The sequence below is a fragment of the Hypanus sabinus genome, unplaced genomic scaffold (genome assembly GCF_030144855.1).
Source record: "Hypanus sabinus isolate sHypSab1 unplaced genomic scaffold, sHypSab1.hap1 scaffold_100, whole genome shotgun sequence".
Taxonomy (NCBI): domain Eukaryota; kingdom Metazoa; phylum Chordata; class Chondrichthyes; order Myliobatiformes; family Dasyatidae; genus Hypanus; species Hypanus sabinus.
In genome coordinates this window covers 312629-456807 of record NW_026779051.1, presented here as the reverse complement: position 1 = coordinate 456807, position 144179 = coordinate 312629, and the positions used below count along the sequence as shown (strand labels likewise).

The 144179-nt window shown below is 43.8% G+C and overlaps 2 protein-coding genes across 2 annotated transcripts; both read left to right on the top strand.

Annotated features, from left to right (window-relative positions):
• Positions 1-72696: 72696 nt before the first annotated feature.
• On the top strand, positions 72697-86754 carry LOC132386096 (uncharacterized). Its single transcript, XM_059958396.1, has 7 exons — positions 72697-72843; positions 77064-77129; positions 77500-77545; positions 78162-78279; positions 82430-82551; positions 83282-83430; positions 86622-86754. The coding sequence occupies exons 2-7, from the start codon at positions 77071-77073 to the stop codon at positions 86752-86754; spliced, it is 627 nt and encodes a 208-aa protein (XP_059814379.1). The 5' UTR covers positions 72697-72843; positions 77064-77070.
• Positions 86755-86874: 120 nt separating this feature from the next.
• On the top strand, positions 86875-141510 carry LOC132386095 (uncharacterized). Its single transcript, XM_059958395.1, has 11 exons — positions 86875-87058; positions 91845-91911; positions 92854-92904; positions 99605-99655; positions 107162-107212; positions 111409-111459; positions 112501-112527; positions 125836-125886; positions 131803-131838; positions 134167-134199; positions 140739-141510. The coding sequence occupies exons 1-11, from the start codon at positions 86875-86877 to the stop codon at positions 140788-140790; spliced, it is 654 nt and encodes a 217-aa protein (XP_059814378.1). The 3' UTR covers positions 140791-141510.
• Positions 141511-144179: the final 2669 nt, after the last annotated feature.

The window sequence follows — 144179 nt, the reverse complement described above, 5'->3', positions numbered from 1 at the left end:
CTGAGATTTGTGCATACAGCCACTGGCATAAGCCAAGATGGAGTGGAAAGCGAGTTTATAAATCTGCTGGAAGCAGAGGATGTTGCGAATGGCGGAGGTGGAACGCCGCGTGAGCGTTGTGCAATTGGAGGCAGATCAGGAGTGCCGGAAGAGGTGGGAGGTGTGGGAGTTCCAACCAAATTAAAATCACATCCCAATCAACTTCCCTAGAAATTATGTTCTTGATTTATGGAACAGAGTTTCAGATTATAGAGTACGTTAGCAAAATGCAATACGATAGAAGAGCAGAATAAGGCCATTTTGCCCATCGAGTATGCGCCACCATTTCATCACTACTTATCCATTTCTCTTCTCAGACCCATTCTTCAGCATTACCCCCGGTGCCCACCAGTATCCCTTCATACACTGAACTATCAAGAAGATTTCCATATAACTATATTACAATTATAGTACGGAAACAGGCCATCTCGGCCCTTTTATTCCGTGCCGAACGCTGACTCTCACTGAGTCCCACCGACCTGCACTCAGCACATAACATTCCATTCCGTTCCTGTCCATACAGCTATCGACCTTTACTTTAAATGACAGTATCTAACATGCCTCTACCACTTCTACTGGAAGCTCTTTCCATACAGCTACCACTCTCAGAGTAAAGAGGCTCCCCCTCGAGTTACACCTAAACGTTTGCCCCCAAACTCTCAACTGATGTCCACTTGTTTGAATCTCCGCTACATCAATGGAAAAAGCCTATCCACGTCCACTCTATCTATCCCCCTGATAATGTTAAACACCTCTATCAAGTCCCCCCTCAACCTTCTACGCTCCAGCATATAAAGACTTATCTTGTTTAACCTTTCCCTGTAACTTAGGTGCTGAAGCCCAGGTAACATTCCAGTAACTCTCCTCTGTCCTCTGTCTATTTTGTTGATACTTTTCCTATAATTCGGTCAGCAGAACTGTACACAATGCTTCAAATTTGGCCTCACCAATGAGTTGTACAATTTTAACATTACATCCCAACTCTCCGCTCAATGTTTTGATTTATAAAGGCTAGTAAACCAAAAGATTTCTTCACCACCCTATCCACATGAGATTCGACATTTAGGGAACCATGCACCATTATTCCCAGATCACTCTGCTCTACTGCATTCCTCAATGCCCTAACGTTTACCATGTATGTCATATTTTGATTAGTCCTACCAAAATGTAGCACCTCAAACTTACCAGCATATACTCCATCTGCAATCTTTCAGACCACTCTTCTAACTGGCCTAAATCTTTCTGCAAGATCTGAAAACCTACTTCATTATCCACAACACCACTTACCTTATTATCATCTTCATACATACTAATCCAATTTACCTCCCCATCATCCAGATCATTAATGTATATGACAATCAACGTTGGACCCAGTACAGATCCCTGAGGCACTCTACTATTCACCGGCCTCCAACCTGACAAACTGTTATCCATCTCTACTCTCTGGCATCTCCCATCCAGCCACTCTTGAATCCATTTAACTACTTCAATATTAATACCTAACGATTGAACCTTCCTAAATAACTTTCCGTGTGGAACCTTGCCAAAGGACTTACTGCAGTGCATTTAGCCAACATTCACTGCTTTACCCTCGTCAACTTTCCTAGTAACCTATTCAAAAATTCAATAAGGTTTGTCAAACATGACCTTTCACGCACAAATCCATGTTGACTGTTCCTAATCAGTCTTTTTCTATTCAGATAATTATGTATACCATCTCTAAGAATACTTTCCATTAATTTACCCAACACTGACGTCAAATGTACAGTACGATAATTACTAGGTTTACTATTAGAACTTTTTTTAAACAATGAAGCACGAGAAAAACGTAATCCTCCGGCCCCATTCCCGTTTCTAAAGATATTTGAAATATTTCTGTCAGAGCCCCTGCTAGTTCTACACAAACTTCCCTCAAGTTCCTAGGGAATATCCTGTCAGGCCTCGGATGCGTATCCGTTTTTACATTGTTTAAATGGGTCATTAATTCCTCCTCTTTAATCGTCATAGTTTTCATAACTACCCTACGTGTTTTCCTTACCTCACGCAATTCAATATCATTCTCCTGAGTGAATACCGAAGAAATAAAATTGTTCAAACTCTCCCCCATTTCTTTTGGCGGCACACATAGCTGTCCACTCTAATTCCCTTCATGGGCCAATTTTATCCCTCACTATCCGCTTGCTATTAATATAACTGCAGAAGCCCTTTGGATTTATTTTTACCTTACTTGCCAATGCAACCTCATTTCTTCTTTTGGCTTTTCTAATTTCTTTCTTGAGATTCTTTTTACATTTTTTATGTTCCCTGAACACTCCATTTACTGCATGATGCCTATAATTATTGTAGATATCCCTTTTGTTTTCAGAAACAATTTCCAAAATCCCTTGAAACCCATGGCTCTCTCAAACTTTTAACCTTTCCTTTCAACCTACCAGGAACATAAAGTTTCTGTACCTTAAAATTTTCACCTTTAAATGATCCCCATTTCTCTATTACATCCTTCCCATAAAACAAATTGTCCGGATCCACTCGTTCCAAATCCTTTCGCATCTCCGCAAAGTCAGCCTTTCTCCAATCAAAAATCTCAAACTGGGTCCAGAGCTATTCTTCTCCATAATTATATTGAAATATTATACAAGCATCCACCTCTGTTTTAGACATAATTAAAGCTTTGGCCTCCGCAGCTGCCTGTGGCAATGAATTCCAATCATTCACTAATCCTTCGGTCAAAAACAATCATCCTTAACACAATTCTAAATACACGCCTCTCTTTTCTGAGGCTGTGCCTTCCAGCATTAGATATTCCCACCAAAAGAAGCATTCCCTCCAGACACATGCACCATAAAGCAAGGTGTGAGGATGGAGCTTTTAGTGAGAAGACAGTCTCTTCACTCGCTCCTGCCCATGTATTCACAGGGCTGTGAACAATTTCAACACTGCCAGGTCCATGCTGCCCAGGATTTCCAGAGCTATTTGCCAGCTTATGTTCTTTTAAAACTTTTCGATGCATGCGACTTCAACATTGTTACTGTACCTACATTAAACACTTCATATGTGAAAACGTGCTCCTTGTGACCTCTTTAAAACTTTCGCCACTGAGCTTAAACCTATTTCCTCCAGTTTTCAACTCCCCGGCCCTGGGGGAATCACTGTTACCATCCACCTTATCTCTGCCACTTAAATTAGTGGATCAGGTGATGCCTGGCCCAGGGCCTTCATCAGTTAGGGGTATTGCATTGCAGAATCACAAGATGTTGATGAAATCTTACTTGTTCATACTGGTAGAGGAAGGACATCATTAAACTGCGGGTGATTTAGAGAATGTTGCATGGCCTCAACAGCCCGAGTTATCAAGAGACATTGGGAAGGCTGCGACTTTGTCCCCTTACGGGATGAGTCGGAAAAGTGTGAAAACTCATGTGGAGCATTGATATGGTGCATGGAGCAAGATCATTTCCTGCATTAGGCCATCAAAACCATAACATTTGCATTTAAGGTGATAGTGGAAAGTTTAAAACATATCATGGGATAACGTCATTACCGAAAGGGTGACCGGCAGGCCAATGTCAGACAAATGTATGAGGCAGATACACTTGAAACAATAAACAACTGGTGTTTTGTCTTTCACTATTGCGCTGAGTTGAACAAATAAGCAATAGAATGCCCAGCTAAATCAGTACCTCCTCAGACTTCAACGAAATTATTATGAAATTACAAACAGTATATGTTGCTAAATACAGCACTGATTTATTTCTTGCGGGCATACTAAATTAATTTATGGAATTATATCCATAACAAGATCAATGGAACAGCGCACCAACATGGCGGTCAAACAATGTGCAGAGAACAACCGACTGTGCACGTAACACGATGCACAAGTAATAGATATCGCGAGCAAGAGATAAAGAGTCCAGGAAAGTTAACCCATTGGTTCCGGGAACATATCAGTGATAGACAAGTGAAATCATCTCCTTTGGTTCACTGTGTACTCAACGTCCTTTTCCTGCGATTTTTTGCTCTTGCAAAGGTCGATCTAAGAACGTTTTTAAAGTTGCTATTGTGTTTGCCTTCACTATCATCATGGGCGATACATTCCAGACAACCATCACTGGCTTGATTCTCCTTTTGAACTACTTCCTTACAACTTAATTGTAAGCCCTTTGGTAAGAGACATTACAACCCTCGAAACATGACACAAGCCGTCTACTGTATCAATATTCTTCATCATTCTATAAACACTATCAGCGTCCCCTTCAAACTCTGCCGCTCATACCACTTCTGTTCTCACCTCCCCAACACATCTAACTGGGGCCCGTTCTCTCACCAGTTTTCTCATGCGTGGCTTTCCTCGTCCGTCAGATGTTTCAATCATCTTAATTTTTCAACCCTCACTCAAATAACTTCCCTTACACTTTGGTTTACCTATCTGCTGCAACCCTGTACTCATTCCATTGCCCCATGCTCATATTAAGTCTTCTTCTCCGTTGCTTTCTAGTCTCGATGCAATATCTCTGCCCGACCCATTTAGTAATTTAATCCTCTCGTGGAATGGAGGTTAGAAGCTGGGAGGTAATGTTGCAGATATATAGGACCCTGGTCAGACCCCACTTCTAGTATGGTGCTCAGTTCTGTTCGCCTTACTACAGGGAAGATGTGGAAGCCATAGAAAAGGTGCAGTGGAGATTTACAAGGATGTTGCCTGTATCGGGGAGCCTGCGTTATGAGAATAGGTTGTGTGAATTCGGCCTTTTGTCCTTGGAGTAACGGAGGATGAGGTGACCTGATAGAGGTGTATAAAATGATGAAAGGCACTGATCATGTGGATAGACAGAGGCTTTTTTTTTCCCAGGGTGGAAATGGTTGCCACAGGAGGACTCAGGTTTACGGTATCGTGGAGTAGATGCAGAGGAGATATCTGGGGTATTTTTGTTTTTAATCAGAGAGTGGTTAGTGCGTGGAATGGGCAATCAGCAATGGTGGTGGATAGGGTATTGTAAGAGTACATGCAGCCAACTAAGATAGATGGCTATATGTAAGCCTAGTAATTACTAAGGTAGCGTCATGTTCGTCAACATTTTGTGGGCCGAAGATCCTCTATTGTGTTTCTATGTAACATTGGAAATGAAATGAGGTGTCTGCAACCCACAGAAAAGTTACTGGTTTAACATCCCCATTCACAGAGAAATAATAATTAGGGGCTGCATTTGGAACAGGAGGTTTGAGTTGGACATAGCGACTCAGATCCGTAAGGTTATGATGATGAAAGTCAGTCTATTTGCAAACATCTCCTGCCTGCATACAAACAAAGAACTCCGACTCCTTCTCTATATTTCATCTGGCTGAACATGTCTGTAGTGATTAAGCAACTTAAAAAAAAATGTTCTACGTTGACGTGATATTCGTTGTGTATTTGCTTGTTTGAATGAATATATGACGTTAAACTGTTGATGGAGTCTAAGCTGTCATATCAGTCTCACATGCCATTAAAGCTGTCCCATAGACTTCCTACAAATACTCTCTTCAGGTCCATTACATACCTAGATATCCCTATCCACTGTTGTGTTAAAATACCCAAAGATTATCATGACATTGCCGTTCTGGCACGCCTTTTCAACCAGTGGAAATAACTTTGCTGCCTCTATCTTATCCATCCACTTCATAGTTTTATATGCTTCTATATCATATAACTCCAGGCCACAACCTTCAAAAAACTCAGAAAAGGAAGTAATGAGATCATCTACATCATTGTAAGCTCCTCCCAATGACCATAAGGGAGGAAAAACACGAAAGGAATATACTCTCATTCCATCATTAAAGTAGTCAAGACCATAGTTCCGGTTTGGAGACTGGGGCGTATGGCACAGGCGCAAGTACAGTTTTCAAATCTGATTATGATTATGATTATGATTATTGAACCTGATAGTATATAACAAATCGTTCATTTACTCTCAATCTTATCTTTGGTCAGTGATTGGAGGCGGGAAAACATTTACGTCCTTGGAGATTTGGTGAAGTCGTGACGTTATATTTTAGACATGTTGTATAGCAATAAGCGTCTATTTGTTTTAGACTCGAAAGGAATTCTTAAATGTTATATGATTCTAATTATACATTATTTTTAAACTTTTGAACACTGAAAAGTTCTACGATAGTTTAAATTGTGAATACATTGAGAATGTAATATATTGCACACGGACTGAGTTCAGTTGAAAGAGAAAGAGAGGGATTGCGTGCGTGAATTAACGGAATTCAATCGGGTGAGTGTTAGCATTATATAGAAAGGAATTTTGAATTAATATGTTCTTCAAAAAGCGGATCTCACTGTCTGAGAATGTCAGCTTCATTAGTTGAAATACATTTGCAGAAACCTGTTAATATCAAAGACTGTTTCTTTTTCTAAAATTGTATAAAGTGTTAGTGTATGAAGGCCGCAATCATCCACATCTGGTTTCCCGTTGTTCTTTATTATATTTGATAAGGATTTTCACTATAGGAATTATCTGTTTATTGTGTATAAGCCAGTTACCAGCGACAGTTTTGAAAGAAAAAGCGTTGGAGTTTAGATTTTTGTTTTGCCTTACCTGCGTATTTCGATTGCGTTCTTGTGTTTGTTTTCTGTGGTATTGATTTCAGAGGGAGACACGAATTCCACACTCGTCATGTTAAATCAACATTAAATAGATCGAAATATGAGAGTATCTATTCCGGGTACGATAAACCCGCTGTTCAAAGGTTAGTTTGACATAAGACAAATTCGTGTGTACTTGAATTGGGAATTTGAAATTCGTTTTCTGGGAGGCTGTTTAATTTGGAAAGCAACAAAGGATGCTGCTGAATATTTGGAAACGCTGATCTTAATTTCAAGGGTTCCAATGGGGGAAAAATGTTTTGATGTAATCGTAGGATCTGCCCTGTGATAAGAAAACGTGATGTCAGTTCAGATAGCGTGAGTTTCACTACGAATGCAGTGTTTTGCTTTCAACATCAGCCCTAATTCAATAAATTATCCAAGTCCGGCAGGACGGTCCAGTTGAAGTATGTTTCTCAGAACAATATAAGTGCAGAGTCTAGATATAGGTGTAATGTGTACTAAAGATTATACCATAATTACGGAAAATCACTAGTCACTATACTCCAGGCAGTGTGCCCTCCGTCCACTACCTCATCGGCCTTCCTTTGGTTAGCCAGCTCTGAGTCTGTGCAGCCAGGATTCACTAGATTCAGGCCACCTGACTTCCTGAAAGTGTGTACCACAGGGAACCCAGTCTAATCGGGTCCACAATTAATATACCCCACATCGACTCTTCTGCAGAATCTGCCTATTTTTCACGTTTTCATGCAATTTATTCTGGTGCATAAGAGTCGCAAAACCATGCTGACTATCCCTAATCAGAATACGTTTTTCCTCAATTCCAGTCTCTAAGAAGTCTCTCCAATACCTTTCCACTGGTGACCGAAGACTCATTGGACAGTAATTCTCAAGACTATCCCTATTACATTTCGTGAATAAAGAAATAACATTTGCCATTTTCCAATCCTCCCGTACTACTTCTGTAGCCAGTGATGACACAAATGTTATATCCAAAAGCGCAGCAATATCTTCACTGGTTTTCTATAATTACCCGGATTACATCTCTTCTTGCACCGGGAAATGGATAGTTTTCATGTTTTCCCAGTTTCCAGATCGTAATTGGTAGCGTCTGCATTTCGCAGCACACCTGTATCCACATTCATCAAGGTCTCACTCACTGGTGAATACCGAAGCAAGATATCAGTAAGAACCTTAACTGCCTCCTTGCACTCCAGACACATACTTCCTCTTTTATCTCTGACCTGTCCAACACTCTCTTCCGTTTTCCTCCTGTTTTTCACCTACTTTAGCGACTCTCCCATGCCTTCACATTTTAATTCTTCTAAGTCCACTAGAAAATCCCTCCTGGCTACATTGTGGCTTTCCATATCCCTCCCTGATTCTTCCGTCCAAAACCTGAAGTATATTTCTGTCTGCTTCTTGAAGAGGTGTTCCATACATTCTGTCAACCAGGGTTTCTTTACTGGGCCATCCGTTCCCCGCCTCAATGAAACAAACCAATGCTGAACCCCAGTCAAGTGCTCCATTAACAGTCTCCATAATTCTCTTGTGCATTTGAAGGAACAAATCGCTTCCCTAATTCGGCTCCCACGTTCCTACCCAACAGTACCAATTAAGTACATTCCATATGGTCTGCTGCTATCCCAGTGTAATGTATGTCGAATAGCTGTGCTCTATCGCTCGGAAATGCTGACACGTGGAGAGATCAGTTACCTGACCCATTTAACTTTATTTTATTAACACAAGATAGAATGTTCACGATTCCGCCTACCCGCTATTTGTACCTTGTCTCCTTCATGTACACAACAGACAAGTTCTCTCACATCTAAACCTTTTAAACCGAGGAATTGGCCGATGAACGTCAGTGAAGATTAAGTTGCCTGTGACAACGGCTGTGTTAATATAAGCACTTGTGCCATATCTATCTCCCGATCTGTCATTGTCTCTGGGTGTTGTTTCAGTTTTGGTGATGCGAGATTTGTACAGAGTACTCTGAAACGAGTGTTTGTTCCCTTCCTACTTTTGGGTTCCGGTCACAGTCGATTAAAATGCAATCACACCATGGTGTCCTTCTTTACCCCAGCTATGAGGCTGTCAAGCTCTCCCTGTGTTTCAAAGACTTTTTGTTTACTCTCCTTTACTCGACTATGAACATTTTGAAACATCTGAACGCCGAGAAGTCCGGATATCATTCCTCCACTTGAGACTGACTTGACTTTAATTCTTACATCCTTCTCATACATGAGGAATAAAAATCTTTAGGTTACGTCTCCGTCTAAATGTGCTATGTACAATCCTAGTAATTTATAATAATTTATCATAAATAGAACAGTCAATATAACATAGAAAAAAAAACTCAAATGAGCGTGAGTTAATCAGTTTGATGGCTTAGTGGATGGTGCTATCCCGGAGCCTGTTGGTCCTGGCTTCTATGCTGTGTTACCGTTTCTAGGATGATTGTCAAGTCTTTGTGATAGTTTGGAATTTATTCCTTTCAGGATGACCGGGCACAAGATTGTTTGAATTTATGACATATTTGTCAAACCTAATTATTTATTCCAACTGTTTTATTCTAAATCTCCCCTGAATCGCAATTGGAGTGGATGTTATCTACACAGATGAGCTTTTAACGTAAAAACATACATCAGTCCATCCTTCAGCTCTGGTCTGAACTTCCTCTGTGTCAGTGTATAGATGCAAGTATTGGTTCACACACTGAGAGTTTCCAACATCAACCCACATTGCTGTCTTATATATATCGGGGAATTGAAATATCTGTCGAGGTAATAGTAATTTTCCGTTTGCCATTTCATGACCGAGCTGTAGCGGGCATCCACAGTAATATGAAATCAGCTGAAATTGCTATCAGTAAAATAATCGATTTTCTGCGCATTTCCACCTCGGTATCTTTCTGTTTATCGCTGCTCTTCGTAAACCCTTTGCGGACTCTATTTGCCGCAATTATATGTCTTACTGTTAACCCATTGAAGATAAGAATTAAGCCGATTTGTAGTAACGGTGCAAAAATGCTATCTGGTAACTCCATTCCTTTCCAGACTCGTAAAATAGCGTATTCATGTGTGAGGGCGCAACGCCACGGCACGTTGTCGATGATGAGTTAAGGTTCAACAGTAAAGTAAAACGGGACACTTTTCCCGCAGTTCGCCGTTACCATAACCACCGTCACTGTTCTCTCAGTGCAGTATCGTTCCCCGAGCTTTCGGCAACATTTTGCGATGAAACGATCGAAGGTAAAACTGAACGTAAACCAAACAGAACAGTCCTTCGTCACAACCATAAAAACAAGTGCCAGAGCGCATACAGAGGTGATAAGCAGAAATTTGGAATGAATGTAGATGTTGTTGGTCTATTCCACTACAGCGACAACTATAACCGCCATCAGATCCGCCGTTGCCATACTAACCAGGTAACGGATGATGCATTTGTACTCTCCGCATTTTCCTCGAGATAGGATCACAATGGCCGTTAAATTAACCAAGAAATTTAGAGAGAAAAAAGGAATCAACACAGAATTATCGTTAGCTGCAAATGTCTGAATGCCCATTATTTTTCCAATGTTACACAGGGTATGAATTTTTGTTTCCGAAATGAAAAGCTAAAATTCAATGTTGTGCAATCTGTGCATACCGGCTGGACAATGATTGACAAAATTAGCAGTGGGTTGGTGACCTTCCAACAGATTAAAGCCCGGCATCTGATGTCTACGTCACCTACCCGTGAATATCGATCGCTCAATTTCCAATGATTGAGGTGAAATAGCTGAAGGCTTTATCTGTGGTGAGATCATGATATTTAATGCATAAGTTATAATTTAACGTTTTATGGAAGAACAGACCTGAGTGTCGATTTTCGACTGGCCGGTCAGTTGAAAAAGCTGCTGATCTGGAAAAACAACCACTGTCGGTTCAGAAAGCCAAGCAATGTGAAACTATGGAAATATGTCAATATCGGCACTCACGTAATTGACAAAAAAAAAAGAAAACATCACGTAGAAACAATATGGAAACTGAATAACAAAACTATCAGATGGTTGAATCCTGCATTCTAGAACACCTTTTTGATGGAGGTAGCTTCTGTGCTCAGTAAAAGTCCAAACAGTGCAATTGAACAAAAGCAAGATGACTACGGCACCATACATAGAGTGACCAGCTCCAGTATCTTACCAGGGACGCTACGATTGCAGGATAGAAAACGCCGGACTGCAGTAAATCGCTGGATATCCCATATTCCGTCAGGAGCAGTGCTCAGTGGCAGGGAAAGATCCAAATGATTATATGGATTGAAGGCAGGTTTTACAAAGTTATATGCAATTCAGGGTAATTCCACTCAAGCAGTTAGTGTTGTTATGACATCTGTCGCGTGAGGGACAACCAGCTACACAAACAGTTACATTAAAATGTTTTTGTCACTCTGTAACATTGCTATGAATTTGTCGTCCCAAGGGATATCACAGGATATTAACTTTTCAAACAAAAGATTATATGAACATCTCCAATGTACTTCCAAGACATCTGACTTCAGCTGCTAAAATGCGACATTTTCTGATCAGTGTTGTTTCTAAAGTGGACAATCATCCTGAGCAATCAACTTTGATGAGACCGTAGATAGAATATCACGGGCTGTTCTGGCCAACTACTTACAGTTTTGAAAAATCAATAAGCTTCAAAATATCCAGAGCTAATTTGAAAGGAAGAGTTGGGGAAATGAACAAGGTGAATGCACGCAGGTTTTTCCCATCCAGTGTCTATACTATAGACACTATAGAGAGGGTGCGTGGATACTAAGGAGGGAGTGCAGAGGCGATTTACAAGGGTGTTGCCTGGAATAGAGATCGTACCTTAGGAGAACAGCTTGAGTACACTTGATCTTTTCTCCTTGTAGAGGTCACCAGAAGGAGGAAGACAGTCATTGATCGCGTGGATGGTCATAGATTTTTTTTTCCCCCAGAGCCAAAATGGCTCACACAAGAGGGCATAGTTTTTAAAGTGCTTGGAAATTGGCACAGAGAGGAAACAGGGAGTAAGTTTTACCCACAGACAGCGCTGTGTGCATGGAATGCAATGCGGGCGGCGGCGCTGGCAGCGGATAAAATAGGGTATTTTAAGAATCTTTTCGACAGGCACATGCAGTTTATAAAAGTAGAGAGCTATGCGCTCGGGAAAGACTAAAGTGTTTCTAGAGAAGGTTACATATTTGGCACAACATTGTGAACCGAAGGGCGTGTAATATACTGAGATTTCTATGAGTGAATCTACAACTAGAGCTCATCGGCTTGGGGAGAAAGTTGAAATATATGTAGCCGAACTTATTCTCTCAGAGTCCAGAGAGTGTGGAAGAAACTGCAAGCGTATGGTAGATCGGATTCAATTGCATCATTTCAGTGAAGGTTGTGTAGGTCCGTGGATGAGGGTGGGACAGAAGGTGCAGATAAATGGGGCGGGGCGGAGGATCACAGAGAAATGACTCAGATGACCGGAAGTGTATATTTCTCTGCAGTGGTAACCTGTGACTTCACGACTATCTCTGTCCCATTTTCCCATTCAGTGTCTTCTCATTTTCGTCACCAATCTAAATATGTGCAGAACAAATGAAACGTTCAAGCTCACCTTTCAAGCTCAGGTTCCGTCTGTTTTGTAGTACAAACTACTCTGTGCCTATCGTGGAACTCGTTCCGATGAACGACCCTCGGGATATTGGAAATACAAAGACTCACAACTCTATATCCAGTGTGGAACCTGTACCAATGTGCAGCCCTCGGTTGACTGGGCAGAGTCTCACGGTCGTCTCTAACGTGGAACTGGAATCACTGGAGGATGGCTCGCCTTTCTGTATCCATCGTGGAGTTGGTATCGATGCGCAATGTGCGGAACTGGTACCATCTCTATGGGCTTACTCACCACTCTCTATGCATTGTGGAACTCGTACTAACCCGTGGCCCTCGGCTTCTTTGAGAATATCTCAGCGTTGATAACACGCTTTTCCCTGTCACATTTTGAATACGATTTGTGAGGCCGACTGGTCTAGTCTCACCGTGTGATCTGCCTTTTCTTGAAAATTCTATCAGTAACTCGGAAACTGTTGTCATTTGTTGCGAAAGCAATTCATTTCAAAACCTATTCTGCCATTTAATTGTCCACTGCGCCATTAATCAATGCATCGGTTTCACTGATCAATACATCAGCGCTCATGCTAGTTTTGTTGATTTCGGCGACATTTGTGTTGTTTCCAAGGCATCATTTATTATCTGTCTCCAATTGCTCCTCCGATGGCAATGATTAACTTGTCTTTTACAGGATTGCATCCTTTCCAGTGGCGAATGGGAAGAGGTAGAGAATAACAGTGACGGACGGAGATATATTTCTCGGCAAAGCAGGTTTCAGACTCACACGAACACTCTGAGATGGTTCGCTCCTCTACAGCTGTGGTTGATCCAGTTGCCTGAATGAGCACCGTAAACACTACACACTGCAGAATGAAATGTGGTGAAGCGGGGTTCCTTTGCTGATGGCATCAACTTTCCTATTGACTTGCTGAAGATTGATGTTTATCTTTTGACGTTAACTTTTGATCTCCCAAGTATGGCCTTCTTTCAGTCATGTCTCAGTCATGCCCAAAATGTCATGCCAATTAATCTCTAATTCGTTCACATTATACCGAATGCTTCGCGTATTTAAATACAGCACGTTCAGTCCTGCATTATTCGGTCTTTTGAATTGTGCCTCTGTGGTATAATTTAACTCTCTGCTCTGTCTGCTTTTATAGCCAAACATTGGCTCGTACTAACTCACATTCAGGTCCGGCACATCATCTAATTGTAAACCTTCTGATTTGTCTTCAGCTCTATTATTCTGGTAGTATCCCCCCTGTCATATTAGTTCAAACCACACCAAACAGCTCGTGTATAGCCGCCTCCAAGAATATTGCCGAGGCCACGGATTCAAGTGCAATTCCCCGACTTTGTACAGGTCCCACCTGCCACGAAAGCCGACCGAATTATCCGAGAATCCCCCATTTATCTGCCACCTCATTCTATCCTTATCCCCGCTGTCGCGTAGCACAAACAGCAATCACGACATTACTAGTCTTCGAGGTACCGCATCACAGATTTTTCCCAACTTTTTATATTCTGTTTTTCAGGTCCTCCTCTCTCCTTCTTCCTTTGACTTTTGTAGCAATATATGCACGACCCAAGCACCTTGAAGCAAACTACCACCAAGCTTCACTTTCCATCTAGCTCTGTGACTAGGGTCGCCTACTGATGTCACTCTCTTCATTTCCCCACTCTTGTCAGCCACAGGGCCACACTCAGTGCCAGAAGCACGACCACTGTTTCTTCCTGCAGGTGTCCCTCTCACCAACAATATTCAAATGATCAAAGGTACAATTTAATTTATGAAAATGCATACAATCTGACATGAGCAGAGAGCTGAAAGGGGCATATGAATTAGCTGCGATCCCGGCTTCAAAACGTAATCGAGGGAAAAAAAAAGAAGAAGCACGATCAAAGATGAAGTTTTCCCAGCTCCTGCGGGAGATCGGGCCCTCATAAGGAAATTGGAGATTCCTGGGCGGCTGAATCCTATGTGGTGGAGAGGCAAAAGCCAAACCTGAAACCAGAGGATGGGAATGGGCCTGCCAGTATTCTCCATTGGAAAAACAATTGCTACCGCTTGGACAATAGGTGCAGTTAGACCCAGAGCCCAACCTGGAGCCTACATCTCCACTTGCACTCGGCGGAAACGTGGAGTGACTGTAGGACCCACAGCCGGAGAGGTTAGGAAGTCCTCCACTCCTGAGATGGATACTGATTCGGAGTATGAGGACCTGAATGCGTAGTATATGCTGTCTTTTGCTAACTCCCCAGTGAGTGAGGAAGAAACTCCCAGCCCATCTCCCGCTGAGTCAGGTGAAATTGGGGGTGGGGTCCTATCTATGTATATTCTGTGCTGCAGGGGGATCCACCAGGGGTTGAGGCGGGTGTTGGCCACTGGACGGAGGGCTCTGAGTCGTTCGTGGGCACGTGCAATACCGGTGGAGACCTGGACAAGTAGACCAGAAGTACCCCGAGTTGTGTCTGAACCTGAAGAATTGGGTGAGGGGTCCAGACTTCTAGAGAATAAAGAGACCACTGGATAGCCGGGCTGAAGTAGCGGGGTGGAGAGTAGACTCCTATCGTTTTGTGAAGGCTTTGTCAGTGCATTCTTACACCAGGAATGGACCTTGTGTATTGCAGTAAGGGTTGGCGAATTATCTCAATGTAATGAGGACGTCTAAATTTGGTGGGGGGGGGGGGTGGGGAGTGTAATGCGCTGTAAGGTTTCACTGCTAATGTAATGTCCTCTCTGTAATGCTTCACACCTAAGGTAATGCTGTCTTTGTAGATGCAATATTTTGGTTATGACTAAGGCGGACAGGTGCTTTCTATGTGGGATATCCAATGAGAGGCATGTTGTTCTTTCGTCTGGGTCTGGGAGCAAGGATTTCGTGGCCTTTTGTTGGAGAGAGAAGAAGAGAGAAGACGCGACTGGAGAGGGCTGGCAGACCGCCAGAAGGACTGGATTTCAATCGAGGGCCGGCTCCGCTCGGAAGAGGTCGACATGAAACGAATTGACCGATACGTGAGCTCCATTGTTCGCAATAGACTGATTCATGTGAACGGGTTTTTTCTTATTTACTAACCATCGAGCAATCAATAAAATTAAGAATTATAAGTCATCTAACCGTTTATTGTGTATTCTTTATTATTTCGTGGTATTTATTTGCAACAGGGTAACACATTACGCAGCATCCACCTAAATAATATTTCTTCTGTTTGGCCGGAGGAGGCTAGGGACGGAGTTCTTCTTCATGTTGATTCAGCTGTTAACATAACCGACGGTTACATGTGTTTACATCCAAATATGCACTTGTCCTTGCCAGATATACACGACATGATGTGGAAAAAGCGAAGTACTGAAAAAAGAAAACACAGTAATAGCTGTTACGGGTGTTTACAGAGGCGGCCCGGTCGACACGATAGTCAAAATTTACAAGACCAGAGGTGAATATTTCACTGCATTTGCATCACATTTATGGACTGCGTTCCCAGGAGTGTCTGTAACAGCAGCCGAGCAGGACCTTTTACGACTAGAGGCCTCGAATAGATTGTTGAGGACACTGGTGTCTTACTGAACCGATGACACTGGAAATGTTTGATCCTTCTGAACCAATACAGACTGGGTCATGAGTACTGAGGAAAATGAGAGCAGCCCGAGGAAATGAGATACAAGGACCAACTAAACACTCTGATGGGAAGGGGATGCCTGTTAAATTCGCTTTCTGGGAGACTGGCTCATTTGGAAAGCAACAAAGGATGTTGCTGAATATTTTGAAATGCTGATCTTGAGTTGCAGGGTTCCACTGGGGAAAAGAAAAATGTTGTGATGTAATCTTAGCACCTACCCTGTAACAGGTAAACGTGATTTCATTTTAGATAGCGTGCAGTTTCAGTCCGAATTCAGTAGTTTGCTTTCAAAATCAGCACAAATTCAATAAATGATCCAAGTCCTGCAGGATGGTCATATTAAAGTCTGTTTCTCAGGACACTATAACAGCAGAGCCAAGACATATTTGTAAAGTGTACTAAAATTATACCTTCCTTGTAGAACAACACTAGCCACTGTCCTCCGGACAGAATACACTGCATCCACTAATTCATCGGCAGTCCGTTGGTCAGCCAACTCTAAATCTAAGCAGCCAGGTTTCACTAGATCCCAAGCCACCTGACTTTCTGAAGGTTTTCACCATCGGGAAAAAAGTCTTATACTTACAGAATTAGTATACCCGACCATCGACTCTTCTGCTTCATCTGCCTATTTTTCTCTTCTTCGTAGCTCGTCTCTTCCATGCCTTCTCATTATAATTCTTTTAAGTCCATTGTTAAAACATTCCTGGTTAATTTTGACTCTCCACAGCCCTGTCTGAACCTCCCTTTCCAAAGCTTAAGTATATTTCCTTCCTCTTCTTGAAGAGGTGTTTCATATCTCTTGTCAACCAGGGTTCCGTTCCCCGCCTCAAAGAAAGAAGCCAACGCTGAACCCCAAACAAGTGCTCCATTAACAATCTTCATATTTCTCTTGTGCATTTGAAGGAACAAATCGCTTCCCTAATTCGGCTCCCACGTTGATACCCGATAGTATCAATTATGCACATTCCATATTGTCTGCTCCTATCCCAGTGTAATGTATGTGGAACAGCTGTGCTCTATCGTTCTGAAATGCTGACAGGCGGAGTGATCTTTCACCTGACCCATTTCAGTTCCTAGTATTAGCGCAAGATAGACTGTTCACTTGTCCGCCTGCCCACTACTTGTACCAGGTCTATTTCCCGTACACAACTGAGAAAATCTGTCACATCTAAACCTTTTAAACAGAGGAATTGCCAATGAATATCAATTAAGTTTAAGTTGCCTGTGACATCAGCTGTGTTAATATAAGCACTTGTGCAAAATATATGTCCAAATCTGTCACTGTCTCTGTGTTGTTTCCGTCTTGGTGATGCGAGCTCTGTACAGAGTAATCTTAAACGAGTGCTATTCCCTTCCTACTTCTGACTTCCTCTCACAGTCTATCTATTAACTATTAGCATACAATCCCACCACGGTGTCCTACTTTTCCGCAATTGAGAGGCTGTCAATCTCTCCCTGTGTTTAAAAGACTTTCCCTTTACTCATTTTTACACGACTATGAGCATTTTGAAACATCTGAACCGCAGAAGGTCCGAACGTCATTCCTCCCCTTGATTGAATTAAGTTTATTTCTTACATCCTTCACATATATGAGGAATAAAAATCTTCAGGTTATGTCTCCCTATAAATGAGCAAAGTGCAATCCTAGTAATTTATAATGTTACGTACCTGTGACACGTGACGGTGGTGTACTTGTCACGTGCCTGGTGTTGAAACTACACTGGACTTGAGGTAATGGTCTTGTGATGGTGGAGTGACGTCATTTTCCAGCCAGTAGAGGTCATGTGACAAGTTTGTTTTACTGGGTTTAACAGGAGGACCCCTCCCTGTGAGGAGGGGTAGTTCGTGGCTGGATTTGACATGTTGACTTCATGCCACTGCGTGATTTAATGTTATGACGCAGTTTAGTTGAAAGATAAAGTTTTATTTAATGCTTACATTTTAAAATGTCATTGCCATCAGTTTCTTTATAATACTGCTAGTTGAAAATCAGTGGAGAGTGAAGATCGGAGTTCAGAAGTTAACAGATCGAGGGAAGTCGATTTCGACGGTGAAACAGGTTCGACCTGGTTTGATCCTCATTCGGAAGAAATTTCGTTAACTGTTCTCGGGTTAATCCCTGTGAAATGACAGATATGATTGGGAACAGTTCTGTAAAGGAAAGATCAGTGCCTTTAAACCGTTTCATTCTTCCTACATTCTTCTTGGGAAAAGTTCGACTTGGTACTGAAGCAGGACGACATGAAAGAGAATTTAAATCGTTTAAAAAGTCTCTCCCTTAAATGGACTGTAAGCATTTTGAACTTTTGCAATACTACTTTGAAGAACTGTTTTTGCAACATCGCTTTAATAACTGTTTAAGCTTCCTTGCTTTAAGAACTCTTTAAGCTGCCGCACAGCAGCTGATTTCCTGTTACGTGAGTGGTTTGTTACTTTTGAGGGTTTGTTTTCAGTGTTTAATAAACGTGTTTTTTTTTTATAAAAAACCGTCTCACTCATATATTTCTTGTTGCTTGAATCTGCAACAATAATAATTTATAATGAACAGAAAATTCAATATAACATAGAAAACACTCAAATCAGCGTGAATTCATCATTTTGATGGCCTGGTGGATGACGCCATCCCGGAACCTGTTGATCTTGGCTTTATGCTGTGGTAACGGTTCCAGGATGATTGCCAAGTCTCTGTGATAGTTTGGAATTTATTCATTTCAGGATGACGAGGCACAAGACTGTTTGAAGTTATGAAATATTTGCTAAAACCTAATGAATTATTCCAACAGTTTTATTCTAAAACTCAGCTGAGTTGCAATTTGAGTGGGCGTTATGTACACAGACGGCCATTTAACGTAAACACATACTTCATTCCTTCCTTCAGCTCTTGCCTGAATTTCCTCTGTGTTAGTGTATAGATACAAGTATTGGTGCACACACTGAGCGTTTGCAACATGTACCCAAATTGTTGTAGTATATAGACCGGGGAAGTCAAATATCTGTCCAGGTAATAGTAATTTTCCGCTTGCCATTTCAGGGAACGAACTGTATGGGGCAGCCAAAGTAATATGAAATTAGCTGAAATTGCAAACAATAAAATCATCGATTTTCTGCGGTTTTCCACCTCGGTATCTTTCCGTTTATCGCTGCTCTTCCGAAGCCCTCTGCGGACTCTATTAGTCGCAATTATATGTCTGACTGTTAATCCATTGAAAATAACAATTAAGCAGATTGGTAGCAACGGTGTTAAAATGCTATCCATTAATTCGTATCCTTTCCACACGGGTAATGTAGCGTATTCATGTGTAAGGGCACAACGCCACGGTATGTTGTCAATAATGTCGTAAGATTCAACACTAAAGTAATACGGGACACATTTCCCGCAGCTCACTATAACCACGGTCACCATAACCACCGTAGCTGTTCTCTCAGTGCAGTATCGCTCCCCGAGTTTTCGACAACATATTGCGATGAAACGATCAAAGGTAAAACTGACCGTAAACCAAACAGAACAGTCCAATGTCACAGCAAATAATACACCTGTCACTGCGCATACAGGAGTGATGAGCAGGAATCTGGAATAAATGTAGATATTGTTCGTCTGTTCCACTAAAGCAACAACTATAACCGCCATCAAATCCGCTGTTGCCATACCAACCAGGTAACGGGTGATGCATTTCGAGAGTCCACATTTTCCCCGAGACAGGATCACAATCGCCGTTAAGTTAACTACAAGAAATTTGGAGAGAGAAAAAAAAGATCATCCCAGACTTATCCTTAGCTGCAAATGTCTGACACCGTTTTTCAAATGCTACGCAGGGTAAGATTTTTTTATTTTGTTTTGGAAATGAAAAGCAGAACATCAATGTTTGTGGAATCTGTCCTTGCACTCCGGCTGGACAATAATGGACAGAATTAGCAGTGGGTTGGTGACTTTCTGACAGATTAGAGCCCGGCATCTGCTTTCCACGTCACGTACCCGTGATGGTCGATCGGTCCATAAACAACAGAATTTGCATTATTTGAGCTGAAGTAGCTGTATGTTTTATGTGTAGTCAAATCAGGAGAATTAGTGCATAATTTAACGTTTTATGGAAGATCAGACCTAAGTGTCGATATTGAGTGTTAGTTGAAAAATCTTCTGATCTGGAAAAACGACCTCGATCGATTCAGGAAGCTAGGCAAAGTGAAACTGTGGCAGTATGGCAATATCGTCACCAAAGTAATTGACAAAAGAAATAAAAAGCATCACGTAGAAGCAATATGGAAGCTAAATAACAAAAAAGATCAGATGCTTGAATCCTCAATTCTGGAAACACAGTTCAGACGATAGTAGCTTCTATGCTCAGTAAAAGCCCAAACAGTGCAAGTGAACGAAAGCAAGATGATGCCGGCACCATACACAGAGTGACCAACTCCATTACCTTACCAGGGACACCAATCGCTACGATTGTCGGATAGAAAACGGCCGCGATGTAGTAAATCGCTGGATATCCCATGGTCTGTCAGAAGCAAGGTTCCTTTGCAGCGAACGATCCAAATGTTCATATGGACTGTTGGCAGGTTTTACAGAGTTAAATGCAATTCAAAATAATTCCACAGAGGCAATTAGTGTGGTTATGACAACTGTCGCATGAGGGACAACCAGCTACAGAAACAGTTACATTAAAATGTTTTCTAACTCTGTAACCTGGCCGTGGATTTGTATCCCCAAGGGATGTTACAAGTTATTAACTTTTAAACAAAGGATAATAAGAACGTTACCAATGTACTATCAAAGACATTTAACGTCAGCTGCTAAAATGGCACATTTTCTGCTCAGTGTTGTTTTTAACGTAGACAATCATCCGGAGCAATCAACATGAATAATCAACTTCAAACAGATTTATTTTGTCCCATTCAACGAACACATTCACTGCTGATATTTAGGGCGGGTTTTCAGTTCGGCAGATGAAATAGGGCAGAATTTATTGAGGGGGAAGATAGGATCATTTGTGCTGTCGCTTGTTTTAGTCATTTCGAATCACTTGAATGACAAAAGGCACAGTAACAACTGATAACATATATCACAATAAAACACGTCGCACATATATTCTTTTGAGCATATAAAAGAGATAGGGAGTATTATTCCAGTGACCTTTGATAATAAAATGTCATGCGCCCATACGAATTTAGATGCGCCTTGTGCTCGGATTGATGAACGTTCGTTTCTCGATTAGCCGAGAGTGGATGGTCGATTATTTGACTCTGACAAGTGCAGTACACGGATTAGTGTCAGGCCCATTGACTTTTTTTTTATTACCGTGTATGCTAATGGCTGAGATGTTAATGCAGGAAACTGAATCAGAAGTATTGCGGACGAATCGTCAGTTGGGGGCGTTGCTCTAGTCAGGAACTGTATCCAAGCTTGTAGCTTGATGTTGACTGGCTAGGAAATAGGCTGAAAAATGGCGGATGGCATTTAATACAGGCAAGTGTAAGATGTTCTGCGTTGTGAGGAAAGATACAACAGGTTTTTAACGCACATATTTAATATGTGGACTTCAGTGTGCAGTATTTAAAAAGAGACCTGGAGATACAGAATGCTAATTCCTGGAAAGCAACGTCACGGGCAGATGAGCTCGTATTGAACTCTGATCACATTGGCCTTCACAATCAGCTCACGGAGTTTACGAGTTGCGTCGTTGTGTTGAAGATGTACAACACTTTGGAGAGGCTGTAGATAGAAGATCGTGGGCTGTACTGGCCACATACTCACAGTTTAGAAATATCAACAAGCTTCAAAATGTCCAGAGATATTTAAAATGAATAATTCGCGAAATGAACAAAGTGAATGCATGCCGATTTTCCCTATCCAGGGTCTGTACTATAGACACTGTAGGGAGGGTGCGTGTCTACGAGAGAGTGATGCAGAGGCGATTTTCAAGGTTGTTGGAGGGAATAGAGGTCGTACCTTAGGAGAACAGCTTCTCCTGTGAACAGTTAAGAACAGTGCACTTGGTCTTTTCGCCTTGTAGTGATAGGGGATGAGAGGTGACCTGAAAGAGGTGTATAAGATGAAGAGAGTCATTAATCGCCTGGATAGAAATTCCCCCAGGGGAGAAATGGCTACGACAAGAGTTTAAACGTTCTTGGAAATAGGTACAGAGGTGAAACTAGGGGTGTTTTTAGCACAGAGAGCGCTGTGTGCATGAAATGCAGAGCCGGCGGCTGTGGTGGTAGCGGATAAAATAGGGTTTTTTAAGAGTCTTTTCGACAGGCACATGGAGATTATTAAGGTAGAGGGCTGTTCGCTCGGGGAAGTCTGAAGAGTTTCTGGAGTAGGTTACATATTTGGCACAACATTGTGGACCGAATGGTCTGTATTATACTGTAGATTTCTATGTTCTGTGTTCTATCCTTTGACTGAATCTACAACTGGAGTTCATAGGCCGGGGGGGAAAGTTGAATTATGCAAGAAGTATACGTAGCAGAACTTATTCTCTCAGAGGGTTGAGCGAGTGTGGAAGGAACTGCAATCGTAACTGGTAGATCGGATTCAATTTTATTATTTCAGTGAAGGTTGTGTAGGTATGTGGGTGAGAGTGGGACAGAAGGTGCAGATAAATGGAGCTGGGCGGAGGGTTACAGAGAGATGACTAAGATGAACGAAAGTGCCTATTTCTCTGTGGAAGTAACCGGTGACTTCACTGTATCCTGTGGCTCTTTCGTCCCACAATGCTGTACTGACCACATTACCTAATCTGAAGCTGCCTAGAATTTCCCTGCCGCATGGCCCTCTGATTTCCCCATTCAGTGTTTTCTCATATTCCTCACCAATCTAAATATGCGCAGAACAGTGGATGTGTCCAAGTTCACCAGTCAAGCTCATTCCCTTCTCTTTTGTATACAGACTACTCTGTGCCTATTGTGGAAATCTTACCGCTGAACAGCCCTCGGGATACTGGAAATACAAAGACTCACCATTCTACATCCAGTGTGAAACCTGTATCAATGTGCAGCACTCTGTTGACTAGAGAGAGTCTCATGTCTGTATCTATCGTGGAACTGGTGCTGGAGCTGGTATCGATGCGCGATGTGCGGGACTGGTACCATCACTATGGGCTGACTCACCACTCTGTATGCATTGTGGAACTCGTACTAACCCGTGGCCCTCGGCTTCTTTGAGAATATCTCAGCGCTGATAACACACTTTTCCCTGTCACACTTTGAATACGATTTGTGAGGCCGACTGCGCTAGTCTCACCGTGTGATCCGCCTTTCCATGTAAATTCTATCAGTAACTCGGAAACAGTTGTCACTTGTTGCGAAAGCAATTCATTTCAAGACCTATTCTGCCGGAAAGACGGGGCGGGGTTGGCCGGCGGTGACGTCACAGAGTAGGGTCCTCTCACCTGGGCCTACCGGGAGGTCCTGGAGCTGCATCCGGAGACTAAGGTTCTGTAACTAGGGATCTCCTAGTCTGCCTGCTGCGCCTCCGCCAGTGCTTCTTAGTCAACTCCCTGGGACAGGGCTAGGAAGTTAGGGCTGGTGAGAGCGTCCGCCACGACATTTTCTTTTCCCGAGAAATGCCGGACATCCGTCGTGTGTTCAGAGATGTAGGACAGATGTCGCTGCTGGCGGGACGACCACTGGTTCACCTTCGTGAACACAAAGCTAGGAGGTTTGTGGTCCGTGAACGCTGAGAACGGCCTACCTTTTTAGAAGTACCTGAAAATGCCGGATTGCCAGGTATAGCGCCAACATTTCCCTGTCGAAAGCATTGTATTTGAGCTCGGGTGGTCGCAGGTGTTTGCTGAAAAACGCCAGGGGTTGCCAGCGACCCGCGATGAGTTGTTCCAGCACCCCACCGACTGCCGTGTTAGATGCGTCCACTGTGAGGGCGGTAGGGATGTCCATTCTGGCGTGTACTAGCATCGCGGCGTTTGCCAAGTCTTCTTCCGTTTTAATGAAAGCGGCGGCGGACTCCCCGTCCCAGGTAATGTCCTTGCCCGGAACCCACATCAGGGCGAACAGGGGGCGCATGATTCGGGCAGCTGAAGGGAGGAAGCGTTGGTAGAAATTCACCATACCCACTAATTTCTGAAGGCCTTTGACTGTGGTGGGTCGCGGAAAATGGCAGACTGCGTCTACCTTAGCGTGCAGAGGGGTTGCCCCGTCTGTAGTGATCCTGTGGCCCAGGAAGTCGATGATTTCGAGCCCGAACTGATATTTGTCCGGGTTGATTGTCAGGCCGTATTCACTCAGTCGGGCGTAGAGTTGACGGAGGTGGTACAATTCTTCCTGACGACTGTTGCTGGCTATGAGGATGTCGTCCAAATAGGTGAAATCGAAGTCCAGGTCGCGTTCCACCGCGTCCATTAACCGCTGAAACTTCTGTGCAGTATTCTTTAGGCTGAACGGCATGCGGAGGTAGAAAGGGGTGATGAGTGCCGTTTTGGAGACGTCGTCCAGATGCATCGGGATTTGATGGTATCCCCGGACGAGGTCCACCTTGGAGGTTTGCTGCAAAGTCTTGAATGTGCGTCACAGAGTAGAGGTCCGGTGTTGTAGCCTCGTTCATGCCCATGAGCTGTCGGACCGTCGTAAGATCCCCAAATCCTCCCTCCTTCTAAACTTCTCCTTCGCCAGTCGGAGCTGTCCGGGAGACACCTTCGAGCACGGGCATGGAGGGGTGGTCTTTGTGTCGGGATGTGGTGCTATACGCCGTGTCTGGGCATGGCTGCCGTGAACTGCTGTGCCAGAAACGATGGCAAATGCGCCAGGACCCTGGTGAAGTCGTTGTCGGACAGCGTGATCGAGTCCAGGTGTGGGACCGGCAAATGGGCTTCACCCAGGGTGAACATTTGAAAGGTCTCGGCGTGGACCAGTCTCCTCCCTTGCAGGTCGACCCACCCCCAGGAGTGGTTGGGCTACGGCGGCCAGTGTGATGTCCCAAGTGAACCCGCTGGAGCCGAACTGTAGCCACACCGTACGGGTGCCGTAGGTGCTTACTGTGCTGCCGTTCGCGGCCCTCAGGGTGGGACCCGGTGCACTCTTGCGGGTGTCGTAACTCGGCGGCGATAAGACGCTGATCTAGACTCTGGTGTCGACTGAAAAACAGCGTCCCGACTGCTTGTCCCACACATATAGGAGGCTATCCCGATGGCCAGTCGCCGTAGCCAACAGCGGCGGCTGGCACTTGCGTTTCCCGGGAACTTGCTGGGAGGGCTACAGCGGCGAGCTTCGGCGCCCCTCTGCTGGTGGTAGAAGCACTATTGTTCGTTGGACTCCTTGCCCCTGTCTCTGGGGTTAGCGGGCTTTGCTGTAGTGCCTGGTCTGGTTTGCTGCTCTGGTTTGCTGCTGGGAGGGTGGCCTGGTGATCTGTGCGACGGATGCCCCATTCTCCTTTTTGGCTTTCCATAGCAAGTCCGCCCGGGCCGCCATTTTCCGGGGGTCGCTGAAATCCGCGTTGGACAGCAGGAGTATGTCCTCGGGCAGCTGCTCCAGGAATGCCTGCTCAAACATGAGGCAGGGCTTGTGTCCTCCGGCTAGGGACAGCATCTCGTTCCTCAAAGCCGATGGCAGTCTGTCTCCCAAACTATCCAGTTGCAGTAAGCGGGCAGCTCGCTCGCGCCGTGAGAGTCCGAAAGTCCTTACGAGCAGGGCTTTGAATTCCGTGTATTTGTCTTCCGCTGGGGGAGACTGTATGAACTCTCAAACTGAGCCGCTGTGCCCTGGTCGAGGGAGCTCACCACGTAGTAGTAACGTGTGTCCTCCGAGGTTTTCTGCCGAATGTGGAATTGGGCTTCTTCTTGCTGGAACCAAAGGTGAGGTCGCAGCGACCAGAAGCTTGGCAGTTTTAACGAAACTGCATGAACAGATGCGGCGTCAGTCATCTTCGGCCCAAATATCATTTGGGTCATCGGGGTTACCAATTGTAGCGGTGTGCTACACGTAGCGCTGAAATAACGACATGCAGTCGATGAACTGCAGTTACAAAAGAGATCTATTCAAACTTCGCGGCCTCGCGTTAAAGCCTTCCTGTTCCCGCCCTCCCCTGGCGGGAATGCTGTAGGGGGCGGGTATTCACAGTCCCGTCCCGGGCGCGGGCTTTTCCCCTTGCTGGTGAAGCAGACTTGGCGCCTTTTTTGGGGCTGGCCTCAATGCCGGCACGCGCCACTCTGTGAGCAGGTTCGAGTGCGCTGGGAAGTGGGTGGCCACAACACGTTCATTCGCTAATGTAAAAAGCGGCTAATGTTTAGAGGGTGAATGTGGAGCGGTAGTGTTCCATAATGCGGTGCCGGAATCTGTAATGGGTCTCACCAATTTGGAATGAGGGAGGACCCGTAGATGCAGCTAGTTCACTTGTAACGCTTGCACTGATAAGTGCCAGGAAGGAGATTAGTGAGAAGGGAAATTGATACCTGCAGACACCGCAGAAGGGGCTGGGGTCGTGTCGGGAATTGAATCGTCGTCGTATTCCCATTGATGAGGGAGGAAGTTACGGCGGAGGAATGCTGGATGTGTGTTAGGTAACAACATAAAGATCTGTTTTTCTCTCATTCTCTCTCTCTCTCCAGCGAGAGGAAGGATGTGGAAATTACAGAAAGGATGCAGAGGAGATCTACACAGAATTGCGTGGATTAGGGATCATGCCTTATGAGAATAGGTTGAGTGAACACGACTTCTTTTACCTGAGCGGCGGAGGATGAGAGGTGACCTGATAAAGGTGTATAATGATGAGAAGCATCATTTTTCCCCAGGGCGGAAATGGCTAGCACGAGTCGGCACAGTTATAATCGGCTTGGAGGTATGTTGAGAGGAGATGTCAGGGGTAAATCTTTTACGCAGAGGGCGGTGAGTGCATTGATTGGGCTGTCGGCGATGGTGGTAGAGGCGGAAACGATAGCGTCTTTTAAGAGAAGCCTGGACTGGTCCATGGAACTTAGAAAATTAGAGGGCTCTGCGTAACGCCAGGTAATTTCTCAGGGAATGACATGTTCGGCACAGAATTGTGGATCGAAGGGCCCGTATTTTCTGTTTTTCTATGACGCTGGAGGAAGGTAAGGGTTATTCCTCCAGAAGGGGAGACCGAGATATCAAGAAATACTCACCCGTTTCAGGGTGATAAAGTCGTTCAGTCAGTCGAAGGCAGGCAAATATTGCGTAAAAACAAGCTATGAACCCTGTAAAATATTGATGATTGTTAGTTGAATTAAATGAGAATGCAGGAAACTGCACCAAATTACAAGTGCGTGAGGATGTTTTAATCTGGATCTTCAATGAGAAGTATCTAATGACGCACTCCGACGTAATATTTACGTGGTAGAATGTGTTGTTTTGTCAACTCTTTAACAAAATTGCAGATAATGTCTCTCCGGTGAAAACAATTACGGTCATTGCCATCCTGAAAATGTGGGTTTTGTACTGGTCATATAAATATCGTAGACATTTATTATGCTAAATATGATAAACGAGAACCAGCATTGAATTATTAACGACTCAGTGAAACGTGGGTCTTCCACCTTCAGGAACACGTATACATTTACTTCATTTTACCCGCTTAAAAACTCCCTGTCGTTATCAAAGAGCCATTGTGCTCTGCCAACGATCAAACTTCATACTTATTTAGTGCATGTTGTATACGCTATGAAAATAACTAATTATTAATATTTCTCCAACAGCTCAAGTTTCGTGCCTAAATAAAATCTCCAAGACCCTTCATTTTAAAATGTTGTAAACAGTATCTTCTTTGCAGCTCTAGTACTGGGCTTGTCGTACTCTACCCAGAGGCAGCTCGACCGCTTTTCTTTCCCTCCTGACACCCAGTTCTTACCGGTGGCTCCGATTAACTGTTCGCATCCGATAGCAGCAACCCCGGTACGGCGCTTCGACAGTCGGGCTAACCAAGTGAGGGTAGCCGCCAAACATGAAGGTCCGTCAGTTAGGAATTTGCCTACCACAGCATGTGAATCCAGTGTCTGGACTCGGGGGATGAGATCTACTACAAGATACAACACCCAAGAAGGCGCTGCAGCAATGGTTCATGGAGAGCGAAGTCAAAACAAGGCGCAAAAGACGTCACAGCTACCGCTGCAGCCGAGGAAGACTCCATAGAAATCGCGACTATATCTCTTCCAAAGAAAGAGATTTGTTGTTTATCGCCAATGTGCGCATTTAAATAGCTTCGTACATAAGTAGATAGATATACAGATAGATAGATTGAGAAGGATTATTTTTATGAGACAGATAATTTGATTCCATTTCTGTGCTGTGTGGGGGCCACTGGGGTTATGTTTCCTCCTTACAAGCGATCAATTACTGCAACGAATAGGACTGTCAGACTACAGGAACATCAGAGTCCACATGATGTTGGCAGTGCTTAATCTGACTCGCCACCAACAACATGGGTAATATCACTGCCTGCCCAGTTCCACCAATACTGCAATGTTATTATCTCATCAGTTTCTGCCCCACGAACACTCACACAAAGAAAGTTACTGCTTATTCAGAAACATCTTCAAATATACTGGTAAATTTATTGCTTGTCCAACCTCATGACGGACACAGCGAAAACAAGATGCATGACCATAAAACCATATCAATATCCCTCTTTATAAAAAAATGCTCTTCAGCAAAATATCACTACCAGTGACGATGCCCTGCAATCAATGGTCGCACTGTAACTGGATATCAGAACATATTGGTTATGCATTTATTTGTGAATGCCCGCTCTCTTGCAGGAAATAAAAAGTTATTAACACAGAAATTACAAACTGTAGAATCAATACGTAAAGACACTTAACCTCTGCTTTTGTTGCTTTTTCCGTACTCATATCTGCCGTGACCCAGCGGATAAGGAGAAATATTCACTCTTTTTTTCTGTCATCACATTGGACCATGTTTATATTTGGAAGCACCTGCGCGTTTTTATTTTAGTATGTCTAAATGAAATTCAGATTTATTTATTTGCAAGTCCTGATACACTCTTATATATAGTCAGTCCACACGGGTGTGGGGGTGGGGGGGGAGACATCTAGCGTTTGTTCAGTGGGTTCCTGCGCAATGAACCGAAATGACGAAAATAGGTGGAACTTGTATTCAGTAGCTTTAGATAATGGGAACCACCAGTGAATGTCGAGTCTTCATCACTTGCACCTTTACACAACTGGTATCATTTCCTCTGGTGTCTCATATCAGGAATAAAATAGTGAATATAATTGTTAAAATGCCCTGTATACATGGAAACATATGTTAGGTGTATTAACTTTGGAAACAATGTAATGTACGCTGTGGATAAATTGTATGTTTTTGTTGTTTCTATAAGGCTGTGTAGAACAACAAGAGAAAATATTTGCACACGACTAACCATATCAATTTCAGTCAAGGTGAGATGTAGTTAACCCGTTATAGCTTGGCACTGGCAGATTTGCGAGAAACGCTTAGTTATGTGTTTGTGTACCATAAAATCGAGACAGTATTTGAAAGACATTCAAATAATTTGTAAATATTGCTGGAATGAGACAATACTTACAAGGAACACACTAAAAAGTTCTCTGCAGGAAGACCAGTAACCTGAAAAACAACCGGATGAATACGTACAAGCTCTAGAAGATGAGAGATGAAAACAGATAGGAGAGATATCCTTCTTGTTCAACTCTTTGCTTTTCCCTCCCGTCATTTCCCAGCTTCGGACACATATTTTCATTTATATGATTAAAGGCAATGTGGTACATTTACATTGAAGTCCTCTCATATTCATTATTGTGACCTCTCTGTTTTATTTTATATCAGGACTCGGCTGCGTATCAGTGGAAACAGAAACGGCAGTTGCATAAACATTCGCCACTTGTATTCAATGGCTAGAGGTAATGGTCCCGATCTGGGAATTGAAAAGTGTTTTCACTGTATCACTTACTGTGCAATGGTGTGTAGAGCTTTATATTGTACAACCGAACTTTATTGCGGTTTCGTGTCATGAATAATATCTTAACTGCTGCTTTTCCAGACAAAAATTACTACACACACACTGACAATGTCATTTCGTACCATGATGATGACCAACATTGATAATCCAGTCCCATCACTGACCAGACTAATAATACAGTTGCCTCTGCAGACTTACCAGTGAGAATCATTTACTAATAGACATTGATTTCAGGTAACGTGAGAGAATTGATAGAAAGTGGAGACACCACTTTTGACCAATAAAGTGAATAAGTGTATGGGGCGAGCTGCCCGAAGATGTGTTTGAGGTACACACTTTCAGAACATTCAAAATGTAATTGTACAGTTCAGGGATAGGAATGCTCTAAGGGAATTCGGACAAAAAGGGAGCACATTAAGATACGAACCGCTTGGGCCGCCGTTTCTACATCCGGTTACTAAGACTATTTACTTTAAGAACTGGAACACTAATAGCTTCAGCGATTCTGTGCACGAGTTGAGCTTTGTTTCCGATTTCAGTCACATGTGGCAGGTGGATTTCTGTAGTCTTTCATAGAGGGCAAATTATACAAAATCACAACGTTTACAGATGAGGTAATTTTGCTTGTCAATATATACAGAGTCAGTTTGAAGAGCGGGACTGATGCATCTGGATAAATCGTGTCCTCTCACGTTACTTCTTTGCATTCAAGTGAGTAGCATCAGGTGCCATACTCTGGAAGTATTTTGTTACCACTGTGGTGTGGGATCATGTACGGGTTCTGTTGTTAAGAAAATATTTTAAACTCCATTTAGTTTCGTTTCTGATTCAATAGCTTTATGTACTTACAATTAAATACGCACCGTGGATGTGTTCACTTCCGTAAAAGTACAAATTTATCAGGTTGATATGCAATCTAGTTATCAAACACGGGGTAAAAGATCAGGAGAAGGTAGATTGTAAAGAATACCAATCGGTCATTCAGTGATCTAACCCATTAAATCCTGGAGGGAAACCACTTGAAGAAAGCTAAGCAAGTCAAAGCACATTTCTGCTAACGCCACTTTGTCTTCCCGCCACCAGTTTTTGTTTGCAACTTTTAGACATAGCAGGCGAACAAAAAAATCAGATTTTTGACAAATATCCTATTTCATTTAAAGCTCTTAACAGAAAAAAATGACATTTTGCTTTCTTCCTTCTCTGCTAACTGTGATTCTATCCTCCATGGTACGCTTTCATATATGTTCTGATACGTTTTGCGTGTAATTCAAAATTATCTCATAACAGGAGCATATATCCTCACAGATATTGCTCAACTACTGTTCAAATCAAGGGTAAACATTTCATGTCATTTCATGGAATATAATTAACGTCATTTCAAGGGTGGCTGGAATATCACCGGAGAGACGTCTTCTGTACCTAGCAGGCTTGCCGTTCAATCTGTTAGGAAATGCAGAGGAGGCTTGAGCTAAAACCAGGGCAGTGGTGTGGATTGAGCTTGGAGCGATAATTTCCATAACAGATCTGAAAACAATAAAAGAGAGTAACACCAAAGCCACAAAGCAAGGGGCAAGGGGAATTAAACGCCATTTGCAACAAGGTAAATATTATGTAGATCGAGCTAAAGCCAGAAACTACTGGTTGAGGCCGACTGGTTCGATGAGTGAACAAGAATGGTGGTTGGGTACAGGGTTTAAGTAGGCTGCAGGTAATGTGTATGGAGCGAGTGGTAGATGAGGTGGAGACAAGGTATTCCTGATAGAAAACCACCACTATCACCCTCCATGGCCCATCCCCGACGGCATTAGCCAATCTGGAATGGTCCAGTAGAACACAATGATGAGCGATTTATCAAAAATGCCGCTATGAGTGAGGAGGTCACGGGTTTGGCAAGTGCGATGGAAGACACTGATTACGAAAAGCTCATGAATCGTTTACTTACCAACAGCAAGAACTCTTACAATCCCTGCAGCAGAAAGATAGAAACTGATTTCCTTGGAGAAAGTCCTTTATCTGTTTGTATTTCAACCTCCGCTAATAATCTGCCAATTTCAAATAGGATTTTGAATTTAATCTGTATGTCATGTGTTTTGCAGCATTTACCGGGTTCAAACGACTAAAAGTTATCTTTGGTCATTTTGCCCATTTGTTCTAATATGTTTGTACATAAGATGAAATGTTGGCATCTGTTTGTGCTCTGAAAATCGCAAAAAAAATGATTCCGAAATTACAGCAATGTGAATTCTCGTAACCTGGACATTATAAGCAGAAGACAATCCATTATATTGCTCTTCACGCTATCGGGCAACTTCATGTGACGCAGTTTGACAGCATATGGGGACCATTTTATCCCCCTTTTCGCCATGTATTCAGGTGGCGACATCACCTGCTGTACATGTGTCATTGGATAAATCGGAAACCTGCTCACGCACACCACTTCCTGTGCAAACATCGGCATGTAAGCATTTACCCACACTAAATTCAGAGAAGAGCCAAACGTTGATAACGTCTCCTTGCAGGATTATTCTCACATTGACCAAGAATAATACATTTCAATCTATGTCGCCGTGTCATTGGAAGTGTTCGGTTTTATTTCATGTTCGCTGTTACAACTTGCAACATTCTATTAAGAATCCACACTATTTTGAGAAAAGAAGAGTTGCATCTAAAAAGGTGATTAATGTCCTCCTGGCCTATTGCATAATCCGTTGTCTGTATCGAGTGATTGTACTTAGTTTAATGAATGAGGAAAAGCGTTTCAATGAGCAGAATCGAAGGGAACTGAATCCTAAGGAAAATCTTTCATCGGCGGCACCGTGGATCATTGTCAGAAACTGAAGTCAGAATTCAAAAGGGACTAAGTCGACGTGTTTTACCTTAGTTTCTTGGAGAACAACAAAATTTTACAGTCAGCAGTTCAAGTGTTCCACATTTAATCTCACAGATTCTAAACAATATACAACATCGAATTTCTGTTCTTCAGACATCAAGGTAAACAGAAGCTTACGCCAAAGGACGAGAGACGGTATGACATTTGGAACCCAAAAGCGTCCTCCTGCTCTCCCCTCACAAGCATAAGCAGCAGCAAAGCGTTGACCGCCCCCTCCACCATTAATTGAACCGACACACTCCCCCTACCAACCATCCAATAGCAAAGTCCCAGGAGAAAAAAACACATTACCTGCGGTAAAAGAAAAACACATATTGTTAAAAAGGATAATTCAACATAGCTCAGGCGTTCCGTCCCTCTTTCACACATACGCACACTCGCTGTCTCCATTCTCCGACAATCTGCATCACGTTCACGATTCTCCCAAGCACAGGATATACACTGCGCCCCATCTACATTTGAATATGAAAACATTTTCCTGGAACATATCTGTCCGACGTGTATATCGGTGCAGAAATTTGTTATTATTAATTTTATTTTATTGTTTTCTCAGCTCAGGCTGATAAACTCCGACGTACGGAGAAATCCAAGCACGCGCATTTCTCAACTGCTAGAAGCAGGTGTGACACTCGGCAAAACCATAGTGGCCTTAGGAAATCGTCCTGGAAAAACGTCTCGGTTCATTCTGATAGTCCTATTTTTATGTTTTGGTTGTTCCTACTTTCAGTGTCCAGATACATCAATGCTTCAACATGTCGAAGGTATTTCATAAATATTTGGTATAGTTTATATATATATATTACAAACTTCTATTAACAGTGAGTGTGGGACAGAGTCAAGGTATTCTTTGTAGAGAATGTAAAAACACGGAACATTTCTGCATTACCGCCGGCTTAATTTACAATTATGGAATCTATTACCAGTTGTTCTTTAATTACGAAATACATGATGTTTCAATTTTAAATATTAAGTATATTGCAAACAAGTTATATGAGCATATTTTGATGCACTATCTGATTTCCCCTTTGAGTAAGAGATATGCTTTACCATCTGTTGAAATATAGTCATTTTTTCAGGATAATTAACAAAATTTTTGACATGCGTTAACAGGTACAGTTGAACGCAAATATGTTTTATATCAATATTTAAGGACACTATCACTTCCCGTACATTTTCTCTTCTATATATATATTCTATAACTTATTTCAACATACCCATTGTAACCAGGTATGCGCATTTCTTCAAACCTGTGTGTGCGTTCTGTCTCTCCCTAATCCTCCTTACTTCTTGAGTTTGCGTCATGCTGTTTGACCCGATATTAGAAGAGAATTTGTTATCTCTGTGTTTATTCAATTTCTGTGCTAGGATTCGTAAGGTTTTGGTTCATCGTGTTTAGTTTCAATATTTTCCCTAAATAATTGACACTGTTTTTGAACTGATAAATCTGTTTTCTTCATCTGGTGCATTTCATGCTCTATTTAGTCTCGTTTTGTATGCACCATGTTTCGGTTTTAATGCATTACAATTGCCAAAATGCTTTTCGTATGCTAATCTTCTCTTTGCTTGGTATTTCCTTAGCCATCTCCTTAAAATTCATTATCGTGCTGCGCATTTTATACTCCATTAGGCGGTGTACTTCTTTCCTTAACTTTTCAATTCTGTTGCTTCCTCTCTTCTGCCATTTGGGTGTCCTCATGTTATTACTTCTTATTGAGTTCCTAAATGAGTGTCTCTGTTTTGGTGTCATTGTACAGTACCGTCGTTAATGCTGCGCATTACACAACTGTGTGTTAATCTTCAAATGTGACGAGTTTTCCTGTTGGTTGTAGTAATACAATATTATTGAAAGTGCTTAATAATTTTTGCAAGTTACAATGACGTATTTTGTTTATGTATGCAAGATCTTGTGTTGGGTCTCGTGTAATGTAAATACTAAGATAACTGTCTTTCCTGTAAGCTTCATCTGCACACAGCGAAGGTTCTTTCTATGTACTGTTGCTGTTGGAATAATTGTACTTTCCTCAGTTCTTCGGTAGGTTGCAACTTCATTATTTTCTTGAATAGTATTGTTGTGGACTTTGGGTTGGTTTCTTACTAGTTCTTCTGCAACTTCTTATTTTATCTGTTTTAACATGTGATTAATTTTTAATTATTTTTGCTCCACGTTGATGTGATTGTCGTTGTGTATTTGCTTGTATGAAGGAATATTCCTCGTAAAACTGTTGATGGAGTCTATGCTGTCAGATCAGTCTCAAAATTCATTAAAGCTGCCCCATAGACATTCTACAAATTCTCTCTCTTGAGGTCCACGGCTTTCCCGATCCACTTTCCCCGCATTTTATTGGACGTTCAGCTCGCAATGACAGCCATCCGTTAGCGAAATTTCAGTGATGGCCATAACGTCATAGTTGCCAATCTGTAGCTGAATTTTAAGATAACCCATTTTATTCTTTATGCTGAGTGCATTCAGATATAACAGCTTCACACCAGTATTTGTCGTTTTAATTTTTAACTGCACCACGCCTCTATTGCCCTGTAACTAATGTCACTGGTTGTGATTAAGCCTGCGTGCTCTTTCTATAATCTATTTGCTTTATTTCAGTTTCCTTCTTCCTTAGCCCTATCACTTCGGTCCCCATTCCATCTGAAATTCGTTTAAACTCTAACAGATCAATTTAATGTGCTTGCTAAGGTATTGACAGCTTTGAGTTCAGTGGGAACCGGCCCTTTTTGCACAGGTCGTGTCTCCCCCAGAAGAGGCCCCAATGATCGAGGAATATGAAGCTCTGCTCCCGACACCAGACTCTCAGCCACACATTAATTCGGCTGATCATGCTATTCACTTGTTGCTGCACGTTTCACAAGCAGCAATCCTGAGATTACTACCCACGAGTTACTGCTTTTCAGCTCCTTGCCTAACTGACTGAATTATTTCTTATCCTCGTCCCTTTTTCTACATTTCTCATTGGCACTGACGTTACCAAGACTGCTGGATGGTGGCCCTCTCTCGTTAGAATGCTCTGCTCCCGATCCGAGGCATCCAGCACCCTGGCACCCGGAGGCAGCACCCCAAGAGGCAATCTCTCTCAGGCTGACAGAATCTCCTGTCTGTACCCCTCACTATGGAATTTCCTATGTCTACGGCATTCCTCATCTTCCTCTCTCCCTTCTGCACCACCGAACCAGTCTCAGTGCCAGAGACCGGATCGCCGTGGCCGTCCTCTGTTAGGTTCCCTCAACTGTTCCGAAAGGAGATAACGATTACTGAGGGGAATGGCCACAGGGCTGCTTTCACCTATCTGAGCTCTTTCCCTCGTTTTCCTCTCTTCGCTGATCGTCACCCACTTATCTAACTTCTGCCACTTCATGGTGTCTAACCCCATGTATCTCCTCTCTGTCTCCTGTTTACTCTCCCTAATAAGCTGTAGGTCATCGACCCGCAGCTCTACATGCCTAGCACGGTCTCTCAGGAGCTTCACCTCGGTGCACCCGACGCAGAAGTGGCCAGCTAGGACACTGAACGATTCCCAGCTCAGGATCTTCAAAACAGCCTTCAAAAGGGAAAAAGAAGAAATGTAAAATATTGAAATAATTCTGTTACTGAAAATGATTCGCTGTTAGGTGCCATCGTCCTCCGAAACTTCACCCATGCTTGTGAGCTCAAACCTCGTGTTGTCGGGCTGGGATTAATAACGTCGATGTTGTGTCGAGAATCACAGGTGACCATGTGTAAAGAGGTATGTTCCAGGCACTTGATCCGTTAACCGGCGAGCTATGCAACCTGAGTCAGTGTGTTAAATGTCTGTTGCGGCCGTACTGAATTCTGGACATTTCTGAGCGACGGTTCACGCTGCTATTGCTTTTATTGGTATGAAGCCAAACACTATTCAACGCCTGAAGTGTACCATGCGCCGTCGGTTGCGTCAGGAATAAAGTGACAGCTTCAACATTGAATCAGGGCCAACTCAGCGTCAATTAACTAATCCCATAAACCTACCGAGATTAAAATAAAATGCAATATACGGAGAGGTTACATAAATTTATTCATGACGTTTCTTCACAAATAACAGTAATATAATTGAGTACATTCTCCATTGTTTCTCGTTTGTGTTGACCATTCTAAAATCAGAGAAATCAGGGAAAAGTGACGCAAATTTAACCGTACATCAGTGAGTATATTTTTGTTCCTGTGTTAGTTTCCTCTCTGAACTTGCGACACTTCTCGGCTCCTTTATCTTTTATTACACAGGTGGGGAAGGAAGGGAGGAGGAAAGAGAGCGAAAGAGAGTCAGAGAGAGAGAGAGAGACAGAGAGAGAGAGAGAGAGAGAGAGAGAGAGAGAGAGAGAGAGAGAGAGAGAGAGAGAGAGAGAGAGAGAGAGAGAGAGAGAGAGAGAGCCGTGTTTAATTATCCTTTTTAACGATTAGTTTTTTTTTCTTTTACTGCAGATCATGTTTATTTTTCTAGGGCTTTGGTTTTGCTTGGTTGGTAGTGGAGGGTTCTGGTGCGTTTTGCTGCAACAAGTGGTGGAGGGGGGCTGTCAATGCTATGCTGTTGCTTGTGCGTGTGAGGGGCGAATACGGGGACACTTTCGGATTCTAATTTAGTTTGTTACTGTCTGTCATCCTGTGGCGTACGATTCTCTTTCCCTGGATGTCTGCAAATAACAAGAATTTGATGTTGTATGTTCTGTAGCACCTCTGATAATAAATGGAATAATTGAAATACTGAAACGATGTTTTGTTCTTTCGCAGGAAGATAAGGTACTACACACATGTACCCAGACCCTTCTTATATCTGACTTCAGTCTCTGACTATGATCCAAGGTGGCGCCGATGAAAGCCTTGCCTGAGGATTCATTTCACTCGATTCTGCTCAGTGAAACGTTCATTTCCTTACATTAAACCAATTATAATCACTCGATACAGTATGGAGCTTGTGCAATTAATCGCCTTGATTCGATGTCACTTTATTTTCTCAGCAGCAATCGGGTTTCCTCATAAATGGTGCAACTTGTAACAGCGGGCATGAAATGGAACTGAACACTTCCGTAGGCACAACGTCCTAGTTTGCCTTTTATTTTTGTTGGTCACTCTCAGAATAATCTTGCAGGGAGACATTATCAGAGTCGATGGCTCTTCTCTGAAGTTAGTGTGGATAAATTCTGAAATGCCGGTGTTTGCACAGGAACAGGTGTGCGTGAGCAGCTTTCCGATTTTTACAATGATATCTGCGGGGGAAGAATGTTCCGGGCCGGAATACCTGGCGAAAAAGCGGATAAAAACGCTTTGATGGGGTCAGCTGTCGGACAGTGGATTCCCTCCAGTATTCAACGCGTCAGATCACCGAATGGCCGATAGGTAGTCTTTACAATCTATCATTCCCTAAATTACTTCAAGAGGCAGATGAGTAGATTGCATGTCATCCTGATTAATCTGTTCTTCTCAGGATATCAATACATCTACGGCGCGTTATTTTATTGTAAATACATGAAACTGTCGAATCAGAAAGAAAAAAAAAACGAAATGGATTTAAAAATATTTTATTTACAACAGACCCCGTAAATGATCCCACAACGACATCTGTACAGAAATCTCCGGAGTATGGCACCTGATTTTGCTCCACTGGATGCAAAGAAGCAGGGCGTGAGGACAGGATTTAGGTGGATCCGTCAGTCCCGTTCTTCCAACTGGCCCTGTATATATTGACAAGCAACAGAACCTCAGTAGGAAACGTTGTGATTTTGCACAATTTGCCCTCCATGAACGATCCCTAAAATCCAACTTCCACCAGTGCCCGAAATCGGAAAGGAAGGCCAACTCTGGCACAGAAACCAGAAGGTGTTAATGATCCAGTTCTTAAAGTAAACAGACTTAGTTAACGGATGACATAGTTAATGACTGCTCCAGCGATCATTTAAGCTATTCTCATTTGCTCCGTTTTTGATCTTATGCCGTTAAAGCATTCATATCCATGGACTGTCCAAGTATGTTTTGAATGTTGTGAAAGTGCATATGTCAAACCAATCCACGGTATCTCTTTCCATATATTTACATCTTATTGGTCAAAGTGGTTCCTCTACTTCTTTTTAATTTTCTCACGACACTCTAAATAAATGTCTATTTGTTAATGATGATCTAAACTGTTTGTCACTGGTAAGTCTGCAGAGACAGCAGTATTGTTATTCTGATCAGTGTTGGGTCTGCATTACCAATGTAGTCTATCATCATGGTCAGCAATGACATTGTCAGTGTGTGTGCAGCAATTCCTATGAAAAAGCAGCAATTAAAATGTTCTTCATGACAGGAAATCGCAGTGAAGTTCGGTTTTATGATATAAAGCTCTACATCTTATTGTGTGATTCAGTGAAAAAATTCGCAGTCCATTATTTCTGGCGACTGAATACAAGTGGAACATGCTTATGCAGCTCCCGATTCTATTTCCGCCGATCTGCATACGAGTCCAGACCTAAATTTGAACGGATAGGTCACAACAATATTTTTGAGAGTACTTCATTGTGTCTACCAAATTTTGTTTAGTCTTACAAATAAAAATATGTGTCCGAAGCTGGGAAATGGCAGAATGAAAAGGCAAAGAGTTGAACAAGAAGGGGATCTCCTCCACCAGTTTCCATCTCTCACCTTCTAGAGTTCGTGCATATTCATCCGGTTGTGTTTCAGGTCACTGCTCATCCCGCAGAGACCACTTCATTCTTTTCCTTGCAATGTCTTGTCTCATTCGAGTAATACTTACGAATTATTTCAAAAACTTTTTAAAAAACTATATCAATGTTATTGTACACAAACGTATAACTGAGCATATCTCGTAATTCTGCAACTGACAAACTATAACGGGTTAACCACATCTCACCTTAGCTGTAATTAATCTGACTAATGATGTGCAATAATTTTCTCCTGTTATTCTGCATCATGTGTTTGAAACAACAAAAAAGAACTGACACATTTGTTTGCAGCATCAGCACACTTTTATCAATGGTTAAGAATACCTAACGTATGTCTACACGTATGCAGGGTATTTTAACAATTATATTCACTATTTCATTCATGGTAGGAGACATCAGAGGAAATCATACCGGTTGTCTAAAGGTGAAGAACGCTTGTCATTCTCCTGTTCCCTGGTGGTTTCCATTAACTGAAACTGTTGAACACAAACTGCACTAATTTTCGTCATTGCGGTTCTATATAAATGGTCAATATTCGGATTTATCCGTGCAGACTGATTAAATTTATGGTGGAACAGGATTTGAATGCAAACAACACGGAATTTCATTTCGACTTACTAAAATAAAAATGTGCCTGTGTCTCGTAATATAAACACGGCCCAATGTGATGATCGAAAATAAATAATGAATATTTCTCCTTATCCATTGGGTCACACCTGATATCAGTGCAAAAGTATCAGCAAAATCCGAGGATAAATGTCCACTCTTGATTCAGTCATTCGTTCGTGCATTGACCGCACAACTGTCACGAGCAGACATGGAATGGACCCAAACGCAGGGCGCAGACCCTGACGTACTAGGGGTAGGACAGGATGGGGTTGCCATGACATGCAAGGGGTAATGCAGGCGGAGCTGTATCCCGGAGTTCAGGCAGGCGATGCAGGAGGATCCCGGAGTTCAGGCGAGGCAGGAGGATCCCAGAGATAAGGCAGGGCAGGAGAGCCCCCTGGGGCAGCCGCATGGATCCCGGTCAGGGCCTCCTTCCAGGCGGAAACACGGAGACCTGGGAAAGGTGCGGACACTTGGGCAGCTGCGGGGCACAACCCAACAGAGGTGAGAGGTAAGGAAGTGAACGGAGTCCCTCCGCCGGGCGACGGCAGACGGCCTGGCTTCCCCGACGGAGCCGAGGGACAGCAAGGGGCAGAACAACGGGTAACGGCCACGGCCTGACTTATCCGACGGAGACAAGCGAACAGAGGGGAGCTGAGTCCAATGTGAGCAGCAGTGAAACCGGGATACACCGGTAAATAGGGAGAAGCAAGCAAACAGCACGACAGCGTGGTCAAGGCGAATACGACGGAACAGCGGGACCAGCGCACGCGAGAGAAGCAGAAAAAGCAAGACCAAGACGAACTGGTCCGAACAGGTACAGTGCACGTTGCAAAGCGGAATGCTGAGCCGGTAGCGGAGCAGGATACAGAGCAGGATACGGAGCAGTATTTGGAGCAAACGAATCAGGTACAGAGAGGGTTAAACCGGCTTCGGAGCAGGACGACCCCTCAATGAGGCACAGTCCCCGAGCCCCTTATAAACACCAGCCCCCTAATAGGCAACAGGTGTACCTCCTTACGCCAAGATGATCCATTGGCTCCGGGTGACAGGAGGGCTGGCAGGAAGGTCCGGAGTCCTGAGTCCGCGGATAGGAGCAAACCCTGGACCGGATCCCAACAACAACTCTCTCCTCTGAACAAAAAGTTGCATGGAGATTCTGTCCACATCGTATAGCCGTCTCCGGTTGCACAGAGTACTATAAATGTCATTGATATTTGTACATTTGAGATATTGATTCTGCAGTTTGTAATTTGTCCGATATTAACATTGTATTTGCTGCAAGGAAGCGGGGATTGCCATATAGGAATATGTTCTTATATCCAGCGACAGAGTGATCACTGATTGCAGGGCATCTGCACTAACAGTGTGATTGTGCTGAAGTGCATTTTTGATAAAGCAGAATATTGATATGGTTTCCTTGTCATACATATTGTTTTCGTTGTGTTCGTCATGAGGTTGGACAAACAATGAAATTGCTAGTTTACTTGAAGATGGTTTGAATTAGCAATGATATTCTCTATGTGAGAGATCGTGGCACCGAATGAGCTTTGACAATAACATTCCGGTGTTGATGGTACGTGACAAGCAGAGACAATATCTGTGTAGTCGGTGCTTGTCAGACTAAGCACTGATAACACTAGCGTTGTCAGTGATGTGCCTGTAGAGCTGTGACAGTCCAGTTAATTGCAAGGATGGAAGTAACACAACTTCGCTCCTCACAGGCCAGAAAGGTAATAAAGTTCTCATAAATGTAATCCTTCTCAATCAGTTAATGTGTATATCTGTCCATTTACGCAGCTATCTGTCTATTTATATGCGACATTGGTAATAAACTGTAAACCTCTTTCTTTGAAATAGGCGTGATGACAATTTGTTATGGAATATTCGTAATCATGACTAGAAAAAAAAGATGTATACTTGAAATGAATGTGAAAATCGTCCAAAATCCTGAAAGAATATCAATACGTTATGTCCTAGCTAATTCGTTTGTTGTTTTACATGTATTTCTAATTCATGCTTAATTATTGTTTTGCGCTGTTGATTGCCTGTCGTTTCCGTCGACGGCGTAAAATGTGAAGGAGAACCTGTACGAATTTTGCTGTATTGATCTGGTCAATGAACCGGATGTATTGATTTCTGGCGCAGTTGACAATTAAATGGCGGAGTTAGAATTGCTTTCACAAGAAATGGCAACTGTTTCTTTGTTACTGATATAAAACAATTTACAAGAAAAGGTGAATACTGTGTGGTGCGTCAGACCACGGTGATGATAACAGTCCGGCAAATCGCACATCGATCCAGTTCCACGATAGTTCTATGATGCACGTGAGGTTTTCTCTAGGCATCCGAGGGCTACACAGTGGTACATTCCAATGAAGAATGGTGATATTTTGCTTTTCCAATAAGCCGAAGGCCGGCCATCAGTATGAGTTCCGCTATAGGCATGAATATGTTTGTACTACAAAAGCAGAAGGAAATGAGATTGAAAAGTGAGCTTGAGCACACCTCTGTTCTGAACATGGTGACGAGGTGGAAAATGAGAAAACGCTGAATGTGAATATGTGACAGAGTTAGTCATGAAGGCACGGATTATTATTACAGATAATAGACTCTTCGGTATATGTCGGTCATCCCTTTGTGAACTTCTGCCTTGCCCCATTTATCTGCATTCTCCGCTGAAATGACAATAAAAAGTAACTTGACGAATTGGCTTCGGCCCTCTCTCATCCACGTACCTACTTGACCTTCTCTGAAATGATAACTTTGAATCCGCATCTGCCAGTTACGCTTGCATTTCCTTTCGTACTCGCTCGACCCTCTGAGTGAATAGCTTCCGCTACAAACACTTCTTGCACGTTTTAACTTACTCTCCAAAAGTAAGAGCTCTAGTTGTAAGTTCAATCAAAGGATAGAGCATAGAAATCCATAGCATATTATAAGCTTTTCTTTCCAGAATTCTGTGCCGAATATCTAACCTGCTCTAGAAACTCACTGGGCTTTCCTGAGCGAATAGCCCTCTATTGTTGTAAACTCCATGCACCTGTCTAATCGGCTCTTATGAAACACTGTTGTATCCGGTTTCAACACCGGTGCCGGCAGTGATTTCCATGCACACACCTTATCAATAAGTGCGCTTTAGCGTGTCGTATTTTTCCACTCAACGCAGAACACCACGTGTTTGTCTGTATTACATTCCATCTGCCATTTTTCAACACATTACCCAGCCAGTCAACATCAAGCTCCAAGTCTGGATAAAGTTTCTGGCTAGAGAACGTCCCCAACCTAGAGTCATCCGCAATTCTTCCGATAATACCAATCCCAGCTGTAGGCATCTCAGAGTCAAAGAATCAACCTTCCACTTTCTGCTAATCCAGAAAAAAGACGTTCATCAATCCGGCCACAAACCACTTCTAAATTCGTGTTGGTGCATAAGTTTTTATTATGAAAGGTCGCTGGAACATTGCTCTCGATCTCTTTTATATGTTCAGAAGAACATACGTACAACATATTTTATTGTGATAAATATTATCAGATAATACTGTGACGTTCGTCATTCAGATGACTCGAAATGACTAGAAACGGCGATGGAAAAAAATGACCATCACTTCCTTCTGAATAGAGTGTACTTAATTTCACCTGCCAAGCTAATGACCCGCCCTCAATGTCAGAGGCGAAAGTGATCCGCTGAATGTGACAAAATAAATCTGTTTAAAGTTGATTGTCCATGCTCATTGCTCAGAATGATTGTCTACGTTAGAAACAACACTGATCAGAAAATGTCCCATTTTGGCAGCTAACGTCAAATGTCTTGTAGAGTACATTGGCAACGTTCATAATATCTCTTGTTTAAAGGTGAATAATTTGTAACATCTCTTGTGGATACGAATTCATGGCATGGTGACAGAGTGAGAAAAACACTTGAATACAAATGTTTTTTTGTAGCTGGCTGTTCCCTAATGCGAAAATTAATAACCACACTAATTGCCTCAGGAGAATTGCTCTCACTTGTATATAACTTTGTAAAACCAGTCACCAGACCATATGAGTAGTTGGATCCTTCTGTACAACAAAACGCTGCCTCTAACGGAATATGGGATATCCGGCGATTTACTACATCGCAGGCGTTTTCTATCCTGCAATTGTAGCGATCGGTATCCCTGGTAAGATATTGGAACTCTTCACTATATGGATAGTGCCGTTGTCAGTCATCTTGCTTTTGATCCGCTGCGCTGCTTGTACTTGCACAGATGCTACCTTCGTCTGAAATGTGTTTCCAGAATTGAGGATTCAAGCATCTCATAGTTTCTTTATTCTGATTCCATGTCTTTTCTAAGTGATATATTTTTAATTTATTTTGTCAATGACGTTATTTCAATAGTTTAACTTTGTTCGGCTTTCTAAACCGACAGTGGTCCCTTTTCCAGATCAGAAACTTTTTCAGCAGCCCTGCCAGTCGATTATTGACACAGGTCTGTTGTTCCATAAACCACTAAATTATAACATGCATTAAATCTCATTACTTCACTATAAATAACCCCTTCATCTATTTCACCTCAAATAATGGAAATTGTATTGTTTATGGGCAGATCGTCCTTCACCGGTTCGTGAGTCGTGGAAATCAGATGCCCGGCTCTAACTTATCAGTAAGACGCCCACACGCTACTAATTCTGTCCGTTGTTGTCCAAGCGGAGTGCACGGAGAGAGTCCGCACAAATTCATTTTCTGCTTGTCACTTGAAAATAAAAAGAAACATATTCTGCATTGCTATGTAAAAATGGTGTTCATTCAGTCATTTGCATCTAACAATAATTCTGTGTTGATTTTTCTTTCTCTCCAAATTTCTTGTAGTTAATTTAACAGCGATTGTAATCCTGTCTCGTGGAAAATGCGGACTCTCCAAATGCATCACCCGTTACCTGGTTGGAATGGCAACAGCGGATCTGCTGGCGGTTATAATATTCGCTTTACTGGATCAGACCAACAATATCTACATTTATTCGAGATACCTGCTCATCACTCCTGTATGCGCTCTGACAATGGTATTTCATATTGTGACGAGGGACCTTTCTGTTTGGTTTACGGTCAGTTTTACCTTCGATCGTTTCATCGCAATATGTTGTCGAAAGCTCGGGGAACGATACTGCACTGAAAGAACAGCAACGGTGGTTATGGTGACCGTAGTTATAGTGAGCTGCGCGAGAAGTGTCCCATTTTACTTTGCTCTTGAACCTTACGTCATCATTGACAACGTGCCGTGGCGTTGCGTCCACACATATGAATACACTACTTCACCCGTGTGGAAAGGAATTGAATTACTGGATAGCATTGTAACACCGTTGCTACCAATCGGCTTAATTCTAGTGTTCAATGGGTTAACAGTAAGACACATAATTGCGGCAAATAGAGTCCGCAGAGGTCTCCGGCAGAGCAGCGATAAACAGAAGGATATCGAGGTGGAAAACCGCAGAAAATCGATGTTTTTACTGTTCGCAATTTCAGCTAATTTCATACTATTTTGGATGCCGTATGTAGCGCATTCCCTGAAATGGCAAGTGGAAAATTACTATTACCAGGACAGATATTTCAGTTCCCCGGTATATATACTACAGCAAATTGGGTTCATGTTTCAATTCCTCAGTGTGTGCACCAATACATGTATCTATACACTGACACAGAGGAAATTCAGACAAGAGTTGAAGGATGGAATGATGTATGTGTTTACTTTAAATGGTCATCTGTGTAGATAACGACCATGTCCAACTGTAATTCAGAGGAGTTTTTGAATATACAGTTTAAAAAAATCAGCAGGTTTGGTAAAAATGTGATAAATTCAAACAATCCTGTGCCCGATCATCCTGAAATGAATAACTTCCAAACTATCACAGAGATTTGTCAAAATTCGGGAAAAGGTACCTCAGCATTTAATCTAGTACCAAACGTCTCCGGGTAAGCTTCATCCACCAGGTCATCAAACTGATTAACTCACACTGATTTATGTGTTTTTCTATGTAACATTACCTGTTTCATTTATTATAATTTATTATCAATTACTAGGATTGCAGATTGCACATTCAGATGGTGACTTAACCTAAAAAAAAAATTTCCTCATGTATGTGAAGAATGTAAGAAATAAAATCAATTCATTCACAGGTTGAGGAATGATTTCCGGACTTTTCGGACCCCAGGCACCTCTCTTACAGACTCTTCACCCTCCTGCATCTTGCAAAAGGTACCAAAGCATTTGGGATCTCACAACCAGACTGTGCTACTGTTTCTTCTCCCAAGCCAACATACTCCTCAATACCCAGAGTGGGGACTAACATCTACACAATTTATTATTGTATTGGAATTTGTTCTCCACTGTGCCTATTGTCTTCCTTAATTAATTAAATATTGTACTGCCCTGCACTGATTGAGCACCTTATGTAGTCGTATGTATCTCTATAGCCTAGTGTAGTTTTTGTGTTATTTTCCGTAGTCTTGTGTAGCCTTGAGTTGTCTCGCACTGTCTGGTGCAGTTTTCTGTAGTTTCATGTAACACCATGGTCCTGGAGGAACGTTATTTCGTTTTTACTGTGTACTTTAGCAGCAGTCTCTGGTCGAAATGACAATTAAAAGCGACTTGACTTGACTTTTGGATGTTTTAAAATGGTCATAGTCGGGTAAAATAGACTAAAGGGAAAGCATTTTAAACACATGGAGAGTGTGATCTTATCACAGCTACGAAATGCGGGAGGGCGCTGTATTATGATTATATTTTACCTGACTGTGCTAGAACTCAGAAGTAGAAGGGAACGTACACTTGTTTCAGAGAATTCTGTACAGCTCCCATCAGCAAAACAAAAATAACACAGACACACTGACAGACCAGGGGATAGATTTTGGGCAGGTGCCATTTTAACACAGCTGTTGCCAAAAGTAATATTCATCGATAATTCTTCTGTTTAAAATGTTTAGATGTGACAGAATTTCTCAGATGTCTCCAGGAAGGAGACCTGGCACAAGGAGTGGGCAGGCGGTAATGTGAGCAGACCATCTTGTGCTAATACTCGAAAGTAAATTGGATCAGATAACTGATCTTTCCGCGTGTCAGCATTTCAGAACGATAGAGCACAACTATTCGACATACCGTATACTGGGATAGCAGCAGACAATATGGAATGCACTTAATTGATACTATTCGGTAGGAACGTGGGAGCCGGAATAGGGGAGCGATTTGTTCCTTCAAATACGTAAAAGAAATATTGATATTGTTAATGGAGCACTTGATCGGGTTCGGAATTTGCGCGTTTCATTGAGGCGAGTAAAGGAGGGTTAAAGTAACCCTGATTGATAAGAGATAAGGAACACATACTGAAGAAAAATACATACATATACTTGAAGTTTTGGAATAAACAATCTGGCAGGGCAATAGAAAGTCACAAAATAGCCAGGAGGGACTTATCAATGGACTTAGATTAAGGACATGAGAAGGCATGGGAGAGCCATATTAAGCTAACTGAAAAACAATAGGATAACGAGAGGGAGAGATAAGTGATAAAAGAGGAAACATGTGTCTGGGGTGCAGGATGTGTGAAAGTCCTTCATGATACTTTCCTTCGGTATTCACCAGTGAGTGAGACCTTGATGAATATGGATATAGCGTAAAAAGGCAGGTGTGCTGAGCCATGTAGATTCTTATAATTACGAGCTGGAAACTGGGAATACATGAATATAAACCATTTCCCGGTGATAGAAGGTATGCAGTCCAGGTAATTATGGAAAGCGAGCGAAGATATTGCTGGGCTTTTGGACATAGCTTTTGAGTCATCACTGACTACTGAAACAGTACGGGAGGATTGGAGAATAGCAAATGTTATTTCTTTGTTCAAAAAATATAATACAGATAATCTTGAGAAATACAGGCCAGTGAGTCTTCGGTCAGTAGAGGGCAAGGTATTGGAGAGGCTTCTTAGAGACGGAATTTAAGGAGAAACGTACTCTTGTTGGTGATAGTCAGCATGGTTTTGTGTCCCTTAGGAGCCAGAATAAATTCCATGAAAAACTGAAAAATGGGCAGATAAAGCAGCAGAGTCGATATGGTGTAAATTAATTTTGTATTGGACAGTGTTCCCTGAGGTGCACACTTTCAGAAAGTCAGGTGACCTGGGATCTAATGAAGCATGACTGCGCATGTTCAGAACCGACTAACCAAGGGAAGGCCGATGACGCCGTGGATGGAGTCTATTTTGCCAGAGGCACAGTGGCTAGTGATGCTCCGCAAGGATGGTGATATCTTTAGTACACTTTACAAATATATACAGACTCTGCTATTATCCTGTTCGGAGAGATAGGCTTTAAATAGCCCATACATCAAGAGTTGGATAACTTACTGAGTTAGAGTTGATTTTGAAAGCGTACTACTGAAGTCGATCTGAATGCACGCTATCTAAACTAAAATCACGTATACTTATTACAGGACTGAAACTGCACGCTATCAAAACTGAAATCACGTTTACGTATTAAGGACAAATGCTACGATTAAATCAAAACATTTTTTTCCGACTGGAACTCTGCAACTCAAGATCAGCATTAAAAAAATATATTCAGCAGCATCCTCTGTTGCTCTCCGAATGAACCAGCCTCCCAGAAAGCAAATTTCAATTTCCCGATTCAAGTACACACCAGTTTGTCATATATCAATTTATCTTTCACCAGCGGGTTTATCGTACCGGAATAGGTACACTCGTATCTCGATCAATTTAACCTTGATTTCACATGGGCAGTGTAGACTCCGTATTTCCCTCTGAAATCAATACCACAGCAAACAAACACAAGAACGCAATCGAAATACGCAGGTAAGGGAAAACAAAAATCTAATCTTCAACGTTTCTTCCTTCACAACTGACGCCGATAACCGGCGTATATAGAATAAAGAGTTAGCACCTAGAATGAAAGTAATTATCTAATATTCCGAAGAAAAATAGTAAATCAGGTGTGGATGATTACGGCACTCATACATTAACACTTTATACAACTTCGGAAAAAGAAGCGGTCCCTGATGTTCACATGTTCCGAAAAATTGTTTCAACCAATGAAGCAGACGTTTGCAGACAGTGAGATCCTCTTGTTAAAGAATATTAATTTAAACATAATTGGAATACAATACTAACGACAGACTTCCGTTCATTCGCGCACGCATTACCTCTGTTTCTCTCTCAACTGAAGTCACTAAGGTCCAGTCCTTGTGCAATGATTTACCTTCTCAATCCATTCGCACTTTAAATTATCGCATGAATTTTAGTGCTGAACAATTAAAAATATCTATAATCAGAATCATACAACATTTAAGAAATACTTTAGAGTCTAAAGCAAATAGACGCTGAACTTATGTATCGTTCGCAACCTATTATTCAACATATCTAAATGGTGACAACACGACGTCACTAAATCTCCAACGACTTAAACGGTTTCTCAGCTCCAATCACTGACCAAAGATAGGATTGCGCTAAAATGAACGAATTGTTGGAAATTATCATGTTCAATAATCCCCATCACTACTGTTAAAGTAACAGATTTGTACACCGCACTGACGTATTTGTTACAGGCCCTCCTCCCCAATCCGGAACTATGGTGTTTATCGCCTAAATGATGGAGTGAAGGTATATTACTTTAGTGTAATTCCTCCCCTATAATCGGATGGAGGAGCTAAGGATAATGGCGCCAAACGGATACTCGTTTGCTTGCATCTTCTGATTCAGCTCCATTTCTAACTTTCATAACTATTTTTCTTAATTTTCTGTGTTCGTTTGAAGGCTGTGGCCTGGAGTTACACGATATAGAAACATATAAAACTATGAAGAGGATGAATAAGATGGAGGCAGGAAAGTTGTAGCCCCTTGAATATGAAACCAGAGCGAGGAGGACAGAGTCAAGATACGACAATGTAGATTTGGGACGGAGATAAGGAGGGAATGTTTTCCCAGAGAGTGGTGAATCTACAGAATTGTCTGCTCAATGAAACAGGCTACCCCAGGGAATATATTTAAGGCTAGGTCGGATAGATTTTTACAAAGTAGGGGAATTAAGGGTTAAGTGGAAAAGACAGGTAGGTTGAGATGAGTCCATAGTCAGATTGGCCATGACCTTATTAAATGGCGGAACAGTCTCGGTTGGCGAAATGTCCCACACCTGTTCCTATTTCTTAATTTCTTCTGTTTTTCAGTATGCTGCTGATACGCTTAGAGTTTGTTACCACTTCTAGCGGTATCCTCTGCTAATACCCAAAAGTAGCTAAACGTTTATTCTTCACCTAGTCCTTCATCCTTGTATTTTCGGAAAAGTCGAAAGTTACAAATGTAACTCTGAGGCTTTATAAAACTGCTCTGTCTTGTGATCTTCTGATATGTTCGTATAGGAAACACAGTCCAATCATTTTCCTTTCTTCTGCCATACCTGGACTGTACGCTGCCCTGTGATGATCAGTTGCCTGTAACGGCTCACTGTGATAATCCGCGGGCAGTAATGTCCCAATATTATTATCAACATTTCTCAGATTCTGAGGTAAAAAAAAAGATGTAGTACATGTTATATACTTCATTCAGATTCAATTCCTGTTTCCTTCCATTGCGACTTTCTCTCTGGGCGCAAATGTGGAAGGGAGTCGGAGTAGTGACAAGAGTACTGGTTTCCTTGGTTGTTGGAGATGTTTGTAAATAGTCTGAATTTCATCGTTAAACCACGCGAAGCTGCATCGCTACGTCCTTCACCCATCTCCTGATTCAAATCCGGCCCCTGTTAATTATTTCTCTGTAAATTGGGATGTTGGCCCAGCAACGTTCCTGTAGGCTGCAGACACTTCATTTGATCTTCAGTGTTACGTTCCTTTTCGGATAATAATTTCGAGATTATATTAAAAATGTTTGTGATCAGTATACTGATCAAATTGCACATTTAGACGGTTTTTATTCCTCATGTATGCGAAGGATGTAGGATATTGTCAATTCAATCACAAGGGCCGGAATTACTTCCGCTCATCTCGGGGTTCAGATGTTTCAAAATGCTCATAGTCGGGTAAACGAGAATAAAGGGGAAACGTTTTAAATACAAAGACAGTGCGATAGTATCACAACTGCAGAAAGGGAGGACACTGTGAAGGGAATGTAGGTTAATAGACTGTGAGCAGAACTCAGAAAAAGGAAGTGAACAAACACTCGTTTGAGAGTATTCTGTACAGAGCTCCCATCACAAAACGGAAACAGCACATAGAGACAGTGACAGATCGGGAGATAGATTTTGCACAGCTGCCATATTAATACGGCTGTTGTCACAGGCAACTTCATGGGAACTTCCTCTGGTTAAAAGGTTTAGACGTGACAGAGTATCTCAGTTGTGTCCAGGAAGGAATCCTCGCAGAATAAACGGGCTGGCGGTCGAGCGAACAATCCATCCTGGAACTGGTACTGGAAAGTGAAATGTATCCGTTGACAGATCTCTCCGCAGGTCAGTATTTCAGAATGATAGAGCACAGCTATTCCACATTTAATAAAACCTTCCACAAGGGTAGTATATTTCCCAGTGAGTGCAACATTGATGAATGTGGATACAGCAAAAAAGGGCAGTTGCAGTGGGACATGCAAACGCTTAGAATTAATAGCTGCAAATTGGGATATATTTGATTTGAGCTTAATGTGGTCCTGCAGAACTACTAATACAGGAGCCCTTCGACACATCAGACAGTTTGAATGGCTTCGGACTACTTTTCAGATATATTATTTTAGTCACTTACCTCCCACTCAAGGAGGCTACAGATATACGCTGGTACTAATGGATACTTTTACGAAGTTTCAAAGGTTTCCCAGTTACTACAAACACAGCAAATACATTTTGTAAAGGAATTTCTCTTGCTGGGGCATATGCCGGAGTATCAATTCCACTTGCTGGGGACTAGACCGAAGCAACGAAACGGATTCAGTCACATATTTGGAAGCTCACATAATGGAGGATGCCTTGGCTCTTTTAGGGATCTAACAGAGGTTTCATAAACACTGTTAACCACAGTCAAGAGAAAGTGTGGAAGGATGAATCAAACACTAAAAAATTATGATTGCAAAAGTGATGGAACATCATGGAACAACGTGGCTTGTCGCTTTGTCTTTTTCCTTGATGCTGATATGGAATACATTGGCCTATTCAACAGTTTACTCACCTTTTAAACTTATGACTGAAAGGGACATAAAAAGTTTGTGGATTAAATTTGTCATACAGGAAATCGATGGGATTTTGCCAGGAAAGTGGGTCCAAAAATGAGAGAAATTGTGAAAGAGGCCAATTATGTGGCAATCCACCAAAAGGGGAGATGAATTAACAGAGCCTACTTTGAGTCACAGGTCAGTATGGATTCTAAATTCTTCAGGACAAAGCGTGATGATTAGAATACAGCAACCTTCTCTATCTTTAAATCGAATCTTTCCCGGGGTCTATGAAATTATAAGCAAACAAGGTCATCAGTGGACAAAGTACAAACCGTGGGTGGTACCATATCAATGAGCTGAAATTTCTGGTGGAGAAACAGGTATGTTATTACCATCAGTGTCAAATGTACATGATAGCACTGATTTGGGTGAGGTGAGTATGGAACAAGTGTTCAAGGATGATTTGGACAAGCCCTATCAATGGGGTAATAGTCAGTTCCCTCACCCTGAGAGCAGGGCCCTTCGTCAAAAAAAATCAAAGGGAAAGGAAAACATCCGAGAGCCTCTTCCCCCTTTTCCGAAACAGAATTGGGTGAGTAAAAATGGATGCCTTGAGTCCAAAGAGAGTCCGCATTCGATGGTCTAGAAAGAGAAATGGAACTAATTTAAGATTTTCACTGAAAATAAGAGCAGATATCACCCTTGTATTTTACTGGTTTCATCAATATGATGAGAATGTTGTATTTTGTTGTGATGTCCTTAACCATGATGGGGCTCGAGTCAGTTTGTTCCAGAAATAGTATGGCGGACATTTGTGTCAACAGTGATAACATTGTTTGTAAAACACTCAGTTAATCCAAAGGAAATCCTCACAACGGACCCGGGCGATACGAATTAACAGAAGAGAAACAGACGATTGAAATTTGCTTTATACAATGTATGAAGGAGAACTTCCACACCCAATGCTCTCATACAGATGAATACCTGTGAGAACATGTTGCTACCGATCCCTCACTTGACTGCAGACTGGACACATGTTGTGGAGGCGGCCACAGAAATAATCCATCACTGGACCGAACGCACTAAAGTAATTAATACACATTCTGATAAGGCAAATGAAGTGCTCAGCTGCACAGGGTTTTGGAGTACGTTTAGGAATTGTGGGACAGATGCTCAAAAAATCCGTCGATAAGAATAGTAACACATGCTGTAGTAATACTATTTTACGTCCCCTCATAAATGATTGCTGAATGTATATCAAACGAGTAGATGGAAGGCAGAACTAATGGAAAATAAAAGTGGATAATTCTTTCAGCAAATGCAGAGAATGTAGTCAGTATAAATTCGGTGAATTTATTTCGTAAACGTTAATATTTCATACAGAATGTAACCGTTCCACACCTACTGGGGTTCCGCAGGAGTCCTCTGGGCATCCAACCGAATGAATGGGGGATAGTGATTCCAAGATAAATATCTTTGGTTGAAGAGGAGACAGATGTTGGCCAGAAGAAACTACAGTGCAGTCAAGGACAGAGGAAACAAACAAACAGGTTGTCTTTGCTTTCCAAAGATTTGTTTATCTCTGAATTGATTCTTGTTCTGGGATAATACAAATTGGGCAATTTACCGTGGACGCAAGAAGCTTCGTATAATGACCTGCTAATCCCAAGACCACTCCCAGACAAGTAGTCATTTAATCAAACCAACTGCGTGTGTTTACAAGGAATTTAAGTTAATGACAGCTAAATCTGAGGCCGTTCTTGCAGGAATAGCTGCTTACCATGCAAGCTCCCAGACATACAACAGAGGCAACCTGTAATCTCGTTAGACTCTATCTAGTGTCCCGATTTAGCTGGTTTAGACCAGTCAGAGTTCAAGCAAACATAAGTTAGAAAGGCAGGTGTGGGCAGAGCCATGACACAGGTTGGCTTTAGCCCTGTACAATGACCAGTGAGAAGCTGATCTAAATAGCCCAGGTGACCAGGAGGCAATGGGATGGAGATCCACATGATGAGAAACACGATAAGAGCCAGGAACTCCAAATACTCATGGACGATAACCCTTCAGCAACGAGAGACCAAACATCACCGAAGCGGAGAAGCCCACGGACAGTTGGAAATTGGGAGCGCAAGTTATGTCTGGCCAGTCAAGAGTGTTTTTCCCAGTAGGGAAAACTGCTGGGGACTCGGTCCAATCCTACAGTAACCCCACTGGTCACGCCTTCTGACATTGAAAAGGGCCCATTAATTCCGTCTCTCAGCCTTTAACCAGCTGATTAGTTTTGTCCACAGAAGTGCATTACCCGCAATCCCATGAGCTTATCAGAAAAAATCTTACAGTCAACCCACTCCACATTCATGTTCCCAATTTTCCATCTGTTTCTCCTTTACTGAACCTACCCTTAATCTGCCAACGCTGTTGTTGATTTTCATCCAGCACCGTGGGTGGGGATGTGGGGTCTGGATCTGTGTGTCTGCCTGTAACACACTGTGTAGAGAAAACAATGAACGATTGACTGTCTATGTTTCAGTGTACTGAAAATGTGCGTCTGCATCTTGGGCTCAGTGTGAGACTGAATGACTCTGCTGTCTGGGATAATGCAACTGATCAGCTGCCGGTCACTCTCTGCTCTGTGACACAACTTGTATGTGAGAGAGGAGCGGCTGCTCTCAACCTTGTCCCTTGACAGGAGGGGAAATCGGATTTGAATGAACTCTTTCTCAGCGGGTAGGTGAATAAAACTGGGTCGATGAGGGAGAGGTAAAAGCCAGACGGCTGGTGCGCGCACGCTCGCGCGCACACACGCACACACGCACACACACACACACACACACACACACACACACACACACACACACACACACACACAGAGTCACATATCGAGAGTCACCTATCTGCCAATAAAGCTTGTCATTCATTTCCAGACATTCTACATGTATTCACATTACAACTTATAGCACTGTTTTTATTATTTTCCGGTCTGCCAATTCCATCGCAGACTGAAACATTTCTTCTCTATTTTACTGTGACCTCTGGCAGATTGGAAATGCTGAAAATACTGGAGGATCTCAGTAGAGATTTTCCAGCACGATGTGTGTAGCTTGGATTTCCAGTATCTGCAGAGTTTTGTGTGTGAGTGTGTGTTTGTGTAGGCGCGCACGCGCGCGCTCGTGTGTGGCCAGGAGGGAGTTGAAGTACAGAAGGAAAGTTAAAATGCGAAACCGCGGGGCAGATAAGTGTGATAGGTCTGTCGGTGTTGGTGAACACCGTTTACAGATGTATAATTAGTGAACAAACAAACTGAAATGTGTAAATGCGGCCGCTCCTTAACAAAGCTTTGTCTTTGTGTTTGGAGCACTGCGGTTGTTTCCAGCTGATGAATCACTTCTGCTGTCGTGCCCAAGAATTGTGATGCATTTGTCTTTAATCGGCCCAATATTTACATCGGAGCCAATAGTGTTGAACTAAAGTGCTTGGTCAAGTAACTGTAACCAAGAAAATTATTCAGATTTGCAACCATATCTCTGGAGACCGAAATTTTGTATAAATCAAGGAGGATTGATTGCATCAGCTGAGAGCGTCTCCTGGATCAGTGAATTCAGGTGTAATAGAATTCATATATTCTCATTGGAATGGTGTATCCGGTCATCTTGCTGCTACAGGAAGTTTACTATCATTTTATTTCAGTCTTTGGAATTCTCTGTTAAACCACAGTGTCAGCTGCCCTTGGTGGGAATTTATGTTATATCCAATGTTGTGATCGTTTCTGTTGCTGATTTCCGCTGTCACCTGTCCAGCCCCGGTGTTCCGCGCTTCAGTACTGGAATGGAAACACCGGAACTCTCCTTCAAAATGGGAAACCGCAGGTGTGGAATTTCAGATAAGTTGGTGTCGGTGATTTTGGTTTAGAGATGAATAATTAGTTAAAAAAAAATATGGAATCTGTAAATAATGCTGCTCCGCGAGAAAGCTCATTCGCTGTCATTAGAGCACCGGAATTGTTTGTAACATATGAGTTACTGCTGAGGTAATGTCCAAGTATTTTGATACATTTGTCTTCAATCGGCCCAATATGTACATTGGCGGCAATGGTGTTGAACTAAAGCGCTTTTTCAACTAACTGTGGATTTGTTAGGCGTATAATCACGTCTCTGGAGCCTAATCCTCTGTATAACTCAGAGTCGTTTTGAACGCATCAGCTCAGATTGTCTGCCGGAACTGTGAATTTAGGGGTCACAGAAGTTACAGATTCTCACTGAAATGAAGTATCCAGTCATTTAGCGGATACAACAAGTTTACTATCCTTTTATTTCAGGCTTTATAATTCCTGGTAAGCCACGGTGTCAGCTGCCCCTGATGGGAATTGAAATTTAATTCCAATGCTGTGATTACTATTGCCGCTGCTATCCACTGTCACCTGGTCATTCCCAGTATTCTGCATTTCAGGAATGGAGTGGAAACACGAATCAAAGTGGATTATGGGATCTGTATTGGAAACGAACTGCTGCAGGAATTTAGCTATTCGGCTGACGTCTGTGGAATTCAGTGGATTAGGCAGAGTTCCTCCAGATATTTGTGATCAATCATGGGATGTTCGGGGCTCCGAGCTTTTGGTCCTGTAGCAGCTGCACTGTATTCATGAATATTCTGTTATATCAATTGTATTTTCTGCATTTGTATGTGAGCGGTTCTCCGAGTTGGGTGTAACAAAGAAACCATCGATTGGTAGTAACAATTTAGCAAATGTGAGCAGTTCCATATTGTAGCATGAAATTTGTGGATTTTCAATGTAAGTGTATGTTGTGACTAAATGTGAACCCATTGATGGACAGCACAATGAAGTTGCTGCAGAGCCACGTGCTGCTTCAGATTTATCAGTACTGCGAATTGCATTATATTATATCTACATCTGACACGGTTACAGACATCTGACTACCGAGCTTGCTGCTGGTCATTGAATTCCTCTCCTCTGCTTTACTGAAATAAATTCAGTGGCAGACGTCATGTCTGTTTATGGTTCTACATTTTGCAGTTGTTACCAGCATAGCTGGTAGGGTGCGCAGTGAGGCTGCACTTGGGCTAGTCTGTTCCGTTTCCTGCGCCCGCTCTCTGCGAAGTTCTTCCCATGTGTGCCGCTTCTGCAGAGAATGTGAGCTCACCCGGAAGGCGTTATGTTGACGGGACGTATGTAAACCGTTGGAATAACCTGTGCCTATAGAATCGATAAATGGATGAAAATACAAATAATCTGTCTATGAAGAAACAAGATTTATTTCAGTTTGACGCTCTGTCCTCATTTATTTCACATTACTGCCAATCCAGTTGCCCTTACACCCGCTTACTCTCATCGTTCGGCGCGTTACCTTCCAACGCTTCCCAAAGAATGCATTCCTTCAACTGCTTTAAATAATGTTATTGTACATGACTACACCTTTCCTGACTGTCCATTCCCTAGGAATGCCATTTTTATTGAATGTTATATAAATTTAGGGTAAAAACTGAGTGTATTCATCCTGTCGATACTCCGCGTTATCTTAGCCAGATGCTTATGTTGACCGTTCATTCAGCTCCACTTCAAACAATAATATTCTTGCTGTCCAACTTCTCTCACACTGGAATTACTTATCCCCTGGTAACATGTTAATAAATCACTCCTGCACTGCATTCAGCGTAATGCCATTTTATTATATGGCTGACCGGGTATTACTGAACACACCAGTCCAAGTACAGTCTTACTTGGTGTTGCACTGCCGCTTTTAGGGAACTATAGACTTTTACTTCCTCTGTTCTACTGCAATCGCCAGGGACAAACCGTTTATAGTGGATATTCCTCATTGATTGTCTCTCCCAACTGAATCTCCACCTCATCGGAATTGAGCCGCATTCCACACTCCTCGGCCCATTTACAGAGACGATCATAATTTCAGAGGAATTCCTTAACACTATATAAACTGTACTGGTAACAGCCATACCTGTAAAATGTCGAACAATGTCTTGTATTTTGTTTTCCGACCACCGATTCAGAAGACAGAAAACAATAAACCAAGTATAAATACCTGAGGCATTTCATTAGTAGTCCCTTTAGTCCGAAAAATAAACATCCTTCCATCACCCTTTCCCTTGTAATTTGAAGCCAATTATATATCAATTCAGCCAATTTGCATGCCAGCTAACTATTGAGAAAAACTTACCCTATGAAAGATCTCCTCATGTATCGAACACGCCCACCGATCCGCCCTCGTTGAACGGTAGACTGCGAAGACTAGTCCTGAGCAGCTCTGGTGAATTACAACACAGCGGCAGCTTGTCTGTGTGGACTCCAGGGTGCAACTTGTGCTCCAAACTGAGCCTCTCTCTCACGCTTCAACATCAAGGCTCTTGCCAGATTTCCCTGGGAGTATGGTTCGGTAAGGCCCACATACGACCTCTGTGCACATGAGCATCATTGAATACCGCGAATCCATCCTTTTGCATATGATAGGCTCACGCAATAGCCCTGCGATTTGCAGTTACTCCGGGCTCTCCACCCCCGTCTGTCCCGTCACCTGGTGATCAGCATCACTGTTGAGTTATTGTCCGACTTGCCAGACCACCGGGCACACAATCTCAGCTGAGTTAATCTGATAAAACCTTAGAAACGAATTAAAACCTGGAGCTCAGCCAGTTCCCAGAGGAAAACCAGGACTTAGCCAATCCCTTCAGTAAATGGAAATCCAGCACCTTGTCTCCTCCCTGACAATACGTTGCGCGATGGACTGCTCAGTCAACGCGCTACTGCACAGCTTTATTCGCCCATCCCTCTCAGAACGGTCCTCCCTTCACTAGACCGGATCTACAGAGTGTGTACAATGGATCTGTATCACAGCTTTATTCGCCCATCCCTCTCAGAACGGTCCTCCCTTCACTAGACCGGATCTACGGAGTGTGTACAATGGATCTGTATCACAGCTTTATTCGCCCATCCCTCTCAGAATGGTCCTCCCTTCACTAGACCGGATCTACAGAGTGTGTACAATAGATCGGTATCACAGCTTTATTTGCCAATACCACTGCGCAGCAGGCACCGGAGCGGGTGTAAAACATTCAGAATGGTGCTCCCTTCACTAGACCCGATCTACAGAGAGTGTACAATGGGTCTGCATACGCCAGGTGATGAGTGGAAGAGGGTGACCATAACTCCAGTGGTCACGACGAATGCCTGGAGAGGAACTTCCGACTTCCCAACAGCCCAGCTGTTTTAAAAACATCCATGAACGTGATGCCCCTCGCCACAGGTAGTTTCTCTTTTGGTTATAATCTGCAAACCAACGGTCGGTCATTAAGAACAAATCAGCACATAAAAAATTGTGCGCTGTTTTGTCGACTAACCAACATGGAAGATGTACTTTCTCTGACCCGGGCTAGCTCACAGTGTACACAGCTCCTCTGTAACGGTTATGTGACCTTTTGCTATCTTCATGGTTACCAATCCCGGCATTCCCTGCGAAGGTGTTTCCGGTGGAAGATCCGGCGATCAAAGCCCTGCTGCTCACACTGCCGGATCTACTTTCCTAACGCACCTACTGCCACCATGCCAACCCTCTTCGGCGCCCAGCCAGACTACTGAAAACTGGGGAACATGTATGAATGTCCACAGCTGAATGTTGTTCATACATGGGAATTTCAAAATATGGATGTCTTAGGAATATATTTCAATGAATGGCGAAGCTACCCGGGACGTCATCACTTTGATCGATTGAAGCTGTAGAAGCAAGAATATTATCTCTATGGTTAACGATAGTCAGTAGGAGTAGTAATGTTGCTATTCGACTGGGCAGCGGTGAGATCATTTAGCTCAGTAATAGTTTAAGGGAAGTAGTGAAAACATCCCTCTCAGAATGGTCCTCCCTTCACTAGACCGGATCTACGGAGTGTGTACAATGGATCTGTATCACATCTTTATTCGCCCATCCCTCTCAGAATGGTCCTCCCTTCACCAGACCGGATCTACAGAGTGTGGACAATGAATCTGCATCTGCCAGGTGATGAGTGGAAGAGGGTGGCCATACCGCCAGTGGTCACTACGAATGCCTGGAGATGACCTTCCGACTTCCCAACAGTCCAGGTGTTTTCCAAACCTCCATGAACGAGATGCCGCTCGACAAAGGTAGTTTCTAGTTTGTTTATAATCTGCAAACAAACGGCCGGTCATTAAGAACAAATCAGCACTTGAACAAGTTTGTGCGCTGTTTTGTCGACTAACCAACATGGAAGTTGTACTTTCTCTGACCCGGGATAGCTCACGGTGTACATAGTTCCTCTGCAACGGGTATGTGAACTTTTGCTATCTTCATGGTTAGCACTCCCGGCATTCTCTGCGAAGGTGTTTCCGGTGGAAGTTTCCGGTCAAAGCCCTGCTGCTCCAACTGCCGGACGAGGGCATGGTGGATTGTCCGGACTTCCAACCGCACCTACTGCCACTATGCCAGCCCTCTTCGGAGCCCAGCCAGACTACTGAAAACTGGGGAACAGGTATGAATGTCCACAGGTGAATTTTGTTCATAAAAGGGAATTTCAAAATTAGGATGTCTTAGGAATATATTTCAATGAATGGCGAAGCTATCCGGGACGTCATCACTTTGATCGATTGAAGCTGTAGAAGGAAGAATATTATCTCCATGGTTAACGATAGTCAGTAGGAGTAGTAATGTTGCTATTCGACTGGGTAACGGTGAGATCATTTAGCTCAGTGATAGTTTAAGGGAAGTAGTGAAAACATCAACATGGTCAGTGACATTTTAGTAAAGCACTGACAACTCTGCTTATAGAACGGAAGTGTCTCTACGAACTAAACAACAGGTGTGTAATCGTTCTGAGGTTTCAGGATTAAAGTCAATGTGTCTGCTGTCGTCCAATCCAATTCTAGGCATTGCCTCTCCTGTAACTCAGCCAGATGACCGTGAGTGCGCGGAATGGAACATTCGTGCACAGTCAATTGGCAGTGTTTCACATTACTGCCCATCTAAGTTTGTATAAAGACCTCTTTATTCTGTTCCTTGCAATGTTTTGTCTCATTCTAGCAAAATGCAGACATTATATCAAATATTATTTTTGGGAACCCAAGCTCCTCAAATTACTTTGCACAAATTTATGATTGGAATTATTCCGTAGTTCTGAAAGTGCCGAAAGATAACGGGTTAACTGCATCTCATTTTGACAGTAATTAATCTGATCAGTGAAGTGCAATAATTATCCCTTGTTGTTATCACACATACCAAATGAAAAAAAAACACGCATACACATTTATTCGCAGCATTCAGCACAGTGTATTTTAACAGTTATATTCATTATTTTATACCTGGCATGAGATATCAGAGAGAAAAAAAAAAACATGACAGTTCTGTAAAGCTGTAAGTTAAGATGGATCTCCATTCTAATGTTCCCCGATGGGTTCCATTACCTGAACCGAGGGAATACAAGCTGCATCTATTTTCGTCATTGAGGTTCTTATCCGGATCCACTGAACAATGCCTGGATTTATTTTCGTGTGAATGGCTAAATAAAAGAATGTATAAACACAAGCATATAAGTATCGCAGAATTTCATTTAGATGTACGAAAATAAAAACGTGCCGTTGCCTCGAAATATAAACACCACCCAATGTGATGATAAAAGATGGGTTTATATTTCTCCTTAACCAGCGGGTGACTTATGTCATCAGTATGAAATCATCAATAATAGCCGAGGTTCCATTTGTCACTCTTCCACTGCTGTTTTGGTCAGTCGCTCGTACATTGTTCGATAATCTGAGACTTCCTCTGCTGTATGCCTTTATCCAAAAGCATACATCCTCACATTTGTCTGTGTTCAATTCAATCAGCCATTGCTCAACGCGTTGCCCAAGCAATAACCTTTCTGGCTGTATAGGACGACCCCAATTTTGAAGCCGTCCGGATATATTTTTCTGATCCAGCTGTCTACATTGACAACCAATCACTGTTATAGATAACAAATAACAACGGGACTGACGCTAGTCCCTCTGGCACACTAGACACAGTCAAAAAATCCATCACCTTCTCTCTACTAATCCGGTGTTGGATCCAAACCAGCAACTTCTGATTTTCAGCACACAGTTTTCGTCCTGTACCGTGGCAACCAGAACAGCAATCAATAACCTAAGTGTGACATAACCAATGATATGCAACATTGCAATATAACATCCCAGCTCTGAAATTCTATGCAATCTCTCCAATGACCAAACATTGTTACTGTGATATGGGGCCCAGAACTGTTGACAATACTCCAGGTGTGGCCTGGCTAGTGTCTTATTGAAGTCTCAGCATTATCTCCTCGCTTTTCTATTCCATTACCCTTGAAATAAATGTCATCATTGTATTTACCTTCTTTACCACAGACTCAATCTGTAAAGTAACCTTTTAGGTGTGTTGTACGAGGATTCTCTGCACCTCTGATGTATGAACCTTCTCCTCATTTAGATAATTGTCTGCTCTATTTATCCTTTTGACAAAATGCATTAGCCTACACTTCCCAATATTGTATTCCATCTGCCACATTTTTGTCCATTCTTCCAATTTGTCTAAGTCCTGCTACAATCGCATTGCTTCCTCAGCACTACCCACCCCTCCACCTATTTTCGTAACATCAGCAAATTTTTCACAAAACAATCAATTCCATTATCTAAATTATTGACAAACAATGTCCCCTGAGGATCACCACTGGTCACCGATAGCCAACAAGAAAAGGTCCCTTTTATTTCCACTCGATGCATCCTGCCTGTCAGCCATTCAGCTATCCTTGATCCATGCCAATATCTTTCCTGTAACTCCATGGGATTTTATCTGGTTTAGCATCCTCATGTAAAGATACTTTATCAAATGCTTTCTGAAAATTTTCTAAGCATAAAATCATTGAGCTGACTCGAAGAAGAAGAATAAAACCTTCAGTAGGATTTTGATTTTGTGAAAAACCGATGACTGAAATGCAGGGAAGTTCTAAATTTTGGAGAACACAGAAGACAGGGCCTGACGGGTGAGTGTACGGAGAGTAGATCCAAAGCATCATAATTCTCATGCCAATGGAAGTTTAGTAGACGACTATATAATCGTGTATTCTGTAAACATATTCTAAGTATGGGAGTCGGGAATCTGAAAGATTTTTGTTGTTCAGGTACGAGGCAGGAAAAACGTGACACTTCCTGCAATGGGAGTAAGAACAGTTAATTTACAGAAATTAAAAAAAAAAACATCCAGAATAATTTAGATGAAATTAGCAAGGCAGTTATCGGATTCCCACATGGATGGTCAATAGGAAAAGTTCCGGGGCTTGGCATTTTGGATGAGGTGGCAAATTACCATCGATATCGGCTTCGCGGGATAAACCAGCAAGTTGTATAAGATGGTTTAACCCTCTGACTGGAGATCAGTGACTAGCGGGGTGCAGGGTTTGGTGCGGGGTGCATTGTTGCCTATTACCAATATCAATATTTGGTTTATAGTTAGTCAAATAGTTATTAATTTGTTTTGTTTCATCAACAAGTTCTTTACAAATGCTTTGGTCTGTAGTCATTAAATTGCGTTACTAACTCTGTAGTCACAGGCTTTCGGCTGAACACATGGCGCAATCCTGGCCACTCAGCCAATCGACCTTCATGGATTCATGGCTCTCGCTCTGCAATGCCCCCTGCCGCTTTCTGTAACTAGTCACACCTCTGCCTCCCGCTGTTCGTTGTGTATCAAAACTCACAGTATGTGTTTCTGGACGACATTTAGGAGATCAGGTCGAAACACCCACAATGAACCCTGTCAGAAAGAGAAAACAACTTGCATTCCTGGGCAATGACAGGTTTTGGAGACAGAACACATGTTGGCTCAACAGCTTGTAGCACCGTTGCTTTGAAACCGTAACCACGGGTGAGAAATAATTTATTAAACTTGACATAAATTGTGGAGAATTTCAACCGTGCAGGTAGGAAACAATGGAAACACAAACGCCTCCACCACCATAAGTGAGTTACAAAAGAGTAAAGGACATCTTGATCACTGACCCGAAACACATACCTTGAATTGATTGGAAATACAGACACGAAAAACTGTAAGCATCAGATGCTGAACTGTTATCACGTTAATTCACCAGGAATGTTTTATCTCCGTGTGGATCTATTTTCAAGCGTTTATTAATTCCAAACGGCAGCGTGGGATATTCAGTAGATATGAGGGAGGGGCAATTTCGCTGTTCGTGAGACTCACAGAACGCTATCTGTGAGCAAGCTGCTGCCTGTCGGGAGGGCCGATTCCGACAGGCAGACATTTCTCAGAGCAGCGAGCAGCTTTTCTGCTGAAGACAGATCCAAACAGCTCGACATTCCGCGCTCAACTTCACCCGTGAAAGAAGCTGGCTTAATAATGCATCTAAATAATTCCTTTACAGAAAAAATTGACACACAGATATCACGAAGATATAAATATAAAGTTGTCTGCGACTGCAATCCCAGTGTCCACGTCTGACAGTTGTTATCAGACTCTGCGAGTGTCCAGTATTTTATTTTGCATCGAGCAATCTCATTTGAAATTTTAATATATATTTATTTGGGATTTAATTAAAAAATTCGGACAGCGAAATTCTCAACTGCTACGTTATGAACACTAAAATATCACAGTCATTCTGTCTTTTGAGTGGTGTTTTATTGTGTGTGTGTGGGAGAGAGAGAGAGAGAGAGAGAGAGAGAGAGAGAGAGAGAGAGAGAGAGAGAGAGAGAGAGAGAGAGAGAGAGAGGAGAGAGAGAGAGAGAGAGATCCGAAGATCGGAGACGGGCCCTTCCCCTTCTGACATTCCGATATCACTATTTTTGTACAAGGTTCTTCAGCACGGAGTTAGTAGATACAAACAACAGATTGTTTGTGATTGAAGTTAACGGATTCGTGTTGATGAAAATCTATTTGTCAATAATTAATATGTTAACTCGAACAGTTCAGAGCTCTTTTAACCCATGAACTCTTCTCCCAATTGCCCCAACCCCCACCGAATAAGAGCCGAACCCCGCTGTATACGTTTACTATTCTGGAGAATTAGAGACAACACCTGACTCGGATGTTGAACCGGACCAAACTCAGTGACGTCATGGATGACCAGTGTGCTCCTTCCACTCAGAGATAACTGTCTAATCTGCTGGCTGTCGCGGCTATTCGGTGATAAACTCTCCGTCACTCATTCGAGATACATTTGTCCGAATGAGCCTTGTAAATGCAGATGGCCTCAGTTCATGACAAATAAACTCTCAGTGGAACATGTCTGGCAGCAAAAGGAGGGTCGACTAGGGTAAGTAAATGAAGCAAACACAAACAGGAACATCAACTCTGCGTTAACCTTCCCTCGAGGTGTCAAGTAGGTTCTGTGTGGATTTCCGTGTAGACCTCACAATTTCCTTCCTTACTCTTCCATCACAACCAACGGGGCGGATGTTCTCCTCTTAATTCAGCGAATCTCCGTCTGCTGATTTGATCCAGCTTGAGTTCTGGACGTTTCTGGGCTCCACACTGTGTCGGAACGGGGTCCTCCGGCCCATGACGATATTCAGCTGAAGCATCACGCCCTTGTCCCAGTCCAGGGAGTCCCTTTTCTGCTGAAATCTAAGCAAACACGTTTATAATTTATCCCCACAGCAACAGTAAGAGGCTACGGACATTCCCTCTGGGCAGCTGTTGACACAAGAAACCCCGGTCGGCTGTGGTTAACAGTGGGCTTCATGCCATAAACAGCTTTTCTTGATGTACAACCCACCGGAAACAGTCGTCTATTCCATTTTGCCAGAGGTTTTCACGAGGGAAGGTTTAACGGCCTGGTTGAAAATCAGCATCATCGATGCACAGACACAAATACTTAACATGTTTAGAGAGGCTCAAAATGAAATACAGATGAACTGACTGAAAATCGTCACTGAAATGAAATTGACCGACAGAGCGGTACTGACGTTCCGTTTCATATTGATCAGTAGGGCGTCAGTGGGATGCTGATCTAAAAATGGGGGCCAGGTACGGATTAATTTCCCGTCTCAAATTGATCACCAAGGAGGGAGTAACAAATTGATTGAAAATTGTTACCGGGGGGCCAGTGCCACCTTTCTGAAAATGGAGAGCCGGTATGAAATGATGTACTCACTAATATGAATGATTATCCTTTATTTCCAGAACGTTTTGATCTTTCGGACTCCTCATGGTCCTATAGTTCACTGTGTAAGACCTATCGAAGAGCAACAGCTCGACCTGTCTGATATTAAATTCTACCACTTATTCTCAGCCCATCTTTCCAGCTGGTCCAGGCCCCACTGCAATCTCTGAAAGTCCTCTTCTCTTTCCTCTACACGCTTTAAGTTCGTGTAATCCGCAAGAGTGGCGATCCAGACAACCTGCTCTCGTATCCAGTTCACTGTCTCACTTTAAATGCTAAGCGACTGAACTTCCTTGACCGACTTCCCATGGGTCAAGATCTCATCCAGAATCTTGTGGATTGTCCACAGCCTTGCGATCAAACGTTCTGATTGACAGTGTCGAAATATTCTATAAGAATGGTTAAACACGACCTGCCCCGCTCAAAGCTTTGCGAATATTCCTGATCAATCTTTCACTATACAAACGCTATATATCCGGCCTCTCAGAATGCCTTTCAATGAAGTTCATTGCAATTATTTTTGTTAATATCAGGTTCGCTGACCTACCACATCCTGGTTTATTTTGAGAGACCATCGTAAACAGCAGACCAACATATTTCAAATTGTCTGATGGGATATGGTTTGTTGAAGGTTTTCTGTAAAGTTATCTAAATTAGTACCTAGATATTCTAACGAGAGAATGTGCAGTACTTGTTCGGCCATTAGGGAAAGAGATAGAGCAGGTAACAGAAACTTTTGCAAGGAAAACTGTGGTAACAATGCCTTTAGTTTTAAAAGAAATACGTATACATAACGGTAGGTCTGGTCCGCTGTTTTGAATTCTACATTGGAGGAAGCCTGATGCCGATGGTATCAGAAAGGAACATGCAAGTAGGAATTGTGACAGCCTGTGTTCTGGCAAAAGTCTATTTGGCAGCTGGCAGGCCTTCAAAAGTAAAATTTTGAGAGTACAAAGATCATAGGTGCCTGCCAGAATATGACGTAATGTTAACAGGTGTAGGGCACTTTGTTTTTAATGATATTGAGACCTCTGCGAAGAAGCAAAAGGAGATGGTTAACAGATCCAGACAGATAAACCCAAATGAGGTGTTTATGGATCATGGGAATTCAAGAGAATACTTAAAAAATACATCAGGCTTCTAAAAGAATTCATGAGTTACCTTAGAAAACGTGGTTAAAAAAACAATCCAAAGGTATTCTACAGATATAATAAAAGCAAAAGGTTAGCCCGGGACAAAATTGGTTCTTTGGAATATCAGATGGCATTACCTGTGGGAAACTGAATGGAATGAGGAAGAACTAAATACATTTTGATGCGGTAACTACTCAGGAGACAGGCACGGATTATTAAAGTCATGCAAAGCGACATCAACTTCGTGGACTGTGTAAAGATTACAGAGGAGGAGATGTACGCAGCCTGAAGCAAAATAGTGTGCATTATGGTTGAAAGCGTGTTACTATGGAACTGAAGGAAGCGAATGCAAACATTTCGGCGACCCAGCAGCGATATTTACATCATCCTTAGTGACAGATCAGGTAAGAGAGGATTGGAGGACAGCCAATGTTGCTCGTGTGTTCAAACAAGGCTCTAAAAATACCCCAGGATATTATAGGCCACTGAGCCTGATATCAGCAGTGCGAATCTTTGAGTGTATTGTGAGCGATCCGACATGTAACTATTTCATTAGTCATAGACAGATTACGGATCAGAGGCATGGTCCACTGAGTAGTAGAAAAAGTGCAATTAATCAGTCATGAGTGTATTGTGAGCGATCCGACATGCAACTATTTCATTAGTCATAGACAGATTACGGATCAGAGGCATGGTCCACTGAGCAGTAGGACAAGTCCAATTGATCAGTCCTGTGGCTGCAGTTATTTGTCACCTATATGACCAACCTGGATCACAATGTGGTCAACTGGATCAGCAGTGTTGCGGGTAACTCCAAAATGGGGGTGTAGTAGATAATGAGGAAGGCTATCGTGACTTGCAACGGGATGGATCGAGTAGAACAAGCGGCTAAAAAAGGTAGATGAAATTTAATGCAGATATGTGCGAGGTGGTGCACATAGGTAGGACCAACCAAGCTAAATCTTAAACAATGAACTATTGGGAGTGTATTGGAACATTGGACCTGGGAATAGAGTTCCTGAATTCATGGTAGGGTGCCAGCACAAGAAGATGAGAATGCATTTGGCACATTGTCCTTCATAAGAATGCTAGTGAATAAAAAAATGGAATGTTATGTTTAAGTTTGTAGATATTGGTACGATATTGGTGAGGCATAATTTGGAGTTTCGTGTACAATTTTCTTCACCTACCTACCTAGGATAGATGAAAATAACATTGAACGATTAAAGATAACATTTGCAAGGATGTTGCCGGGCCTGAAGGATCAGAGTTATGAAGGAATTTGGAACAGATTAAGACTTTATTCCTTGAAAGGGCGAGCACTGAGGGGTTCTGATCGTGGTATACCAAATTATTAGCTCAAATGCAAGCAGTTTTCCAGGAATGTAGGGTGGGACTACAAAAAACGGTCATGGGTTAAGGCTGAAAGGTAAGTAGCTTAAGTGAATGACGAAGGTAAATATCTTTACTTAGAGGGTTGTGAGCGTGTGATACGTGTTGCTAGCATAGCTGATGCATGGAAGCGATTTCAACCTTTAAGAGGATGTTGTATGGCCTAATGGATGGTTGGGATATGGAGAGCAATGGCGCCGTTCCAGTTAGGTGGAGAAGGCATTGTAAATGGTTCGGCACTTCCTGTGTTGCACTTTTCTATATCTCTGACTCTGTGAATCTATTTGCTATCCTCCAATCTTCAGATGAATCATCTATCGCAAAGCACTTAATTTTCTCTTCTAAGGCCCACAAAAATCCTGCATTTGCCTTCCACAAAGTCCATGGGATATCTTGCCAGGAACTGGGGATTTATCCACCCTCAGAAATGGCCTACTTCTCTGTAAACTAGATAGGACTTATGGCTTCACTTTTGCATTCTCCCACTTTAGATTTTGTGACCGCCTCCCGTGATCTTCCTCATTTCTTTTGTGTCCACATATAGATTACTATTCGGAACTTCCACAGGACCAATTTTGTACCTTGAAACTCTTTTACCCTCATCATATTTATAGAATCCCCATGGGATATTCTTTATACTATCTGCTAGGAAAAGAATATATTTATTTTTTTGCTGTCCAGATACGTTACTCTTGATTAACTTAAACTACATAAGTACCTCAACTCTTCCTTCCTCCCTCCCTTCCTTCCCATACAACTTTTGTTTCTTAAACATTGCCCCAATATTTCTTGAGGATGAAGGCTCTCTAAACTTCATACAATTTCTTTTTACTCTGACAGTGTCATATTGGCTTTGCACTCTCTATATTTCTCTTTGGAAGACCTCCCACTGTCCAAGTATACCTTTGCCAGAAAACAATCTGATCAAATCCACACCTGCCGGTTCATCATACAAATTGCCTTTTCTGCAGTTCAGAATATCATCCTAGGGACCGCAATGTCTTTTCCCGTAGATACTGTGAAATTAAAATGAATTATGTACAGTGGATCCAAAGTGTCGCCGTAAAGACATTTATTTCACCAAACCTGACTTACTCCCGAATAGGCGATCTAGTATAACACAGTCTCTGGATGGGACTTCTCTGCACTGATGAAGGAAATCTTATTGAACGCATTCGACGAACTGTATGCCTTTTGTGGTCTAAGAGTCCCAGTCAATATATAGAGATTAAATTAGCAACTATAACCTCATGTGTCTCACAACATGCTGCGAATTTTCTTCAAATGCGTTCCATCTAAACCTCATGGACTTCTCTATACAGCCTCTCCCACGTATCTCATTTCTATCCCTCCTCTCTCTATCTCCACCCCAGCTCCTTCGCTCCCAGCTCTTTCCCCCTTTCTCCCCGGCTGTCGCCCCGTCTGCGACCTTTTGTCTCATTCTCTCTTCTATTATCTCTTCGCTCTGCCTCGTCGACTTCGCCTATGTCTACACCTCTCTCACTGTCCTCCATCCCTTACACACTCTCCCTCCCTCTTCCTCTCCATACTCTTACCGTCTCGCTCTCTATTCCTCACCCTCCACCCTCAATGTTCAACTTCTTCTCATCCACAGCACCTCAACGCACTCCCTACCCACCGCTACCCTGGACCCTCGCCATCACTATCACTTTCCAACTCGACCACACCCTCGCACTCAAACTCACATGCATCTTCCTGCGTCCGTATACCCATCATCCCTTCACCCGTTCACACGGACTCTCAATCATATTGGCTCTTCTGCATTGCACTACAGCGCAGTCTCACCGTGTCGGCCTGCCTCCCCCTCCCAGCCACTTCCATGCCCTCAGACTCGTTTTACATTCGACTTCCACATCCCCGTGCGCCCTCTTACCCTCACTCTTCCCTTTCACTTCTCCTCGCCATCAACCTCGCTCTCCACTTTCCCTAAACCTCAACTTCAGAATTTCTCTCACCCTCATTCTCCCCATCATCCCTCCCTTATATCAACAACATTTTAAAGGTAATTGGCAATTGTATCTGGGAAATGTTGGAGCTTGAATACTATGAGCAAACTTATTTATTTTGAGAAGTGTCTTTGCTGAGAATGCAATGAGCTGGTTTATTTAGAAGAGTCAGGAGAATTCTCTTCAAAGCACCTCCAGATGTTTCGAGTCTAACTCAAATATAAATTGACCTTTGGTTATGTTCTTCATTCAAGGTACAAGTGGTCATTGCTGCAGCAGAAATGGTTAAATGCAAGATTAAAGCGACTATGTTCACATCTGAACGTCAGTGTTTTCTCGAACCGATTTGACTTGACTTTTTACAGGACGGCCGCTCCCTGTTCTGTGGAATTTGCCGGGGCAGGCAGCCAGTTACATACAAACGCTGAGCTCCGACTATCACAAAAAAATACAACCCGCAGCATCGAAATCAGTCAACAATCTGGCAGCTTCGCCCTTCATTTCCAGCCCATGAAAGCTATCGGCCTCCAACATCGGCTGTTCATTTTCCATGCACGAATGCAGCCTGATCTAATGAATTCTTGCAGCCTTTTGTGTATTTTCATGTCTACGAAATGTTCGAGAAGGCGCGTATGAGGCAGTGAGTGGGCAAAGAAACTACTTGACCACATCGACAATGTCAGAATATTTGTGGGGGATTGAGATGAGCATACTGATATTTATTTCATGTCTTTGTTTCAAAGCACCCAATATCAGTGTTTCTTCTCAGTGATCAATAAGTTGTCAACAAATAGGTTTCAATGGGTACATTTACTGCCAGAGATTTGTTTACAATATACCTCCTGAATGTATGTTTTTTTTCTTCGCAAACATTCACCAACACCGATTACTGTCTCAAGGAATGACAGTAAAATGTTAGAAACCAGCTCCCCCCTCCTACGCATAAGCAGCAGTCATCCTCACGAGCAAAAATGCATCTGCATCTTCTCCCGAGCATTCAAGCGTTTAGCAAATTATCAAAAAAGCTACATACTTGCAGTATCCCGAAAACTACTCGTTCACAGTTTTCCTATATAACACAGGCTTGGTCTCCCTCCATAATAAAGGAAGGAACGGTCTCTCTGTTTCGCAGCGGGAGGGAAGACGTAGCAAAACAACTCGCCGATTTATGGTGTTAAAATCTGTTGCGTCGTGAAATATGTGTATATACAATTTCTCACAATGGCCAACTGAAGCAAATTTTCCATTACGTTCAAGGACCAGTTGCTGACTGGAGTTGGGGTGAAGAGCTGTAAGGAGATAGACGTGCCGAATGCGGGATGAAAGCGCACGTATTTCAAGCTAAGTTTAAATCAGCTTATTGTGGAGTAGCAGGTATGAGGGGCCGAGTGGCTTACTGCGCATAAGCATGTTCAGAAATGTCCCTGACAATTGAATTAATGTAAATCGATCCGATGAACGCTCGCGAAGGCACACGAGTATTTTTCCTTGATTGAACGTAGCAGCCTTTGGGTGCAAACATTTCCTTCAACTCCCGCATTGAACTGTTTCTCCCGCTTTAAAAATACAAATAAATTGTCCTGAATCGTGAAGCTCTTGGAAAATCTTTGAACAAAGTTTTTCACATGTGCTGTGGGGGTAAATTGTGGAAAGTGTTTGTTTTGATTTCAGAAGAAAGACGGCTCCCGGAACCGGGAGAGTTGTGCAATATTTGAGGTGGGTCTCTTCCAGCGCCGGGAAGTCCCGTTCCCACACCGGGTGGAGCCTAGAACCTCCAGAACCAGATCAAATCAGCAACCTGGGATCCGCTGAGCAAGTGTCCCCGCCCTGTTGGTTCTGTTTGATCAGCAAGGAGGAAAAGTGTGATATCGACACGGAAATCCAGACAGACCCTACGCGAACTCGGCGGAAGGTGAACGCAGCTTCTGATATTCCTGTCTGTGATTCCTCCATTTACTCCACTCCCCTCTCCTTCCGCTGCCGGTGAGGGTGTGTTGGGACTGAATTGACCCGGGTCCGCAGTGCACTCCGACCTGGTTCAACAAGCGTGGTAAGTTTTGTCTCCGATTCTCCCTAATCAGATGACCGTTTACAGCTTATTCCACGAACGAGGGAATTCAATAGAGAAGGGAGCTCTGAACTGTTCATTAACAAATCTATTATTGATCAAATAGATTAAAAGAAACGACGTCTTTGCCTTCACTCGCACTCTCCAGTTGGTTTCTACAGAGTCAGTGAAGAAGAACTTCCGTAAACGATAGTGATATTCGAAATGTCCCATGTTTTATGGTCCTGTCTCCCATTTCTCTCGCTCTGTCGATCAGCTTGCGTTGCCATTTCTCTCTCTCTCTCTCTCTCTCTCTCTCTCTCTCTCTCTCCCTCTCTCTCCCTCTCATTCCATCTCTCTCTCTTCTCTCAATCACTCATTCTCGCTCACACACAGTCACATGAATTGAATTCAAACTGACTACAAACTGACCACAGAATAACAGCGACTATGATATTTTACTGTTGGAACTTCGCAGTTGAAAGTGCCGACGAGGGAGGTTTTTTTTAACTAAACCCCAATATATAGACAGAGAGATTCAGATTGTACATATCATGTTTTTTGTATGTAACAGAGAGATTTAAATACAATACTAAACTAGCTTTGTTCACGGTTGAAGGTGAGTGCGGAATCCCGAACCGTTTGGATTTCCTTTCAGCAGAGAAGCTGCTCGCTGCTCTGAGGAATGTCTGCATGTCGGAATCCGCCCTGCCGACAGGCAGGAGCTTGCACAGAGAAAGTGTTCTATGAGTCTGACAAAACAGCGAAACTGCCCGCTCCCTCATATCTATTAAATATCCCTCACCTGTTTGTATGGAAGGAATTTAGTATAAACGCTTGAAAGTATATCTACATGTTGGTAAAACATTCTTGGTGAATTAAGGCGATAATAGGTCTGGTATATATAGCATTTCGGGTCTTAATTTCCGATAACCCCATGGTATGTGTTTCGGGTCAGTAATCAAGAAGTCATTGCTCTCCTGTTACTCACTTCAGGCGGTGCTGGCCGTTGCTTTACTGTAGCTTCCTACCTCCACTGTCAATAGTTTCCACAATGTATGTCAAGATTAAAAACAAACTTCCAACCACTGGCTACGTTTTAAAGCCATCGTGCGATTAGTTGTCCAGCCAACATGTGTCCCGTCTCCAAAACTTGTCATAGCCCTGGAATGCATGTTGTTTTCTCTTTGTGCCAGTGTTTCTTGCGGGTGTTTCGATCTGATCTCCTCTATGTCTTGCAGAATACTTGGATTCTGTTCAGGATCTCAATACATAACAAACAGCGATGCTGGGACTGACCAGTTACATAAAGTGGTAGGCGGCATTGCAGAGCGAATCCACTTTCTTTGCAATATATGAACACGAAAGATTTTGACTACAGTGCACCTATAAACCAATTTAATGAGTATGGATCAAAGCATTTGCAAGTAACCTGTCGATGACAAAAAATATTGTACTAAGCAAATCGTCCTGATTGTTGATATAGGTTATAAGCAACAATGGACCTCACACGGACACCGTTCTGCTCTCCTTGTCTACCCCCATGCACACACTGCTGTCTGTATGTTCCTAATTTACGTTTTCTCTTCGTTTCCCCCACTGGCTGTTCACAAAATCTGAGTATCAGCTGGATGTTTTGCAGCAATTTGTACAAGTTCTTCCAGCTCTCATCTGGAAGCTTCAATTTTCTTTCCTTGATTCCGGATGAAACATATTTGAGTCTTCCCGAATAGATTTTACGAAAGGGAGAATGCAAAATGACAGGATGCATGGACACAGAAGAGGAAGAGTCCATCATGAAACGAACACCTAAGACACGCCTGCACTCACCCCTCTAGAGTGGGGACTATGGGTTCAGAAGCACTAGCCAGATGCTGGGAATTGACGGTGGGTCAACGATTTCCGGGGACGGGGGGAAGGGGTAATATGGGTTAGATGTTCACCCTTGTTTTTCCCGGTTATTCTTAGACGTTGCAGTGAAGGTCATCGATGGACGTTTTCCGTCTGTTAGAACATAAATCTGTGGGAAGGTTGCAACATCTGAAATTATATGCAAAATTATTTGAACACAAATGTATAGACAACCAAGAAAGGATTTTATTTGCACTGTTGTAGGCTGATACTGACCATGAAAGCTATGAAATGGGGAAGGAAATCGTGGAGTTGTGTTGTTGGCCAGTGGCCATTGACTGAGCTCAGAAGCCCATGTCTCCGGGACATGAGCAGCGTCTCAGAGCGGGATCAGTGCAGGGTCAATTTTTGCTTGTAACCTAGATCAACAATCAGGATGATTTGCAGCAGCGTCTGCAATTCAAGTGTCCTTTTCGAGCAGTAGGAGCAAGTATGCTTCCAAAAGCCCGAGATGTCATTTTGAACAGATCCCTAAACCGGCAGTGTCCTGAGACCGGCTATGTGCAGAGTGAAATGAAGGAGATGCCTTACCATCACTGATGAGCGGAGCAGTGCCTCCCGGTGACATTCTTCTCTAAATGTGGCTGGGCGATGGGGATGCAGACTTTGTCATTGGGGAAAACAGAAGAACAAAACCATATCGTCTTTATCCCACCCAAACGACGACAGGATCAGGCAGAGTACTGTGTTGAACATCTTGATGAGGTTAAACGCTGAGACTCGGTTGACGATCACACAACAAACAGTGCGGCTAAGTTAATCGCTGGCGGGTTGGCAGACTACGTGACGTCGTAAGTCACTCTCAGTTGTGTTCAGGTCGCAGAGGATCATGGTAATGTGGTCACAGGTAAAATTTTCGAGATTTCTGCACACACTAATAACAAGGTGTAGCTGTGAGTGAGTGGTTGAAAACATGAAAGATGGATAACTGTAAGCATGTCTGCTTTGGTGCAGAATGCAGAATCATTACTAACTGAAGAGAGATCTGCTGATGGTGATGGCCAGATTCCGGAGCTGTGCCACCACACCAGACCATCCTGGGGTGACAAATCACGAACTCACTGCCAAAATGATTGTTTATATATTATTCCCAGGCAGCCTGATTACTGAAGTGAGAAAGGTTCGTTTCAATTTTGCTCTGCGTTTTTTTGCCGATACAATCGGAACTTTATATACATTATGTGGTGTAGTGTGTGTTTTTGTGGCAGCAGTTCAGAACAAAGACAGAAGAATCGCAATGAATAAAACGAGATGGGTGGGTGGATACTCGAGGAAATCTGCAGATGCTGGAAATTCAAACAACACACACAAAATGCTGGTGGAACACAGCAGGCCAGGCAGCTTCTCCTTATAAATGCTGCCTGGCCTGCTGTGTTCCACAAGCATTTTGTGTGTGTTGGATGGGTGGGTAGACTGATTGATAGATAGATGTATAGGTGTATAGAAAGGTGCATACATTGATAGATGAATGGATAGATAGAAAGATGGAAATTTCTCCAATTGCCAGGGACACAGCAGGCTGGAACACATTGTTTCGGATCATGCTTTTGCTCTGTCATCTGGAGGTGATGTTGTCCAGCCGACTCCGGGTCAACTATAGTACCACTGACATTTCAAGCAACGCGGTGTGCTTTGTTGAAACGGTATCGTGTTAAGACAGGAACTCTGTAAATTGAAATAAATAAATATTTCGGCCAGACTCCAGATGTGGAAAGAGGAAGTGGTGACAAATTCATTCCAGAAACCTTCACTGATCCTGAGGCGAGATGAAAAAATATATAGTTTGGGCATTGCAGAATGTAGGACACCATTGTAGGAAGATACTGAATTTCTCTTTTCAAGTAAAAGTCGATTATCGCATTGTTTTATCTCATACACAGAGATTCTGTGAAGAGCATGTTTTGAACAACACACAAAGACTCTCTCCCTCCCGCAATTTTCTCCCCTTCCGTTTCTCGCCCATCCTTTTCCTCTTCTTCTAGGCCTTCTCTCTCGCCGTTCTTCCTTCGCTTTCCCCACTGAACAGTTTGGATTTATTTTCCTAGAACGGAGGAGATTTAATAAGGTATTCTACCTGATGGAGAGGATCAGGAAGACATGATGAAGACATTAGGAATCGTATCCGATGTATCAGATTTTTCAATAGAACACACTATAGATTTGAGGTGGGGAGTGAGAGTTTCAGCAGAATTGTGGAGTGTTCATCTTCAACCAGTTGTGTTGCTGGACGAAGGGCTGACGGCTGTACAACTCTGTAAATGGTCCTAAGCCACTGACAAGTGCTAAATAGTGACTGCTCCTGTTTCCTGCAGGGTGAAGATGCTGCCTGTCTACTTGCTGATTGCCTCGCTTGTCACTGGGGCTGACTTGACTGAAAGGTAAGGACTGAGCGAAGTACATTTAATCCGCAACCCTACATCCGTCACTCTGTCCCAATAACTTGCCCAGCTCCACTTCCTATCGCAGCTGTACCTAGACCCGCATCTTATCCTTGCCCTGCTTTTCTCTCCGGGACGGCATCGGTCATCAACCCAGCCTCCTTGCAAACAAACTGCCCCCCTTCCCATTTACCCGGTTCACCCCACTGTATCCCTGTTACACTTGTGTTTTATTTTGTTGTTGACCGAGACCATGACCTGCGCTGACTCACTCCTGATGATCCACGGTACTCTGGAGTGTGAGGGATGTCTGTTCAGGTGTTGGAACTGATTCAGCTGTTTATTTCTCTCAATGTGTTTCTGCTTTCAGTCCTTGTCTGCTGTCTGATGTCCTGTGTACCACTGCGGACTATCAGGTAATGAGATCACGAATATCACTCCTCCTCCCCCCCCCCCTTCTACAGACAGAGCCACCCTCTCTCCTTCAATCGCATCAGTCCATTTATACCATAACCCGTTTCCATGCAACCTTTCAGTCGTGTATCAGAACTCAGCGTCTTCATTTGTGCCTCCAATTACCAGTCAGTGCCTGGCACAAATCACATTCTTCAGCAACAGCCGTGAGCAGCTTCTTTCTCGTCAGGCCGTATCAGGAACTAGGGTGAATAGCATCGGATCCTTTGCCACTGGGTCTGAACCCGAATACAACTTACCCCTCATTCTGGGATTTCAGCAGCAACAGGAGGACTACAGGCAATTACCTGCAACATTAGCCTGGGAGGGAAGGTGTGAAGAGCAAAGTAAAAAGTATCTGTCGTTTGTCCATTCTTTAGAGCTATAGCATGATATTCACTGGATAACATGAGAATAGGAGGATATGCACATAGTTTAGTGAGTTGGATTTATTTTAATTTACTTAGCCAATTACTAACGAATAAACCTTATTCCACCCTCTCCGCCCGGCTCTGAGCCTCACACCACCGTCCCCCTCTTCCAACTCAGCAGAATAACAACACCATCGTCTATCAACAGCTCCGGCGTTACAAAGAATCGGTCTGGGTTGGAACACACGTGGATGTCAGCATCAGCCCCAAGGTTGACACTTCCATGCAGCGCCTATTGAGCTATACAAGAGGGGGAAACTCTGAAGGTAGGTGGGGCGCGGGGGTAGGGTTGGATAACAAGAAAGAAGCGGTGAGTGTCACGGCCCTATTGTAGGGGCGCTGCCCGTTTTGCGACTTCAACATTTCAAAGCAACTCAGTCTGTGTCTCTGCATGCGTCTTCCCCTCGCGAAGAGCCCGGCCAGTCCTGTCGAAATCTTTATCAGGATGAACACACTGGTTACAGACAGTTGATCAATCAGTTGAAAACAGCGGCAGTCCACATGGCTGATCCACAAACCCTGGTGAATTCAGGTTTAGTAGTTGCATCACATTCCAAGGTAGGGTTTGTGAATGTGGAAAGCATATGGGAATCAGATAATTAGACTGGATCTAAAACACAGCCGAGATTAGCTGTCAGTTTAATGAACAGCAAGTTACACTATCATCAATCTGAAAAATTACAGAAGGCTACAGACCCTCCGGCGCACGATGTTGTGCCGAAATTTTAACTACACTGAGATCAATTTAATCCTTTCCTCCGACACAGCACTTCGTTTAAGCTGTCTTCCCTGTGCCCATCCCGGAGTTTGTTCAATGTCCCTAAAGTATCCGACACTTTCTACGCCATAGGAAGCGCGTTCCACGTACTCACCACCCTCTGTATGTAACTCTGCATCCACCGTATGTGTTCCTCCAATCTCACTCCAGTTCTGCTTCCTTGTGTTAGTCCTTCCTATGATGGGTAAAGGTCCAAGCATCTTTCTTCTTCTTGAGCCCACTGTCCCATACTGGGACACCGGCAACTGACAGGAGCTCGGAGGGTTCTTTACCCTTGACTAGACATTCAGACTCTCCCGATGAGAGGGATGATTTATTTTACAACCCTAACCCATTCTCCTGCTTTTACCACACTGACTATTCAAAAATCTGCCAACCTCCGCTTTCAATATACTCAATGACTCGGATTCCTAGTCCGGGAAACATCATCGTCTCGTCCACTCTATCAAGTGCTTTCACTATTTTATATAGTTCAATGAGGTAACCCCTTATTCTTCTGAACTCCAACGAGTACAGGCGTACTCGATTCTGGTCAATTCTGAAGCCCTTCATACCCTGAATAATTATTGTTAAGCTCTCCTGTACCGACTTCAATACCAGCACACCATTCCTGAGGTACGGAGCTCCGACCTGCTCACAGTACCCCAGGTGAGGTGGGACCAATGTCTCCTCCTGCCTGGAACACTGTTTCTCGTCCCTTCAAAATGAATGCTCTAGGACACTACCTATTGGAGACGTTCTCCCCCTCTGAATTTTGAAATTGCACCGTTTTTTGTAAATATACTTCGGATTTATTCTTTCTTCTAAAGTGCATGTAAACGCATTCCGTATGCAACTTTCCATCTGTCACTTGTTTACTCATTCTCCCAAACTGCATCAGTCCTCCGGTCGTTCAGCTTTTTCAGTAGCTTCTTGCAATAGCAACTGTACTCAATTATTTTCTCCCGAAGTCATTCTTCACCCAGAAAAATAATCAGTGATCCAAGAACCTGAAGCCCCTGCACCAGCTTCTCAGCCACTCAAATATCTGCCAAATCATCTTTCATCGATTCGCAATGGCGCGTGGGACAGTTTTCAATACAGGAATTACTATCCTTCGTCTCAGCAATCTGCCCAGCTCTCTAAATTCTCTCTGCAGCACCTCTTTGCGTTGCCTTCTACGTCATTGGCACATATAAGTGCCAAGGTAGTTCGCTGCTCTCCTTCCTTCTCCAAAATAACACCGAAGCGACCCCATATTTCTCTTACCGTTGTACCCGAGATGCAAAGTTCACGTCCAGCGAATCTCCTGACTGTCCCTCCGACTATTGAATCCTGATCCACAGCCTTTTCTCCCTCTTTCCCTTCTGCACACGGACATATGCTTAGTGCCAGTAACCACATGTCCGGGCATGTCCCTGGGAGGTAATCCCCCATAAGGTGCGATGCGTCAATTTAACTCAAAATTAATAGGGATCAGAAGAGAAATGCGCCATAAATTCAATAATCTAATTCCTTGGAGTATAATGCAAAAAGAAACGACCCTAACATAGTTCCAATTGGAACACCACCAGGTATCAGCAGCCAACAAGAAATGGCTCCATTTATTCCCTTTCATTTCGTCTTAGCAAGCAGTCACTATTTTATCCATGCTAGAATCATTCCTGCAATACTACGGGATCAAAGCTTGAAAACCAGCCTAGTGAGTGGCAACTTGCTGAAGAGCTTCCGAAAATTCAGGTACACAGGATCATCGTATTCACTTTTTTTTCTATCCAGGTTATTATCTTATTAATTTTTTATGAAAATTAACATAGTGTCAAGAAAAATAGATGGTTAAATTCGTAGCTCAAGGATTAGAGTGGGAGAAGTGGTTTGAAATCATGGGAAATTAGCACAACAATTGGGAATGGAAGTAGCCATAGCAGTGGGAGGGGCTGAAACAGGACCGGAGTGAATCACATAACGAGGGATGTGGACAGGACCTTACATTAATTTGTAGAGAAGTGATTCGAGAAATGTGGATAAAGTACAAAGAAAAAGGACCTTCGTGACAAAACACATTGATGAAGTTAGAGCAGTAGATGTAGTGTATACGGATTTCAGCAAGGCATTTGACAAGTTACCCCATGCAAAGTCTATTGAGAAAATAAGCAGGCATGGGATCCAAGGGGACATTGCCTTGTGTATCCAGAACTGGCTTGAACATAGAAAGCAAAGTGTGGTTGTAGACTGTCCATATTCTACTTAGAGATCGGTGACTAGTGATGTGTCTCAGGGCTCTGTTCTGCGACCCCTACTCTTCGTTATTTTTATAAATGAGTTGGAAGAGGAAGGGGAGGGATAACTTAGACAACCTGCTGATGACACAGACGCTAATAGTGTGGGATACTGTGGAGGGTTGTCAGAGGTTATAGCGGGACACTGATAGGATGCAAAACTTGGCTGAAAAGTGTCAGATTCTACCCATAGGAAATTCAAAGCTGCTATGCAGATTAACTCTGGTTAATAAAGCATACGGTGCATTGGCATTCATCAATCGTGGGATTGAGTTTAGGAGCGGAGAGGGAATCTGGCACACTGATGATAAATTAAAAGTACGGCTGTGTAGCATGAAAGGGTTAAATTGATCTCAGTGTCAGTAAAATGTCGGCACACCATCTTGCGCCGGAGGGTCAGTACCGTTCTGTACTTTTCAGGTCGACGATAGTGTAACTTTCACTTCAGTAAACCTATATCGAGCCCTGTCTAGAGAGGAGAACAGATGGGCGTTGTTTTCCATGCGTTACAGAAGGCGTTTGATAAGGTGCATCGTAAAAAATATACATGTGAGAGGGATACAGATAGTTGGGTGTGATATATTAGTATGGATAGAGGATGAGTTAACTCAGAGAAAGCACAGTCAGGAGACATAGGTGTTACATAGGCGAGATTCTCCTTTGTCTATCCTGCTTAATAACTTTTTAAATACTTATGCAAACTGGCATACCGTTAAGTACATTGGAGAGTTAAATGCGTAGTTCAATTTTCAGTGTGGGTGTAGTGGGGATGTATTCGTGGGAATTTGGCAACAGTTCTTGGGAAGGAGGGAGTTGTACCTGAAACGTGATCGCCCCTGAATCCTAGGGAATCACATAAATAGGGCTGTAGACATGAGTTTAAAAACTAAATTGTAGGAGAATGGTTTATTTAGTTTGAATAAAGTGAAAAAGAGTGGATAAAAATAATGACATGTAAATGATAAAAAACAGAAATTTAAGAGTTAAGTGAGGAAAAGTCAAGCATAGAAGTGTAAAAGTTTGCAATATTTTAAAAGCACAATGAGTGTAAGGGCACTTCATTTGAATGTGGCTATAGGTTCATCGAACCTTTCGCAGAACTCACCAGGTTTGCTAAGAATGTCTGTGGTGTGTTGGTCTTCATTGTCTGGCGTCGTCGCAGGAACAACAGGATTTCTTTGTGAAATTATTGGAAAAAAATCAAGAATGGCAGATAATGCGGTGGTCTCTGTGGGAGTAGATAGTTAGGTTGATCTTAAAGTAGTTATAATTTCATCAGAACATGGTAGGATGGAGGTCCTCCTTCGCTTTCTATTGAAATTCCTGTTTCTGTTTCCAGTGAGAAATATAAATCTTTTCAACTTTCTTCATCACCCCCAGAATTGTGGATCCAAAGCAATGGACAATTTCTCATTTCATTCACCGGAGATGGAGAGATTACAATGTATTTGTTGGTTCCCGAAGAACTTTGGGAAAACCCTCCAACACCAACAAGCCCACAAGTGAGTACCAGCTGGAACCTGAGCGGTCATTATATTTTGACTGACCCGAAGGCCGAGGGCGAAATGCGGTCGGGAAGTGGATGGGGAGGCCTGCTCAATGGGGTGATGGTTACATTTTTGTCAGTCTTTCAGCTATTGAAGCTGGAGACATGCTTCGGAGGGAGGAATGCTGGTGTCGGCCAATGTGAGGGATATTTAGGACCAGAGTATGTCGATGTTTTTCAGGTCGCGCGAGACACTGCTCCTCGTGATGCTTTTGATGTTCGTTATTAAGGGACAGTGTTTTGATCTACTTAAGTGCAAACAATAAATTACGAAGAATTCAGCACAGTTTCCTCAAGGGGAAATTACACCCTGCAAATTAGTTGGGATTCCTCGAGGACACAACAGACAGGTTTGACAAAGGCGAGTCAGTCGCTGATAAATAAATGTATCTGAATCAGAACCTGAGGCCGCACTAGGGTCAGTGGATGTGGCAAATCGGGAAGTTGGAGGCACTGGCGGATGTGCGGGGTAAAGGTGAAAGCAAGTTTCATTTGGGAGGTCTCAGGATCAGGAAGGGACTGCAAGGGAACGTGTCGCCCATCAGGAGAGTAGGGTGAGTTGAAGCAAAACCGGGAGGTCATCTCAGATATGATCTTCTACCTGAGTGAATAGTCGGACAGGACCGATAAATGGGCGTGTATCGTACTTTTCCTGTTTCAATTTCTACGGTGTTTGTATCCTGCAGGCGTTTATAACTCGTTTCCCGACGATGGACGTGCTCTCCAGGAGGATTCGTTGGAATGCCATGACCCAGGCAAATGACTTCAATCGCACGCTCACGGAGCAGAATGCCAAATTCAACAACTCCTTCTTCTTCGTGTCTTTCTGCAAAGGGTAGGTAACACACCGAGGCGTGTAGTTGAGTCTGCTGTGCAGCCAGTGCCTAGCGGGGCATAGAAATGTCTCTCCTCGCCGTTTGCCAGGAGGGAGAGTACCTGCATTCTGTTCGCAGCCCACGACTCCGATGGCGAATCCTTGTGGATTTGTTATGGTCATGGAGAATTGTATTCCATCCTTGTGCTTCTCAATTTTTCCTGGCAGACTTCTGAAAATAAAAGCGTGCTGACTTGAATCATTTTTATTCGATACTTCAAAATAATTCTAAATGTCATCCTCAGAAAAATTTTGCCAGCAACTAAGTTGGACGAAATGACTCTGAAATATTGTTCATAAAACTAGATGATGAAGGAGGTGTTGGGCCAAGTGGCCCATTGGTCTGTCGACAGTTAATAATGTCTGATTCATTATCTCCTTCAACCCTATTCCACTGTATTCTCCCTGTAAAATTTGATACCTTTGCTAATCGAGATCCTATCAACCTTCACTTTAAATATCCACAAGAACATGGAATCCACGTCCATGTGTAGCAGTGAATTCCTTGGATTCACCATCCTCTGGCTGAAGAAATGCTTCGGCATCTCGATACTAATGGGAAGTCCCTCTATTCTTAATTTTGCACTCTGGTCCACTCTATCTCGGCAGTTCAGCAGATCCCTGCTCATTGTTCTAACCTCCTGCGAGTACATGGACAGACCCATCCAACTCTCCTGTGACGATAACGCTGGCATTTCCGATAGCATTCTTGTGATTGTCCTCTTGAACATCGACAACGCCAACGCACACTATGCTATATAAGGAGTCCACAACTGCTAGCAGTACACTGAATGTATAGTGATCAGTGTTTCATAAATCCTCAGCATTACCTCTTTGCGTTTGCATTTCAATCCTCTCGAATTGAATGATGACTGCATTTGCCATCCTTGTTGTTAACAGACGTTGCATGTTTCATCATTAGGGAATCCTGCAAGAAGATACCAACACCCATTTGCACATCTTATTAATGGATGTTCATACCGTTGAGGAAGTTGTTTGCGCCTTTATTCATTCTTCAAAAGTGCATGGCCATCAATTTCCTAAAACAGTATACCATCTGACAAATCCTTGCCTCATTTCCAAATCCATTTTGGTACTTGTGAATTTCTCCGACTTCCTCAAACTTCGGCAGCAGCACCCCCCCCCCCCCCACCAACCCCAACCATCCTTCTCACTAACCTTGGTATCGTTTGAAGAAAGTGGACACAAAGCCAGACATTCCGTATTCCAAGTCATTTACATATTACGTGAAAAGTCCCAATGACAACACCGATTCCTAAGGAACACCTGCACCGGTCTCATGTAGGAGACATTGTTGACCTGCAAATATACTTTAAAGCACGGTCCAGGGCATATGTACCTTCAGGTATGTCAGCCTCCTGATCCACCTCCAGTCTGTTCAGCTTCCGGATCTGCCTTTAGACCTTTTAGCTTCCCGATGTAACTTCAGACGATTTAACCTCCCGAACTATGATTACACCTTTGCTTCCGGATCTACATTACTCATATCTTCCTGATGATTTGATTTCACCTTTTGCCAGCAGAGCATTACCATCCCCTTTTCCTTCCTTCCTACACTTTCGATACAATATGCATCCTTTGGACATTAGGTTACCAGCTACAGTCAATATTCTTTTTGCCATGGCTGAGTGAAGCCTGCAAAAACATACTCGCTATTCTGGAACTGTGTTTCAAATTCATCGAACTTACAGAGTACAACTTGGGTATTAAAAAAAACGCCCTCAGTCCCGTAGTCACCCTTTTCAATTCAACATTGCTGCGAATCCTGTTGACTGCAAATCTATTCTATTATCAGACTCTCCTTGCTAGCCGCCTAACTACACACTGGCACTGTTTTAAAACCAACTACCACAAGTTTATCGCTATCAAACGCTTCTCATCAACCTGCTGAATTGATTTAAACATACATGTATCCGCAAGTTCTTTGGATTTCTCCGGTCTCCGGGTGTAACTGTCCCTGCTGTACAGAACATGTCTTTCCCCTGAAGGTATCCCAATGATCCATAACTCCTGCCACTGCCCCCTGCACCAGATAGTCAGTAATGCATCGGTCTGCAAATTCCTTCTATTTTTACCTTCATTTGTACGAGGAATAGGGAGCAATCCGGCGATTATCATCCTTGAAGTCCTCTTCACATGCTTTCTACCTAATTCCCTAAAACCACTCCTTCTGACCTCATCACTACGTCTACCTATGTCATTGGTGCCAATATGCAGCAAGACTTCTGGCTGCTAATCATTGCCCTTAGAAACATTGAAAACTCGCAGCACGACACCAGCCCTTCGGCCCACAGTGCTCTGCCGAACATGTCCATATCTTAGAAATATCTAGGCTACCCCACAGCCGTCTATTTTTATAAGCTTGTACCCATCCAGGCGTCTCATAAAAAAAAACCCTATCGTTTTCGCCTCCACTACCACCGTCAGCAGCCCATTCCACGCACTCACCGCTTTCTGCATTAAAAAAAACGTAACCCCGGCATCTTTCGGCACATACTTCCAAGCGCCTTAAAGCTGTGCCTTCTCGGTTTAGTCATATCTGCCCTCGGGAAAAAGAAACTCCGGCAAAGCACATGATCAATGAAACTCGTCATCTTGTACTCCCCTATCAGGTCACATCGCATCCACCGTCTCTTCAAAGAGAAAGGGCCGAGTTCACTCAGTCTATTCTCATAAGGCATGCATGCAAATCCAGGCATCCTTCGAAATCTCCTCCGCACCCTCCACATCATTCCATTAGTGAGGTGATCAGAGCTGAGCACAGTACTCGACGTGGGGTCTGACCAGGGTCCAATATAGCTGCAACATTGCCTTTTGACTCTTGAAATCAATCCCACCGGTTACGAAGGTGAACCTTGTTAACCACAGAGTCAACCTGAGCTTTGATTGTCCTGTGGGCTCGGATCCCAAGGTGCTGGATGGATGGGTGGGATCCTTAGTAATACAAAGCGCCCTGCAAATGCATCACTCCTGATAAGTTCCCCAGATTACTGTCAGGGATTTCCGTATGAACCTCTCAGCCGTTCTCACTGTCAGTTGTAGTGACTCCAGGGCCGATTCTCCTCTGTTCCTATGCCAGATGGAGAAACAATTGTCAAGATGTTAGCAGTCGTACTTCCTCTAATTTGCAGCTCAGATGGGTTTGGGAGCTTGGCTTGCCCCAGTCTATGTCGGATTGAAGTTGCAGCTGTGCTTCCCTGTTCAGGGGTTATTAAGTCACCAGGTGAGGCCATCGCTAATGTGAACTCCAAGAAACATTATTGATGAGTACTCATGTTAACAAACAAAATTATTCTCAATTGGAGAATTCTTGGGTGAGGGGGTGCTACAAGGGGAAAGCGAAAGCGGAGTACCTCTCCCACAATTCTGTCCACTCGGCTCAGAATGCTCCGGAGCTGTAGTCGGAGGATTTGCTGGAACTTCTGCGAGTGTTTGAAGCTAACATCACAGGAAAATGGGAACCAGTATAATAGCGCTGAGGACGAGTCAGCAGGTTTTGAAGTAAATGATGTGTGTAACATGACTATAAGAAAAGACATGCCAATGGTTCCGCACAAATGGAGACAAAGTAAGCAGCTAAATTGTACCTCACAGGGATAATTCAAAACGGCAAATAATGCCGGACTAGACGTGATGTCATTAAACAGGCACAGTGTTTTGAACAATGTAGACGAACTCATGGCGCAATTAGAATTAATCAGTATGATATAGGGGGCGCCGGTGAGGCATGGTTAGCAGAAGGCCGTAGTTCACAGATCAGTATCGAAGCATCTTTGCCTCAGAATGACAAACAGGAAGGCATCGGCGGTGGTGTGGCTCTATTGGTAAGAGATGGAATTACATCTCTAAGAAGAGAATAACGACAGAAGATTTTGAATCTTTGTGGGTGGAGTTAACGAAATATTAGCGTAAAATATTAGTTAATAGTGCTAGTAATACTAGCAAAGGAGTGCGGATAAGGTTGCAATGGAGCTGAAAAAAAGGCGTACAATAATGGTAATGGCTTGATTGTAATGTGGGAATTTATTATGCAAGGGTTTGGCGAAATTAGTTGGTGTCGGATCGCCAGTGATGACATTTGTTGAATGCCTAGTAGACGGCTTCTTATGGCAGTCTGTTTTCTAACCAATTAGGCGAAGGCTATCTTAGATTGGATGTTGTGATTTAACGAACATCTTATTCGAGCGCTTAACGTATAGTAAGCCTTATGTGATCAGAACATGATTGAGTGGGGACTGAAATTTGAAAGGGAGAAGCATAACTCACATGTATCAGTATCGCAATGGAATAAAGCGAGTTACGGAGGGATGATGCACGAGCTTTCTCAGGTGGATTGGAGGGGCATACGGGAGGTGATGACGGGAGAGCAGAGATAGCTGAAGTTTTTTGGAATAATGTATAAAGCACAGGATAGTCAAGTTCCACAGAGGAAGATGTTCTCAAGTGGCAGAGGAAGACAATCTCTTATTGTCACCGATTCTTAAAACTTGTCTTCCAATGTCCATTTCTTGCCCGGTTTAATCGCACAAAGTGCATTGCTGAGATCTCACGTGATCGTCAACCGCTCGGTCTTTAATCCAGTCCATGTGCTCAGCATTTTCCATGTTTCATCGCTCACCCGAGATCTGGTCCGTCTCTGAACTCCCCTCTCAGACCCCCCCCCCCCCGATCGCAGTTCTGCGTCGCTCAGCATCCCGCTGTGCTGGCAGCTCCTCTACTTCTTTGTTACCTTCCTATTCTTCAAACTCATCCTTTTTTGAGATGAACTGATTTAATGTTCTGACAACGAGTCAGAACAGAGGGACGCTGTGTCAGAATTGAGAACTGGTTCAAAGGATAGAATAATGGGCCGGGCAGCAGGTGTGTTCCAGATAACGCAGACATAATTATTTATACTTTCCCCCACATGAAGGTCAGACGCAGCATACGTGCACTTGGAAAGGGGTAAGTGAGTCTGTGCGCGGGGTGATAAGTTAACCAAAAGTGTTGCTGCACGCGTTGGGTGCTGAAACTGACGAAACGTTCGGATGTGCTCAGGTAACACCTGCGACCGTAGCTCGTTAAACTGCCTCATGTGAGGCGCCTTGTGAAAATCAAAGAACTCAGCAACAATTGACTTTACTTTCCTTTAGCTGAGGATGAGCCAACGTTTTCACAAGTAGATGATGTGTGTGAAAAATGCCTCTCAGGGATGATAGATCAATGATTGAGAACAAACACAGACAGAGCATAAAGGTAAATTCTGCTGCAAAATTCAAAGTGGCTAAGAATACAATAGTAAAGAAGTTGTATTTAATGCACGCAGTATTCTGAATAAGGTGAACGACTGTGTTGTTATGACGTCATTGGCAGTTACGACAGAATGCTGTTCATTGTCTTTAGTTCGGCATTCAATACTGTGACCCCTTCCAAGCTGATCGCCAAAGTTCGTCAGCTTGATATCACCTCATCCCTCTGCATTTCGACCATGGACTTTCTGACCAACAGACCCCAATCTGCTATGTTCGACTAACTCTCCTCCTCCATTCTCATCCTGAATACGTGCGTTCCTTTAGTCTGTGTGCTGAGCAATCTTCTGTAATCCCTATTCACCTATGACTGCGTTCCTGTACGTTGTTATGAATCTATAATCAAGTTCGCAGACGTCACCACAGTGGTTGTCCTGATCACAGGGGATGAAGAGAAGACCAATACGGACGAGGTCCAAAACCTGGATACGTGCTGTGCCGACAGCAACCTGGCCCTTAGCACAGAGACCAAGTAGATCCTTGTGGTCTTCAGGCATACTAAGAGCCACACTCATGTCCCCATCTACATTAACGGAGCTGTAGTGGAGTGTATATAAAATTTCAAATTCCTTGCTGTCCACATTTCTGACGATCTTACCTGGTCCCTGAACTCCTCCATCCTGATCAAAAATGCGCAACAGCTCCTTTTTTCCCGAGGAGCCTTTTTTTCACCTGTGTCTCAGGATACGGACTAACTTTTATCGCTCTACTATTGAGAGCACTAACTGCATCTCAGTGTGGTATGGCAGTTGTCCCGTATCGGACTACAAAGCACTGCAGCGTGTGGTTAAAACAGCCCACTTGATTAACGGCACGAAATTGCCCACCATTGAGAACATTTACATTCAACGCTGCCTGGTCAGCGCATAAAGATTTATTAAGGATGCATCTCACCATAACCATGGAATTTTTACTTTCCTCCCATCCAGTAGGCGTTGCAGGAGCCTCCACTCTCCAACCAGCAGGTTCAGGAAGAGCTTTTTCCCTGAGGCTGTGACACTGCTGAACCTCACATCACAGCGCTAAACAGTTTTGCATCCATATTGTACTATCTCAGTACTTTTATACTTTTGCGCTGTACCACTTACTTTTTATACCCAGTTGTTTTTTTATATAACAGTAGTGTGGCTCTGTTGGCAACAGATGGGACGAGATCTTCAGAAAGAGGCGACAACAAAGGTGGAATCTTTGTTGGGGTAGATAGGAAATTGTAAGAGAAAAATACACATTGTGCGAACCATATGTAGGCCTCAAAATAGTAGACAAGATGTGTGGCTTAGATTGCAAAGGGAGCTAGAAGAGGCATATAGGAAGGAAAATGACACAATCTTAACGGGAAGTTAAATCTCAAGGCCATTGGGAAAATCTGTTTGCCAACGCATTGCAAGTGAGGAATTTGATGAATCGCTGTAAGATGGCTTTTTAGAGCAGCTTGTTCTCGAACCCATTCGTGGAAAAACATTTTAGACATTTTAGGTTTTTTCCGTAATAATTCAGGAAGTGTGACGCATATGAGCTCTTAGGAGTCGGTGATCATAATCTGATTCAATTAATACTGCACTTTGATCGGAAGAAGAAGTATAATTCACATCTAATACTATTGCAATGGAATAAAGGGAATTACAAGGGCTTGGGTGATGTGCTTGCCCATGTGGATCGGTGAGGAATATCGGGGAGGATGATGGCAGACCAGAGATGACGGAAAATTCTTGGAATAACTCAGAAGGATTAGGATACATATGTAACAGAGCAGAAGAGTTTGACAAGTGAATGGGGTAGGCAACCGTGGCAGCTCATGGACGATAAATACTGCATAAAAACCACGGAAATGGATTTTAATTCAGCAAAAGTGAGTAGGGAGCTTTTCAATTCGAAAAACGGGCATCCAAACAGGTATAAGTGTAGAAACGATGACACATGAGAGCAGTCTAGTGAATACGATAAACCCAGGACACAAGAAGTTGTTTTATTTTAAGTTATATAAAGCGAAATAAGGAATTTAGAGTTGATATTGAAACATTGTAAAATGATGCTGGTGCAGTGGTACTGGGGGCAAGAAATCGCCAATGAACAACAGTTACGTTACATCTGTCTTCACTGTTGAACACACTAGCGTTGCACCAGACGGTCGTGAATATCAGGAAGCAGATATGAGTGCCGTTGCTATCAGAAATGAACAAGTGCCAGGGAAACTTCAAAGACTTCAGGTGTATAAATCACGTTGGCCATTTCTACTACCATAAGACCATAAGACAAAGGAGCAGAAGACGGTCATTCGGCCCATCGAGTCTGCTCCGCCATTTCATCATGAGCTGATTCAATCTCCACTTTAGCCTGGCATACTCAAAGTTATTGCCTGTACACATGCAATTGAATTTTCCGCCTTATCTAACGAATCCCTCTCTGTAGACTGGTTGCCGCACACCTCATCGTTCTTGAATGTTGGCCAAATTACTGGTGTCTTCCGCAGTGATGGTCAATGTAAATACTAATGGCGCTCATCCACCATATCCCTGAATCCTATTCAAACCGCTCCAGCATCATGTTCAATTTCAAATTATTCCTTCTAGACTATTGCTAATGGTTGTTCAATTTATAATTGTTCCTTCTGGACTCTTGCATATTGTTTCCTTATCTAAAAATTTGTTCTTCTACGATCCCTGTGTTGTCCGTCTTAATTGGACAAAGTGCGTTCATGAGGTTTCACGTCATTATCCACGGCCAGACATTCAACTCATTTCACGTGCTCGGCCTTTTGCCCTGTTTAATAACTCACCCGAGCTTTGGCCCAGCTCTCGACTCCCCTCGCTGCTCACTGCCCGTCTCGGTTCTACATCGCTGAGCATTCCGCTTTGCTGGCACGTCCTCTAAACCTTTGTTTATTTCACATTCTTCAAACTAACTTCAAACTAACTCACTTTTCAAATTAACCTGCTCGAATGAATTGACAGCGAATGAGAAATGTGGTACGCTTTGACAGGACTTGGAAATGGACCAAAGGGTGGTTTAAGAAGCCGGGGCGTGATTACGCGTTACTGAGAAAGATGTTTCTATTTTTCTCCACAGGAGAAGCAGATGCAAAACATCTCCACGTCCGCGACGTTATAACAAGTAAGTGGAACTCGAAGACTAGGTCTGTGCACGGGGCGAGTAAAATGTTGCCGTATCGGGTGGCTACTCCTCCTGACGGACGGGTCGGGAACGCATCGGTAACACTATGCTTTCCTAGCTCGTTAACCAGCTTCCGAGACGTCTAGACCTCCCGCATTGCAAAAACACCGCCGCTGTACCAATTCTCGCTAACCGACGAGGAATGGAGAAATAAGATCACGTGATAAATTTGCCGATAATTCCCCACCGCCTACGCTTGAAGATCTTGGACAGTGGCACTCTAAAACCTAACACACACAAGTGCATTGCCGCGACTCACGCGCTTGAATTTTCCGCTTTCCCATTGAATCCCTCTCTGCTGATGTCCGCACAACAGATTTCCCTTGAGATGTTGATCAGCTCACTGGTGTCTTCCACAGTGAATATAGACTCAAATAACCTGTTATGCTTATCCATCATTTCCCTGAGTCTCATTGAAACCTCTCCACCGTTACGTTCTATTTGTAACTGTGCCTTATAACATCGCTTATTCTTTCCATTTCTTCAAATGTGTTTTTCTAGGGCCCCTTTGTTGAACACGTTAATTGTACAAAGTGCGCTGTTGAGATCTCACGAGATCATCTATTGCCAGCTCTTCAGCCCACTTCATGTGCTCAGCCTTTACCCCTGTTTAGTAACTCAGCAAAGATGTGGTCCCGCCTTGAACTCCCTCTCTGTGTCGGGGCGGTCGCGGTTCTGCGTCGCTATATATCCAACTTTGCTGACAGGCCCAGTCATTCGTTGTTTTCATCACATTCTTCAAACTCATCCCTTTTCGAAATGACCTGTTGGAACGTTCTAGTTAAAATTAAAAAAAAAGTGCACAGTGAGTGTACCGGCAACAATTTCAAAGTTTGGGTTAACGAGCCGCGAAGCAGATAGGTTCCAGATTACAGAGATATAATTGTTTCTATTTTGTTCACAGGTTTGGCCAATACAGTCCCCTTGCAGGGACGGCTGTTTTTCAACTTGAGGGGTAAGTGGAAATCAAAGACTAACTGTTTTCCTGTATCGAGTGGGTGCTCAAACTAATGGTAGGGTCGGGTGTGTTCCGTGAACACTATGTCATCTTATCTCGTTAAGCCGCCTCATCTGTGGAATTTAGTGAAAACCTTTCTGAATCTCTAATAAAACAGTAATTGATTTTTCTTTACGTCCGATTTACTAAAGCAGTTGGGTGTGGTTAAGATAAAATGGCAGAGATAAGAGATCCAGTATGATACAGTTGATGAAGGGCCAGCAAGTTTATAAGTAGATGATGTGAGTAAGATGCCTGTAGAGAAGGACCAGGGCGGACAGAGCAAAGAGATCAGTTCAACGGCAGAGGTGAATTTCAAATGGCGAGGAATGCTGGACTGACCCTGCCGCATTTAGATGCGTGCAGCAATTAGAAAGGAATGGACCAACGATTAGATACTGACGCCATGGCGTCACTGAGTACCGGCTGAAAGACGGTCGAATGTGGGAGCTTAAATTCTAAGGATATCCTTTTTTGTTAACAGCACATGCAGGAAGGCATATGCGTTGGGATGGCTCTGTTGGTAACAGGTGATATAACATCTGTAGAAAGATGTTAGGGTCAGAGAATGTGGAATCTTTGTAGGTGGAGTTAGGAAACTCTACGAATAAATACACATGTGAATAATATATAGAAGTCAGAATAATAGAGAACATGTGTGTATTACTTTGTAAAGGGAGCTCGGAAAGCGCATGTAGGAAGGAAATCGTGAGCTAAATAGGAGGACAGATTCAGGCAGTAAAGGGAGGCTGCCAAGCGGAGCAGTCATCAAAGGAGCGTTCATCGACCGAAGTGATCACAGGCAGAACGGTAGGGCATTGGTTCATTCGGGATTCGGGGATAACGGGTCGAAGTGAGGCATGTAAAATCTGAGGAATAGAAGCAGGATATATGTCTGTGAGGCCGGTGATCTGTACTAGGTGTGACATTTGGGAAACACGGGAGACACCCACCCTGCCGGACGACTACGTGCACATCAGGTGCGTCGAGCTGCTGCTCCTTTGGGACCGAATCAGGGTACCAGACCGGTAGTTCGATTACCTTCGTCCTGTCAATAAATGTGAGGAGGAGCAGACAGTAGTTATAGGCAACCAGGATATGACTACCTCCCTACAGCTCTTATCTATCACCTCTTTATTCTCCCTTATGAGTTGAAGATACTCAACTGATGAGAAATGGAGAAGTACGAGCACGATGATAAAGTTCTAACCTCCCTCAGGATCTGAGGATCTCAGGCAGGCGCACTCTAAAACTTAGCACACTAAAAGCCACTGCCGCGAAGCTGCACTTGAACTTTCCGCCGTTTCTGTTGAATCCCTCTCCGTTGACTGGACCCGTCACAACACGCATGCCTCTGCATGTTGGTCAAATTACTGGTATCTTCCACAGTGAAGACAGATGCAAACTACCTATTCCGCTCATCCATCCATCCATCATTTCCCTGAACTCCATTCAAAGCTCTCCAGCACAATTTGCAATAGCCCATGGTTTTTGTATGCGTATTTTCATTTCTGTTCTCTTGATGTCCGCCTGAATCGCACAAAGTGCGCTGCTGATATCTCACGTGACGTCCACATCCAGCTCTTCAACCCAGTTCATGTGCTCAGCCTTTCGCCCCGTTTCGTAACTCACCCGAGATCGGCCCCCGCTCTGATCTCCCCTCCCTGCGCCGTGCCCGTCCCAGTTCTGCATCGCTCAGCATCCCGCTTTGCAGGCACGTCCGCTGTTTCTTTGGCTTTTTTTCACATTGTTAAAAGTCATTCACTTTGACACTAACGTTCTGACGTCAGAACAATGTGCGCTCTCTTGGGATCGGGAAATGGTTCACGTTGTGGTTTAACGAGACGGGAAGCAGATGAGTTCCGGATTACGGAGATATAAGTATTTCTCTTTTGCCCACATGGCCGACGAACATACCACAACTGCACCTCCGGTGCCTACTCGCCTTGACAGGTAAATGGATATCGAAGGCAGTGACTATGCGCGGAACGGAAAATGCACCAAAAGTGCTGCTGTATCGCGCGGGTGATCAAACTGACGGCAGGCGAAGCGAGATTTACAGGTGTGGGGGGTCGTCTTGGATTGAATCCGTTGGATGCGGGTGATTACCCTGAGCAATGAACGAGTGGCTAGATATTCGTACTCCGGATGAATTGTTAATTCCACTGTTAATACGCTTAGGATTGCGATTCTCAGTGGAGGTTTGATGAAAAAGTGGGCGTTTCAATGCAGACCAGCGCTGAGGTGGCTGGGGGCGGGTTCTATTCTTTCTGAGGAGTGCGAGGAAAGAGTGGTCGAATTCGGAATGTTTAAATAGACCACGTCCCGTGTAAGAATATCCGCCCTTAATTCTCTGAAGAATAAATGGAGAAATCAAATCCAAAGACCCAGCTGTGGCAGGTTCCGCCTATGCAATAAATTAAAGCCCACTCCTGATATGAGGGCGGAAGGGACTCTCAGTTATTAATGAGTGGCAGTGAAGGATGATGAATGGTTGAATGATTGAATGGGAGGGACGCTGACGTTGTGAGACCCATCAGGTTAAATTATGCCGTAACGACAGCTGTCAATTATCTGCAAGCAAGCACTGTACCATGCTTTTGGTCCGACTGGAGGCCCACTGGAACTCAAGGCGTGGTTTCAAAACATGCGTCAGGAGAAGGGATAGAAGCGTTCTGATTTTATTTTACTTCTACAGAGGCAGCTAAATTGCTTGCGGCGCAGAAGGGTCATTCGGGAGGGTGAGTTGGACGAGTTAAGAACGGACCAGATAGCCAGGGGCACCCAGTCCTATGACCTGATTGCGTGGCGTCTCCGAAAGACTCAAAAGACGCGCCCTGCATCTGTTGTTGAGCTGATCAGAGAGGTACGGAAAGGGGTGAACGCGGCAGAAGCGCGGGAGGACTCAGTCAGCCGGGTACAATCCCCGGTAGTAGTCCCCTGCGGTGAAGTGATCACAGATAGCCTACACCGGGGAGCCGTTGAGGAGATTGTGGGAGAGTTGAGATCGGAGATACGTCGTCTGTAATCAGCGGGTGACCCCGCCCCCATTAGATGCAGCTGACGAGGGCGGATTCCACAAGGGGTCGAACAATGCAGGTGTCACGCCAGAAGGAGAGTGAGCCCCCGGGTACCTCAGCAGGGACAGCCGTACGGAAAACCTAGAGGAGACACCGAGAGGGGGCGGCCTGCTGTCTCTGCAGAACACATTCCCAGCAATGTAACAAGAATTCCCCAAAGCAAAAGATCTTATTCTTGAAGGCTTAGTGGGTCCACGCTCCAGCGTGTCACATTGGCTGAGGGTAATTACGCTAAAGCCATACTCGACACCGGGTCTCAGGTCACGTTACTGTACTGTTCGTTTTACAACCGGTATCTGACGCACTTACACTTGACACCATTGGACCCACTGGAGATTTGAGGATTCAGTGTTGTTGATCATCCATCCGACGGTTACTTGTCAGTGAAACTGGAGTTCTCGTAGGCTGATGTGGTAGTGTCTGAGGTTCTTGATACAGTGGTTCGGCTTTGTCCGGAACCTGTTGAGAAGAGCGGTGTTTCAATACTGGTACAGACCAACACACCTCTAGTAGACCCAGGGTTCCGAGCTGCTTTTGAGAAAGTGCGTGGTAGCATTGGGCTGGATACCTAATTTAAACAAGGGACTGTGTGGTTCATCCAGTCGAAGCTAACAGTAGTACCGCCCGGGGAAGTACCGAGGGTGATGGGGACTCCCAAATTTCCCAGAGCGCCTGAGAGCGAATCCCTCTTTGTGGATGTTCCGGAAGATCATGAGGGAATGTCCGGATTTCCTGCTTGGGGACTGGTGAGGTCCGAACTACAGAAGCCCCCGTTTGTCCAGGCAAGCAGTGATTTTCAGGAAAACCTTCAAGCTGGGGATCTCCCTGGTGCATTTTATTCCCGGTGACGGTAATGTCGAGTGTCACTGTGAGGCACGCCGGGGAGGGACTATTGGAAAATGGTTTGGGGCAGTTGATCGCTGAGTGATTCAACTCGGGGGATGTCCGGTGCCGCCGTGTTAAGGAAAGGAGTCTGGTAGAGAAGATGTTGAAGCTGAAAGGTGTCTTTTCCATTGGCGAGTGTGATGTCGGTTGTTCCAAGAGCACTGCACAGAATCTGCGGGTGACCGAGGACACGCCGTTTAGAGAGAGGTCGCGGCGACTGGCCCCTGCAGTCATGGAAGACATGCGGCAGCATTTCTGTAAGCTGAAAGAAGCTGGGATCATCACTGATTCCCGAAGCCCCAAGGCGCCTCAGTAGCAGTGGCCCTGAAGAAGAACGGGAAGGTACGCATGTGTCTGAACTATAGGACTCTGAACACCGCACCATCCGTGACCAGTATACCGTCCCGAGTGTCGCAGACGCGCCGGCCTGTCTGAGAGGTGCGAAGTGGTTTAGTCTGCTGGATTTGAGTAGTGGATATTACCAGATCCCGATGACTGATGCCGTCATTTATATGTCCCCTGGGATTATTCCAGTTCGAAATGATGCGCCAGGGCATATTTGGAGCCCTTGTAAACTTCCAGCGGTTCATGGAGAAGACTGCGGGGGATATGAACATGCTTGAGGTGTTGTTGTATATCGATGACCTCATAGCATTTCGATTCAGATTTGAAGAACATGAAGCGAGACTACTGAATGTTCTTGGCCGCCTGAAATCTGAATGGTTAAAACATTGCCTGGACAAGTTGCAGTTCTGATAAACGTCTAGTAGCTGTGTCTGACACAACCTCAGAGAATGGAGCAGCTACAGACCCGGCGAAGATGGAACCGGTGACCATTTGGGCAAGGGCTCCGACTGTGAACGCTCTGCGCTCGTTCCTCGGGTTCTCTGGTTATTATCGGAGATTTGTGAAGGGCGACGCCAAAGTGAGTCACTCATTGAATCAGCTTCTGTGTGGTTACCCTCCCTTGGGGAAGAAAGGGAGAGCGAAACATTGAAAGGGGACCTCTGCACAGAGGTTGGATGTAAACTGCGAAGAGCCCTTTCAGTCGCTGAAGGAGCTGCTGACACAGGCGCCGGTGCTGGATTTTGCGGACCCCCGATTGCCGTATGTATCGCAGACATATGATGGTCAAAAGTTTTTTTAAGGTGCATGAGGGACTGGACAGGGACGAAGAGTGGGATAACTTTCCTGAACCTGGGGTGAAGGCCACATGTCAGTTTGCCGTCACCGTGAAGGCGGAGGGAAAAGAAAGGCAGGATCGTGCGGTGGATCAAATGGGAGAAGTATTTCTTTGATTGTGTCTTTCCCAGGAGGATACATAGTGACCAGGGACGGGACTTAGAGAGCAGACTCATCTATGAGTTACTGGCAATGCTTGGAGTCGAGAAGTTTAGGACCACGACGTATCACCCTCACAGCGATCGTCAGCCTGAACGGTTTAATCGGACATTGCTAGACATGCTCGGGACCCTGGAGATCAGCGAGAAGAGAGGGTGGAGTCAACATACTGGGCATCTGGTTCACAGTTATAATTGTACACAAAGTGAAGCTACTGGGTACTCGCTATAGTATCTGATGTTTGGGCCCGAGGCGAGATAGCCCATTGACTTTTGTTTTGAGACTGACGAGGGTGATTTACCACCGAAGAGTTATTTGAATTATGTGTGTGCTATGAGATCTGAAAAGGGTTTATGAATTGTCTGGGGTCGCGGCCGCCAAGCAGAATCGAGGGAAGAAGAGGCGGCATGATCAAAAAGTGAGGTTCTCCAAACTCCTGCCGAGAAATTTGGGACTGCCTGGAAAGCACAAGTTGGCTGACCGCTGGGCGGCCACACCCTATGTGGTGGAGAGTCTGATGCCAAACCTACAAGTTTTCCGATTGAATCCAAAGGAGGGGAATGGGCCTGTCAAGATTGTCCATCGGACATGGCTATTGCCCTTGGGACAGGAGGTGCAGGTTGACCTAGAGCCCGACTTTGAGCTTACACCCAGTAAGAGGACTTTGCCAAAAGGCAGGACGAATCCAGGGCCTCCAGCGGGAGAGGTAAGAACGGCCTCCACCCCCGAGAAGGCTGGTTTGCTGCCTCGCGGGTGCCAGGGTCTGGGGTATCACTGATCGCGTGCACTGCGTTCTGAAATGGGAGGGTGATCAGCCAGATGTCATGGTACACATCGGTACCGCTCACGTCGGAAGCAAGATTGAGGGGGCCCTGAAGATTGCTACCTGTGCCTCGTGCCAGTGAGGGTAAGAACAGGATAATCTGGTGGATGAACACATAGCTGAGAAACTGGTGTAGGGGGCTGTGTTTCAGATTTCAGGATCATTTGGGACCTCTTCTGGGGCAGGAGGGAGCTGTAGAAGAGAGACGGGTTACACCTGAAGCACAGGGGGACGAATATCCTTGCAGGGAGCTTTGTTAGTGCTATTGGGGAGGGTTTAAACTAGAATTGCAGGGGGATGGGAAACAGAGTGCCAGACCAGATATTGGAGCGGGGTGAAATTACATGATGTTAAAAGTTCATGCAAAGTCACAGATAGAAGCGTTGTGTGTGGTGGTAATAATCTTCTGAGGTGACCCTAATGTGTCACTCTGTTAGGACCGGGAAACGGTTCAAGTTGTGGTTTGACGAGACGGGAATCCGATGATTTCCGGATTACGGAGATATAAGTATTTCTATTTTGTCCACAGGGCCGACGAACATACCACAACTGCACCTTCGGTGCCTACTCGCCTTGACAGGTAAATGGATATCGAAGACAGTGACTATGCGCGGGAAGAAAAATGAACCAAAAGTGCTGCTGTATCGCGCGGGTGCTCAAACTGACGGTAATGTCAGGAGCGCTGTCGTAATACCATGTAATTTAGCTCGTTAAGCAATCTCATATGCGTCACCTTGTTATAGGGTTTCCGAAATCCGAAGAAAACAACAATTGACTTTTTATTTTCGGTCAGGATTACTGGAGCTGTTGGGCGTCGTTAAATGAATATGGCTGTTCTCAGGGATTGATTATGATACGATTGATGTAGAAAGATGCAGTATACCTATTGGACACGGGCGATTTCTTTGCCCCTATTACTTCTGCACCGGCATCATTTTCCAGTGTTCCAATATCAACTCTAAATTCCATTCAGGTATACTGCATCTTTCTTCATCGTGGAAGACAACAGCAGTGCACCAGAGATCTGTGAATAATCGGGAGCATACGTGCGTCGAGTTGCTATCAGAAAGGTACAGGTGCCATCGAAACTGCAGGGATTTAAGCAGCGTAATTCACTTTAGCCAGATGTACTACATACCAGAGTCATGACAGAGATTTTACACCGATTTTCCGAATGCGATTGTTAAGGTGCCAAACAGGAGGCTGCTTAACTAGATAATCTCCTATAATGTTACAGGAAAGATACAATTAAATAATAACGGAATGGCTGACAGGCTGGAAACAGAGATTATGAATAAAGCAGGCCTTTCAGAGCATTGAGTACACGAGTTGGGATGTATAACTCCTATACAAGGCATTGGTAAGGACGAATTTGGAGTATTGTGTACAATTCTGGTCACCAAATTATCGAAAAGATCAACAAAATAGAGAGAGTACAGAGAAGATTTACCAGAATGTTACCTGGGTTTCTGCAACTAAGTGACAGAGAAAGGTTGAACAAGTTAGGTCTTTATTATTTGGAGCGTAGAAGTTTGAGGGGGACGTGGATCGGTTTCTTTTTTCCATTGAGAAGATTCAAAGAAAGCATTGAGTTGAGAGTTAGGGGACAAAGGTTTAGGGGTAACACGAGGGGGAATTTCTTTACTCAGTGAGTGGCAGCTGTGTGGAACAAGCTCCTTGTGGAAGTGGCAGAGGCAGGTTCCATTTTGTCATTAAAAATCGATTAGTATATGGACAGGAAAGGATTGGAGGGTTATGGGCTGAGTGCAGGTAAGTGGGAATAGGTGACAGGAAGCGTTCGGCACGGAATAGGAGGACCGAGATGGCCTGTATCCGTGCTGTGATTGTTATATGTTATTTGGTGGGCTTCCGGATGGGGTAGACTCGGAGCAAGGGTCCGAAGGATAGCGACGATTGGTGGAGGGCGATTTTGAACGGTCGTCCTTTGAGCGAGCTGCAACTTGACGCACAGACTGTTTAATACGATATATATATATATTTAAATTTCGTTTCTGTACTAACCAGATAGTCAAAGGAAGAGTTATAAGTCTTAATTGTTTGGACGCATATTGTGTAATGTTTCTTATTTCGGGGTACTGATTGGTAACATTGGTAACTGCAGGAAACATAAAGTTGTGATAGTAGTGGATTTTAATTTTCCACATATTGATTGGGACTCCCATACTGTTAACGGGTTAGACGGGTTAGTGTTGGTAAAATGTGTTCAGGGAAGTTTTCTAAAATAATATATAGAGGTACCAACTAGAGTGGATAGAATATCAAATCTCCTATTAGGAAATGAGTTAGGGCAGGTGACGGAAGTGTGTGTAGGGGAACAGTATTGTTCCAGTGATCACAACAACATTAGTTTAACTTGATCGTTTGTAAAGATAGATCAGGTCCTCGGATTGATGTTCTAATCTGGAAAAAGGACAAATTTGAAGAAATGAGAAAGGATCTAAAAAGCCTGTATTGTGACAGTTTGTTTTCTGGCAAAGATGTCGGTGGTAAAAAGGAGGCCTTCAAAGGAGAAATTTTAGAATGCAGAGTTTGTATGTTCCTGAGAGGGATAAAGACAAACTGAATAAGGAACAGGAACCTTTGTTCTCTAGGGATATTGAATCTCAGATAAAGAAGAAGATAGATGTATGACATGTATGGGAAACAGAGAGTAAATCAGGAGCTTGAGGAATTAAAACAGTGCAGTAAAAAGAACCCTTAAGAAAGAAATCAGGAGAGTTAAAAGAAGACATGAGGTATCTTTGGCTGTCTAAGTGAAGGATAAAAACCATATAACCATATCACAATCACAGCACGGAAACAGGCTATCTCGGCCCTCCTAGTCCGTGCCGAACACTTAATCACACCTAGTCACACCTACCCGCACTCAGCCCATAACCCTCCACTCCTTTCCAGTCCATATACCTATCGAATTTAACCTTAAATGACACAACTGAACTGGCCTGTTCTACTTCTACAGGAAGCTCATTCCACACAGCTATCACTCTCTGAGTAAAGGAATACCCCCTCGTGTTTCCCTTAAACCTTTGCCCCCTAACTCTGAAATCATGTCCTCTCGTTTGAATCTCCCCTACTCTCAATGGAAACTGTCTATTCACTTCAACTCTATCTCTCCCTCTCAAAATCTTAAATACCTCGATTAAATCCCCCCTCAACCTACGCTCCAATGAAAAGAGACCCAACTTGTTCAACCGTCCTACGTAAATTAAGTGCTGAAACCCAGGTAACTTCCTAGTAAATCGTCTCTGCACTCTCTTTAATTTATTGATATGTTTCCTATAATTCCGTGACCAGAACTGTACACAATATTCTAAATTTGGCCTTACCAATTCCTTGTACAATTACAACGTTACATCACAACTTCTCATTTATGTACGCTCTGAGATATATAGGCCAGCGTTCCAAAAGCCTTCTTCATCACCCTATCTACATGAGGCTCCACCGTCAGGGAACTATGCATTGTTATTCCTAGATCTCTCTGTTACACTGCATTCCTCAATGCCCTCCCATTTACCTTGTATGTTCTATTTGGATTATTCCTGCCAAAATGTAGAATCTCATACTTCTCAGCATTAAAGTCCATCTGCCAACGTTCAGCCCATTCTTCTAACCGGCATAAACCTCCCTGAAAGCTTTGAAAACACACTTCATTATCCACAACACCTCCTACCTTAGTATCATCGGCATACTTACTAATCCAATTCACCACCCCATCATCCAGATCATTTATGTATATTACAAACAACATTGGGCCCAAAACAGATCCCTGACGCACCCCGCTAGTCACCGGCCTCCACCCCGATAAGCAGTTATCCACCACTACTTTCTGACATCTCCCATCTAGCCACTGTTGAATCCATTTTATTACTCCAGCATTAATACCTAACGACTGAACCTTCTTAACTAATCTTCCATGTGGAACTTTGTCAAAGGCCTTGCTGAAGTCTACTGCCTTACCCTCGTCAACATTCCTCGTAACTTCCTCAAAAAATTCAATAAGGTTTGTCAAACATGACCTTCCACGCATAAATCCATGCTGGCTACTCCTAATCAGATCTTGCCTATCCAGATAATTATTAATACTATCTCTAAGAATACTTTACATTAATTTACCCACCACTGATGTGAAACTGACAGGTCTATAATTGCTAGGCTTACTTCTAGAACCCTTTTTAAACAACGGAACCACATGAGCAATAGGCCAATCTTCCGGCACAAGCCCCGTTTCTAATGACATCTTAAAGATCTCCGTCAGAGCTCCTGCTATCTGTACACAAACTTCCCTCAAGGTCCTAGGGAATATCCTGTCAGGACCAGAAGATTTATCTACTTTTAAATTTCTTAAAAGCGCCAGTACTTCCATCTCTTTAATTGCCATAGGTTACATAACCTCCTTACTTGTTTCCCACACCTTACACAGTTCAATATCCTTCTCCTTAGTGAATACCGAAGAGAAGAAATCGTTCAAAATCTCTCCCACCTCCCTCGGCTCCACTAGCTGACCACTGAGATTCTCTATGGGGCCAATTTTATCTCTCACTATCCTCTTGCTTTTAGAATAACTGTAGAAACCTTTGGGATTCACCTTCACCCTATTTGCCAAACCAACCTCGTATCTACTTTTAGCTTTTCTAATCTCTGTCTTAAGATTCCGTTTACATACTTTATAATCCTCGAGCAACTCATTTACTCCATGCTGCCTATATCTATTGTTGACATCCCTCTTTTTCCGAACCAAGTTTCTAATATCCCTTGAAAACCATGGTGATTTCAAACCTTTAACAGGTTTGAAATCCCTCAAGTTCCTTTCAACCTAACAGGAACATAAAGATTCTGTACCCTCATAATTTCACCCTTAAATGACCTCATTTTCTCTATTCCATCCTTCCCATAAAACAACTTAACCCAATCCACTCTCTCTAAATCCCTTCGCATCTCCTCAAAGTTACCCTTTCTTCAAACTGACAGGCCCATAATTGCTATGTTTACTCTTAGAACCTTCTTTAAACAATGGAACCACAGGAGCAATACGCCATTCCACGGGCACCATCCAGCTTTCGAATGATATTTTTTATATTTCTGTCAGAGCCCCCGCTATTCTACAGTAACTTCCCTCAAGTTCCGAGGGAAGATCCTGTCAGTATCCGGAGATTTTTCATCTTTAGTATTCCATAAAAGCGCAAGTACCTCCTTCTCTTTAATCGTCATATTTTCCATAACTTCCCTACTTGTTTCTCTTACCTTACACAATTCAATATCCTTCTGCTTAGTCAATACTGAAGAAAATAAGTTGTTCAAAATCTCCCTCATCTCTTTTGCCTGTACACATAGCTGTCCACTCTGATTCTTTGAAGCACCAATGTTATCCTTCCCTATCCTTTTGCTACTAATATAAATGTAGAAACCCTTCGGGTTTATTTTCACCTTACTGGCCAAAGCAATTTCTAATTTCTTTCTTAAGCTTCTTCTTAATTTTTTTTATATTCCCCAAGCTCCTCCTTTACTCCATGCTGCCTAAATATATTGTAGTTATCTCTCTTTTCCCTAACCAAGTTTCCAATATCCCTTGAATAGCATTTCTTTCTCAAACATTTAACCTTTCCCTTCAACCTAACAAGAACATAAAGCTTCTGTACCCTCATAACTTCACCTTTAAATGACCTCTATTTCCCTATTACATCCTTACCATAAAACGAATTGTCCCAATCTATTCCATCTAAATCCTTTCTCATCTTCTCAAAATTAGCCTTTATGCAATCAAAAATCTCTGCCCTGGGTCCAGTCCTATCCTTCTGATAATTATATTGAAACTAAATGTCATTGAGTTCACAGGACCCGAAGTGATCCTCAATACATACTTCCATCACCTGACCTATTTTGTTCCCTAACGGAAGATCCAACACTGCCCCTTCTCTATTCGGTACCTCTGTGTACTGCTGCAAAAAACTATCCTGCACACATTTTACAAACTCCAAACCATCCAGCCCTTTTACAGTATGGCCTTCGCAGTCTTTGTGTGGAAAATTAAAATCTCCTACAGTCACAGACCTGTGCTTATTACAAATATCTGCTATCTCCTTGCAAATTTGATCCAATTCTCGCTTCCCTTTAGGTGCTCTATAATACACCTCTATAAGTGTTACTACACCTTTCCCATTCCTCAATTCCAACCAAATAGCCTCCCTAGTCGAGCCCTCTAATCTATCCTGCCAAAGCACCCCTGTAATATTTTCTCTGACGTAACGCAACACCGCCCCCTCTTGTCCCTCCGTATCTACCACTCCCGAAGCAGCGAAATCCAGGAATATTTAGTTACCAATCATACCTCGCCTGCAACCATGTTTCACTAATAGCTACAACTTCAAATTTCCGGGCATTAATCCATGCTCTAAGGTCATACACCTTCCTTACAATACTTCTGGCACTAAAATAAATGTATTTAACAAATTTCCCGCCTCCTCTTCTTTGTTTATCTCTAACAGTGGAAAGAAATTTACCGTCTTCTATTTCTTCCTTAACCCATACATCTGTTCCTAATCTTTGGTTCCCCTCACCCCCCCCCCCCCCACCACCGGGATCTAGTTTAAATCCACTGGAGCATATCCAGCAAACCTGCCTGCAAGAATATTTGTCCCCCTCCAGTTCAGATATAAAAGGGGTCCCACCTTCACTGGGAAACTGCCCAATTATCAACAACTCTGAAGCCCCGCCTCCTGCACCATGTCTTCCGCCACGTGTTGATCTGCAGTATCTTACTATCTCTAATCCCACCTGCACGTGGCACTGGTAGCAATTCTGCGATTGCTATCCTGGAGGTCCTGTCCCTTAACTTGGCACCTAGCTCCTTAAACTCAACTTTCAGGAACTCCTCACTCTTCCAACTCACGGCATTGGTCCCTACATGGACAACAGCATCCGGCTACTCACCCTCCCTCTTGAGAATACTGAGAACTCGATCCGAGACATCGCGGACCCTGGCTCGAGAGATGTAACAGACCATCCGGGATTCTCGATCTCTTCCACAGAACTTCCTATCTGTCGCCCTAACAATTTAATCTCCTATCAGTCCTGCTGTCCTCTTCACCCCATCCCTTCCCTTCTGAGCTGAGGGTCCAGTCTCGGTACCAGAGACACAACCTCTGCAACTAGTCCCTGATAGGTCGTCCCCACCAACAGTATCCAAAGCGGTATACTTATTATTGACGGTAACGGCCACAGGTGTGCTCTCTTCATTCTGCCCATTCCCCGTCCCTCTCCTGATAGTCATCCAACTACCTGCTTCCTGACGCCTAGGGTTGACTATCTCCCTGAACCACCTGTCTATTTCTGCCTGTAGCTCCTGACAAACCGTGTTAGGGAACTGGAGCTGGATGCACCTTTTGCACGTGTAGTCATCGGGGACAGCTGTGCTCGCCCTGACTTCCCACATACTACAATGATAAAGTTGACAAATATTTTTAGCTCGCCCAAGCTTCAAGATCTTAGACAGGCGCACTCCAAAGGGATTTCCGCGAAAACGGAACGTGAATTTTCCACTATTTCGGTTGAGTCGCTCTCTGTTGATTGGTCGCCGCATAGCCCATTAGTTTCAGATGCTGGTCAAGTTACTGGTGTCTTCCACAGTGAAGACAGATGCAAAATACCTATTGCGCTCATCCATCCATTATTTTCCTGATTCGCATTCAAACGTCTCCAGCACAATATGTAGTTGTGCCGTCTCACCTGCCGTTTGTTGTTTCCATATCTTTAAAGCTGTTGTTTCTGTGTCCTTTTGCTGTTCGACTTAATCGCACAAAGCTCTCCACTTGATCACTTTCACGTGATCTCGACAGCTATGAACTTAGCCTTCTGCCCTGATTAATCACTCACCCGAGATCGGACAGATCTTTGACATCGTCTCTTTGCACCGTGCCCACCGCAGTTCTGCGTCCCTGAGACACGCGCTTTGCTGGCAGGTCCACTGTTGCCTTGTTTTCGTCACAGTCTGCAAACTCACTCGCTTTCGCACTAACCTGCTCAAGAGTTCTGGATAACGAAGATATAATCATTTCTACTTTGCCTACAGGTCCGGCGGACGCGTGACAACTGCATCTCCAAGAGCTTCTCGCCCTGGCAGGTGAGTGGAAATGGAAGGCTGTGACTGTGCCCGAGGTGAGAGATGAAACAAAAGTGTTGGAGTATCGCGTGGGTGCTCAATCTGACGGTATGGTCGAGATCACTCTGGTAATTACATGCTAATTAGCTCCTTAAATTGGTTCAACCGTGGCACCTTGTTAAAGCGTTTCTGACAGTCTAAGAAAACAACATTTGGCTTTTCTTTGCGTACAGATTTCCTAGAGCTGTTGGGTGCGTTTAGAATAGTTTGGCAGAGATAATGGAACGAGTATGATACAATTGATGATGAGTCGGCAAATTTACAAGTAGAGGATGCGTGTCACATGCTGTAAGTGAGGGGAAATCAAGATTGGTCACAAATGCAGACAAAGCAAAGAATTAAATTCTACCATCGAGACAAAATTCAATGGGAGAAGAATGTAGGACTGAAGCTTTCGCATTTAGATCCGCACAGCATTCAGAATTAAGTGGACGAATTTATCGTGCAATCAGAGATTTCTCGCAATGACGTCGTGGGCATCACACAGTCGTGTCTGAAAGAAAGTCTTAGTTGAGAGCTTAGCATCTTCGGATGTATTTTGTATCAAAAGGACAGATAGGAAGGCATATGCGGTGGGGAGACTGTCGCTAACAGAAAGCATTGAAAATTTAAAAAGAACCGCATGTGCAGTACCTTGTTAAAGTCTTTCTGAAAAACTAAGGAATGACTATCAATTGACTTTCTCAGATTTACCAGGGTTGTTAGCAGTGGCTTAAGCATTGTCCAAGTCGCATGCTATTTTGGGCAATGTCTCCCATCCACTCCATAATGTACTGGTTAGGCACAGGAGTACATTCAGCCAGAGACTTATTCAACTGAGATATAACACTGAGCGTCATAGGAAGTCACTCCTTCCTGTGGCCGCTGAACTTAACAACTCCTCCCTCGGAGTATCCAACACCCTGAGACAAGAGGCTGCTCTTGGTCTAATTTCCACTTGGCATGATTAACATTATTATTTAATTATTTATGGGTTTATATTACACTATTCGTGGTTGGTGCGGCTGTAACAAAACCCAGTTCCCGTCGGGATCAATAAAGTATGTCTGTCCGTCTATCTCTCTGTCTGTCTGTAATATGGCTGAGGAATGTGAGCAAGTACGATACAGCTGAATACGAGTCAGCTGGTTTACAATTAGATGCTATGTGTAACATGTACATGTCTTTAATAATGGAAAAATAAAATCAGCATGGTTTCTGTGAAAGGAACACTTGCCTGAAAAATCTGTAAATTTCTTCGAGGAAGCAAACAGCAGCACGAGAATAGGAGAGGTGACGGATTTCATTTACTTGGATTTTCAGAAGACGCTGCAGAACGTGCCACAAACGAGGCTGCATAACAAGATAAAATCCTACAGCGTTACAGGAAACATACAATCGCTGACAGGCTGGACGCAGAGAATTGGATTAAAATAGGCCTTTTCTGATTGTCTTCCCGTAACTAGTGATGTTACTCGGTGGTCAGTATTCGGACATCTGCTTTTCACGTTGTCTGTCCATGACATAGATATAGGAACTGTTGGCTTTGTGGTTATACTTTGCGGATAATACGAAGATGGCTAAAGGGATGAATAGTTCTGTCGAAGTCTAGAGATTGCAGCATGACATGTACAAAGTGAACGACTTTGAAAAAATGTGACAGATGTTAAACAGTGTTGGGTAATGAACGATAACGCATTCTGGTTAAAGGATCAATAATGTGGACTCTTATCTAAATGAGGAACATAAACATTCATGCAGAGAGAGTTAAGAGACCTCGTAAAAAATTCCCAAAAGGTTAATTTACAGTTTAAGACTGGGGTATTGAAAGGAAATGAAGTGATGCCATTTATTTTAATAGGAATAGAATACAAAAGCCAAGACAAAAGGCCGACCCTGTTTAAAGCACTGGGAAGCCGCACTTGCAGATTTTTCAACAGCTTTGGGCCCCTTTTCTCAGAAAGGACGTGTTGTCATTGGAGAAAGTTAATGGGAATGAGAAAGTACATGCGAGTAATTCCGGGACTGATGGAGTTAACATATCAGGAGCGTTTGACTCTTTTAGAGCTCCAGACCAGTAGTTGCGATCGATCTTGTCCTCATTCTCCGAAGGTCGTCGATCTGCAGCTCTTGTTCCTTTGTGTTCAGTTGCAATGCTGGACGTCTGGCCGACCTCCCACTTCTCACCCGTGTACAGAACACTGTTTCTGTAGCGATTCTCTAATGAATGAAGAATGGACAAATAAGTACAGAGAGATCAACTTATAAGACTATATGCCTCAACAAAGCCTGACCTCGCGTAAGTCTGATGAGCCGAACCCTCTCCCAAAACAGGTCTTGTTCATCCCTTTCTAATGAATTCTACTTTCAGAATGGTCGCTCCTCAATTCAGAAAAAAAAAAAAAAAACAGACAAAAGAAAATAGAAACTTTCCATCAAAATCTGGATCGCCACCTAATGAAAAAAAAACAACTCTTTTATTGCACCCCGATGTTGAATGGCCAACTCAGAGATAACTCGCTGGAAACTCTGTTCACTTTTTTTAATCTTCTGCGCGTTCCTGACTGAAAAATATCTCTGTTCACGCATAGTCGCTTGCTGATTGATTACTCCTTGAACTCAGAAGATCCGCAGCCAAATCGTACTCTCGATCGTCCTGCTTATGGACTGGCTCTTTTCACGCACCTCTGGTGTGGATTGCCCACGTGGTACAGCAATCCGGTGATTACTGCCCTGGAGGCCCAGTTTGTACAATTTGTATCGAGCTCGTCAAATCACTCCGCAGGGCTTCCTGATCTTACCTATCGACACCATTGGTAGAAATATACTGCAAGGCATGGCTGCTTGGTGATCTTTCGGACCCGATCTGAGACACTCCTGATCCCGGCAACAGGCAGGCAATCTCATCTGTCTATGGAGTCCCTTATCAAGATCGAGGTCAGCTTCACCACTCTGCTCCTTTGAGCCACAGCACCAGTCTCAGTGCAAGAGGCTCGGTGTCTGTGTCTCCCCGTAATTGACCGTCCTCCACAACAGCTTCTAAAGTTGTATTAATAATTGTGGGGAAATTGCCACAGGCGTAATCCGTCTTTGCTGTGCATTTCCCTTGCTTTACTTGACAATCACACAGCAACGGTCTACTGCAAACTAGCTCCCTATTGCTCCTATCTGTCTCCTCTTCATTGTCCCGAATGCGTGGAAGATCATCAGCTGTTTTTCGATTTATTTCAGACTTTCTTTCAGAAGATGCAACTCGGTGCAGTAATTGCAGATTTGTCCATCGAAGAGGGAGAAGTCTTCTAGATCTCCCGCATCGCAAACAGTTTACAGAACATTGACCCTGGAACAGTTCTCGCCAGCTCATAGGGAACGGAGATATAAGAACTCAATGTTAAAATAGCCAGACAATTCTCCCCCGCCTAAACCGGACGATCTTAGACTGGCGCACTCTCAAGCCTGGCATACTCAATGTCATGGCCTATACACATGCAATTGAATTTTCCGCCTTATCTGACGAATCCCTCTCTGTAGATTGGTTGCCGCACACCTCATCGCCCTTGAATGTTGGCCAGATTACTGGTGACTTCCGCAGCGATGGTCAATGTAAATACTAATGGTGCTCAGCCACCATGTTCCTGAATCCTATTCAAACGCCTTCAGCATCAGGTTCAATTTCTACTTATTCCTTCTAGACTATTGCATATAGTTGTTCAATTTATAATTGTTCCTTCTAGACTCTTGCTTTTTGATTCCTTATCTAAAAATCTGTTCTTCTATGATCCCTGTGTTGTCCGTCTTAATAATACAACGTGCGCTCATGAGGTTTCACGTCGTTATCCACGGCCAGATCTTCAACACATTTCACGTGCTCGGCCTTTTGCTCTGTTTAATAACTCACCCGAGCTTTGGCCCAGCTCTCGGCTCCCCTCGCTGCTCACTGACCGTCTCAGTTCTGCATCGCTTAGCATTCCGCTTTGCTGGCAGGGCCTCTAAACCCTTGTTTATTTCAGATTCTTCAAACTAACTCACTTTTCAAATTAACTTGCTCGAATGACTTGACAGCGAATGAGAAATGTGGTACGCTCTAACAGGACAGGGAAATGGACTAAAGGGTGGTTTAAAAAGCCGGGAGGTGATTACGCGTTACTGAGAAAGATGTTTCTATTTTTCCCCCACAGCAAACGCAGATGCAACACATCTCCACCTGCGCGACGTTGTAAAGGGCGTTTGTAAGTAGAACTCGAAAACTAGGTCTGTGTACAGGGCGAATAAAATGTTGACGTATCGGGTGGCTTCTCCATCTGACGGACGGGTCGGGAAAGCTTCAGTAACACTATGCGACACTAGGTCGTTAACCAGCTTCGTGCGGCATGTTGTCATCCTTAATAAGTTCCCTCATAAGCTGCAGCTCGGCGCACCTGGTGCAGATTTGTTTATCCGAGAGGGTGGACAATCCCGCATTGCAAAAACAGCGCCGCTGTACCAATTCCCGGTAACCGAAAAGGAATGGAGAAATAAGATCAAGTGATAAGTTTGCCGATATTTTCCACCGCCTACGTTTGAGGTTCTTGGACTGGCGCAGCCTAAAGCCTAACACACACAAGTGCATTGCCCCGATGCACGCGCGTGAATTTTCCGCGTTCCCATTGAATCCCTCTCTGCCGATGGGAGTCGGCAAACAGATTTCCCTTGAGATGTTGATCAGATCACTGGTGTCTTCCACAATGAAGATAGATTCAAATAACCTGTTACGCTTATCCATAATTTCCCTGAGTCTCATTGAAACCTCTCCACCGTCACGTTCAATTTGTAACTGTGCCTTATAACATCGCTTATTCTTTCCATATCTTCAAATGTGTTTTTCCAGGACCCCTTTGTTGTCCACATTAATTGTACAAAGTGCGCTGTTGAGATCTCACGTGATCATCTATTGCCAGCTCTTCAGCCCACTTCATGTCCTCAAACTTTAACCCTTTTTAGTACCTCAGCCAAGATGTGGTCCCGCCTTGAAGTCCCTCTCTGCATCGGGGCGGTCGCGGTTCTGCGTCGCTATACATCCAACTTTGCTGACAGGCCCAGTCATTCGTTGTTCTCATCACATTCTTCAAACTCATCCCTTTTCGAAATGACCTGTTGGAACGTTCTAGCTAAAATTAAAAAAAAAGTGCACAGTGAGTGTACCGGCAACAATTTCAAAGGTTGGGTTAACGAGCCGCGAAGCAGATAGGTTCCAGATTACAGAGATATAATTGTTTCTATTTTGCTCACAGGTTTTCCTTCCTCGGACCATTTGAGGGGTAAGTGGAAATTGAAGACTAACTGTTTTGCTGTATCGAGTGGGTGTTCAAACTAATGATAGGGTCGGGTTTGCTCCGTTAACACTATGTCATCTTAACTCGTTAAGCCACCTCATCTGTGGAACTTTGTGAAAACCTTTCAGAAAATCCAATAAAACAATAATTGATTTTTCTTTACGTCCTATTTACTAAAGCAGTTGGGTGTGGTTAAGATAAAATGTCAGAGATAAGAGATCCAGTATGATACAGATGTTGAACGGACAGCAAGTTTATAAGTAGATGATGTGAGTAAGATGCCTGCAGCGAAGGACAAGGACAGACAGAGCAAAGAGATTAGTTCTACGGCAGAGGTGAATTTCAAATGGCGAGGAATGCTGGACTGACCCTGCCGCATTTAGATGCGTGCAGCATTTAGAATGTAATGGACCAACAATTAGACACTGACGCCATGGGCGTCACTGAGTACCGGCTGAAAGACCGTCGAATGTGGGAGCTTAACATCTAAGGATTTCTTTTTTGGTCAACAGCACATGCAGGAAGGCATATGCGTTGGGATGGCCCTGTTGGTGACAGATGATATAACATCTGTAAAAAGATGTTAGGGTAGAGAATGTGGAATCTTTGTAGGTGGAGCTAGGAAATTATACGAATATATACACATGTGAATAATGTATAGAAGTCAGAATAATAGAAAACATGTGTGTATTACTTTGCAAAGGGAGTTCCGAAAGCGCAAGTAGGACGGAAATCGTGAGTTAAATAGGAGGACAGATTCAGGCAGAAAAGGGAGGCTGCCAAGCGGAGCAAACATCAAAGGAGCGTTCATCGACCGAAGTGATCTTAGGCAGAACGGTAGGGCATTGGTTCATTTGGGATTCGTGGATAACGTGACGAAGTGAGGTATGTAAAATCTGAGGAATAGAAACAGGATATATGTCTGCGAGGCCGGTGTTCTCTATTGGGTGTGAGTTGTGGGAAATCCGGGAGACACCCAGCCTGCCGAACGACTACGTGCTCATCAGGTGTGTCGAGCTGCTGCTCCTTTGGGACCGAATCAGGGTACTAGACAGGTAGTTCGATTACCTTCGTCCTGTCAAGAAAAGTGAGGAGGAGCAGACAGGAGTTATAGGCAACCAGGATATGACTAGCTCCCTACAGGTCTTATCTATCATCTCCTTAATCACCCTTATGAGTTGAAGATATTCAACTGCTTCTCCAGATCGTTGAAACGTTCTCACAGAGGCGGTAGCACGGTGCAGCAGGTGCAGATTTGATTATCCATAAAGGTGGACGCCATGTAGACCTCCCGCATCGCAAACTCAGTATAAAACTCTGCCACCGGAGCAATTGGCACTGCCAGATGAGAAATGGAGAAGTACGAGCACAATGATAAAGTTGTTACCTCCCTTAAGTCTGAGGATCTAAAACAGGCGCACTCTAAAACTTAGCACACAAAAAGACACTACCGCGAAGCTGCTTGAAATTTCTGCCGTTTCTTTTGAATCCCTCTCCGTTGACTGGACCCGTCATGACATGCAGGCCTCTGCATGTTGGTCAAATTACTGGTATCTTCTACTGTGAAGACAGATGCAATCTACCTATTCCGCTCATCCATCCATCCATCATTTCCCTGAATTCCATTCAAAGCTCTCCAGCACAATTTCCAATAGCCCATGGTTTTTGTATCCGTATTTTCAATTCTGTTCTTTTGATGTCCACCTGAATCGCACAAGGTGCGCTGCTGAGATCTCACGTGAACTCCACATCCAGCTCTTCGTCAAGTTCATGTGCTCAGCCTTTCGCCCTGTTTCATAACTCACCCGAGATCGGCCCCCGCTCTGATCTCGCCTCCCTGCACCGTGCCCGTCCCAGTTCTGCGTCGCTCAGCATCCCGCTTTGCTGGCACGTCCGCTGATTCTTTGCCTTTTTTTCACATTGTTCAAAGTCATTCACTTTGGCACTAACGTTCTGACGTCAGAACAATGTGATGCTCTCTTCGGATCGGGAAATGGTTCAAATTGTGGTTTAAAGAGACGGCAATCAGGTGATTTCCGGATTACGGAGATATGAGTATTTCTATTTTGTCCACAGGACCGACGAACAAATCACAACTGCACCTCCGGTGCCTACTCGCCTTGACGGTTAAATGGATATCGAAGACAGTGACTATGCGCGGGACGAAAAATGAACTAAAAGTGCTGCTGTATTGCGCGGGTGCTCAAAGTGACGGTAGTGTCAGGAGCGCTCTCGTAATATCATGTAATTTAGCTGGTTAAGCAATCTCATAAGTGTCAACTTGTTAAAAGGTTTCCGAAAGCCGAAGAAAAGAACAATTGACTTTTGTTTTTGGTCAGAATTACTGGAGCTGTTGGGCTTGGTTAAATGAATATGACAGTTCTCAGGGATTGAGTATGATACGATTGATGTAGAGCCCGCAGGATGTGTGCAATATGCTTGTAAGGGAGGACAAATCAATGATTGATTATAAATGCCGACAGAGCTCAGAGTTAAATTCTAACACTCAGACGAAGTTCAATGGGCAAAGAATTCAGGATTGAAGTTTCCCGATGTAGATCCAGGCAGCCTTCAGAATGAAGAAGAGGAACTCGTGCAAACAGAATCAGGTCGCTATAACGTCGTGGGCGTCATTGAGTAGCGGCTGAAAGAAGGTCACGGTAGAGAGCTTAACATCTATGGATATACTTTGTATTTAAAGGACAGACGGGAAGGCGTATGCGGTGGTGTGGCCCTGTTGATATCTGAGGACATTAATTCGTTAGAAAGAAGTGAGAGAGAAAGTGGATACTTTGTAGGTGGAGTTATGAATCTGTAAGAGAAAAATATATTTGTGCTCGGGCTTACTCAAGGAAAGTTATCTTGGACTGTATTTTCTGTAATAACTCAGGTTTTACTCGGAAGCGTAAGGTAATTGAACCCCGCGGACACAGTGATTGTATCATGTTTGTAGTATACTTCAATTTCAGAGTAAGAAGTTTAACTTACATGTAGCAGTATTGCAATGGAATAAAGGGTTGTAATGGGGCATGAGAGAGGTGCTTGACCAGGTGGATTGGAGGGGAATAATGGAGCGTTTAATGGCAGACCTAAAATGAATAAAAAAATATAGTAGTATCTCAGTAGACGCAGGATACATATGAACCACGGAAGGAGAGATGCACAAGTGGCCAGGATGGCAGGGAAAGGACGATTAGGACTGCATGAAAGCTAAAGAAAGGGCAGTTAGGGTAGCAAAAGTGAGAAGACAGTTGGAGGATTAGGATGTTTTTATATGTTTTTTTAAAAAATGTAAAAAAACTATGTGAAGGGATATGTTGACATATAAGAGTAACCTAGCAAATACGATATAGTAAAAGTCGTTTTTATATATTTTTTAAAAGTTATATAAAAAATGGAATTTAGAATTGATATTGGAACACTGGAAAATGATGCGGGTGCGGAAGTAATAGGGACAAAGAAATAGCAGTTGTCCAACAGGTATACTGCATCTTTCTGCATCGTGGAAGACACCAGCAGTGTACCAGAGATCTGTGAATAATCGGGAGCATGCGTGAGTCGAGTTGCTATCAGAAAGGAACAGGTGCCATGGAAACTGCAGGGATTTAAGTAGTGTAATTCACTTTAGCCAAATGTACTACATACCGGAGTCATGACAGAGATTTTACACTGATTTTTTGAATGCATTTGTTAAGGTGCCAAAAATGAGGCTGCTTAACTAGATAATCTCCTATAATGTTACAGGAAAGCTACAATTAAATGATAACGGAATGGGTGACAGGCTGGAAACAGAGATTATGAATAAAACAGGCCTTTCAGAGCATTGAGTACTCGATTCTGGTCACCAAATTATCGAAAAAATGTCAACAAAATAGAGAGAGGACAGAGAAGATTTACCAGAATGTTACCTGGGTTTCCGCAACGAAGTTTCGGAGAAAGGTTGAACAAATTAGGTCTTTATTATTTGGAGCGTAGAAGGTTGAGGGGGACGTGTATAGGTTTCTTTTTTCCATTGAGAGTAGGGGAGATTCAAAGAAAGCATTGAGTTGAAAGTTAGTGGACAAAAGTTTAGGCGTAACACGAGGGGGAATTTCTTTACTCAGTGAGTGGCAGCTGTGTGGAACAAGCTCCTGGTGGAAGTGGTAGAGGCAGGTTCCATTTTGTCATTAAAAAAATCGATTAGTCTCTGGACAGGAAAGGATTGGAGTGTTATGGGCTAAGTGCAGGTAAGTATATCTAGGTGCCAGTAAGCGTTCGGCAACGACTAGGAGGGTCGAGATGGCCTGTTTCCCTGCTGTAAATGTTATATGGTTATATGATTATACGGTGTGCTTCTGTATGGGGTCGACTCGGAGCGAGGGTCCGAAGGATAGCGACGATTGGTAGAGGTCGATTTTGAACGGTTGTCCTATGAGCGAGCTGCAACTTGACTCACAGACTGTTTATTACGATATATATATATATATATTTTAAATTTCGTTTCTGTACTAACCAGATAGTCCAAGGAAGAGTTATAAGGCTTAATTGTTTGGACGCATATTGTGTATTGTTTGTTATTGCGGGGTACTGATTGGTAACAGGGGACAGATCCCGCAGCATCCACCCAAAGGAGAGTTCTTATGTTTGGCCAGGCCGGGGGTTATCAGCCCCTCTATTAAGCCGCTAGGCAAAGTGAGATTTACAAGTGTGGTGGCTCGTCTTGGATTGAATCCGTTTGGATGCATGTGATTACCCTGAGCAATTAAAGAGTGGGGCAGATATTCATACTCCGGATGAATTGTCAATCCACTGTTAATACCCTTAAGGTTGCGATTCTGAGTGGAGTTTTGATGAAAAAGCGGGCGCAGGACTCTTTTTAATGCAGACCAGCGCTGAGGCAGCTGGGGGTGGGTTCTATCCTTTCTGAGGAGTGCGAGGAAAGAGTGGTCGGATTCGGAATGTTTAAATAGACCATGTCCCACGTGAAGTGTAATAATATCCGCCCGTAATTCTCTGAACAATAAATGAAGAAATCAAATTCAAAGACCCAGCTACGGCACGTTCCACCTATGCATTGGAATAACGCCCACTCCTGAAGGGGAGGAGGAGTATGAGATGAGGGTGGAAGGTACTCTCATTTGTTAGATGAGTGACGGTGCAGGATGATGAATGGTTGAATTATTGAATGGGAGGGACGCTGACGATCTGCGAGCCGTCAGCTTAAGGTATGCCGTAACAACAGCTGTCAATCATCCGCGAGCACTGGACCATGCTTTTGGTCCGACTGGAGGCCCACTGGAGCTCATGGTGTGGTTTCTAAACATGCGTCAGGAGAAGGGAGAGAAGTGTTCTGATTTTATTTTTCTTCTGGAGAGGCAGCTAAATTGCTTGCGGCGCAGAGGGGTCATTCGGGAGGGTGAGTTGGATGTGTTAAGAATGGTCCAGATAGCCGGGGGCACCCAGCACCATGACCTGATTGCGTGGGGTCTCATAAATTCTCAAAATACGCGCCCACTGCATCTGTTGTTGAGCTGGTCAGAGAGGTACGGGAAGAGGAGAACGCGGGGAGTCGCGGGAGGACGCAGTCAGCAGGGTACAATCCTCGGTAGTGGTTCCCTGCGGTGACGTGACTACAGATACCCTACACCGGGGAGCCGCTGAGGAGATTGTAGGAGAGTTGAGAACGGAGATACTTGGTCTGTAATCAGCGGGTGTGACCCCGCCCCCATTAGATGCAGCTGACGAGGGCGGATTCCGCAAGGGGTACACAATACAGGTGTCACGCCAGAAGGAGAGTCAGCCCTCGGGTACCTCAGCAGGGACACTCGTAGGGAAAACTTAGAGGAGACACTGAAAGGGTGCGGCATGGTGTCTCTGGGGAACACCTGCCCGGCAATGTAGCAAGAATTCCCCAAAGCAACATTTCCTATTCTTGAAGGCTTAGTGGTTCCACGTTCCACTGTGTCACTGTGGACAGAGGGTAATTACGAGAAAGCCATACTCGACAACGGATCGCTGGTCACGTTACTATACCGTTCGTTTTACAACCGGTATCTGACGCATTTACCCTTGACACCATTGGATGCACTGGAGATTTGAGGTCTCAGTGCCGGTGATTATCGATACGACGGTTATTTGTCAGTGAAACTGGAGTTCTCGGAGACCGATGTGGGAGTGTCTGAGGTTCTTAATATATTGGTGCTGTTTTGTCCGGAACCTGTTTAGCAGGGCGGCGTTTCAATACTTGTATGGTCCTCTGGTGGACCCTGTGTTTTGAGCTGCTTTTGAGAAAGTGCGTGGTTGCATTGGGCTGGATACCTAACTTAAACAAGGGACTGTGTGGTTCAGCCAGTCGAAGCTAATAGTGGTACCGCCCGCGGAAGTACCGAGGGTGAAGGGGACCCCCAAATTTCCCGGAAAGCCTGAGAGCGAACCCTCTTTGTGGATGTTCCGGAAGATCATGAGGCAATGTCCGGATTTCCTGCTGGGGTATTGGTGAGGTCCGAACTACAGAAGCCCTCGTTTGTACAGGCAAGCAGGATGGCAGTGACTTTCAGGAACACCACGAATAGGGAGGTCACCTTCAATCTGGGCATCTCCTTCGCACATTTTATTCCCGATAACGGTAATGTCGAGTGTCACTGTGAGGCCCGCCGGGGAGGGTCTATGGGAAAACGCGTGGGCGGAGCTGAAATTCAACTCGGGGGAATGTCCGGTGCCGCAGGGTTAAGGAAAGGAGTCTTGTAGAGAAGATGTTGTAGATGAAAGGTGTCTTTTCCAGTGGCGAGTGTGATGTGGGTTGTTCCAAGAGCACTGCACACACTCTGCGGGTGACCGAGGACACGCCGTTTAGAGAGAGGTCGCGGTGACTGGCCCCTGCAGACGTGGAAGACGTGCGGCAGCATTTGTGTAAGCTGAAAGAAGCTGGGATCATCACTGATTCCCGAAGCCCCAAGGCGCCCCAGTAGCAGTGGCCCAGAAGAAGAACGGGAAGGTACGCATGTGTGTGAACTATAGGACTCTGAACACCGCACCATCCGTGACCAGTATACCGACCCGAGTGTCGAAGACGCGCCGGCCTGTCTGAGAGGTGCGAAGTGGTTTAGTGTGCTGGATTTGAGTAGTGGTTATTACCAGATCCCGATGACTGATGCCGTCATTTATATGTCCCCTGGGATTATTCCAGTTCGAAATGATGCCCCAGGGCATATTGGGAGCCTTTGCAAACTTCCAGCGGTTCATGGAGAAGACTGCGGGGGATATGAACTTGTTTGAGGTGTTGTTGTATATCGATGACCTCATAGTATTTGGATTCAGATTGGCAGAACATGAAGCGAGGCTACTGAAGTTTCTCGGCCGCCTGAAAGCTGAATGGATACAAAATTACCTGGATAAGTGCATAACACTTGTGATCATAACACCGTTAGTTTAACTTGATCATTGGTAAAGATAGATCTGGTCCTCGGGTTGATGTCCTAAACTGGAAAAAGAACAAATTTGAAGAAATTGGAAAGGATCTAACAAGCGTGGATTGTGACAGGTTATTTTATAGCAAAGATGTCGTTGGTAAAAAGGAGGCCTTCAAAGGAGAAATTTTGAGAGTGCAGAGCTTGTATGTTCCTGAGAGGGATAAAGGCAAACTGAATAAGGAACAAGAACCTTTGTTCTCTAGGGATATTGAATCTCAGATAAAGAAGAAGAGAAGGGTATGACATGTATGGGAAACAGAGAGCAAATCAGGCGCTTGAGGAATATAAATAGTGCAGAAAAAAGAACACTTCAGAAAGAAATCAGGAGAGTTAAAAGAAGACATGAGGTAGCTTTGGTTGTCAAAGTGAAGGATAATCCAAAGAGCTTCACCAGTATTATGAAGAACAAAAGGATAGTAAGGGATAAAATTAGTCCTCTTGAAGATGGGAGTGGTTTGCTATATGTGGAACCAAAAGAAATGGGGAAGATCTTAAATGTTCTTTTATTTGCGCGTCTGTATTTCTTAAGGAAACTGACATGAAGTCAACGTAAACCAGGCAAAAAAGTAGGGAGGTCATGGAACCTATACAGATTGAAGAGGAGGAGGTGCTTGCTGTCCTGAGGGAAATCAGAGTTCATAAATCCCCAGGACCTGACAGGGTTTTCCCTCGGACCCTAAAGGTGACTCGTGTTAGAATTGCAGGGGCCCTGGCAGAGAAATTTAAAATGTCGGTACTACGGGTGAGTTGTCGGTGGATTGGAGGATAGCTCATGTTGTTCTGCTGTTTACCAAATTCTCTAAAGTTATTCCCGGAAATGTTAGGCCAGTAAGTTTGTTGTTGGTAGTAGGTAAATTATTGGAAGGGTTACAAAGAGATAGATGTACAAGTATTTGGATAGACAGGAACTTAATAGGGAGAGTCAACACGGCTTTGTGTGTGGTAGGTCATGCTTAACCAATCTATTAGAATTTTTCAAGGGGGTTACTAGGAAAGCGGATGAAGGGAAAGCAAAAGATGTTGTATTGGTTAGTTAGGAAGATTCAGTCGATAGGTATACATGGTGAGGTAGTAAATTGGATTACACTTTGACTCAATGGGAGAAGCCAGAGAGTGGTATTGGAGGATTGCTTCTCTGAGTGGAGGCCTGTGACTATTGGTGTGCCACAGGGATCAGTACTGGGTCCATTGTTATTTGTCATCCAGATCAAATTGGATCCGCAGATTTCCTGATATTACAAGGATTGGAGGTGTATTTGCTGATCATACAACGATTGGAGGTGTAGTGGAAAGTGAGGAAGGTTTTCAAAGCATGCAGGGGGATTTGGACCAGTTGGAGGAATGGGCTGACAAATGTCAGATGGAGGTTAATGCAGACTAAGTGTGAGGTATTGCACTTTGGAAGGACAAACCAAGATAGGACATACAAGGTAACTGAGGAGTGCAGTAGAACAGAGGGATCTGGGAATACAGATACATAATTCCCTGGCAGGTTGACAGGGTCATAAAGGGATCTTTCTGCACATTAGCCTTAATAAATCAAAGAATTGAGTATAATATTTGGAATGTTATGGTGAGGTTGCATAAGTCATTGGTGAGGTCGAATTTGGAGTATTCTGTGCTGTTTTGGTCACCTAATTAGAGGAAGGATATTAATAAGGTTGAAAGAGTGCAGAGAAGGTTTACACGGATGTTGCCAGGACTTGAGAAAATGAGTTAAAGAGAAAGGTTGAATAGGTTAGGTCTATATTCCCTGGAGTGTAGAAGAATGAGGGGAGACTAAATATATGATGGGTACAGATAGAGTGAATGCAAGCAGACTTTTTCCCACTGAGGCTAGGAAGAAAATAACAGAGGACATGAGTTAAGGGTGAAAAGGGAAAAGTTTAAAGGGAACATTATGGGAAGCTTCTTCACACACATTAGTGGGGTGGAATGAGCTGCCAGTTGAAGTGGTGAATGCAGGCTCACTTTTAACATTTAAGAAAAACTTGGATAGGTACATGGATGAGAGGGGTATGGAGGGATATGGTCTCGCTGCAGGTTATTGTGACTAGGCAGAAAATGGTTCAGCACAGCCACGAAGGGCCTAAAGGCCTGTTTCCGTTTTGTAATGTTCTATGGTTCTAAGTGTGATTGAGGGGTTAATTGGCTTTGTGCGTGGTGGGACATGTTTCACAAATCTATTAGAATTTTTCGAGGAGGTTACCAGGAAAGTGGATGAAGGGAAGGCAGTAGATGTTCATTAAGGCCTTTGACTAGGTCCCGCATAGGAGGTTAGTTTTCAATATTTCTTGTCGCTAGGTACACATGGTGAGATAATGAATTGGATTAGATATTGGCTCATTGGGAGAAGCAAGAGAGTGGTAGTGGAGGATTGTTTCTATGAGTGGAGGCCTGTGACTAGTGATATGCCACAGGGATCAGTGCTGGGTCCATTATTATTAGTCATCTATATCAATGATCTGGATGATAATGTGGCAAATTGGATCCTCCAATTTGCTGAGCATACATAGTTCTGAGATGCGGTGGACAGTAAGGAAGGTTTTCAAAGCTTGCAGAGGAATTTGAACCAGCTGTAAAAATGGGCTGAAAAAATAGCAGATTGAGTTTAATACAGACAAGTTTGAGGTATTGCACTTTGGAATGACAAACAAGGCAGAACATACAATGGTAGGGCAGTGAGGAGGACAAGCAGGATAGAGCGATCAGGGAATACAGGTAAAAAATCCCTAAAATTGGCGTCACAGGTAGATAGGGTCGTAAAAAGAGTTTTTGGTACGTTGTCCTTTATAAAACAAAGTATTGAGTATAGGAGTTGGAATGTTATGGTGAGGTTGCTTAAGGCATTGGTGAGGCCGAATTGGGAGTATAGTTTGCAATTCTGGTCACCAAATTACAGGAAGGATATCCATATGGATAAAGCAGTGCGGTGAAGGATTACAGGGATGCTGCCAGGACTTGCGAAACTGAGTTACAGATAAAGTTTGACTGGGTTAAGGCTTTATTCCCTGGAACGCAGAAGAATGAGGGCAGATTTGATAGAGGTATATGAAGTTATAATGGGTATAGATAGAGTGAATGCAAACAAGCTTTTTTCACAGGCTAGGGGAGAAAGAAAACAGAGGAAATGGGTTACGGGTGAAGGGAGAAAAAGTTTAAAGGTAACATGGGGTGGCTTCTTCAAACTGAGAGTGGTGGGAGTGTGGAATGAGCTGCCAGTTGAAGTGGTGAATGCAGGCTCACTTTTAACATTGAAGAAAAACTTGGACAGGTACATGGATAAGAGGTGCAGGGAGGGAAATGGTCCAGGTGCAGGTAGTTGGGACTAGGGAGAAAAATGGTTCGGCACAGCCAAGAATTGGCAAGTGATCTGTTTCTGTTCTGTAATGTTCTATGGTTCTATGACGTTTGTATGCTGGTTAACCAATCGGGATTTTGTTGCCCTGTGTTGTGAATCAGGTAGGAGTTTATTTCGCCCTGCTTTTGCCAGCGATGCAGGGACATGAGGAGAGAAGGCACGAATGGAGATATTTGGTAGACCGCCGGACGGGGTGGACTGGGAGCAAGGGTCCAAATGGTAGCGACGATCGGAAGGAGTTAATGTTAAACGATCGGCCTGTGACTGAGCTCCAACTTTGCGCACTGACAGTCTAATAAGATTGTTTATTTTCCCTTTATTTCGTTTCTCTACTAACCAGATAGTCAAACTAACAGTTATAAAGCTCAATCGTTTAATCGCATATTGTGCACTGTTTGTTATTTCGGGCACTGTTCTGTAACAGGGCACCCATCGCACAGCATCCACCCAAACGTGATTCCTTACGTTTTCCCGGGCCGGGGTTTATCACCCATTATATTACGCCGCTAGGCGAAGCGAGGGTTGCATAAAAAAGCAGCTCTTTTAATGCACTACGACATCGAATGGCCAATTCGAAGAAAACTTGCTCAAAAGACTGCATATTGTTTTAAACTTACTTGCGTTCCTGTCTGAAAGTTATTTCTGTTTATGTATACTTGCTTATTGATCGATCGCTCCATAAATTCAGAAAATCTACCGCGAATCTCTATATTCAAGATCTCGAAAATCCTGCTCATCAGCCAGCACTTTTCACGCACCCCTGGTTCGGCTTGTCCATGTGGTACAGCAATCGAGAGGATACTGTCCTGTAGGTCCAGTTTGTCAACTTTCTATCGAGCCCCCCTAAACTCTCTCTGCAGGACTTCGTTATTGTGTCTCTTTATGCCATAGAAACATAGAACGATACAGCACTGTTCAGGTTCTTCGGACCACAATGTTGTGCCGAAATTTAAACCATGCCTCCTCTATAACCCTCCATCTTAAACTCCTCAATATACCTGTCTGGTAGTCTCTTAAATTTGACTAGTGTATCTGCCTCCACAACTCACTCAGGCTGTTCACTCCACGCACCAACCACTCTCTGAGTAATATAACTTCCTCTAATATCCCCCTTGAACTTCCCTCCCCTTACCTTGAAGCCATGTCCTATTGTATTGAGCAATGGTGCCCTGGGGAAGAGGCGCTGCCTCTCCACTCTGTCTATTCGTCTTAATAAGCCATTTGTGCTTATCTACTCTTAATACATCGTTTCTCTCTTGGACCCCAACTGAGACATCACTTACCCTCGAATGGACAGATAACTTATCATCCGGATATCGCAATAGTGCCCACAGAATCTCGTCTCTGTTCCTCTGACTGTGGAGACTTCTATCACACTGCAGTCAGCTTCACCAATCTGCTCTTCTGAGCCACTGCAAAACCCTCAGTGCCAGAGACACGGTGACCGTGTGTCTGTCGTGTTTGGCTGTCCTCTTCATATTATTGTGTTACAGTTCTGGTCACCGAATTACAGGAAATATATCAACAAAATAGAGAGAGTACAGAGAAGATTTTCTAGAATGTTACTGGGTTTCAGCACCTAAGTTACAGGGAAAGGTTGAAAAAGTTACGTATTTATTCTTCTGAGCGTAGAATGTTGAGAGGGGCTTGATAGAGGTATTTACAATAATGAGGGGGATAGATCGAGTTGACGTAGATAGGCGTTTTCCATTGAGAGTAGGGGAGATACAAACAAGAGGACATAAGGTGAGAGTTAGGGGGCAAAGGTTTACGGGTAACACGAGGGGGAATTTCTTTACTCAGAGAGTGGTAGCTGTGTGGGATGAGCTTCCAGTAGAAGTGGTAGAGGCAGGTTCGGTATTGTCATTTAAAGTAAAATTGGATAAGAAAGGAATGGAGGGTTAAGGGCTGAGTGCGGGCCAGTAGGTCTAGGTGAGTGTAAGCGTCGGCATGGACGAGAAAGGCCGAGATGGCCTGTTTTCGTGCTGTAATTGTTATATGGTGATACTGTGGGGAAACTGTCACAGGTGAACTCTGTCCTTGCTGTGCATTCCCGTTACGTTACTTGACAATCACCCAGCTACTATCTCCTGCGAACAAAGAACGCTCCTGAGGTTTTGCATGGTCATCCACAGACAGCCCTTCAACCCAGCTCATGTACTCAGCCTGCCGCCCTGCTTAATAACTTACCCGAGCTCTGGCCCCACTCTCGGCTCCCCCCTCTGCTCACTGTCCGTCGCAGTTGTGCCTCGCTGAGCATCCCGTCCGGTTGTCAGGTCCTCTCGTCCTCTGTTTACTTCGCATGCTTCAAACGGATCCCTTTTCAGGCTGACATGCTTGAAAATTTTGGCAGCGAATCAGAAATGCAGGCCGCCGTGGATAGCAGGACCGGGAAATGGCCAAAAGGGGATGGTTTAATGACAGGGGAAGCGGATTACGGATTCCAGATCACGGAGATATAATCATTTCTATGTTTCCCCACAGGCTCAGAAAACGTAGCATACGCACGTCTGCGGGAGCCCTTACCAGTGGCGAGTAAGTTGAAATCGGACTCTGTGACTCTGGGCGGGGCGATCAATCAAGCTACAGTTCCGCTGTATCGGGTGGCTGCAGAAACTGACGGATAAGGTCGGGTGCGCTTCAGTAACACCAAGCGCACTTTGCTCCCTGCGCTTCTTCATGGGCGGCAACTTGTTGAAGCATTTCTGAGAATCTAGAGAAAACAATTGACTTTCTCACATTTACCAGAGCCGTTGGAAGTTGTGTAAACTAAGATGGCAGTGGAACGGGAAACAGGATGTCTTGCTGAGGATGCGCACACGGGTTTATATGTTGATGCTGTTTGTAGCATTAACGTGAGGAAGGATATGTCAATGGTTGCGTACAAATGCAGACAGAACAAAGAGTTAAATTCAGGCACTGAGGCAAAGTTCCAAAGGGCGAAGAATGCAGGACGGAAGGTGCTGCATTTAAATGCGCGTGCAATTCAGAATAACGTGGATGAACTTGTGCCGAAATTTGGGATTGGTCGTGGCTGAAAGCACACCATAGCTGGGAGCTGAACATCAAAAGATATACTCTGTGTTGAAAGGACAACCAGGGAGTATTAGGCGGTGTTATGGAACTGTTTGTATCGGTTGGTGATGCATCTTTAGAAAGAGGTTGCAAAGAGTCCTGGACCGTTTAATCTTTGTAGGCGGAGTTATGAAACCGAAAGTGTATAAACAAAAGCGGTTTGGGATGCACTTACGGAAATCAAAATAGTAGCCGTGTTTTTGAGAATGCAAAATGAGCTAGAAAATGAGTATTAGAAGTGTAAATGAGGGTCTTTAATATGTAAGGTGATTGGTGGAAAAGGTTGTTGTGGGATAGCAACGAAGAGTATTTGTCGATCACCTAAGATATGGCTTTTTTAAGCAGCTGTAGGTTACTCGGGGAAAGGCAATATTAGATTAGTTGTTGTGTAATAAACCAGGCCTTATGAGGGAGATTAAGGTAGGGAAAAAAAAACTTCAGGAGAGAGTGCTCATAATATAATTGAATTTATACTACAATTTGAGAGGGACCAGTGTAACTCACATGAATCAGTATCGCAATGAATTAAGGGGATATAAAGGCCCATGAGAAAGGAGCTTACCGAGGTGAATTGGAGGAAGATATTAGCTGACTTGACGGGAAATCAGAGATGATGTTTCTGGTTTTAATTTTCCAAGGCACAGGATAGATGTGGACCGCAGAGGAAAATGTTATCAAGTCGCACGGCTAATCAACCGTGGCTGACAAATGGCGGTAAGGATTGCATTACAAAAAGGAAAGGACATACAAGGTAGCAAAAGTGAGCGGTACATTGGATGATTCCGCTGTTTTTAAAATATCCAGCAAAAGGCAACTAAAAGTGATGAAAAGGGAAGAGATGAATTTGGGTGGCATACTAGCCAAGAATATAATGCACGATACCAAAAGTTATTTTCTTCCCAGTTACGTTAAGATGTATTCACACTGACATTTGAGACGGGGAAGCTAGAGTGATATGTGTCATCATTACCATGGAGGAAATGAAATTGCAGTGGCATGAGAGAGGAGTTGGCTAAAATTAAATGGAAAACTACACCGGCAGCTTTGAAGGCAGAACTGCAATGGCTGGAATTTCCGAAAAAAAAAATCCGAATTTCCGACTTTCCGAAAAAAAAAGCGCGTGTTATATACACCCTTCAGAGGGAGAAGCATTGTAAAGTAAATGAGTCACATCCCTGTCTGTCAAGAGGCGTCAAAAGCAACACAAAAGTCAAAACGAGGTCTTATCGTAGAGCAAACATTAATGGGAAATTAGAAGACAGGGAAACATTTAAAAAACAGCAGAGGAGAAATAAATATTAATTGAAAAGGAAAATTTGGAACGCGAAGACGAACTACCCAATAATATTAAATACGATGTCAAAGGTTTATTCAGATGCATACTGTGTACAAGAGTGACGGGTGTGGATATCGGACTTTTGGAAACAAAGCTGCAGACTTAGTAATGGGGGACAGGGCAAAGGCGGACTAACTGAACAAGTATTTTGCATCACACGTTACTGTGTAAAGCTTCGGGGGTAGAGAGTCACAGCGGGCAGAAGTGTGAGAAGTTGCCATTTCAAAGAAGAAATTTCTTGGAAAGGTGTAATGCGGATGTCAGCTGTTCGGGATGGCATACATTCTAGGTTTCTGAAGAGGAACTGAAGAGATTGTGGAGGCACTAATTGTCCTGGTTCCGAAATAAATCCTCAGACATGCTTGCGGTGGAATGGCAAATTGCAAATGACACGTAACTCCTCAAGAAGAGAGAGGCGTACATTTAAATAAATTATAGACAGGTTAACCCGACATCAGCGGTTGGTAAGGATGTAGTTCGGCGAACTTGCAGGCCCATGATAAAATAGCCCCTGATCAGCAAGATATCCTCAAGGGAACCTCCTGTTTGAAAATCTGTTGTTTTATTGTGTTTGTTTTTTTTTGAGAAAATAAGAAGCAACATAGCCAGAGGGGGATGATAAATACATGGACTTTTAGAATGCCTTCAAAACAGGTACCGCTCGTGAGACTGCTTAACAACTGAAGTGCCGATGGTATTACAGAAAATATACTAGCATGGATAGGCAGAAGGCAAATTGTGCGAATAAAGGGATCCTTTTTTGTTTGTCTGCCGATGACTATGGTTGGTCCTCAGGGATCAATGCTTGGAGAGCTTCTTTTAAAGTTTCGTGTCATGAATTGGATAATAAACTGATACCTTTGTGGCCAAGTTTGCAGATGATACGAAATATGTAGACTTTCAGACAGTTTAGAGGAGATTTATGGACTAAGTAAAGACTTAGACAGATGAAACGAATGCATAAACAAGTGACAGATAGAATACTTGTCAGGAAGTTGATGGTGATGTAACTTGGCAGAAGAAATAAATAGGTAGGTTACTTTCCAACAGCAGAAACAAAATCAAAGATCTGAGGTGTAAAGGATTTCGGGTGTCCTTGAGCAATAATATAAAGTCAAGTTTCCTTGCCGAATCGCAGGTGCGGAAGGAAAGTACAATGTCAGTAACTATTTCAAGAGAAATAGCATAGAAGAAAGCAAGGACGTAATATTGAGGATTTATAAAACATTGAAGAGGACTCACTTGGAGTTTGTACTCAGTTTCGGGCCTTTCTTCTAAGGATGTATGTGCTGACAATTTCGAGAATTCAAAGGAGGTTGAGGAAAATATGTCCTGGATTGGAAAGACTGTCATGTAAAAAGCAAACAGGAGGAAATCTGCAGATGCTAGAAATTCAAACGACACACACAAAATGCCGGTGGAACACAGCAGGCCAGGCAGCATCTAAAAGGAGAAGCACTGTCGACGTTTCGGCCCGAGACCCTTCGTCAGGACTAACTGAAAGGAAAGTTACAAAGAGATTTGAAAGCGGTGGGAGGAAGGGAAAATGCGAAATGAAAGGAAAAGACCGGAGGGGGTGGGGAAAAGCTGAGAGATGGAAAGGTGATTGGCGAAAGTGGTACAGAGCTGGAGAAGGAAAACGATCATGGAACGGAGGCCTCGGAAGAAAGAAAGAAAGGAGGAGTGGTGCACCAGAGGGAGATGGAGAACAAGCAAATTGATGGACAGACAGAGACAGAAAGAGAGAGAAAAAGAAACAACTAAATATGCCAGGGATGGGGTAAGAAGGGGAGGAGGGCATTAACGGAAGTTGGAGTAGTCAATGTTCATGCCATCATGTTGGAGGTTACTCAGCCGGTATATAAGGAGTTGTTCCTCCAACCTGAGTGTGGCTTCATCTTGACAGTAGAGGAGCCCATGGATAGACATATCAGAATGAGAATGGGACGTGGAATTAAAATTTGTGGCCACTGGGAAACATCTGATTGCTCTCGTCCTCTACTCACTGGAGGTCAGAAGAGGAAGGGTGTCCGAATTCAAACCCATGGAAGGTTGAAAGCTTTTCGATAGAGATCATTTGAAGGTTTACGTCCAATTGTGCCGGAATCTAAGACAAGAAGAAACAGTAGTATAGAGGGGTGTCCTTTAGAAAGAGTAAATCTGTGGACTTAGTTGCCACAGGCAGCTGTTGTGCCGAGTTATTTAGTATATTTCAGAAACAGCTACACTGAATGCTGATTAGTCAGGACCTGAAGGGATACGTGAGAAGACAGGAGATAGTGGCCGAAAGGGAACACAAAATGGATCAGCTGTGATAAAATGATGCAACAGACTCAATGGACCAAATGGGCGCATTCTACGCCTGTACCTTACGGACCTGTGCTCTTCTAATCTTCTCGTAATGTTACAGCCAACAGACAGATAAGCGACCACTGAACGGAATGACCAACACGAGGAAAGCCAAAATGGAAAATAAGAAATCGGTATAATAACAGCTGAGTAAGCAATAAATATGGATATGGAGATTATCGGATACAGAGTCTTTGGGAGTGTCCATAGATTCTGAGAACAGCAGCGGGAATACAGCATGAGCAGACTTGCAGGGATCCTCGATGATGGATGCTGAATTTCTGCGTCAGCCTCCATCCAGAAGTTTTCCGCGGTTGAAGGTGGGGTAATATTCGTGATGAACTGGCTGGTGTCCACTACGTTTTCAATGATATTCCGTTCAAGGGCATCAGTCTATACACAGCAAGGTGTAATGCAGCCAGTTGAGATACTCTAAATACACACCTATAGAAGTTTGTCAAAATTTTCAGATGTCCTGCCGGGTCTTCGTGGGCACTATCCACGAACCAACCGTTGTACCATTATCAAGTGTCCCAACTCACCGTTCCACCTACTCATCTAAATCTTTTATAAATATCACATGGAGTAGATCCCGGCGGAACCAGCGCAGCGCTCTCACTTCCTCAAGTGAGACTTGAAGTACTCTCAAACAGCTCAGCGTAGCCAAGGTCGGATAACTGCCCACGAAGCGGCTGCCGTCTTCCCTGCTCCCCTGGTCAAAAGCGCAGAGTCACATTCATCATTTATAATCTTCTGATACTTTTCCTAACAATGCCTCGACGATGTATTCCGCTGTGCCTTCCTGAAGCCTGACCCAGGTAATTTCCTCACTTCCAGACTGTTCAATCTTCCCACCAACTGTTCTTTTGTGATGGCCGTAATACTCGCTTTGATTCCGATATCCCGTGCATTTCGAGCATATTACTGGCGTCTTGTTGAATGAAAGCAGCTGCTGAGTACACATTTCACTCCATAATAATTTTCCCTGTTCTCCATTCCAACCTCTTCATCATAATTTTCAATTTACCCAATATTCCTGGGGCCTAACGATTGTTTTCTTACGTAATACTGTGGTCTTTTTGGATATGTTGTGGCCCCTCTGGACTGCACATATTGCGCAGCTGTGGTGTCCCCTAATCATTCAAGCCAACACTTCCACTCCCTGCAGATGCAACACGGAATTGAGCTCACACTTTTTGTCCTTTTTTATGAGAATCAGAAGATCTACCCAGGGTAACACTACCCTTCTCTGCCCACAACATTGATGCCTTCCTATCCAGTGCTGTTATGTTTACTAACTCTAGAAAATAATCAAATGAAATGCGGAGGTGTACGGGTAACTTGTCTACTTAGTTTTCTATTAGTGAGGCACTTACATATCACGTATGCCATTTATGCACCTCCTATATATGACCCCTAATGAATTATGTAAATAAAGAATGCGTAATAGTAATATACGTACAGTTGTACGAAAATATTTACAATGCGCTCGGCCGGACAATTCCCGCATTCCCTAAGCCTCTATTTATTGCTGAGTCTCCATAAAATATGGACCTTCTGTACCGTCCCATTTAAAGGCAGCACCTCAACCCGCACCGTGCACTGAGAGAAGGCTGAGTGAACACTGCACCTTATCTCTGAGCGTTTTTCACTGAACCATTTTTGTTAACTTCTTCACGTCTTTCAAATAGGAGATCCTTCTGGGGAGCAGAAGTCTCCATTGGCGGGTAAGTGGAATGCGAAAGCTGCGTCTGTAAGGAGGAGTTAAATGAACCAAAGGCGTCGCAACATCGGGTGTGCTTTCATGCTGCTGGAAGGGTGGCAGAGATAGAACATAGAACACAGAAGAGTACAGTATTGCAACAGGCCCCTCGGCCAACAATATGGTGCCGAACTGAAGAGTAAATAAAACCTCTCCTAAACCAAATCCCTCCAACTTATACAATGTCCATAATCTTCCACGTTACTCACAATCATGGAGCTTCATATCTAAGCGTCACTTATAACCTCTGATTTATTTGCCTCTACCACCTCACCAGACCGTACAGTCCAAGGATTCACCAATCTCTGGTTTAAAAAAGTTACCCCTCACATCACCCTCGAACCTAACCCCTCTCAACCTACAACCTCTGATATTAGATATTTCTGCCCTGGGAAAAAGATACTGTGAATTCCATCTATGCCTCTCATAATTTCTACTCAGCCCCCTCCGCTCCAAAGAAAGCGACACAAGTTGTTGTATCTCTCAAGTTAGCACATGGCCTCTGAACCAGGCAGCATCCTGGTAATCCTCTTCTGCACCCTGCCCAAAGCCTCAACATCCTTCCCATGGTAGTAAGACTAAAACTGTATGCAATACTCTAGATGCAGACGAACCGGATATTTATAAACTTGCGATATAACCTACTCGCAACTATACTAATTCCTCAACTAATAAAAGCGAACATTGATTAAACATCCTTAATCGCTTTATCGACCTGTGTACCTGTTACCAACGAGCTCTAAACTTGGACACCAATGTCTCTCTGAACTCAACACAGTTAAGGGTCTTTGCTCTTGGAGTGTACTTTCTCCTTGCATTTTCCCTACCAAGGTGCAACATCCCACATTTATCTGGGTTGAACTGCTTCTACCATTTTTCTGACTATATCTGCAACTGATCTACGTTGCGCTGGATGCTCTGCAAGTCCTTCTACACGATCCACAACTCCATCAATTCTGGATATCATCAACAACCTGTCTACATCTACATCCCGGTTATTTATTCACACCACAAACAGAAGAGGTCCCAGTATAGATCCTTGCTGTGTTTCACTAATTAAAACTCCAGGTTCAATAAGGCCATTAAATAATTAATATCTCACTGGAATGGAACTAACCTGAGACTCACTGGTAAATAGTTTCCAGGATTTCCCTATTTTCGCTTTTCATGAAGATGTAAAACTTTAGCCATTCACCTGTCCTCTGGCATCTCGCATGTGGCTAGAGAGGATATTTTTCCAAGGATCGTGCAATCCTGTCTCTTGCTTCCGTCACAAACCTATGGAACTCCCATCATGACCTGGGGACTTATTCACCTGAAAATTCATTCCGAGTCCCGAGGTCTTTTTCCTAATTTTGCTCTAAACACCTAGCATATTTATGCACTGACAACCGATCTGCTGCTCCTCCATGTCTTTTACCTAGATAAAAACGGAAACAAAATACTCAGTGAATACTTCACTCACATGTTCCGCATTAAAGCAAAACTAGCCTCGCGCACTGCCAAAAAATCACGGCCCCTAGTTATTCATTTGATACTGACATTGGCATAGAACGTTGCTTAATTAAATTCATCCTGATCCTGCCTGCCAAGGACCTCTCACGTCCCCTCTTGGTTATCCTCATTCTTTTTTTCCGTACATTACTGGCTTCGTTATACTCCTGATTTGCTCCGTTTGATCCGAATTTAAGGAACTTTACTCATGTTTTCCTTTTCAGTCGGGCACCTCCTCTCGTTGGACGGTGCACATATTCATTTACTAAATCATCCAATTAATACATTCTCCCCATCTAATCGCCTTGCATTGAGAATGTACATTTTTGTAACGGGGAAGTTGAAATTTCCAATGAGATCAAAATTTAATTTCACACAGGTTGTTGCGTTCATTACCTGTCTGTTCATTAATGTTCTAGCAGCTATTGGAGACCCTGTAGTTCAAACCAATCAGTGTGATCGCACGCTACTTATTCCAGACGCATCTGTCTTCAAGTTGCTCCTGCGAAACGTGAAACGATGTAACTGCTGCATCGTGTGTGTATGTGAGAAAAGCGGTAAGCTGGGCTAGCGCCCAGAGTGAACTGCAGCAGGGTTCTCTGGTAAATTAAGGAAAGGAGTTCCGTTGAAGGGTTGAACTTGATGTTAAATCCGGAGATCCAACGTGTCCCGGTGCTGCCTCTGAGCACATCAGGAAGGGATCAGTGTTGAGTGTGAGTGAGATGTGGATTGTGGATTGTTAACTTCACGATGTCGGGCGATTAATGATTTTTTGTTATTTTTTCACCATCTCCATCAGGGTATCGTATGACTTCAGCTCGATGCCGGCAGGGTAAGGGGCATTGGAATGTTGTGTCTGTGATTGCGCTAGTTGATGAAACAGAGACGTTAAAGTACCAGGCTTGGGCTCATGCACGGTCGGGGCGGGGGGAGGGGGGTGGGGAGCTCTACGGCGGCGGGAAAGAGAAACAAATTTCTCCTCACTCTGCTCCTTCAAGGGAACAGCCTCCTTTCGATCTTTAATGAGTCCACGAACCTGGTGTGGTCAGTGACCCCTGTCCCTACCTTGAGCTCCTGATACGTTACCCAGGCATGATCTTCCCTATTATAAACTGTGCTGACCATCCTAGTTTATCACGTACATAGATAAGAAAACATTCAACAGGACAGCTTTTTGATGGCCCTTTGGTCCTTGATGTTTTACCGACTCTAAACTTGCTCTCCTACAGAGCCGTCTATTTCTCCGTAATCCGTGTGCTAAGACAGTCTCTGAAATGACCCAAATGTGTGTGTTTAGACCACCACCATTGCTATTCCGTTTCACACACTCACCACTATGGGTAATAACGCACCGCTGGCTGCCCCTATACATAGCCCTAAATCGCTTTAAAATTTCCTCCCCTTGGCATTTTTTTCCACTCTACAGTGTAGTACAAAATTTAAAATATGGTTTAACCAGTGTTTTATAGTGCTGCAACAGTACCTCGTGTACCTCGTGTACCTCATACACATCCTTAACTACCCTATTAAATGGCGCGGAAACATTAAAGATTATATGAAGGCTAAAAGATCTTCTTCTCCTCAATATTTTCAACTAGCCTGTCATAATCCATGCATTCTGCATTCTAATCCGACCTTTCAAAGTGCAATTCTTCTCTCTTCCCCATGCTCAACTTGACTTGCCATTTCTCAACCCAGCTCTGCACCCATCAATGCCCAATTGTAACCTGCGACAACCCACCACATTATCCATTAGCATCCATATTTTGCCTGATATCTATGTCTATTCATTTCCTCATCAAAATCTTTTGTAAAATTCAGAAAGTCCAAGAGTCTCTGATCAGATCTCTACGGAACACAGTATCTCACTGAACTCCAGGTGGCATAATCTCCAACTGCTAGCACACTCTTTCTCGGGCAAGGCAGTTCCCTACCTACACAGACAAGATTCTCTGGATTCCCTGTCACATGACTTTCTGAATGGGCCAACAATGAGGAATCTTATCAAACCTCTTGATAACATACACCATCATCGTATAAACCTGCAACCTGGTTCGCAGCACCCGAACGAATTTAATCACATTCTTGAGACAGGACCTGCAATTGGCAAGACCATGCTGACTATCTTTATTCAGACTATATTACTTCAAATGCGTACATATCTACTGCAGCAGATTGGACACAATGACATAACCTTTAGAACCATAGAAAACTATAGCACAGTACAGACCCTTCAGCCCTTCATGGTGCCGAACGAAATATTCCTTTAAAAAAGTACTAAACCCCACACACTTCCCCATAACTCTTTATTTTTCTTTATTCCATGTGCCTGCCCAAAAGGCTTTAAATACCTCTAATGTTTTAGACTCCACCACCATCCCTGGCGAGTCATTGCAGGAACTCACAACGCTCTGTGTAGAAAACTTACTCCCGATGTCTCCCCGAAACAACCCTCCCTTAATTTTGTACCTATGCCCTCTAGTGTTTGCTATTGGTCCCCTGGGAAACAGGTACTGACTATCCACCCTATCTATGCCTCTCTAAACCTTGTAGACTTCTATCAAGTCCCCGGTCATTCTTCTATGCTCCAAAGTGAAAAGTCCCATCTCTTATAACGTTGCTTCATATGACTTGTTCTCCAAACCAGGTAAAATCCTGACAAATCTCCTCTGCACTCTCTCCGTAGCTTCCACATCCTTCCTATAATGAGGTGATAAGAATTGAACACAATACTCTAAGTGCGGTCTCAACAGAAATTTGAGAGTTGCAACATGACTTCTCTACTTTTGAACAATCCCCTTGTTAATGAAGCCTAGCATCCCATAGGCCTTCAAAACTACCCTATCAACCTGTGCAGCGAACTTGAGGGATGTATGGATTTGAATCCCAAAGTCGCTTTGTAGATCCACGCTCTTGTGTAACTGACCATTAATCCTGTACTCAGTCTTCTGGTTTGTCCTTCCAAAATGCATCATCTCACAGTTATCCGGATTGAACTCCATATGCCATTTTTCTGCCCAACTCTGCAGCCTGTTTATATCCTCTTGTAACCTTCGACAACCTACAGCTCCGTCCACAACTCCTCCAATCTTCCTGTCATCCGCAAACTTACTCACCCATCCATCCGTCTCTGCATCCAGGTCGTTTATAATAATCACAAATAGCAGAAGTCCCAGGACAGATCCCTGCGGCACTCCACTAGTCACCGACCTCCAGGCAGAATACTTTCCTTCCACAACTATCTTCTGTTTTCCTCCTTAAAGCCTTTCTTAATCCAAACAGCCAAGGTTCCACGTATCCCATGCCTCATGACGTTTTGGAATAGTCTCTCATGAGTGACCTTGTCAAATGTTTTGCTAAAGTCCATGTAGACCACATCCACTGCCTGCACTTACCAATTTATTTTGTCACCTCTTCAAAAAACTCAATCAGGCTCGTACGGTACGATCTTCCCTTCACAAAGCCATGTGAGTAGACTGTGCTTCTCCAAATGCTCGTAGATCCTAACCTTACGAACCCTTTCCAGTTGTTTGCATACAACCGACGTAAGAATCAAAGGTCGAAAGTTCCCAGGATTCTCCCTATTACCTTTTGTAAACAAGTTAGCTACAATTGCCATTCTCCAGTCCTCCGGCACTTCCCCTGCTGCCATAGAGGATTCAAAGATCTTCTCTAGTGTTCCTGCGATCTCTCCTCTCAATTCCCACAACAAGCTGGGGTGAATCATATCCGGCCCTGGCGATTTATCAATATTAATGATTTTTAAGAAGATCCAGCACCTCTTTCTTAATCTCCACACTGTCCAACACACAATCCCGCTCTACTTCGACCTCATCCTTATCAAGATCCTTTTCACTTGCGAATACTGAAACTAAGTATTCATTTAGGACCTCCCCAACATCCTCCGCCTCAAGGCACATGTTGCCCTCTTTATTCTTTAGCGGTCCCACCTTCGTTCTCGTCATCCTTCTATCCTTCAGATATGCATAGAGCGCCTTGGGTTCTCCTTAATCCGACATGCCTAGGCCTTCTCATGCCCCCTTCGAGCTCCCCTAAGTCGTTTCTTTAGCTCCATCCTGGCTACCCTATGTTTCCCATGAGCCCCTGCTACTTCCGGATTCTTATATCTAACATATGCTTCCTTTTTCCACTTGACGAGTTGTCTCACATGGTTCGTCAGCAACGGCTCCCTTTTCCTATTATTTTTTCCTTGCCTCAGTGGGAAAAATCTATCCTAAGCCCAGCTCATGTTGTCCCTATACTTCTCCCACATTACTTCTGCGCTTTCCAATTTGAAAATCTACTTCCAACTTACTCTCGCTAGTTCCTGCCTCATCCCTTCAAAGTTAGCCCTTCCCCCGTTAAGCACTTTTACATTTCGTTTGATTTTATTCCTTTCCGTAGCTATGCTGAAGCTAAGGGAGTTGTGGTCACCCTCACCAAGATGCTCCCACACCAAGAGTCCTGTCACCTGACAAGGTTCATTACCCAGAGCTAGATCCAGTATAGCCTCGCCTCTCGTCGGCCAGTCCACATACTGTGTCAGGAATCCTTCTTGAACACACCTGACAAATTCATCCCTTGCATCTCCCTTGCATTCAGGAGGTGCCAGTCAATATGAGGGAAGTTGAAATCACCCATAACTACTACCCTGCATTTCCTGCACCATTCTAAAATCTGCCTGCTTATCTGCTCCTCGGTGTCCCGAGGGCTATTTAGAGGCCGAGAGAGCACCCTTCCTATTTCTGACTTCCACCTTGTCGGACTCTGGGACAATCCTTCTGCAGGGTCCTCCCTTTCTGTAGCCGTGATACTATCCCTGACCAGAAATGACACTCCCCCATTCTCTACCTCCCGTCCAATCTAGTTTTGTATTTTTTCACCATATTCCCGCTCTGGTCATCACCACGCCCCTTTCGGTAATTAAATCACACTTCGGTCGTGACCTACGAAGCCGTTGTTTCACGGTGACAGAGCGGAAAGGAGCACATAGAGTCACGGGGGTCGGGGTGGAATACTCACTGAGCGCCCGGAGAGCAGATCGGACCTCGTCCATTCTCGGAGTGAGTAGGCAGCGCCTACTGCGTATCTGTGTATCTATACAGTGTATCTGTGTCCAGTTAGTTGGTGTCAACTTTGTGATGTGTTCACCTGCATAGCGAAATTCTCTACAACGCCCATCTTGCCTGCAGGCAGTTTATTTCGAAAGGTGCCTTGGGTGAATCTGTGAGGAAGAGGCCTTTCATTCTCATTTCATTGGATGGTTTTCATTTTTTAACGAGGTATCAAAGATTTTAAATGAACATAACACGGTCGTTAGCTTCGATAGGCACTTTTGTAAGGCTTTGGGTGAAGGACCGATGGTCAAAATGCATGGAATAAGACTACTGAGCCACAGGATAGAGGAGCGGAATTGGACTATTCGTTCCATCGAGCTCTTCCTGCTTTCTTTCTCAGGTGTTTCGTTCCTGAACCCTAATCTCTTTCCTTCGCACAAAAACCGTTAGCTCCCTCACCAATCAAGAAACTTCCCAACAGCCTGCATGCATTATGTGACGTTTAATTCGAGTCCTCTTGAACTAAACTTAAGAACATAAGAAATAGGAACAGGTGTAGGCCATCCGACACATCAAGGCTGCCCCACCATTTAATAAGATAATGGCTGATTTGTCCGTTAGCTCATCACCATCTACCTGCCATTTTTCTGCCCAACTCTGCAGCCTGTCTATATCCTCTTGTAAACTTCTACAACCTACCGTTCCAAACACAACCCTTCCAATCTTCTTGTCATCCGTAAACTTACTCACCCATCCTTCCGCCTCTATTTCCAGTTCATTTATAAAAATCACAAATAGTAGGGATCCCAGGGCTGATCGCTCAGGCACTCCACTAGTCACCGACCTCCAGGCAGAATACTTCCCTTCCACAACTACCTTCTGCTTTCATCCTTTAAGCCATTTTTTTAATCCAAGCAGCCAAGTTTCCACTTATCCCATGCCTCATAACTTTTGGAGATAGTGTTCACAATTCTATCTCCTTTACCATAGCATTGTAGAAGAACAGGAACAGACAAGATAGGAAAACGACTAATTGAACTAAGGGGAAATACGAGGCTATCAGGCAGGGAAATGGAAGCATAATTGGAGACACATGTTCTCAGGGAAATGTACGGAAGAATTCTGAACCCCAGGCTACTGTGATAAGCGAAAGAAGAGATTGATGCGCCTCTTGGGATGAACTTCGCATTATCAATGGAGACGGGAAACGTTCCGGACGATTGGAGTTTTGCGGATGTTGTTCCTTTATTCAAGAAAGGGAGTAGAGAAAGCCCAGGAAATTATAGACAAGTGAGTCTTACCTAAGTGGTTGGTAGGTTGATGGAGAAGATCCTGACAGGCAGGATGTATGAATATTTTGAGAGGTGTAATATCATTAGGAATAGTCCGAATAGCTTTGTCAAGGGGAGGTTGTGTCTCACGAGCCTGATTGAATTTTTTGAGGATGTGACTAAACACATTGGAGCAGTGGATGTAGTGAGAAAATAAGCAGGCATGGGATCCAGGACCGGCTTCCCACAGAAGACGAAGTGTGGTTTTAGTGGGGTCATATTCTGCATGGAGGTCGGTGAACAGTGGTGTGCTTGAGGGTTCTGTACTGGGACCCCTACTCTTCCTGATTTGTATAAATGACCTGGATGGGGAAGTGGAGGAATGGGTTAGTAAATTTGCTGTTGATACGATGGTTTGGGGCGTTGTGGATAGTGTGCAGGGCTTTCAGAGTTTACAACGGTATATTGATAGGATACAATTCTGGGCTGAGAATTGGGAGATGGAGTTCAACCCAGATAAGTGTGAGGTTTCGCAGATAATTTAATGTTGGTAGGTCAAATATAGTGGCAGAATATAACATTAACGGTAAGACTCGTGTCAGGATGAAGGATTAGAAGGATCTTAGGGTCCAAGTCCATATGACACTCAATGCTGCTACGCAGGTTGACTGTGATTAAGAAGACGCACAGAGCATTGGCCGTCATCAACCGCAGCACTGAGTTTAAGAGCTGAGAGGTAATGTTGCAACTATGTAGGAGCAAGTTCAGACCCCACTTGAAGTACAGTGCTCAATTCCAGTCGCCTCACTACAGGAAGGACGTGGAAACCATAGAAAGGGCACTGGGGAGATTTACGAGGATATTCCCTTCATTGGGGGTATGGCTTATGAGGGTCGACTGAGTGAACTCGGCGTTTTCTCCTTGCAGCGAAAGAAGATGAGAGATGGCGAGTTAGGTGTGTACAGGATAACGAGATAAATTGATCAGGTACAGCGGTTGCACTGAGGAACTTTCCCCTCACCTCTCTCTGTTTCACCTTTCAGTAACGAGGTCTGGTTCGTTGCCACTGGCGAAATGGATTGCCCACTCATGTGAGGACGAGCCCTGGATCGCCCGCCTTGCTTCGTATCAATCACCGCTTTCGGCACGCTCTCCGCTAACAACGTGTTCCCATACCGCTGTTCAGTAATCACAGCACTGGCCTGTTCACCCAGCCTGGCCTCGGCACCCTGTAAACAACACGTGACGGATCATAACCCACTCTCACAATAACCGCAATGTGGCTGGATTAGGAGACCATTTCGAGGACTTCCGGCCACCATGGTCCTCCACTGACCCAGGAACATCGCACCGCGTTGATAAGGGAAGCAGTCCTGAGAAAACTGTGCCCAAGTCGGGAACAGACAGATGTGTCCTGCCCCGGGGTCTTTTGCATTCGTGGTGCAAGAGTGAGATCCGGAAGACATTAAAAACATCGAGTCACGCAGGTTTACGCTTGGGGTTTTAAGGGATGTTTGGGTTTCTTCGGGGAACGCACTGGGGAAGATGGGGGCCACAGGTCACTTCTGTCTCACCGCCCGCGTGTCGGCGCTGGAGCGGTGCACACACTGGGCAGAACGGGCAGCGGGTGTTCGATGTGATCTGCCTCTGTCTCTATGTAACTACACTGATTCTCCTGTGCTCTGATTACGGGAAAGGGTTAAAGTTTTCCGGTTTTCACTTTCTCTGATATCGGTACTGACTATACACTATGCCGCTGATCGCTGCCCCGCCGTAGTACAACCGTTACTCCATCCAGCTGCATGACTCAATAAAGCTGACGCTGTTTGCATTAAACTGGTCTCAGTCTCTTGACAGAAACTCGCTGTATTCGGTACCGGCGAGCATTTGGGAAGGTCTGTGAAGCTCTACCGAGCGCATAGGGTAGCCTGCTCCCAGAGCAGACAATGCAGTGGCCTGAAACAGCCCATCCCGCTTCCCTCCCAATGCCTAGTCACTCTGAGGCAGCTGCCCGCTGTTGGGGAAGCCGATTGGGGTGTGGGAGTGTGGGAATGCATAGACACACCGACGCAGAGAATGTCACCAGCGGGATTTCTCTCAAGGGCCGATGGGCTAAACAAATTCCTGCTATGATGATGTCACCTAACGTGGAATTATTCTGGTCTGAAGCGACGGCTGAGGTGGGCAGAGTTTCGCTGAATATTAGTCGGTTGACAGACAGGGTCTCCCTCATTCCGGGGCAGAAGGCTTTCTCACAATTCTTCCCTTCCAGTCCCACGGATGCAAAACACCACGGGGTCACTCACCGAACCAGTCTCACTTGGAGACAGTAACACCAGGGATGGAGGACGGGGCCGGTGGGTGCGTGGGACTCAGGGACATTAATGTTAATTGTGGAGAGACGAACATTCACTGCGGGACAAGGAGAAGAAGGCTGAGAGTAAGGGCGGGAGGTGGAAATAAATGACTGCTCGGGAAGAGCAAAGGGTTGGGTCAAAATTAAGGGTGAATGCTCGGAAATGTAATTAGTAAAGGTTGTGTGATGAGGGGGTGATAGTGGTGACTATGGAGTGATTGGAGGCCATGGGGGGCTTTTGAGAGAAGTTTGGCGAGCGTCCAGGGAGGAAGAGGCGTGAGGTTGTCGGTGGGATGGATGGAGGTGGGTATGGCGGTGATGGCGTTCGGAGAGACCGATCAGCTAAGGGTCAGGGGGAGATTGGCGTGGAGTTGACGATGGGTAATGGAGGGGAGTTGGAGGTGGATATTGCGGAGAGTGGCATGTGGCTGAATGTGCGGAGATCAGATTCCGAACTAGCCTTAGTATCGCAGTCCTATGTCTGGAATTTATTGTTTTCCGGCAGCAGTTCAGTAAAATAATTCCTGAAATGTTTTCCTAAAATAAGTGTTTTAAGGTAAATATGTAGTTCTTAAACAGAGGGTAAATAGTGAGGTAGTGCAGAGGGGTGCATTCTCCAGTTAGAAATCTGGTGCTGGAGAGAAATAAACTGTCCCTGAATCTGGGGATGTGGTCCTTCAGACTCTGTCAACTCCTCATTGACGGTGGCAATGAGAAGAGGGTATGTTCAGGATTGAACACCCTTAATGATAGATGTCCCGTTTCTAATCATCAATTTTCGAAGATGCTTTCGATGCCAGAGAGGCTGTTTCCCGTGATGCACTCGGCTGAGAAGTCTGCAGCTGTTTTTATTATTTTCTTGGAAGTGATGGAAGTTCGGCCGGGTGATCATTGAAGGTTCAGGGCGGAGTTTTTGTTTTGGGAGTTTCACCGCCCGTTCGCACAGCGAGGGGCGCGGACGTAAGACATAGACTGTGACCTTCAGTACACCGATATCCCGGTCCGGCCTGGTCTCCTAGAGCTCACAGTAGGTCTCAGTAGAGGATGTCACTCGAACCCTCCAAGCAGCCCCACCATTCTCTGTGAAGATGTGTATTCAAACCTGAGCAAAGCTCCTCGTCTGCACAGCTGACTTTGGCAATAACTTCCACAGTCTCATCATACTCTGGCAGAATAAATTCCTTTTCGTCTCCTTCCTTCTAATTTGAGGTTGTGTTCTCCCAAGAAGTGGTCCCACTGACCAGTAATCTGAATCCGTGTGCCCCGCAGAAGTTCCTCAGCCACGTATTAACATGCCAAATTATTCTCTTCTCATCCTCCGTACGGTTCAGGGAGGTTTCCGGAGGTAACAATCGTTGATGTCCTGTTCTGCCTTTTTATCACTTAGCATCCTTCAGTCTCTCTTCTGACCTCCTTACTTTGATTATTGGTGTTGACATGTATCAAGATATCTGACTGCCTACACTTCCACGTCAATGCCTAGACCCTACCTGAGTAAACTTGACCCTTGAACCTGCGAGGGAGGGAACACACCATTCGGGTGTTTCTAAGCACGCACGGAATCTCGACTCTGCTGCTCTGGCGTTTTAATCCCCTTTCAACACTGCCGTCCTCTTCACCACTCTTCCGAAAAATAAATGAGGTAAATGAGTGTTCAGGGAGAGAACGGGTCAATTAAGGGTGAAAGCTCGGAAGCTTGTTCAGTAACAGGAGAGGTGGCTGCTTGGAGGTTACTGTGGTGGTGATTGGGGTCACCGGCGTTTGAGAAGTCCGATCTGCGGGGATCCAGGGAAGAGACGGCATGTGGTTTCCGGTGGAAGGAGACCTTGGAGCTGACGGTGGTGGTGGTTGCTGGTGGTGGGGGGTGTGCGTGTGGCTGACGTTGGGTAGGGGGTGTGATGGGGATTATGAAGGTGATTATGCGGTTTGGTGTGGTTCGTAGAGATCGGTCAGAGATGTTCAAGGGAGGGAGTGAAGTGTGGATGATGGTGGGAAAATCAGAATCAGAACCAGGTTTACTATAACCGGGTCATGTTGGACAATCTGTTGTTTTACGACAGCAACTTAGTAAAATACATAGTTAGGTCTGAATATAAAATAAGAATTTCAATTAAATATTTACTTCTTA

What these genes read in the sequence shown, in the direction of transcription:
- LOC132386096 (XM_059958396.1), top strand. Translation starts at nt 77,071, where the DNA reads ATGCTGCCTGTCTACTTGCTGATTGCCTCGCTTGTCACTGGGGCTGAC. An exon ending in GGGGCTGACTTGACTGAAAG is followed by an intron (nt 77,130 to 77,499) that starts GTAAGGACTGAG and finishes TTCTGCTTTCAG; the next exon opens with TCCTTGTCTGCTGTCTGATG. An exon ending in GTACCACTGCGGACTATCAG is followed by an intron (nt 77,546 to 78,161) that starts GTAATGAGATCA and finishes GTCTATCAACAG; the next exon opens with CTCCGGCGTTACAAAGAATC.
- LOC132386095 (XM_059958395.1), top strand. Translation starts at nt 86,875, where the DNA reads ATGCTCCGGAGCTGTAGTCGGAGGATTTGCTGGAACTTCTGCGAGTGT. An exon ending in TCCGCACAAATGGAGACAAA is followed by an intron (nt 87,059 to 91,844) that starts GTAAGCAGCTAA and finishes TTTTCTCCACAG; the next exon opens with GAGAAGCAGATGCAAAACAT. An exon ending in TTCCTCGGACCATTTGAGGG is followed by an intron (nt 112,528 to 125,835) that starts GTAAGTGGAAAT and finishes GTTTCCCCACAG; the next exon opens with GCTCAGAAAACGTAGCATAC.